Below are 121,896 nucleotides of genomic sequence, written 5' to 3'. Positions count from 1 at the left end.
ACTTTGATTAGGGATTCTTCTGATTTTTTTATTTTCTTGCCAAATCAAAAATGAATTTTTATGAGGCAATTTTATATTTTATCTAGATTTTTAATGTTTCAGTTAGATAGCAAACATATGCCTCCTATACTTTTAAATTTATGTGAATAAATCCTTATTTGAAATCTGAGCTCTGCTTTAGTTTTCTCATATAATAAAATAACTTAGAAATATTTCTCTCCCAATTTACACAAGTATGCTTAGGTCAATTTCTGAGCTGTATTATATCTCTCCGCGAAACTGTTTACAACATGTGAACTTTGTCATAGTGATTAGATAAATTTATCAGTCTTTTTTTCCAAATCACTTCTAGGTTATTTACCATATATAGAAAGACTTATAGAAAGACTTTCCTCTTTTAAGATTATATTGTTATCTCAATTTTCTTTTAGTGGATTTATGATTCCGTCCCATCTTCTTGTTTTGTGATCATTTTCTTTTTTTTTCTGGATTCTGATTTTTACCGATTAATACAGAACTTATGTAAACCCTAATTATGCAACAGGACACAACTCTTAATCCTTGGTCAAAGTTTTGTCTTGGTATCTTCTAAACAAACCTACCCTGTGTTTTCATTTTAGCAAACAAAATAGGAAAAAAAAAATTCTCAAGGGATTTGAAATTTCTGTATGTCTCTTCCAAATTATTAAAATGAATATAATTTTGTAACTGAATATAACCCTTCATATAATTGTGCCACATTTCTTAGAACACAGATACACTGATATTTCCTTTTACTTCTAAGTGGTGCTTTTCCACCTACTAAATAGACTCTTAAAGACAGCTACCTCCATCATTCCCTTCCTCTACCAAAGAATCCCCTTCATATGCTTTGCAATTCCTCAGTTTATCTCTACCTTCTCTGATCCTTCTCCCTTAAGCTTGAAGAATAAGTATTGGTTAACTGGCTAACTTATTTTGTCCAATAGTCTGTGAGATCATTTTGAATTAGAACTGTTTTTTACTTGTTTCTTTATGCCCTGTGCATAATACAGAATCTAGTATACAGTAGGTACTAAAAATTGCTTGTGAAAGGTATGAAATATAAAGAATTTAGAGAGGAAGTGGAATTAAATTGAAATTCATGTGAATGACTGAATATAAAATGAGTACTTCTAAATTCATCTTTACTTTGAGATTCACAGACATGTCCTGTCTTTAACTTACACACTGCAGGTCAAAAACTCTTCCTGTAGCTACTCCTTTAGTGTTTCATGAATTTGCTAGAGTCATTATCACACTCTGGTTGCTTAAAGTAAAAACCAAACTCTTCCTGGTTAACTCTTGGTCACCTCTCACTTCCCATCAGTCGTAAGACTCATTGTCTGCTCTCCATTCACAAATCAATATTTCAATACTATATTCTTACTTAGTTAAGACTAAGCCACTAAGCAGAGCACATTCTTACTGATAATATCATCAAATCTTGCTTTCCTAATATATATGTTTTAAAAAGGAAAGAAAAGTGTGCTAGTTGAACAGTCATGTCTGATGCTTTGCAACCACATAGGCTATAGCCCACTAGGTTCCTCCATCCATGGAATTCTCTAGGCCGGAATATTGGAGTGGGTAGCCATTCCTTTCTCCAGGGGACCCTCTTGACCCAGGGATAGAAACCAAGTCTCTTGCATTGCAAGCAGATTCTTTGCTGTCTGAGCCACCTAATTTTAATCAATTACATATTCATTTTTCTCTATGACTCAAATCCTTTTTGTTGCCAGAATAGTTTTATTAAAGGATATATATGATCATTTTCTGTACTTCATTTGAAAATTTGAGTGGGCATCTTTTTATGGTAATTAAACATGACCCAGAACATAGCATCCAAGGCTCTCCAAACTGTCCTATTTTAACTAATATTTCCCTTTTCTGCACAGCTCTGTGTTAGCCTATGACTATATACTTGGAACTGATATCTGTATATTTAAATGACCATGACTTACATATCATTCATCTTTTTCTCCTTTTCTTCTATTCACTTTCAGAACCCTTTTTCTGTAATCTTTGCTCCTGGACTCAGCCGAAATGTCCCCTACATTTTGAAGTTTTGACTGATTTTCTTCATATTGCAGTGATAGCATATTCTGAGGCTCTGAAACGCTGTACCTTTGTACAGTATTTAGTATATATCTCATATCATGTGATATATGTGCTTTATTCTCATGTTAGCATATGACCAATCTTATGAGAAACATATATTTTTATGTTTTCCCATTCATCCATAAGATAAAACATATTATTTAGTAGACTTACTAAAATGAATTTTTATACTTTAAAATTGTCAATTAAAAATATCATTTTTCTATTTTAACCTATTTAAAGCAAGCTCCTAGAATGTCAAAATTATTTCCTTCAAAATGTATACATATTACATATCTATTCCTGAATAAATACTATACAATACTGTGCCAATTAACAACTGGCAAAGTTCTCTGCATGTAAGTGCCATTTCTGAACTCCAGAAATTAATTTTTAACGTGGTCTATGTCTAAATTGCCACTTCATTTCTGGGCCCAGCAAACATTCATCCTTTGCAGAGCAGTGTGTGAGGGAGCTGCTGTTATGGCATCTGAGAAGTGGGTTTCAGCAATTCCATTGCTGCAGCTCTGCTATACTGGCTGTGGATTCTGTGAGGAAGTTTTGGTGTGGCCCCATGATATGAGCCACTGGCTCAATCTAAAGGTCTTTCTGGAGAAACTCATGGAAAGAGGACACGAAGTGACTGTGTTGGTGTCTCCACAAAATTTTATCATTGACTACAGCAAGCCTTCCACCATGAACTTCAAGATTCTCCCCACACCACAGGACAGAGAAGCTAATGAAAATAGACTAAATGACTTTTTAGACCTGTCAGTTAACGTCATGCCTTCATTGTCACCTTGGCAATCAGCAAAATCTGCAAGATTTTTTTTTTTTTTTCAAATGAGTGGATATTTAAAACTTGTCTGTGAGAGTGTTGTCTACAACTGGACAATCTTGAAGAAATTCCAGGACACCAACTATAATGTTATGATTATAGACCCTATGATGCCCTATGGAGAGCTGATTGTTGAGATTCTAGGAAACCCTTCTATATACACACTGAGGCATTCCATGTGTGGCATGATGGAGAAATACTGTGGGCAAATTCCATCCTCACCTTCCTACGTGCCTGTTGACATGGCAGGACTAACATACAAAATGACCTTTCTGCAAAGGGTAAAAAATTTAATGCTTTCTGTTTTCTTTGACTTCTGGCTCCAACAACATGACACTCAGCTTTGGGACTAGTTTTAAAGTGAAGTGTTAGGTAAGAGACTCTGCTTTTCATTCTAAAGTAGTTATCAGAAAAAGCTAAGGAGGTTTAAGAAAAGTCTAGGAAGATGAAAGGAATATACTTTTAAAACTGTCACTTCCCCCAAAACGCCACAATTAATATCAGTGAACTGAGGTTCAACAACTAATTGGGAAAGGGAGGCAAGAAATATCTTGCTGTGGTTCCTCTTTCTTTACACTCATCTATCTTGTAGAATACTTCAATATCTAAACAATTGCTACCAAAACAAAATGAAATATAAAACTTGCTAATAAGTGTCAATCCAATGAAAGATGTATTTTTTGTCACATGCAGAATATCACAGGTAAGTCTAATACACTGAGCTTTCCAGAGGTAAAGAATCTCCCTGCAATGTAGAAGATGAAGGAGTTGCAAGTTCACTCCCTGGATCAGGAAAATACCCTGGAGGAAGAAATGGCAACCCACACAAGTATTCTTATTAGGAAAATTCCATGCACAGAGAAGCCTGTTGGGCTATAGTCCATAGGGTTGCAAAGATTCAGACACAATCAAGCAATTGGGCACAAACACACAGTGAGTTTTCATAGGGGAGGACATTGGACTTCTGCTCAGTTCAGTTTAGTTGCTCAGTTGTGTCCAATTCTGTGACCCCATGGACTGCAGCACGCCAGGCCTTCCTGTCCATCACCAACTCCCAGAGTTTACTCAAACTCATGTCCATTGAGTCGATGAAACCATCCAACCGTCTCCTCCTCTGTTGTCCCCTTCTCTTCCTGCCCTCAATCTTTCCCAGCATCAGGGTCTTTTCCAGTGAGTCAGTTCTTTTCATCAGGTGGCCAAAGAGTTGGAGTTTCAGCTTCAACATCAGTCTTTTCAATGAACATTCAGGACTGATTTCCTTTAGGATGGACTAGTAGTCCAAGTAACTAGTAGTTCCTTGCAGTCCAACGGACTGCTCAGTAAAGGGAGTGTAATGTTTGTTAAATGAGGAAGATAATCTCCTTACCTGATTCCAGTAATAGACTGAAACCTGAGCTATGCTAACAACAGGATTAAATTTGTTATTTGAATTTTTCTCTACAATTTTTGAAAATCACACATTATTAGAATTAAAATTTATACCATCATTCTGTTTGCCCAGAGTACCCACTATTCCTAGGTCTCTCTTAAATTTGGGATGAAAATTTATTAAGTCCTATGTGAACTGCTTCATCATAGCTGGTCATATTGAAAAGTTTTCTAGTATGTTATACTTCTTGTGTGCATGCTCAGTCACTTTAGTCATGTCTGACTCTTTGTAACCCTATGGACTGTAGCCCACAGGCTTCTCTGTCCATGGGATTCTCCTGGCAAGAATACTGGAGTAGGTTTTCATGCCCTCCTCCAGGGGATATTCCCAACCCAGGAATAAAACCCATGTCTCTTGCATCTCATGTATTGTAGGTGAATTCTTTATTTACCCACTGAGCCACCTGGGAAGGCTGGTATACTTCTTAGGGGAGTATGATACAGAAACCTAAAAAATTAAGTATAAACTTAAAAGAGTTTATGGCTCTAAGTGTTAAAAAGAGCATATTTTTCACTACACTAGTTACATATATTCTATTTGTAATTGTTTGCTTTTCCTAATAAAGAATCATTTTCTTTTGCAATTTTCACACATCTAGCTTATATTTGATTCCATCAAGTGAAGCCGGCTTTCATTCCAATTTTTTTTTTAACTAAAGTACAGTTGATTTACAAGGTTGTCTTAATTTCTGCTGTATAGCCAAATGATTCAGTTTTACATAATATATATTATTTGTCTTCTTTTTCATTATAATTTATCTCACAATATTGAATATATTTCTTTGTGCTTTACAGGGCTTCCCTTGTAACTCAGTCGGTAAAGAATCTGCCTGCAGTACAGGAGACATGGTTTCGATCCCTGGGTTGGGAAGATCTCCTGCAGAAGGAAATGGCAACCCACTCTAGTATCCTTGCCTGGAAAATCTCATGGACAGAGGAGCCTGGTCGGCTGCAGTCCATGGGGTCGCAAAGAGATGGGTGCAACTGAGCTAACTAATACTTACTTACTTACTTTGCTGTTTATCCATTCTATATAAAATAGTGTACCTCTGCTAACCTGGAACTCCCAGTCTATCCCTCCCACACCTATCCTCCCCCATGGCAACCACAAATCTGTTCTCTCTGTAAATGTTTCTGTTTCATAGGTAGGTTCATTTGCATCATACTTCAGATTCTACATATAAGTAGTATCATATGGTATTCGTGTTTCTCTTTCTGACTCACTTCACTTAGGATGATAATATGTAGTCATATTCATATTGCTGTAAATGGCATTATTTCATTCTTTTTTATTATGGCTGAGTAGTATTCCATTGTATATATGTACTGCATCTTCTTCATCCATTCATCTGTTGATGGACATTTAGGTTTTTTTCATGAACTGGCTATTGTGAATAATGCTACTATGAATATAGGGGTGCATGTATGTTTTTGAATTATAATTTTTTTCCATTTATTCCCAGGAATAGGATTGATGAATCATATAGTAATTCTATTTTTAGGTTTTTGAGGAACTTCCATACTGTTTTCCACAGCTGCACCAACTTACATTCCTACCAACAGTGTAGGAAGTTTTCTTTTTCCCCACAACATCTCCAGCATTTTTTATCACTCCAAATATTTTTGAGAGTCACGAAGAAACATGAACTAACAAACAAAAGATCATATTGGGTATTAGAAGTAATAACTAATTTAACTTCCTTAATGTAGTAGTTTTTTAGGACTGTGATAACTAAATCTAAAAAACTGGGTGGTATAAAAAGAAATTTATTGTCTCACAGATCCAGAAGCTAGAAGTTAAAGAACAAAGTATTGTCAGAGCTGCTTTCCCTTGAGGCCAGTCTTTCTGCCTTGTAGATGTCCACCTTCTTACTATGTTTTCTCATAGTCTTTCCTTTGTGTATGCACATCCTTTGAGTCTCTTTGTCTTATAAGGAAACCTGTCATATTGGATCAGGAGTCACTCTATGGACTCATTGAACTTTAATTACCTCTTTAAAAATAAGTGCTGGTCTTCCCTTGTGGCTCAAATGGTGAAGAGTTGGCCTGCAATCCAGGAGACCTGGGTTCAATCCTTGGGTAGGGAAGATCCCCTGGAGAAGGGAATGGTCAACTCACTCCAGTATTCTTGCCTGGAGAATTAGATGGACAGAGGAGCCTAGTGGGCTACAGTTGATGGGGTCACACAGCGTCAGAAACGACTGAGTGACTAACACACACACCTCTTTAAAGGACCTACCTTCAAATACTCTCAGACTTCAATATATGAATATTAAAGGAACATAATTCAGTCTATAATTTTTATTTTTAATAGATACATTGTTTAATAGAGCTAAGATTAAAAAAAAAAACGCTTAAAAATCCTTAGCTTTACACATGATTTTGAATTTACACTGCATTTATTTCTCAATAAATAACAACCAATAAGCACAGTGGAAACAGTGTCAGATTTTATTTTTTTGGGCTCCAAAATCACTACAGATGGTGACTGCAGCCATGAAATTAAAAGACACTTACTCCTTGGAAGAAAAGTTATGACCAACCTAGATAGCATATTGAAAAGCAGAGACATTACTTTGCCAACAAAGGTTCGTCTAGTCAAGGCTATGGTTTTTCCAGTGGTCATGTATGGTGTGAGAGTTGGACTGTGAAGAAGGCTGAACGCGGAAGAATTGATGCCTTTGAACTGTGGTGTTGGAGAAGACTCTTGAGAATCCCTTGGACTGCAAGGAGATCCAACCAGTCCATTCTGAAGGAGATAACCCTGGGATTTCTTTGGAAGGAATGATGCTAAAGCTGAAACTCCAGTACTTTGGCCACCTCATGCGAAGAGTTGACTCATTGGAAAAGACTCTGATGCTGGCAGGGATTGGGGGCAGGAGGAGAAGGGTATGGCAGAGGATAAGATGGCTGGATGGCATCACTGACTCGATGGACGTGAGTCTGAATGAACTCTGGGAGTTGGTGATGGACAGGGAGGCCTGGCGTGCTGCGATTCATGGGGTCGCAAAGAGTCGGACATGACTAAGCGACTGAACTGAACTGAAATGACTGAAGCACTTCCTGGTGTAGACCTTATTTACCTTATTTAAGGTAAGTAAGACCAGGGCCTTGATCTCAATTCTTCTTTCAGAAATACATGTAAAACATAGAGTTAGGAATATATTCTGATAATTAGAGATGCTGTCCTAGTTCCAACCAATAATTTTCTGGGATATTTGTTGTATTACTCATTAATATAGGGAAGGTATATGATTCTGTATGGATACATATTATGAAACAAATATAGTTCGTAGTAACAATTGGAAAATTTTAACTCTATTATCTTTAACAGATCTTTCTTTTATTGTAAGCACTGTGCTTCCCTGATAGCACAGGCAGTAAAGAATCCACCTACAATGCTGGAAACCAAGGCTCGATTCCTAAGTTCGGAAGATCCCCTGGAGAAGGGAATGGCAATCCCCTCCAGTATTCTTTCTTGGAGAATTCCATGGACAGAGGAGTCTGGTGGGTCACAGTCCATGGGGTCACAAAGAGTCAGACATGACTGAGCAACTTTCACACCGTCATTGATTTTCATTGCTGTACTCTATCATGTTCTTTATTAAGTAATTCTGAATGCACGATGGGTATCATTTCATTCTTGATGTAATGATAAACACAGCTAATATAAATTGCTAAAAAAAAATTGAATAGAACAAAAGCATATATAATGAATGATAATTGGCTTCATGTTTTTCCTTTTTTTTTTTTCTAATTTTATTTTATTTTTAAACTTTACATAATTGTATTAGTTTTGCCAAATATCAAAATGAATCCGCCACAGGTATACATGTGTTCCCCATCCCGAACCCTCCTCCCTCCTGCCTCCCCATACCCTCCCTCTGGGCCGTCCCAGTGCACCAGCCCCAAGCATCCAGCATCGTGCATCGAACCTGGACTGGCAACTCGTTTCCTACATGATATTTTACATGTTTCATTCCCATTCTCCCAAATCTTCCCACCCTGTCCCTCTCCCACAGAGTCCATAAGACTGTTCTATACATCAGTGTCTCCTTTGCTGTCTCGTACACCGGGTTATTGTTACCATCTTTCTAAATACCATATATATGCGTTAGTATACTGTATTTATGTTTTTCCTTCTGGCTTACTTCACTCTGTATAATAGGCTCCAGTTTCATCCACCTCATTAGAACTGATTCAAATGTATTCTTTTATATAAGAAGTTTTAACTTTTCTTGTCTTTTCATCAAGATATTGTCTCTGTATTATTAAAAAATATATATATATTCTTTTTTTTTTTTTACCAATTAGGACAATGACTAATCATCTTTATTTTTTCACTTAATATGGATTTGACATATATACTCACAACATATTAAAATGTACATTATTCTTTAAATTGATGCAGCAACATTCATATGAGTGGATATAACACATCATTGAACTGGTCTAGTGTGAAAGCCATAGTTAAATTTTCCAGCTCTGGTGTTACCAAAAAGAATTGTTGCCCTAAACTCATTGTACTTATATCTCAGCCACAATGCCCTCTAACATTTTTGAACCATTTAGCTCTTATCCTCAGACCTTTACATATGTGTGTTAGTCACTTAGTCGTGTTCAACTCTATGAGACCCCATGCACTGTGGGATCTTTGTTGGCAAAGTAATGTCTCTGCCTTTGAATATGCTATCTAGATTGGTCATAACTTTCCTTCCAAAGAGTAAGCGTCTTTTAATTTCATGGCTGCAATCACCATCTGCTGTGATTTTGGAGCCCAGAAAAATAAAGTCTGACACTGTTTCCACTGTTTTCACTGTTTCCCCATCTATTTGCCATGAAGTGATGGGACCGGATGCCATGATCTTCCTCTTCTGAATGTTGAGCTTTAAGCCAACTTTTTACTCTCCTCTTTCACTTTCATCAAGAGGTTTCTTAGTTCCTCTTCACTTTCTGCCATAAGGGTGGTGTCATCTGCATATCTGAGGTTATTGATATTTCTCCCAGCAATCTTGATTCCAGCTTGTGCTTCCTTCAGCTCAGCGTTTCTTATGATGTACTCTGCATAGAAGTTAAATAAGCAGGGTGACAATATACAGCCTTGATGTACTCCTTTTCCTATTTGGAACCAGTCTGTTCTTCCATGTCCAGTTCTCACTGTTGCTTCCTGACCTGCATACAGGTTTCTCAGGAGGCAGGTCAGGTGTTCTGGTATTCCCAACTCTTTCAGACTTTTCCACAGTTTATTGTGATCCACATAGCCAAAGGCTTTGGCATAGTCATCAAAGCAGAAATAGATGTTTTTCTGGAACTCTCATGCTTTTTCAATGCTCCATCGGATGTTGGCAATTTGATCTCTGGTGCCTCTGCCTTTTCTAAAACCAGCTTGAACATCTGGAAGTTCACAGTTCACGTATTGCTGAAGCCTGGCTTGGAGAATTTTGAGCATTACTTTACTAGCATGTGAGATGAGTGCAATTGTGCGGTAGTTTGAGCAATCTTTTGCATTGCCTTTCTTGGGATTGGAATGAAATCTGACCTTTTCCAGTCCTATGTCCATTGCTGAGTTTTCCAAATTTGCTTGCCTATTGAGTGCATTATTGTCACAGCATCATCTTTCAGGATTTGAAATAGCTCAACTGGGATTCCATCACCTCCACTAGTTTTGTTTGTAGTGATGTTTTATAAGGCCCACTTAACTTCGCATTCCAGGATCTGGCTCTAGGTGAGTGATCACACAGTAGTAATTATCTGGGTCATGAAGATCTTTTTTGTACAGTTCTGTGTATTCTTGCCACCTCTTCTTAATATCTTCTGCTTCTGTTAGGTCCCTACCATTTCTGTCCTTTATTGAGCCCATCTTTGCATGAAATGTTCCCTTGGTAGCTCTAATTTTCTTGAAGAGATCTCTAGTCTTTCCCATTCTGTTGTTTTCTTCTATTTCTTTGCATTGATTGCTGAGGAAGGTGTTCTTATCTCTCCTTGCTATTATTTGGAACTCTGCATTCAGATGCTTATATCTTTCCTTTTCTTCTTTGCTTTTTGCTTCTCTGCTATTTATAGCTATTTGTAAGGCCTCCTCAGACAACCATTTTGCTTTTTTGAATTTCTTTTCCATGGAGATGGTCTTAATCTCTGTCTCCTGTACAATGTCACGCACGTACCTCTGTCCACAGTTCATCAGGCACTCTGTCTATCAGATCTAGTCCCTTAAATCTATTTGTCACTGCTACTGCTAAGTCGCTTCAGTCATGTCCGACTCTGTGCAACACCATAGAAGGCAGCCCACCAGGCTCCCATGTCCCTGGGATTCTCCAGGCAAGAACACTGGAGTGGGTTGCCATTTCCTTCTCCAATGCATGAAAGTGAAAAGTGAAAGTGAAGTCGGTCAGTCATGTCTGACCCTCAGTGACCCCATGGGCTGCAGCGTTCCAGGCTCCTCCATCCATGGGATTTTCCAGGCAAGAGTACTGGAGTGGGGTGCCATTACTTCCACTGTATAATCATACGGGATTTGATTTAGGTCATATCTGAATGGTCTAGTGGTTTTCCCTACTTTCTTCAATTTGAGTTTGAATTTGGTAATAAGGAGTTCATGATCTGTGCCACAGTCAGCTCCCAGTCTTGTTTTTGCTGACCATATAGAGCTTCTCCATCTTTGGCTGAAAAGAATATAATCAGTCTGATTTTGGTGTTGACCATCTGGTGATGTCCATGTGTAGAGTTTTCTCTTGTGTTGTTTGAAGAGGGTGTTTGCTATGACCAGTGCATTCTCTTTGCAAAACTCTATTAGCCTTTGCCCTGCTTCATTCTGAACTCCAAGGTCAAATTTGCCTGTTACTCCAGGTTTTTCTTGACTTCCTACTTTTGCATTCCAGTACCCTATAATGAAAAGGACATTTTTTTTTTGGTGTTAATTCTAAAAGGTATTGTAAGTCTTCATAGAACTGTTCAACTTCAGCTTCTTCAGCATTACTGGTTGGGGCATAGGCTTGGATTACCGTGATGTTGAATGGTTTGCCTTGGAAAGGAACAGAGATCATTCCAGCGGCTGCAATGGACCTCACAGGAAGAACAATGGCTGTGACGGACCATGCAGGAAGCATGGCTGATGGGAGCTACCCCACACCAAAGGTTGGGGTGGCAACTGAGAGTGCCAGGCTGTGATGGCACAGGAGTGGCCGAGAGTGGAGCTACCCAACGGCCGAGGTTAGGGGCAGAGGCCAAGAGGAGCAACCCCACTTCGAAGGAGCAGCTGCAAGGGTGCAGGAGGGCTGAGAGGAGCCTCTCCACGTTCAAGGTCAGGAGGGGCGACTCATCCAAGGTAAGGAGCAGCGGTTGCGCTTTGCTGGGGCAGCTGTGAAGAGATACCCCACATCTGAGGTAAGAGAAACCCAAGTAAAATGGTAGGTGTTGTGAGAGCGCATCAGAGGGCAGACACACTGAAACCATAATCACAGAAAACTAGCCAATCTGATCACACCTACCACAGCCTTATCTAACTCAGTGAAACTAAGGCATGCTGTGTGGGGCCACCCAAAATAGACGGGTCATGGTGGAGAGGCCTGACAGAATATGGTCCACTGGAGAAGGGAATGGCAAACCACTTCAGTATTCTTGCCTTGAGAACCCTATGAACAGTGTGAAAAGACAAAATGATAGGTTACTGAAAGAGAAACTCCCCAGGTCAGTAGGTGCCCAATATGCTACTGGAGATCAGTGGAGAAATAACTCCAGAATGAATGAAGGGATGGAACCAAAGCAAAAACAATACCCAGCTGTGGATGTGACTGGTGATAGAAGCAAGGTCCGATGCTGTAAAGAGCAATATTGCATAGGAACCTGGAATGTTAGGTCCATGAATCAAGGCAAATTCAGTTCAGTTCAGTTCAGTCGCTCAGTCGTGTCTGACTCTTTGCGACCCCATGAATCGCAGCACGCCAGGCCTCCCTGTCCATCACCATCTCCCGGAGTTCACTCAAACTCATGTCCATCGAGTCGGTGAGGCCATCCTGCCATCTCATCCTCTGTCGTCCCCTCTTCTTCCTGCCCCAATCCCTCCCAGCATCAGAGTCTTTTCCAATGAATCAACTCTTCGCATGAGGTGGCCAAAGTACTGGAGTTTCAGCTTTGGCATCATTCCTTCCAAAGAAATCCCAGGGCTGATCTCCTTCAGAATGGACTGGCTGGATCTCCTTGCAGTCCAAGGGACTCTCAAGAGTCTTCTCCAACACCACAGTTCAAAAGCATCAATTCTTCAGCACTCAGCTTTCTTCAAGGCAAATTGCAATTGGTTAAATAGGAGATGGCAAGACTGAACGCCGACATTCTAGGAATCAGCAAACTAAAATTAACTGAAATGTGTGAATTTAACTCAGATGACCATTATATCTATTACTATGGGCAGGAATCCCTTAGAACAAATAGAGTAGCCATCATGCTCAACAAAGAGTCCAAAATGCCACATCATTACTTTTAGCATATTATTGAATGAGTTTTAGTAACAGTTATCTTGAGGAATAATTGACATACCCTAAAATTTCCCCACGAACCATGATATTTACTATGTTTACAAAGTTCAACCATTGTCTCCATGTTCTAATTCTGTAATCCCCCCAAGAAATGATTTTTTTTTTAAAGTTTTGTTAGTAAGATGAGTCTGAAATTGTATCTTAGGTTTTATTTAGATTCCCTTGGTTATTCCTGAGATTGAGTAAATTTTTATACAGGAGCTTTAGCCAGTTCATGAGCCACTTCAAGGTCCACAGCTGGTACTGAGGTCTGGATGTTTGTTACTCAACATGGAGTTGGGAATGACTCTTCTTGTGTGCCGTGACATATGGTGTTGGTGATACAATCAAAAAGAAACAGCCTGTAGCTGAGTTCTCAGAGATACAGAACTTTTCGCCATGTCTGCAGCCAGGAACACACTCTTTGGGTCTGTAACCTTGTTGCAAACTTCCCTTCTCAAATGTCATTTTCTGTTTTGGAGTGCACCCAAATTTCACAATCTCCTATCTGGCTCCCAGAGCTCCCACAAAGACACGTAGGTCTGTGGATAAACGCCAGATCATTGCTGGGGAGAGTACATGAGACACATCTTATTTGATCATCCTGCTCAAAATATTTGGAAGGGTAATACTCCCTTCCCTTGTATTTCTTCTGGAGTACCTTGATTATTCTTAGCTTTCTGTTCTTTTATTATGGATTTTAAAAATTAAAAGCAAAATTCTACAAAAATCATCAAATTTCATGAGGCTTGGGGTTTTGAAATTTTAGTAAGAATTACAAGGAGTCTGTATACTGATTTGAAGAGAATGGTCATCTTTATGATTTTTGATTTCCTATCAATGAATGTGATAGCTCTTTATTTTACTATAATGGATTTCAGTAAGACATTATAATTCTAATTATAAGGCAATGGCACCCCACTCCAATCCTCTTGCCTGGAAAATCCCCTGGGCGGAGGAGCCTGGTAGGCTGCAGTCCATGGGGTCGCTGAGAGTTGGAGACAACTGAGCAACTTCACTTTCACTTTTCACTTTCACGCATTGGAGAAGGAAAAGGCAACCCACCCCAGTGTTCTTGCCTGGAGAATCCCAGGGACGGGGGAGCCTGGTGGGCTGCTGTCTATGGGTCGAACAGAGTCGGACACGACTGAAGCGACTTAGCAGCAGCAGCAAAGTTTGCATATCTTTTAAAAAATTATTCATGAATCATAAGTCAAAGTATACATTTTAGTTATATTTTCTTTTATTCACACACGAAAATTGCAGTTGTCATTTTATCTTTTTTGTATTCATTGAAATGACAGACTTTCACATTTATTCTAATAACAAATCTGTATATTCTTTTGGAATAAACAGAGAATTTCAGATGATCTAAACAGACACTCAAGAGCAAAAACTCAGGATGGGAAATCACCACAGGAACCAGTGCCTGGGTAGGAACATCTGAAATGTAATTGATGAATTGCTAGAGATTCACTGTGGATAATTCTGAGAGAAAAAACCCAATGGGATCCAGTCATATGTGGGTCCCCCAAATATAGTAAGTTTTACTTTCAGGAACTCAAGCAATTTTCCATATTAAATATCAGAAAAAAAATCTCTTGCTTTCAGTGAGAGGAGGCAGAAAGGAAGCATTCTGAAAGAAGCCAGAACACTGTTCTTACCAACAAGGTCTGTCCTCAAGGTAAATTAATTGGGTGCACAATGTGCTGGGAATATTATCAGAGCCTAACTGACCTGGGGCAAGAAAAACACCTTACTCCAGGCCCTTCTTGACTATTTCATGGAAAAAGGATATTTTAACTCCCGACCATCCTGCTCCATATAAAATGGAAAAAAAGAGAGAGAGAGAGAGAGAGAGAGAGAGAAATAGTTGTGAAGAGTCCAGAGACTTAGACTAATACTAAGGCTAATCCTGGAGAAGGCAATGGCACCCCACTCCAGTACTCTTGCCTGGAAAATCCCATGGATGAGGGAGCCTGGTAGGCTGCAGTCCATGGGGTCGCTGGGAGTCCAACCTGACTGAGCGACTTCACTTTCACTTTTCACTTTCATGCATTGGAGAAGGAAATGGTAACCTACTCCAGTGTTCTTGCCTGGAGAATCCCAGGGTTGGGGTAGCCTGGTGGGCTGCCGTCTATGGGGTTGCACAGAGTCAGACAGGACTGAAGTGACTTAGCAGCAGCAGCAAGGCTAATCCTAGGACTTTAGAATGCTTCTCTGCCCAATTTACCACCACATTAAAAAAAATCCATTTACAATTCTACCCAATACAACATGTCTGGGTATCAAGAAAAAAATTACAAGGCACATCAAAAGGCAAAAACACATTTTGAGTAGACAGAGCAATCATCAGAACCAGAAATGCCAAGAATGTTGTAATTATCAAAGCAAGGATTTAAAACAACTCTGAGTAATATGCTAAGGGCTCTAATGGATAAAGTAGACAGTATGTAAGAATAGATCACCTGTATAAGCAGAGACATGCAAAACCAAAAAACAGATAAATACATTGTAACAAAAATGAATTCAAGAATGAAATTATACTAATTCTATACAGTCATTTTTAAAGGATTGAAGTTGAGGGAATAATTTCTAACACATTCTATGAGAATTGTTTTTGTTTCGTTACTAAATGCTGTCTGATTCTTTTGTAACTCCATAGACTGTAGCCTCCCAGTCTCCTCTGTCCATGGGATTTTTCCAGGCAAGAATACTGGAGTGGGTAGCCATGTCCTCCTCCAGGAGAATCTTCCCAACCTAGGGGGTGAACCCATGTCTCTTACATCTCTTGCATTGGTAGGTGGGTTCTTTACCACTAGCACCACCTGGGAAGGCCTTAGTGCCCATCAATCAGTTATTTATATAATTCTCCACTGTATTCATAACTCATTTTGTGTAATATAATTATAGGAAAAAGATTGGCAGTAAATTTTAATTCCATATTTTTGTTTTACCAGTCCTCAGTATGACATTTAGAATGTCTTAGGAAATCATATAACAAATTTTGCACACTTTTGCACAATTTTGTTCTTTTCACATTTGATTGACTTTGCATTTCACACTGTGCATAACTACTTCAAATAGAGAATTCTAGTGAACACTTTAAAGTTGGTCTTTCTTAAAATGTGGCCTGCAGTTTTCATCAGTAACTTTACTTAAGGACTTAGTAATCAAGGCAGGATGTCACACACATGGAACAAGACATGACAAGAACATAAACATATTGGTAAAAAACTGAGGCAGTGATCTCATTTAATCTCCAACATTTTCAAGTCAATATCCTTGGAAATTGCCTCTTTACTATCAATTGACTCATTGCCTATGTTACTTCAGACATATATCCAAACACTACAGATCAGATCCAATCAGTCGCTCAGTCATGTCCGACTCTTTGCGACCCCATGACTCGCAGCATGCCAGGCCTCCCTGTCCATCACCAACTCCCGGAGTTCACTCAGACTCACGTCCATTGAGTCAGTGATGCCATTCAGCCATCTCATCCTCTGTTGTCCCCTTCTCCTCTTGGCCCCAGTCCCTCCCAGTATCAGAGTCTTTTCCAATGAGTCAACTCTTCGCATGAGGTGGCCAAAGTATTGGAGTTTCAGCTTTAGTATCATTCCTTCCAAAGAAGTCCCAGGGCTGATCTCCTTCAGAATGGACTGGTTGGATCTCCTTGCAGTCCAAGGGACTCTCAAGAGTCTTCTCCAACACCACAGTTCAAAAGCATCAATTCTTCAGCACTCAGCCTTCTACACAGTCCAACTCTCACATCCATACATGACCACAGGAAAAACCATAGACTTGACTAGATGAACCTTTGTCGTCAAAGTAATGTCTCTGCTTTTCAATATGCTATCTATGTTGGTCATAACTTTCCTTCCAAGGAGTAAGTGTCTTTTAATTTCATGGCTGCAGTCACCATCTGCAGTGATTTTGGAGCCCAGAAAAATAAAGTCTGACACTGTTTTCACTGTTTCCCCATCTATTTCCCATGAAGTGATGGGACCGGATGCCATGATCTTCCTCTTCTGAATGTTGAGTTTTAAGCCAACTTTTTCACTCTCCACTTTCACTTTCATCAAGAGGCTTTTGAGTTCCTCTTTACTTTCTGTCATAAGGGTGATGTCATCTGCATATCTGAGGTTATTGATATTTTTCCTGGCAATCTTGATTCCAGCTTGTGCTTCTTCCAGTCCAGCGTTTCTCATGATGTACACTGCATATAAGTTAAATAAACAGGGTGACAATATACAGCCTTGACGAACTCCTTTTCCTATTTGGAACCAGTCAGTTGTTCCATGCCCAGGTCTAACTGTTGCTTCCTGACCTGCATACAAATTTCTCAAGAGGCAGATCAGGTGGTCTGGTATTCCCATCTCTTTCAGAATTTTCCACAGTTTATTGTGATCTACACAGTCAAAGGCTTTGGCATAGTCAATAAAGTAGAAATAGATGTTTTTCTGGAACTCTCTTGCTTTTTCCATGATCCAGCAGATGGTGGCAATTTGATCTCTGGTTCCTCTGCCTTTTCTAAAACCAGCTTGAACATCAGGAAGTTCATGGTTCACATATTGCTGAAGCCTGGCTTGGAGAATTTTGAGCATTACTTTACTAGCGTGTGAGATGAGTACAATTGTGCGGTAGTTTGAGCATTCTTTGGCATTGCCTTTCTTTGGGATTGGAATGAAAACTGACCTTTTCCAGTCCTGTGGCCACTGCTGAGTTTTCCAAATTTGCTGGCATATTGAGTGCAGCACTTTCACAGCATCATCTTTCAGGATTTGAAAGAGCTCAACTGGAATTCCATCACTCCACTAGCTTTGTTCGTAGTGATGCTTTCTAAGGTCCACCTGACTTCATATTCCAGGATGTCTGGCTCTAGGTCAGTGATCACACCATCATGATTATCTGGGTCATGAAGATCTTTTTTGTACAGTTCTTCTGTGTATTCTTGCCATCTCTTCTTAATATCTTCTGCTTCTGTTAGGTCCATACCATTTCTGTCCTTTATCAAGCCCATCTTTGCATGAAATGTTCCTTTGGTATCTCTGATTTTCTTGAAGAGATCCTTAGTCTTTCCCATTCTGTTATTTTCCTCTATTTCTTTGCATTGATCGCTGAAGAAGGCTTTCTTATCTTTTCTTGCTATTCTTTGGAACTCTGCATTCAGATGTTTGTATCTTTCCTTTTCTCCTTTGCTTTTCGCTTCTCTTCTTTTCACAGCTATTTGTAAGGCCTCCCCAGACAGCCATTTTGCTTTTCTGCATTTCTTTTCCATGGGGATAGTCTTGATGCCTGTCTCCTGTACAATGTCACGAACCTCATTCCATAGTTCATCGGGCACTCTATCTATCAGATCTAGGCCCTTAAATCTATTTCTCACTTCCACTGTATAATCATAAGGGATTTGATTTCGGTCATACCTGAATGGTCTCGTGGTTTCCCTACTTTCTTCAGTTTAAGTCTGAATTTGGCAATAAGGAGTTCATGGTCTGAGCCACAGTCAGCTCCTGGTCTTGTTTTTGCTGACTGAATAGAGCTTCCCCATCTTTGGCTGCAAAGAATATAATCAATCTGATTTCGGTGTTGACCATCTGGTGATGTCCATGTGTAGAGTCTTCTCTTGTGTTGTTGGAAGAGGGTGTTTGTTATGACCAGTGCATTTTCTTGGCAAACCTCTATTAGTCTTTGCCCTGCTTCATTCCGTATTCCAAGGCCAAATTTGCCTGTTATTCCAGGTGTTTCTTGACTTCCTACTTTTGCATTCCAGTCCCCTGTAATGAAAAGGACATCTTTTTGGGGTGTTAGTTCTAAAGGTCTTGTAGGTCTTCATAGAACCGTTCAACTTCAGCTTCTTCAGTGTTACTGGTTGGGGCATAGACTTGGATTACTGTGATATTGAATGGTTTGCCTTGGAAATGAACAGAGATCATTCTGTCATTTTTGAGATTACATCCAAGTACTGCATTTTGGACTCTTTTGTTGACCATGATGGCCACTCCATTTCTTCTGAGGGATTCCTGCCCGCAGTGGTAGGTATAATGGTCATCTGAGTTAAATTCACCGATTCCAGTCCATTTCAGTTCGCTGATTACTAGAATGTCAACATTCACTCTTGCCATCTCCTGTTTGACCACTTCCAATTTGCCTTGATTCATGTACCTGACATTCCAGGTTCCTATGCAATATTGCTCTTTAGAGCATTGGACCTTGCTTCTATTACCAGTCACATCCACAGCTGGGTATTGTTTTTGCTTTGGCTCCATCCCTTCATTCTTTCTGGAGTTATTTCTCCATTGATCTCCAGTAGCATATTAGGCACCTACTGACCTGTGGAGTTTTTCTTTCAGTATCCTATCATTTTGCCTTTTCATACTATCCATGGGGTTCTCAAGGCAAGAATACTGAAGTGGTTTGCCATTCCCTTCTCCAGTGGACCATATTCTGTCAGACCTCTCCACCATGACCCACCCATCTTGGGTTGCCCCACAGGCATGCCTTAGTTTCATTGAGTTAGACAAGGCTGTGGTCCTAGTGTAATTAGACTGACTAGTTTGAGTATGGTTTCAGTGTGTCTGCCCTCTGATGCCCTCTTGCAACACCTACCGTCTTACTCGGGTTTCTCTTACCTTGGGCGTGGAGTATCTCTTCATGGCTGCTTCAGCAAAGCGCAGCCAATGCTCCTTATCTTGAATGAGGGGTATCTTGTCACTGCCTCCCTTCCTGACCTTCAACGTGGGATAGCTCCTGTAGGCCCTCCTGCGCCCCCACAGCCATGGCTCCTTGGACGTGGGGTTGCTCCTCCCGCCTGCCGCCCTTGGCCTTGGGCGTAGGGGCGTGGGGTAGTTCCTCCCACCCACCGCCCCTGGCCTCGGGCTTAGGGGTGTGGGGTAGCTCCTAAACATTACAAAGTAGTAATAATTCTAAAAACAGGTTATCCATCCTAGGGAATATTTGATCACCAACTTTGAATAGAACCCTCAAGAAAGGAGCATTCAATTTTCTTTACTTAGATGTAAAACAGGTTTTCTGTGTATATAAGTGATTGACTGGATACTTGCAAATACATGTTTTTTTCTCCGTAATTTTCTAAAATTAATACTTGGAATTTTTCTCTTTCAAAAAACATCACTGAGAGATAACACTCAAATAAGTGTGTGATATTAGTAATGCATGCATGTGTACTCTACGTTCCAGAGATGATTGCATTAGGTATAAGTTACTCAGTGATTTCCTACTGAGAAAACAATGGAAAATTAGTGAAGTCATGATATTTGACTCAGCAAGATAAGGTAAACTGATATTTGTGAGATTCTTCAACAGTGAAAGTGAACAAGCAGCAGTGAAAGCTGAAACAAGCTGAAAAGTAGAAATAGAGGCCGAATGGAAATTAGAAAACCACTGAGAGTTGACTTGGTGTTAATAAGCTAGAACTACTCTGTCATCTGCATTTAACTGGGGAGAAACAATGAGTATTAAATCCATCAGTAATTGGAGTAGTGATTAAAATTTTTGATTGAATTTATTTCCTGAAAGAACTTATTTTTGTCAAAGAATTGCATTTTTATTTGATTTTGCTGAATTTATTTTTATTTTACACATTACTGTTCTTTCACTACCCAAACATTCTTTCTGCCTCCTTCCCACCTCCTATCCTTGTCTTCTATCCTTTTTCCTTTGTTCCTTCCCTCCCTGAATTCTTTCTTTCTTATTCCTTTGCATTTCCTTTCCTTTTAACATCTAGATGTGATAAGAAATCTAGAGAAACCACATTTATTGGTTTCCCCTGTAACACATCAGAAAATCAATGCTGCAATTTTCCCCCAGCAAGTATGTATGCCAATACCTTGGAGCAAACTTTATTTTCTCCAAGAAGACCCTCTATGCTATGTGAGACCATGGGAAAAGCAGAAATTTGGCTCATCAGGACCTATTGGGATTTTGAATTTCCTTGCCCATACTTACCGAATTTTGAGTTTGTAGGAGGTTTGTATTGTAAATCTGCCAAACCATTACCTCAGTGAACTCGGTGAAGATCGCTCAGTCACGTCTGACTCTTTGCGACCCCATGGACTGTAGCCTACCAGGCTCCTCTGTCCATGGTATTTTCCAGGCAATAGTACTGGAGTGGATTGCCATTTCCTTCTCCAGGGAACTTCCCGGCCCAGGGATCGAAGCCGGGTCTCCCACATTGTAGACAGACGCTTAACCGTCTGAGCCAGCAGGGAAGTCATTTCCTAAGGTAAGTCTATTACAGTAAAGGGATTTTTTTGTGTGTCTTTTATGATAAAATCTTTATTGTCCTTTAAAGTTTATGTTTCAATAACAGAGATATGCTGCTGAATGTCTTCAGTTTACTACTCCTAATATATTTTCAAAACCGTTGGGGTCTCATATGAATGTTGTTACCTTTTTTTTTTTTTTTCCCCTTTACATTGATATTTACGCAGAAGAATGAAGTCTTCCAAGTGACATGTTAAAAAATATAAGTGTCTTCATGTATTTACAGATATTGGATTGAAAGAACTTTGGAAATCACTAAAGAGCCTGCTGTAGTCTTCCTAACAAGCATGATGGACTTATGAATAGGGGTATTTATTATGATCAGCTGAGTGATAAGTTGCTTTAGTGAGTCTTGAGCAGACTCTTACTACAGACTTTGGTCAGTAAGAAGGTTATGTGTGGCTGGAAGATGTGAAATCAGACAGGGCTTCTTGGAGAGCAATGGACTTTACTCAGCCAGGAAAGAGTTGAAAAAAGTTTTCTGATGTGACAACGAATTCAATTTCAAATTCACTTTAAGAAGTGAAAATAATTTTCTGGTGAAGATTTCTAGAAACTGTCAGTCTCATCAGAGAGCATAAGAAATAAATCGGGAGTCCTCAACATAAATTAGAAACCATAAAACTGAGAAACCTAAATGTTGAATTGGTTCTTTATGACCATAATATTGGGTATTTTAGGGTGAAAAAGAAAATCATATATCCATATTTCAATATTATTAAAGAATAAATATGAGCTGCCAGAAATATTGGAAGGAAACATTTAGAAGTAAAAGGAAATAAGAGGTAAACATAGAAAGAATATTGTACTATATTAATAGGCAGTGAGGAGACAGATATTCATTAACCTGGGTGTAAGTGATCTGGTAAAGGATCTGCCCATGATATGGGAAACTTCAGTTCGATTCCTGGGTCTGGAATATCCCCTGGAGCAGAGATAGGCTCCAGTATTGAGCTTCCCTGGTGGTGCAGATGCTAAAGAATCTGCCTGCAATGTGGGAGACCTGGGTTCAATCCCTGAGTTGGGAAAATCGCCTGGAGGATGACATGGTAACCCACTCCAGGATTATTGCATGGAGAATCCTCATGGACAGAGGAGACTGGTGGGCTGCAGTCCATGGGGTCACAAAGTTGCTCACATGAGGGAGCAACTAAGCACAGCACAGCACAGGTAAATGAGCATAATCTCTGTAGGAGATAGCAGGGTAAGAGGTATTCCCCAGAGAGTTCCTGATTTTTCTTAAGGGTAACATTGATACTGAAGTTTAAATTTTCACTTCATTTGGAGGAGAACAGATGCATATATGTGTGTGGCTGAGTCCCTTTTTGCCCACCTGAAAATATAACAATATTGTTGGTCTGCTATACTGCAATATAAAATAAGACATTAAAAATTGTTTTAAATGAAATTTGTTAACTACAAATTGGCACTTACCAAGAGCATTGCCAATGACTGAACAACAAGGCATTTGCCATCTGCCTCTACTGAGATTGAATCCCATGCTGCTACAGCTGTTGATCTTCAACAATCCCTGAAGGAGTTCAGGATGGACTGAGGCACCCTGTGCTCCAGGGAATCTGGTGGGACAAGTCTTTAGATAGTTGGATGTTTTAGGAACAGATTTTATGATCTCAATCCTTACATCTCCTCATAGCTAGAGAAGCACTAAATCCCTCCATGGTGACATCAGACCCTCATGACTAACAAAAAACCTTTTGTAAATTGGGTACTTCGTGATATTGAAGTCCCCCTTCACCAAAACCTTATATATTGACTTTCCCCCACTGCCGCTTTGGAGCAGTCTCTCAGGGCTATCTGAGATGCTGCCTCCTGGGCTGCAGTCCTCATTTTGCCCAAAATAAAACTTAACTCACAACTCTCAAGTTGTACATCTTTTTTAGTCGACAAATTTCACTTCACGATTCTGAATATGTTTTCATACCAATCAAGTTATAGCTGAAGACAACAAGCTCTATTGACTTATTACTGGAGGTAGTAATACATTATCTTAAATAGTTAAAGGAACAGAAAGAGACATGACGTATTCCATGGCTCACCAGATAATACCATGCCACACTATTACATTTATCCTTCCACCCCCAACTTTTCACATGCAATTTCAGAAAAATAACAGACATGCTTCATAAGAGTGGGAAATTATTCTATTCTAAACCCAATTATTAATATAGATACTGGAGTAATATGAATACCAATCACGGCTTATGTCTCTGATGAAAAAATTATACCAGTCACAGAATAGAAAAGAACTGGGAGTTAAATCAAGACTCCTAATGAAACATGGTATAAGTGTGTAACTTTTAATATATCTGTGTGTGTGTAATTTTTTTTTTTCAGTCACTGTTTAGGGAAATGAGTCAAAATGGTAAAACACCAATTCCTAGGATATCAGATATTCTCTTAACATTAGCTAAGCTAAAAATAGCAGTCTACATTTGTTTATGGCACTGTCCTTCCCCTGGTAATTTTACTAGCTTTAAATTGAGAAACATCATTAATTGTAGGGTGACTATAAATATTTACAAAGAAATAACACATCTCAAGAGGGTGACATTCACATATACTCCATTTCTTAAAAGATCTTTTTTAGCCCTATTAATAAGTGAAACAATAAAGGTGAGTAAAGTATCCTGAACTAATAACAGGAAGTTAGATCAAGTTATTTAAAATATATTGCCTATAAACTGGTATGCTACAAATTTTAAAAGTCTAGTTTGAAACCCTTCTTGGGCTTCCTTACAAAAAATGTCTTTATAAATTTGCGAACAGGTCTGTTGGTTCATAAAATTAATTTTGAGAGGTGGGTGGCTCCAAGAGTAAAGAATCTGCCTGCAATGCAGAAGACCTGGGTTTGATCCCTGGATCAGGAAGATCCCCTGGAGAAGGGAGTGGCAACCCAGTCCAATATTCTTGCCTGGAGAATTCCATGGACAGAGGAGTTTGACAGGCTACAGTCCATGAGCTTGTAAGAATTAGACACAATTGAGTGACTAACACACACACCATGAGAACATCTGGCTCTTATCACTTATTCATTTTGGGTAATGATTTGGTTCCATGTCTTTAGGTGTAATCACTCATTATATACTTAAGCCATCATTTTCAGAAACACATTTCCTCTTAAGCAGACTAGATGGCTCTAGGTGGCAGGAGACAGACTCAGTCTAACAGTGTCTCTCACAAATCTCTCAAATCTGCCTATCTGGAGATGTAGAAGAGCCTCTTCCCACTAGGATCCTGCACTTGTGTAACAGAGAGAAATTTATCCCTGCAGGAAATGGAAGAATTTGTTCAAAGTTCAGGCGAATATAGTATTGTGATGTTTCCTCTGGGGTCAGTGGTCACATACTTCACAGAAGAAAAGGCCAATCGCATTGCCTCAGGCCTCGCCCAGATTCTAGAGAAGGTTAGTTCAAACTCCAATCCTTGTGAGTAGCCACTTTGCAAACTGGAGAAAATGTGTAGCTAATAGTACTCTTAAGATGAAAGTTGTAACTCATCCTTTACTGAGCAGAACTGGTACCACCTTTAAGTAAAAATGTCTCAAAACATTTAAATGTATGTGGGGCACATTTTACCATTTGCCTCCAGAGTCTTCACATTACTATGAAAATACATCTTTTTAGGAAATCACTTATTTTCAATGAAAAAGAGATGAAAATGTTAAGATTCTAGTAACTTTTTATTGTTTGAAATCTTATGACTTGTACTGATTCTTTCCAAAAGTTCTCAGAGGTGTCAGCTCCAAGGTCCAGGAAAAGAGAGGTAACACATAGAGAGGAATCACACTCAAGAATATTCTTTATATCTCTAGGCTTTATTAAGATTTAAAGTGTAGTTGGTTTAGAAATAGAAGCCTAATCTTTCTAAGTTGAATTTTCTATAATTAGAACAATTAAAAATCCTAATGCAATTGAAGAGGGAATTCATAGGGCCTGGACTTCACCTTAGGCCTGTTCATGCTGATCACGCTCAGCCACCCTTCCAATGGACTCTGAACTCTGTGTTTAGTGCCTATGAAAACAACAACAGAAGGATAAGACCCCCTCCAGACAGGGGAACCTTGAAGATCATATCTAGGTTACTCATCGCCTAAGAGAAAACACACTAATCACCCCTCCCTCCAGACAGGCCATAAATTTTTCTGTGTCTATTGGAGTGTAACCTTGGGCTTAGTGATTATTGGCTAATTGTTTGACTGTTTGAGCACAAGAGCACATAGCACGTGAATGATGGGGTTATTGGGATTGTATTTTCCTTGGTTTATGTAAGTCTCAAGGAATTTGGGGAGGTGGGTTCAGACATGTGCACATGGGGTATGAAAGATTTTCACAAATGCTGGTCAGGGCCCTTGGCTAAGAGGAGACTCTGCCTTGGGCCCGTGGGTGTAATAAACTGCACTGCACTATCTGCATTGTCCTTCTGAGTGAGTTTGTTTCCCGGAATGCGTGGCTACAACACTATTGTCAAACGGTGTATATTTTCTTCTTTATTGCATTCGATTAACTTTGTTTATTCTAGATTTCTACTCTTCATATATTCCCACTCACGAAATACCCTGTCTTTATATTTTTACTTCCCTGGTGGCTCAGACGGTAAAAGCACTTGTTTGCAATGCAGGAGACCCAGATTCGATCCCTTGGTTGGGAAGATCCCCTGGAGGAGGAAATGGCAACCCACTCCAGTACTCTTGCCTGGAAAATTCCATGGATGGAGGATACATGGATGGAGGATACAGACCATGGGGTCACAAAGAGTCGGACATGACTGAGTGACTTCACATAAAACTCTATAATTGTACTAATTAGGCCTGTTAAAACTCTGTATTTTTAATTTTAGCTGTTCTATTAAAAAGTTTGCTACCTATTAGTATTTAATCTGAAATTCTTCATGCAGAGTTTCAAAAAGAAAAAATTACGTAACAAAAAATTAGCATCCTAATGAAAAGTTGTTGCTGAACCACGAAAGACGCTGGGATTCTTGGCCTCCAGAGAAGAATTCAATCTGGAGTCAGGGACGAGGCTTAATCGCTCAGAGCTTTTGTGTAATAAAGTTTTATTAAAGTATAAAAGAGATAGAGAAAACTTCTGACATAGACATCAGAAGGGGGCAGAAATAGTGCCCCCCTGCTGGTGTTTAGCCAGATGTTATATAGCTACTAGCAGTCAGCTAATTAGAGAAAAGCAATGTCTCAAAACTCAGAGACTGGCACCAGTCCCCTCACCCACAACATGCATTTTGTGATAACATTGGCACCAGGTGAGTCATCTGGGGTCATAAAACGATTGGCATGAATCTTGAAGAAAGGCAGGTTTCCAAGTAAATACAGAGTTCCATTAACATAGATTAGGAGAACAATGTATGAGGAAAACATACTGGTTTGTCAAGTTTGTTCTGAGTCTTAGGGGAACCCACTTGAAGACAAGAGTCTAGGGTAAATGCGTAGGTTCGTTAACATAGCTTAAGACAAACATTTCCAAACAAGGATTAAGAATAACACATTGGTTAGCTCAAGGTTTGAGAAAAGTGAAGTTCAGCTGCAGCCAGGTGTCATCATGGCAACACAGATTTTCAAAAGAAACCTCTTTTTAAATTTGTATGGAGAAGCAGAAAAAATCTAACACTTGTATGTTTCCTCCTTCCACTTAAAGTGAAAGTGAAGTCACTCAGTCCTGTCTGACTCTTTGGGACCCCATGGACTGTAGCCCCAGGCTCCTCTGTCCATGGGAATTTCCAGGCAAGAATACGGGAGTGGGTTGCCATTTCCTCCTCCAGGGGATCTTCCTGACCCAGGGATTGAGCCTGGGTCTCCCGCTTTGTAGGCAGACACTTTTACTGTCTGGCCACCAGGGAAGTCAGTCCTGCCACTTAAGAGAGAGATAAAATATGTCTGACACTTGTAGACTATTTCCTCCATTTACAGACCTCTAGCCTTCCTGCCTGTTACCCTCTTACTAACAAGCTACTTCATTAAATAATAGAGTATAAGCAAATCCTCTATCTCATCCCCCCTTAAAAACCAAACTGACAGTATCTATACAATATTGAAATGGGCTAGAATAGTATGATTTAAGAAAACTAACAAGAGAATTGTTTTAACAGCTTTTCTTCAGTTCAGTTCAGCCTCTCAGTCGTGTCCGACTCTTTGCGACCCCATGAATCGCAGTATGCCAGGTCTCCCTGTCCATCACCAACTCCCGGAGTTCACTCAGACTCACGTCCATTGAGTCAGTGATGCCATCCAGCCATCTCATCCTCTGTCGTCCCCTTCTCCTCCTGCCCCCAATCCCTCCCAGCATCAGAGTCTTTTCCAATGAATCAACTCTTCCCATGAGGTGGCCAAAGTACTGGAGTTTCAGCTTTAGCATCAGTCCTTCCAAGGAAATCCCAGGGCTGATCTCCTTTAGAATGGACTGGTTGGATCTCCTTGCAGTCCAAAGGACTCTCAAGAGTCTTCTCCAACACCACAGTTCAAAAGCATCAATTCTTTGGCACTCAGCTTTCTTCACAGTCCAACTCTCACATCCATACATGACCACTGGAAAAACCATAGCTAGCCTTAACTAGACAGACCTTTGTTGGCAAAGTAACGTCTTTGCTTTTCAATATGCTATCTAGGTTGGTCACAACTTTTCTTCCAAGGAGTAAGCATGTTTTAATTTCACAGCTTAAGTCCCCATAAATAGACTTATTAAAATAAGCTTTACCTCTAGTGATTTAAGAAGCACAGATTCAATAAATGATTCAAACATCTTAAAAAAAAGAGAGAGAGAGACAGAAGAGAGAGAGAGAGACAGAGAAAGATAGAAAACAGGAGAGAAAAAGAAAGGAAGGAAGGAAGTGAGGGAAGGGAAAAACACAGCAAATCAGTCAAAAACCAGACAATAAAAATTTAAAGCTAATTATATTTTTGGAAAACATTACATTTGAAACTTAAGAGTTCAGATGCCCTCATGACAAGTAAATTTACATAGTCATATTTGTTTTAATGCCTTTTAACACTCATCTTCTGTCTAAACTCATCCTGTGTATTTTCTATTTTTCATTTACAATGCCACTTTCCAAAGACCTTCAAAAAAAAGAATAGACAAATAGCTTTACTTAATCTCAATGTTTGCAAACTACCTCTTTTGTATTGATATGCTCCTCTTCAACTTTTAGTTCTCTCAAACTAAATGGCTCAGACGGTAAAGTGTCTGTCTGCAATGCAGGAGACTCAGGTTCAATCCCTAGGTTGGGAAGATCCCCTGGAGAAGGAAATGGCAGCCCACTCCAGTACTCTTGCCTGGAAAATCCCATGGACAGAGAAGCCTGGTAGGCTACTCTGTCCATGGGGTCGCAAAGAGTCATACACGATTGAGCCACTTCACTGTCACTTTCACTTTCACTTTCTCAACTCTTACAGAAAGGAAAACCAGCTACAAGTATATGTGAGTGGGGTTACCCACACAGAAAAAATGCGGGTTTGTGCGCCACCTGCCGGTCATTCAGGGCAGAGCAGGGTGAATTTAGAGGATATGCGTGCCTCTCACCCTACTGGCTGAGATGTTAAGTCCCTCTGTCTGTCAACGCCCCCAGATACTTTGCTGATGGCACTAGTGATGCTCTGCTCCAGCCATGCCTGCTTTCCTGTCTGGGACATGCCTCACTTCTTGGAGCCAATACGTGTGGAATAAATGAGTCAGCATTTTAGGCTACTATAGTGAAAAAAAAAAAAAAATCACCTTTATCCTGTCTCATCAGATTTTCCTCCACTGGATATTCATCCTGTTAGGCACAGAGAACTGCAACTCTGCTTAGAATAAAATCCTACTTGATAAAGTACTGTGCTATCTTGATCATAATCACAAATTAAACTAAAGAATAGATGGGGAAACAGTGGAAACAGTATCAGATTTTATTTTGGGGGGCTCCAAAATCACAGCAGATGGTGATTGCAGCCATGAAATTAAAAGATACTTACTCCTTGGAAGGAAAGTTATGACTGACCTAGATAGCATGTTCAAAAGCAGAGACATTACTTTGCCAACAAAGGTCCATCTAGTCAAAGCTATAGTTTTTCCAGTGGTCATGTATGGATGTGAGAGTTGGATTGTGAAGAAAGCTGAGCACAGAAGAATTGATGCTTTTGAACTGTGGTGTTGGAGAAGACTCTTGAGAGTCCTTTGGACTGCAAGGAGATCCAACCAGTCCATTCTAAAGGAGATCAGCCCTGGGATTTCTTTGGAAGGAATGATGCTAAAGCTGAAACTCCAGTACTTTGGCCATGTCATGCAAAGAATTGACTCATTGGAAAAGACTCTGATGCTGGGAGGGATTGGAGGCAGGAGGAGAAGGGGACGACAGAGGATGAGATGGCTGGATGGCATCACTGACTCGATGGACGTGAGTTTGAGTGAACTCCGGGAGTTGGTGATGGACAGGGAGGCCTTGCGTGCTGCAATTCATGGGGTCGCAAAGAGTCAGACATGACTGAGCTACTGAACTGAACTGAAAATGAAAGTGAAAAATATTTCGTATTGTCCCATTTGGGAATTGAAGTACAGAGTCGACTCCAAGAAAGCAGGGGCTATCTGAAGCTGTGGAATACAACCATCACTTTTTGTTGCTTATCAGGGAAGGAATAAAACCGTGCTTTTCTTTCATTTAGCAATTCCTCTCAAAATATAAAGGAATAAGGAAGAAATTTATGCTCATGACCCTCTCTATTCAATTGTATTTTATGCACAAGAGAGTAATTGGCATTCATACCAGTTATAAAATAGCTGAAAATATATTTTATTACCTCCTATTGTTTCATAATCTGATCTTTGAGGTGTTATTCAACTCTCAAGTTCTCACTTTACTTAAACTCTCTACTTCTTTTGAATTATGTGTAATGCCTAATTACATTGTAAGTCCATCATTTTTGTGTATTTTTCCCTAATGTTGTTCAAGTTGTTAAGTCACATTTTTGATCTTGGTTTCAGTGTTTGCTCCAAATGTGAATACATACATTTTAAAATGTATTTCCAGGTTATCTCAGACTCAGTTGTTTTTATTCAGACACAAAACTCGGAGCATAGTTATAACATTCAGTGCACATTACTGAAACATGAACGTCAGGAGGTAGGAGAGAAGGTACACTCAGATGAAATATTGTGCAGCTTTTCTAGAGGAGCTAGTCTGTGAAAACCATCTGTTAAAAGCCCTGCTACTGCTGCTAAGTCACTTCAGTTGTGTCCAACTCTGTGCGACCCCAGAGACGGCAGCCCACCAGGCTCCCCCATCCCTGGGATTCTCCAGGGAAGAACAGTGGAGTGGGTTGCCATTTCCTTCTCCAATGCATGAAAGTGAAAAGTGAAAGGGAAGTCGGTCTGTCGTGTCCGACTCTTTGCGACCCCATGGACTGCAGCCTACCAGGCTCCCTCGTTCATGGGATTTTCCAGGCAAGAGTACTGGAGTGGGGTACCATTGCCTTCTCCAGTTAAAAGCCCTAGAGACAAGCTTTTCTAGACAAAGAAGTCAATGTATTCATTTCCAAAGGAAAGACACTCAATATTTGCCATGTATGCATTCTGAAAAGTCACCCTTGTGGTCCATTTTCCACTCCCACCCATATTCCAGTCCAGAGATTTTTGTTTAGATACATATTCAAGTCATAATTTTCATGACATTGTAAATTTCATCAGGAGCAAGGGAGAGGAAAGGGAGTTAAGAAGCTTCAGCAGGCCTTGCCATGATATTTTGTTTCTCAAAAATGATGATCTTGATGTCTAATTGTTTTGCTATTACCAAGTTGTTAATTGTTGATAATTTAGTTTATTTTACTAAATATCAAATTGGTAAATTCTATAATTTTAAAAAATTCTACTTCTCTTTATTAAAGGCTTATAATTTTATTGTTGATTTGGGAGCATTGCTGTAAAAATTATAAATACACTTAGAATATTCCAAGAAAACACTTGAAATTGTTTATTTTACAATGCCTTAACATGAATCCTAAACTTAATTCTAAGTCTGAAATTATCTGAGTATAAAAGTGTTTAGTGTACAGTGTGTATATATAATATATTTATATTCCATTTTTTTATTTAAAAGAATTAAGGAATACAAGGATTATACTTAAATACATACATATAGCAACTTTGGTTACTCATAATATTCTAACATAACAATCATAAAGCAGTAGGGTTCTGCTGTATTGTTCGGTCGCTAAGTCATGTCCCACTCTTGACCCCATGGACTACAGCATGGGGCTCCTCTGTCCTTCACCATCTCCTGGAGTTTGCTCAGATTCATGTCCATTGAGTAGGTGATGCTATCTAATCATTTCATCTTCTGTAGCCCCCTTCTCCTCCTGCCCTCAATCTTTCCCAGCATCAGGGTCTTTTCCATTGAGTCAGCTCTTTGCATCAGGTGGCCAAAGTATTGGAGCTTCAGCTTCAGTATCAATTCTTCCAATGACTATTCAGAATTGATTTCCTTTAGGATTGACTGGTTTGATCTCCTTGCTGTGTAAGGGACTCTCAAGAGTCTTTTCCACCACCACAGTTCAAAAGCATCAATTTTTTGGTGCTCAGCTTTATTTATGGTCCAACTCTCACATCCGTACATGACTACTGGAAAAATCATAGTTTGAGTAAATGGACCTTTGTCGGGAAAAGTAATGTCTCTGCTTTTTAATATGTCTAGGTTTGTCATAGCTTTTCTTCCAAGGAGCAATTGTCTTTTACTTTCATGTCTGTACTCACCAACTGCAGTGATTTTGAAACCCAAGAAAATAAAGTTTCTCACTGTTTCCATTGTTTCGCCACCTATTTGCCATGAATTGATGGGACCAGATCTTCCCTTGGGCTTCCCTTGTAGCTCAGCTGGTAAAGAATCTGCCCGCAATGCAGGAGACCTGGGTTTAATCCCTGGGTTGGGAAGATCCCCTAGAGAAGGGAAAGCCTACCGACTCCAGTGTTCTGGCCTGGAGAATCCCGTGTGTCGCAAAGAGTTGAACACAACTGAGCAACTTTCACTTTGATATGTCTTCTTGATGGGACCTGATGACATGATCTTAGTTTTCTGAATGTTGAGTTTTAAGCCAACTCTTTCACTCTCTTCTTTCACTTTCATCAAGAGGTTCTTTAGTTCCTCTTCATTTTCTACCATAAAGGTGGTGTCATTTGCATGTCTGAGGTTATTGATATTTCTCCTGGCAATCTTGATTCCAGCTTGTGCTTCATCCAGCCTAGCATTTTGCATGATGTACTCTGCATAGAAGTTGAATAAGCATGGTGACAATATACATCCTTGACCTATTCCATTCCCAATTTGGAACGTGTCCATTTTTCCATGTCTGGTTCTAACTGCTACTTCTTGACTTGCATACAGATTTCTCAGGAGGCAGGTAAGATGGTCTGGTATTCCCATTTCTTTAAGAGTTTTGCACAGTTTGTTGTGATCCACACAATTCATTACTTTAACACAGTTAATGAAGCAGAAGTTTTTCTGGAATTCTCTTTCTTATCCTATGATCCAATGGATGTTGGCAATTTGAATTCTGATTCCTCTGCCTTTTCCAGATCCAGCTTGTACATTTGGAAATTCTCGGTTCACATACTGCTAAAGCCTAGCCTGAAGGATTTTGAGCATAAACTTGCTGGCATGTGAAATGAGCAGATTTGCTTGGTAGTTTGAACATCCTTTGGCATTGCTCTTCTTTGGGATTAAAATGAAAACTGACCATTTCCAATCCTATGGCCACTGCCCAGTTTTCCAAATTTCCTGACATATTGAGTGCAGCATTTAATATTATCATTTCTTAGAATTTTAATTATCTCAGCTGGAATTCCATAACCTCCGGTAGTTTTGTTCATAGTAATGCTTCTTAAGGCCCACTTGATGGACTACATCACATTCCAGTATGTCCAGCTCAAGTTAGTGACCACACCATCATGATTATCCAGGTCATTAAGACCTTTTTTAATAGCTCTGTTTATTCTTGGCACCTCTTCTTAATCTCTTCTGCTTCTTTCAGGCCCCTATAATCTCTCTCCCTTATCATACCCATCCTTGAATGAAATGTTCCCTCAATATCTCCAATGTTTTTGAAGAAATCTCTAGTCTTTCCCATTGTATTGTTTTCTTTGCATTGTTCATTTAAGGAGGCCTTCTTATCTCTCCTTGCTATTCTCTGGAACTCTGTATTCAGTTGTATATACCTTTTCCCTTCTCCCTTACCTTTGCTTCTCTTCTTTCCTTAGCTATTTTGAAGCCTCCTCAAACAATCAATTTTCCTTCATGCATTTCTTTTTCTTGGTCACTATCTCCTGTACAATGTTATGTATTCTCATCCATGGTTCTTCAAGCACTCTGTCACCTGATCTAATCCCTTGAATCTATTCATCATCTCCACTGACTAATCATAAGGGATTTGACTTAAGTCATAGCTGAATGGCTAGGTGGTTCCCCTACTGTCTTCAGTTTAAGTCTGAATTTTGCAATAAGGAGTTCATGATCTGAGACACAGTCAACTACATGTTTGTTTGTTTTTCTGCTGCTGACTGTATAGAGTTTTCCATGTTTGGCATTAAAGAACATAATCAATCTGATTTTGATATTGACCACCTGGTAATGTCCATGTGTAGAGTCATCTCTTGGGTTATTGATAATGGGGCTTTGCTATGACCAGTGTCTTCTCTTGACAAAATTCTGTTAGCCTTTGCCCTGCTTCACATTGTAATCCAAGCCCAGATTGCCTGTTATTTCAGGCAGCATGGTAGAATTAACAGTATGGTCTAGGCTGTTGCAATGTATTCTCTTTCAGTCTACTTTCTTCATCTTATATATGTACTTGAGTTTTAAAATAGTATTTGAGTTTAAAATAGTTTGTATAAATTTAAATGAATATTTTTTTATAATCTTCATTACACATTTATATTAGTATTGTGAAATGAAAATATCTAACTTCCATATTAATAAATAAGAATGTCACAGCCATCAGCAATTTCTGGCCTCCACATGAGAATGAGGACTCCCAAAACTGTGATCACATGGATGCTGCCACCCCCCACAGTGATTGCTGAGGAACCAGGAGAGTGCAAGAAGCAAGGTGAACTAGGAAACAATTGGCCCAGAGAGCTGAGGTGCATACGAAAAGAATGAATTCAGGGAGCCCAGAGGCTCGCACCTTCCCCTACATAGAATGCTAAATTCCTTAGCTTGATACCTGATCTTTGGTGTTCAGACTGCCTGCTCCCTTTATTGCACATTTGTACACAGCCTGACTTCCCCTCCTGCCTCCTTGGAACAGTTTTCTCGGAGCTCCTTAGATACTGTCTCCTGGGCTTGGAGTCCTAAACATGCCCACCAATTAAAATAGCTCTCTACTTTAAGGTTGTGACTCTATATTTCAGTTGACAGTATTTAGTGGGAAATGTTTTGAGCTTTTTAGGGTTAATTTTCTCCTTCACTGTTTCTTTACAGGATAGTTCTTAATAACAGAGAAGTTCCTAAATTCAAATAAACCAGTATAAATGTTGCAAATATTAAAAATATTAATATATTAACTAACTTCATTCTAAGATACTGCCTTTTTAATTTTTAGAATTAAGTAGAACAGTTTTGGAATTAATTAGAAATCAGTTTAGAATGTGTTTTTAATTTTTAGAATTTACTGCATAAATTATAAGTGACAATTGGTTTCAAAAAATTAAGAAAATTTCATTATCTTAGCATGATACTCAATGTGCCTGTCCTAAGTAAAATATGCATATTTGAAACACAGCTACAGAGATAGGTTCCTTGCAGTTATTTGTAGGCCATACCATACACTGTGGTCGGAGAAGGCAATGGCACCCCACTCCAGTACTCTTGCTTGGAAAATCCCATGGATGGAGGAGCCTGGTGGGCTGCAATCCATGGGATCACTAGGAGTCAGACACGACTGAGCGACTTCACTTTCACTTTTCACTTTCCTGCATTGGAGAAGGAAATGGCAACCCACTCCAGTGTTCTTGCCTGGAGAATCCCAGGGACGGGGGAGCCTGGTGGGCTGCCATCTGTGGGGTCGCACAGAGTTGGACACGACTGAAGTGACTTAGCAGCAGCAGCACATACTGTGGTGTGCAAGTAGCTTCTTCCCCAGCAGTGGAGAAAACTTAGATCAGGAATCCAGTAAGTCATGCAGATTTTCTTAATCTTAAAGCCTGTGGAAGAATGGTGTTAGACAAGAAATACCTGGGCCACTTTGCAAGGCAAGTTTAAAGAGCACAGGAGATAAAGTTACAAAAGGGCTATGCTATGCTATGCTAAGTGACTTTAGTCGTGTCCGACTCTGTGTGACCCCATAGACAGCAGCCACCAGGCTCTCCCGTCCCTGGGATTCTCCAGGCAAGAACACTGGATTGGGTTGCCATTTCCCTCTCCAATGCATGAAAGTGAAAGCGAAGTTGCTCAGTCGTGTCCGACTCTTAGCAACCCCATGGATTGCAGCCTACCAGGCTCCTCCATCGATGGGATTTTCCAGGCAAAAGTACTGGAGTGGAGTGCCATTGCCTTCTCCGTACAAAAGGGCTGGACTACTGTAAAAGTTGCAAATATGTAGTTAAATCAATAAAGTTATAAAGGCGAGTTTTGTCATGTAACTTATTCAATATTAGAGAGACAATAAGCAGTATCAAATATTTCTCTTGACCTTTGACAATAAAAATATCACAACTGACTTAATCCTTTCCTGTTGGAAGAGCTTGCTTTTCCTGTTCTGGATTCTACTGGCAAATATCCTGGTACTTTGAGTTGGTTTGTATGTCTTTAGACTTTAACCACTTCCTTAACAATGCAGCAGTCTGAGTATTGTAATTGATTCATTAAGTGCTGATATTAAAAACACAGCAAAATTTTTAAAAAATAGCAAAGTTTTTAAGAATTAGAGAGTTTGGATTTTTACAACTATGAAATTTTTAATAAACATCACATTTATTCCTATATATTTTAAATAAAAAATGGTTATCCTAAAAAGTCCCCAATTCAATGAAATAGATTTGTACCAGAGAAAAGTAGTGCCATTTTCCTATATTATCTTAGAGGTAAAGTACCAAGACAGATGTGTTAATGAAAGTCTGATATAAAACAGTATGGGGTAAAGAAGACTAATCAAAAAATAAAATTTCTGGATGAGGCATAGTTAGTGAATTCAGTTTAGTTCAGTCATTCAGTCGTGTCCAACTCTGCGACCCCATGGACTGCAGCACACCAGGCTTCCCTGTCCATCACCAACTCCCAGAGCTTACCCAAACTCATGTCCATGGAGTCGGTGACGCCATTCAATTAGCACATAGTGTGATTTATTTATCAATTCTCAACAATAGATGGCAGTAAAGAGAAAAGTTTTGTGAAGAACCTGCCACATTGTAGCAAAGCAGGTTTTTTTAAAATGAGTAATAAAAACATCTATATTTTATTAGACATGTCAAAAAATATCAGAACCATTTTTTCCCCCAAGTCCTCTGTTAGATAATAATGAGAACCAGAAAAAAATATCTTATTAATTTATTGCAGGGTGATAAGATGTGACCAACTAAAGTAGTATACTTATTAAAGCACTTAGCTTGCTCAGTAAGACAAGACTCAAGACCTCACTTCACTGTGTGCAGCAATCTAAAGTTATGCCATAAAAAAGAAAATAATAAATTTATGTCATAAACCTTGTTCAGTCCCGACCTCTTCCTTACATTACAAAGTTCCCCTTGATATCACTTTCCAGGCCTCAACACCTTAAATATCTGCTCCTGATTTCCCTGCTCTGAGGCAGTAGTAAAGCCCTGTCAAAATACTTCACACCCTTCCTGTTATGAATCAAATTAACTTTGCTTTGTTGATTTTTCTAGTTCATGAGCTTCTGACCATAGTACATGATAAATGGCTATGTTTGCTTTGTATCTCCTCCCATCGAGAGGCGGAGGCTGCTTCTCCACCTTTTGAATTTGGAATTGACTAATGACTCGTTCCAAAACTCAATAGCAGAAGCAGAAGTGACATTGCATGACTTCCAAACCCAGGAACTTCCAAACCCAAGTTCCAAACCCAAACTTCCAAACCCAAGTTCCAGGCCTAGAACTTTCATGCAAGTTGGTCTAAGATTCTGTTATCATAGGAAAAGTCCAAGGCTGTCCTCTTAGAGGCCATAGGAAGGTGAGAATCAAGGATTATTGCTAACCTGCCAAACCACAGCCAAGAGGAGGATGTCTTCTTGGATCACTCTCCCCCAGCTAAGCTGATGGCTAACTGTATAGTAAAGAATAAGTTCAGGAAATTAGTAAAGATGGCATTTCCCTGAGCCCAGCCCTAATTGCTGATACAGAGGGTCATGAACAAATATTAGGGTGATTGATTAATTATACAGCAATATATAACAGAGATATTATGATTTAAGGAAACCGATGCATATATAACACTTTAAATAAACAAGCCTAAGAAATATTAACATAGTTGATCAATGTCAAATTAGAGCAAGGTCCAAAATCTCAAAGACTTCTAGGTTGCTTGTAGAAATTCTCAATAATGGTTGAAAAACATCCATTAAGAAACTCATATTTCTATTTCCTCACCACTCTTAACAGAATATAAAATGTGTTTAATTTATAATTCATATATTATGCATATACTACTGGAAGAGTTCAAGGATAAATATCAGAATGATAAGGACAATTGCTACCCTAAAATCATAATCATTTGACACATTTTTAAGCCTGAAAATTTTCAGATCTGATCCATTGACTAATGAAGAGACTGGGTCCTTCAGAAGAAGAATGGTGTAACATCCTGTGAAAGTGAAGTGAAAGTGTTAGTTGCTCAGTCATGTCCAACTCTTTGTGACCCCATGGACTGTAGCACACCAGGCTCCACTGTCCATGGGATTCTCCAGGCAAAAATACTGGAGTGGGTAACCATTCTCTTCTCCAGAGGATCTTCCCAACCCAGAGATCAAACCTGAGTCTCCTGCATTGCTGACAGATTCTTTGCCCTCTGAACCACCAGGGAATTCACAATAATATACTGTAGTCAACTGTCAGGCACTACTGGGATTCAAACCCTGGATCTCCTATTTACTAGACAGGTTCTTTAGCTTGTACACTATGATGTTACCATCTGAGTCACCACGGGCTTCCCTGGTGGCTCAGATGGCAACATCTTAGTAGGTGTACATGCTAATGATCCCTAATGATCCCCTCAATTATTTCTCAAGAGGACAGTAGTATCACAGTCACAACCAAGGATTTTATCAATTACCAAATGGGTAATTGAATAGATACACTTTGTTGTTGGCACAAACCCAAATTATATTCCTGGCCTGTGGAAAAAGAGTAGAAAAAGTCAAGTAGAATACTCTGTATTGGGTTTCTAGGGCTGCTATAACAAATTGCCACAAACTTGGTAGCTTACTCTAGTGTTTGTTGTTCAGTCATGTCTGACTCTTTGTGACCTCATGGACTGTAGCCCACCAGGCTCCTCTGCCCATGGACTTCTCCTGCAAAAATACTGGAGTGGGTTGCCATTCCCTTCTCCAGGGAATCTTTCAGACCCGGGGACAGAACCTGCATCTCCTGCCTCGCAGGCAGATACTTTACCATCTGAGACACCAGGGAAGCCATGGCTCAGATGGTAAAGTATACTTTAATAGAAATTTCTTCTTTCACAGTTTTGGAAGCCAGAAATCTCAAATCAAGGTGTTGCCATGGTTCATTATGTTTTGAGTTTTTGAAAGAATCCATTCATTCTTGTCTGTTGACTACTGATAGTGCATCCTGTTCCTTGGCTCTGAGACACTGTTATTTCCCCCCATAAACCATCCATCATAGAATAGGCATTAAGCGATAACACAGGCCAAATTACCCAGCCAGGTCACATCAGACAGCCTCTATCATGATCTACCCCAGTGACAGTCCCTAGAACAAATTAACAAAATGGCTGTGGTGATGGCAAGTGAAGCTTTACATGGGCCCCAGTGTTTGGACTCCTATTTACCAAACTCATGTAACTATGCCCTAACTGAGTGTCAGGAGGATCACATCTGCTAAAGATCTAATTAAACACTGAATTCCTAATATGGCACCATAGTTTGAGTAGACCAACTGGATACTTGGCACCTACTTTCTAACTTGGATCTCTTTCACAGTGGCTATTTACCCTGATAGGAATAGTCACCTATACTGGGAATGATTTTATTTTATTATCTGCATGAACTCAGCAAAATGGTTACATACCATTAACCTGACATTTTAGCAACTTCAGCAATTCATAATACTGGGATATATAAAAGTGATATGAGCCACTGGTTTTCTAATCCCATTAATTGAGTATATTATCCATTTCCCTTTTAGTGTTATTAGATCCCATATCAAATGTTAGCTGATGTTATATTTGATACTTTTTTAAACTCTCAATTCTGTTCCATTGGTGTATGTGCATATTTTATGCCAGTGTCATACTGTTCTGATTATTATTGCATTGTGACATAATTTGAACAAGAAGTATAATGCCTCCAGCTTTGTTCTTCTTTCTCAGGATTGCTTCAACAATTCAGGGTGTTCTGTGGCCTAATCAAATATTCAGATTTTTTTCTATTTGTTTAAACATGCTTTGTAATTAGTATATTAATTGCATTGAAAAAAGTCACCTTTGATTAGCATGGACATTTTGACAATATTAATTCTACCCATCCATGAGTATATATATATATATATATATATATATATATATATATATATAACTGTAACTTTTTATGTTTCTTCTATTTATTTCAAAAAAAAGTCTACAGTGTTCAGAACTTTCACTACCTTGGTAAATTTATTTTCAAATACTTTACTGCTTTTGTTTTTATTTTGAATAGGGTTGTTTCCTTTCATCATTTTTAAGATGTTTTGCTGTTGGTGTATAGAAATGCAACTTATTTTTGTATGGTGATTTTTATCCTAAAAATACTCTGAATCCATTAGTTGCTTCTAACAGTTTTTTGGTGGAGTCTTTGAATTTCTTATATATAAGATCATATCATCTGAAAAGGAAGAAAATTTTACTTCTTCCTTTCCAATTTGGATATCTTTTATTTCTTTCTCTTGCATGATTGTTCTGGCTAGGACATTTATTATTCTATTGAGTAGCACACATGCATTATTTCTGATGGAATTTCAGAGGAAAAACTTCCAGCCTTTCATCATTTTGTATGATGCTAGCTGTAGGCCTGTCATGCTCAGTCACTTCAGTTGTGTACTATTCTTTGCAACCCCATGGACTATAGCTCCCCAGGTACCTCTCTCCATGGGGTTTCTTCAAGCAAGGATACTAGAGTGGATTGCTATGCCTCCTCCAGGGGATCTTCCCAAAAACCCAGGGATCAAAACTGCATCTCTGTGTTTCCTGCATTGGAGATGGAGTCTTTACCACCGAGCTGTAAGGGAAGCCCAGGTTGGTCATAGATGGACTTTATTATGTTGATCATGTTGTTTTTATATCCAGTTCATTAAGCATTTTTATCATGAAGAGTTGTGATATTTTCCAAATTTGTTCACATATATTAAGATGAGCTTTTAATTTTGTTTTTCATTCTCTTAATGACGAGTACCGCATTATTGATTTATGTATGTTGACCCATCCTTGAAACCCATAGATAAATTCTATTTGATCATGGAGTATGATCCAATTTTTGTGCTGTTGAATTTTATTTGCTAATTTTACATCTACATTCACCAAAGATGAATTTTGTACTCAGATTTTATTTGTCTGACAAAATGTTGATTTCTCTTTTATTTCTGAAGGACATCATTTTCATGTAAAATTATTGGGGTTATAGCGCTTCTTCTTTCAGAACTTTGAATGTATGAACCAACTCTGTCTTGGCCTGGACTTTTTTCTAAAAAAGTCAGTAATATCCCTGTGTATGCATGCTATAAAACTTCAGTCATGTCCGAATCTGTATGACGCTATGGACCATAGCCCTCAAGACTCCTCTGTCCATGTGATTCTCCAGGAAAGTATCCTGGAATGGGTTGTCATGCCCTCCCTCAGGGGATTGTTCTGACCTAGGGATCAAACCCATGTCTCTTATGTCTTCTACACTGACAGGAGGCTTCTTTACCACTAGTGCCACCTGGGAAGCCTGAATATTCCTATAGGGTTTCCTTTGTATGAAATGAGGTGTTTTATTTCTTCACAGTTCTTTCATAATTTTATCTCGGGATAATTACTGAATTATATTTTCATTATTAGCCAATTATTCTTAAGATGATACTATTATCATCACATACTCTTATTGATTATCCACTTGAAGAAAGTTAACTTTTTAAGCAAAAAAGTTATAGATGAAGTTATTGCCCTAAATATCACTGAATCCATTTTTACACCAGATCATGGCTTCCACGTGTAAAATCCAAGCCAAAAAAAAAAAAAAGGAATTCTACATTATAAGAAATATATTCAAACAGAAAGTAAAGGAAATAGAAGCAGATACCCTGGAATGAAGGATAAAATTACAAAGATATCTTTATGACATACCTTTTCCACTGTGAGATATCTCTTCACAACATAATGTGAATCAGACCTAGAATCTGAACTTTATATCTACAGCTATAGTAAAAAGATATATTTATCTCTTTTTCATAAAGATATATGTGATTTAGTGAAAATAGCACTTTATTTAACATCAAAATATTTATTTGAAAGTGTCTTTGCCTTAACACCTCTTAAAGTGAGCATATTCTTTCCTTATGGCAGTAAGTGATATTCTCTTTTCTATGTAGAATATCTAGCATAATTATCATTAAGAGAAATGCCAAAGAGATTTTTATAATTCTGATCAAATGAACATTTAAATAAAGCCAGAGAAAAAGATCCCAGACATCCAGTCTTAATTAAATATGCATACCTGATGATGAATTTTCTTAACATTATTTAAAAGTTATTATGGGTTTATGTTTAACTTTAAGCCCTTTCTTTTGATATTCTCTGAAACTTATAAACTCTTCTTCTGAGTTTTTTTTTTCTCTTATTTATTTTTTATTGACTTTAATCAACATTTTTCCAATCAGTAACAGCTGCATTTCATTTTAGTCTTTATTGCAAAGTACACAATTCAAAGTTCAGCCCAACCTACTATAAACATTGGGAGGGTTAAGAAACTTTGAACTGTGAGTTTCACACACTTGGCTTAAGCCCAAATTTAGTTTGAGCAAGAATTAGTCATGAAGACTGTGAAAGACTTCTGTGTCCTTTTAATGCTGATTCTATGTCTCTTTGACCCTGGAAGGCTTCCCTCCTAACTCAGTTGGTAAAGAATCCACCTGCAATGCAGGAGACTCTGGTTCAATTCCTGGGTTAGGAAGATCTGCTGGATCAGGGAAAGGCTATGCACTCCAGTATTCTTGGGCTTCCTTTGTGGCTCAGCTCATAAAGAATCTGCCCGCAATGCGGGAGACTTGGGTTTGATCCCTGAGTTGGGAAGATCCCCTGGAGAAGGGAAAGGCTACCCACTCTAGTATTCTGGCTTGGAGAATTCCATGGACTGTATATTCCATGGGATTGCAAAGAATCAGATATGATTGAGCAACTTTCACTTTTCACTTTGACTCTGGAAGGATGGGGAAAGTACTGGAAGGCCTGAGAATTTTAGTTGATTGGATTAAAAGTTATTCTGGTAGAACTCCACCTTCCTGGACAGGAGATACCCTTTCTTGTACCTTCACCAAGCCTTCTGATGGATCATACCAAGATTCCTTTTAATGTAGAGACTATCCAACGGCCAGTAACTAAACAAACTCTCATGGAAGAGCTCATTACTGATCTCTATGCAGTTTCTTTTGAACTGCCCAAACTCTCACTGTGGGACTTGAAAAAAATGCAAGTAAACCTGAAAAAACTGATGAATACTTTATTAGCAAAAGCCAACAGATTATGTGATAGTGCTATCACAAATAGGAGTTACCTAACAGGCTACAGGCAGCTAAATTTGATATCTGTATTGCTGATCCTTTAAATTTTTGTGGGGAGTTGGTGGCTGAGCTCCTCAACATTCCCTATATATAAATCTTTCCGGGTTTCCTTTGGGAATGTCACTGAGCAATTGTGTTCTGGACTTCTATGCCATTTTCATATGTTCCTGTAAATGCATCAAGACTGACAGACAACATAACTTTCATACAGAGACTGGTGAATTGGTTATTGTATACAATGAGTGATATGACTTATTCATATTACGTATTTCCACAATGGGATGAGTATTACAGCAAGGTTTTAGGCAAAAGAAATTTGCATGTAAGAATGATTCTTATTTCATATGTATAGTGTAAATATTTATCTGATTGTATGAAAATTTAGAAAAGATTTTTAAGTGAAATCTCACATGGTCATTGCTAAATTGTTTTGACTGAAGAAAATACAATGTTTATCTTTTTGTGTTTGTTTTATATGATTGAGTACTGAACACATATCAGAGAAGGAATATTCTCTCTATTTATGAGTAAAACCTGCTTGATGCTTTTAAATTAAAAAAAAAAAATCTGGAAAAACCCAAACCTTACAGTGTGCTTACTTTCTATAACCTAGGTTTACTTCTTTCTTGTTTACATCTCTTTTTTTACAGCCTGCTTTCTTTCTGATTAATCTTTTTCTCAGGCTTTTTTTTTTTTGCATCCTATCTAGACTTGGTTGGCTGGTTGTAGGGATTGACGTGTGGTGAGCATGAAACTAAAAAATAAATATATCTTGTTTTCATCTGTTCTTGTCTTAGAAAAGGGAAAAGAAAATTACGATTTTTCTGTAAAGGACTATGTTTATAAACTTTTAATCTAATTGCATTTTTTCTTATTCCTCCTGCTCCTGTTTGGTTGCTCAGTCGTGTCTGACTCTTTGCAAACCCATGGACTGTAGCTTACCAGGCTCCTCTGCCCATGGGATTCTCCAGGCAAGAATACTGGAGTGGGTTGCCATGCCCTCCTCCAGGGGATCTTCCCAAACCAGGGATTGAACCCAGGCCTCCCGCATTGTAGGCAGATTCTTCACTGTCTGAGCCACCAGGGAAGCCCCTTTTTCTTGTTGGCAGTGTTCTATTCATAATTGCATTAGATGTCCACTAGTGAGATGTAACCCTGAGCACATTTTTTTTTCTCTATTTTAGCACATCTGTTTACCCTTTTGTTTTTCCTTTTGCATAATTGATCTTTTATATATAATTGTGTTAAGGATGATTTTGCCTAAAATATCTTTGAGGAAGCAGTTCCCTGCTTATATTCAGTTTGATGTTTTAAAGATATATTTAACATGAAACACTGCATTAATTTCAGGTGTCAGTGAAAAATTAATCAATAGCCAGTGTACAAAATAGATTGAAAATCTTAAGTCAAATTTAGGATTATAACCCAGAAGATGTCTTTCAGAAAGCACTGAGGAAATTTCTGCCCGTTAGAAGTAAAAAACATATTTGTATAGGTTTTTGATATAAAGGGTTATACATCATAGGGTTATACATCAGAGTAATATTGACAGTTCACATAGGCCAACAAGGCAAGTGGTGTGTCACTGCGGCCCTGACTCTGTGCCACCCTATAGACAGCAGCCCACCAGGCTCCTCTGTCCCTGGGATTCTCCAGGCAAGAACACTGGAGTGGGTTTCCATTTCCTTCTCCAATGCATGAAAGTGAAAAGTGAAAGTGAAGTCGCTCAGTTGTGTTCGACTCCTAGCGACCCCATGGACTGCAGCCCACCAGGCTCCTCGGTCCACGGGATTTTCCAGGCAAGAGTACTGGAGTGGGGTGCCATTGCCTTCTCCAAAAGGATTAAGGAAGGAGTATTATCTCCTGAGGCATTAACTTTCTGGCAGCAGGAGGAAGTTTTTTGTTTCATTTTTTTTTGTGAGTAGGCATTTCTGTATCTTCTAAGGGGGATCTAGTTAATGTATAATGCAGATAAACTGAAGGAGGGGATGGAGTATTATCACAAATGACAGAGTAAATTTTGTATTAAATTTTTCTTGTCCTGCCTTAAAATCATTTTCCTTTATCACAAATATATGATATAATGATTTTATATGTGTGCTATTGTGAAATGAAGGCTTCCCAGCTGGCTCAGTGATAAAGAATTAGCCTGCAATGGAAAAGACATGGGTTCAGTCCCTGGGTTGGGAAAGTCCCCTGGAGAAGGAAATGACAACCCACTCCAGTATTCTTGCCTGGGAAATCCCATGAACAGAGGAGACTGACAGGCTACAGTCCAAGGGGTCACAAAAGAGTTGGACACAACCTAGCAGCTAAACTACAACACTCACTTCAATATTCTTGCCTGGAGAATCACAAGGACAGAGGAGCCTGGCAGGCTATCGTCCATGGGTCGTACAGAGTTGGACGTGACTGAAGTGGCTTAGGATGCAAACAACAACATTGTGAAATGAACACCACAAGAACTCTAGTTAACACTCATCATTGCACAAAGTTACAATCAACACATTTTTTGCCAATGAAAAGTAAGTTTATTCCTGTGGCATAAAAATCTTGGAAAACATTTTCTGCATCCTGCTGGTTGTGGAAGCATTTTTCCTGCAAAAAGTCATGGAGATGCTTGAAGAAATGGTAGTCAGTTGGCAAGAGGTCAGATGAATATGCCAAATGAAGCAAAACCTTGTAGCCCAATTGGTTCAACTTTTAAAGCATTGGTTGTGCAACATGTGGTTAGGCATTGTTGTGAAGAAAAATTGGGCCCTTTCTGTTGACCAATGCTGGCTGCAAGTGTTGCAGTTTTCAGTGCTTCTCATTGATTTTCTGAGCATACTTCTCAGATATAATGGTTTCACCAGGATTCAGAAAGCTGTAGTGGATCAGATGGGCAGCAGACCACTAAACAGTGACCAGGACTCATTTTTGGTGCAAGTTTGGCTTTGGAAACTGCCTTGGAGCTTCTTCTCAGTCCAGCCACTGAGCTGGTCATTGCTGGTTATTGTATAAAATTCACTTTTTGTTGCGTGTCACAATTTAATACAGAAATGGTTCTTTTTTGCTGCATAGAATAAAAGAAGATGACATTTTAAAATGATTTTTTTGACTTGCAGTCAGCTCACAATAAGGCACCCACTTATTGAGCTTTTCAACCTTTACAATTTGCTTCAAATGCAGAACAACTGTAGAATGGTCGATGTAGAATTCTTAGGCAACTTCTTGTGTAGTGGTAAGACGATCAGCTTCATGGTCCTCTCTGTTGGTCATTATCAACTTCTGAAGGTCAGTTACTGTGCTGCTCATCTTCAAGGCTCTAGCCTCCTTTGCAAAACTTCTTGAACCTCCTCTACACTGTACGTTCATTAGTAGTTCCTGGGCCAAATGCATTGTTGATGTTGTGAGTTGTCTCCATTACTTTATGAGCTATTTTGAACTCAAATAAGAAAATCACTAGAATTTGCTTTTTGTCTAACATTATTTCCATTGTCTAAAATATACATAAAATAAATAGCAGTAATAATTCATTAGCACAAAACAAAGCAAGAAATACATATTAAAATGATGTATATCATAACCACATTTATTTAAGAATGTATTCCAATATCAAATGGCAAAGGTCAACAATGCAAGACTGAAGTTATTTTTCCACCAACCTAATATCTCACTGTGGTTTTAATTTGCATTTCCCTGATTAGCAATGGTGAACATCTTTTTATGTACTTGTTAGCCACTTGAATATCTTCTTTGGAAAAAAATTCTATATTCAGATCCTTTGCTAATTTTATAAAATTGATTTTTTGTACTGAATTGTATTTGAGTTCCTTAGACATTTTGGATCATAACCCTGAATCAGATATAGGGTTTACAAGTATTATCTCTCATCTATGAGTCGCCTTCTCATTTTGTGGATCATTTCTTTTTCTATGCATGGTCTTTTTTGTTTGAATTAGTCCCCCTTGTTTATTTTTTAATTTTGTTGCTTATGCTTATGGTGTTAATTTAAAAAAAATCATTGTCAGGATCCGTATTAAGAAAATTTCTACCATGTTTTCTTCTAGGAAATTCATGGTTTCAGGTCATACATCAAAGTCTTTAACCCATTCCCAGTTAATTTTTGTAGTGAAATAAGATTGGGGTCTATTTTTATTCTTTTGCATGAGAATATTCATTTCTTCAGGAAGAATTATTTAAAAGACTATCTTTTTCCATTGAGTGTTTTTGGCTCCATTGTGAAATATTAGTTGACCATATATACATGAGTTTATTTCTGGGATTCTGATTGTGTTCTGTTGGTTCATGTGTCTGTTTTTATACCTGTACCATATGACCTTGATTGCTATAGTTTTATACTATTACTTGAAATCAGAAAGTGTGATGCCTGTGGGTTACTCTTTTTTCTCAGGATTGCTTTGTCTATTGGGGTCTTTTTCAATTTCATATGAATTTCAACATTGTTTTATTTATTGATTTTTTGACAAAAGTATCTCTAATAATATATCATTACAAAAAAAAAACACCTCATTTCTCAAAAATTAAAATTTTCCTTGATAGTTGCAATGTCTTGTTTTATAGCCATTTCCCTTTTCCATTTTTTGAGTATCTGTTCTAAATTTCCTGTAAGGAATTATTTCTTCAACAACTCACAAACCACATGAAAGCTTTTAATGAAGTATGCTGCCAAGGAATATGAAATAAGTTCAAAAGGCATATGACCTAATCAAGGTTGACTTGTTGCACTGAGACATTTTCCTGAAATTTTGTGACAGAAATAGGTGCTGTTTCTCTAGTCTTTACCCTAAAAAATGTGGAGGAAAACTGCTGCATACATTGCTCACTCATGTTTAGAGTCCAAGATACAAGAGGCAAAACTGAAAACAGATAACTTAAAATCTCATCCTAGTGACATTTTCTGAGCCATGGACCAACCAGTGACTGATCTATACCTGGATCTAAATTCTTTATTTCTGGTTCCAGCAGTTTGGTACTCAGTTTTGGAACCTCTTTTATAGTGAAGCATTAATAATGAGATAAGATTCTAATTCTCTCCTAGCTCTTTCTCTCTATTCTCCCCTAAAATATTCTTTGAGAAATATATTATTAATGTGAGAAAGAAGAATAAAGTCTTGTAAAATAGAAGGAAAACATTTATTTTACTCTCATAAATTTAAAAATGCTATTAGATATAGATTGGCATTTAGGATCAGTTTAGAATCTTCATTATATAATGTATTCTAAGTATATCTTTCAAATTTAAAGATATAAATTATAATTTATATAATATTAAAATATGTGCCAATATGTTCTAATAATTGAGGAAGAAACAAGTAAGATGACATCTGGTTCAAAAAATATTTTGAGGAACTATAAACATCTTGGAGAAAAAAGAGTGAAAAGATAATATTATTAGGGTATATACAAAAATAGTCAATGTCTAATAGGGCAATAAATCATAATTTAAGGGATGATTTTTTTTCTACCAGACAGAAATATGCAAGTTAACATTTTAACTTCACAGTGTCTAAACACAAAAATCTGCATGAAATCAATAATAAATACAAAATAAAACATAGGTGCACTTTTCTATAGATGTAAAATATCTTTCAATCATTCATTCTTCAACAAATGCCCCAGCATAGTATCAAAAGTGGCATGTGCTTTTGGAAATGGGGGAAATGTATTTCCAAATTTGAAATATTTTCTCACAATTTGTTTATCCAGATCAATTATATCCATAATTGACATAGTTTTTAGTTTTCCTACTATATTGTCTTCATTTCAATAAGATGCTTGAAGCACAGTGGATTACTAAGGAGTAGAGATTTAACAACAACAAAAAAAGGATCTTGATATGAAATAAAGCAAATCAATGACATGATCCCACCATTCTACTCCTAGGTCTATAACCAAGAAAAATGAACCCATTTTCCCACACGAAACACACACATGAATGCTTATAGCTGCCTTATTCTTAGTAGCCAAATTAGAAAACAACCCAAGTCTTTATCAACTGATGAGTGGATGAAAAAAAATGCACAATATCCTTGCAAAAATAGTATTCAGGAACAAAAAGTAATGAAATATTGATATATCTGGCCGCACTATGGACCTTGAAAATGTTATGCTAAGTGAAAGCGGCACAAAAGATCACATAGTGTATGCTTTCATTTATATTAAGTGAAACAAGGTTTTTCTGAAATAGGAAAAGAGAGAGAGAAAGTAGAATAGTGGTTATCAGGGGCTGGGAAGAGGAAGAAATGGGGAATGGCCATCAGTGGATACAGGATTTCTTTGGGGAGTAATGAAATTTTCTAAAATGTAATGCTGGTGATGATTTCATGGTGTTATAAATACACAAAAAGCTATATAGCTGTTTAGATAAAAGGAATAATTGCATGATATTTAAATTATATCCTAATAAAACCCTCATAGGCTTAAGGGCATGGAAGTAAAACATTTCACAAAGAGAATAAATTATACCCTTGGCTGACACCAGTAAGGCTCCAAAATGCAATATATACTGAGTCTGAAATTGGATTTTGAATTTTGACATTACCAGAATCAGATCACTAAACTACAGAGTTTTGCTTATGATCTCTTATGTATATAGATTTTCTTGACAGATCAAAATCCTCACATTTTCTAATTAAAACTTTAGCACACTTGGAACACCAAGGAAAATATTCAAAAAGCCTTATGGTGAGAAATCAGAGAGCTACAGTTTCCTCCTCTCAGTGACACAGAATGCATATATCAAAAAGACACCAACTCTGAGTAAGGTTCCTTACACCACAGTAGTTACGCAGAATTCAGAAATGAAGCTCAGGCTCCAAACTAAGGAAAGTGATTTAATTCAGTCACTTACTTGCATTCTTATTCTGTGAATATTCACTTGCTTTCCACTTTGTTTGGAAGGGAACTCTTCTGTACTGCTTGTCGGCAAATATGTCAAAAGAACAAATATTTAGCCACCAGATTATGATGCAATGCTCTATTTTCACAAAAGGGGACAAAGCCTTAGGAAACAGAAACTTTCATTGTGTATAAAATGAACAAATCATTTTAAAATTTTTATTGTAAGATTTCCTTTCTGGATAGGATGTAATTAGTTGTGGCAGCACACTCCCAAACACCAGGAAAGAAAAAAAAAAAAAAAGAGTCAATTACAAAAGTCATTATTAAAGCTTTCAGAGGCTTTTGGGGTGATGAGGATGAGATAAATTGGAATTCCAGAAGAGAAGGAGACTCTAGCATAGTGGGCTGAGGATCACTGGCTGAGTTTCTTGTTCATTGCTAGAAGCACGTGCTGATTCTGAGCATGGAGTGGGGCTTGGGTTTAGCTCAAATAGAAAGCAGCGGCTTTTGGTTTGTTCCATGCTTAAATCAGTGTTTGTTTCTTCATAATCTCAGTGTTGTGCACTCTTGGTGGGGGAAGAACTATTGATTTTTCATGAGTTGCCTGAAACTAATATTGGTTCTTTAACGACTTTACTCAGAAAATTTGATGGCAATACATGTATCACTTATCATATCAGATTCTTTTCCCTCTATCATCTTACATTTTTGTTCAGGAAAACCTACCACATTATGTGAGATTATGGGAAAAAGCTGAAATGTGGTTGATTTGAACAGAATTTTGAATTTCCATACCCTTACTTAACCTAACATTGAATTTGTTGGAGGACTGCAATACAAGTCTGCAAAGCCCCTGCCTAAGGTAATTAACCATGCTTCTTTTTATTTCTCTGAGTATTTACCTCCTGGAATGATTTCCAGCTTATTATTTTAGTATTTGACACTCAAACTGAAAACCTGGGCACAGGAATTAATGGGAATTATCCCCCTTAGATTGCTATGCTATCAGAAGTATTTAATACATTATTGTGGTAATCATTCGTGATGCTCAACAAATATGCCAGATATTTGACAACAATAATGCCCTTAGTCCTTGAGTTTAGCACAATTGTGCAAAACTCTCTGACCAATAAAAATGAGCTGAAGTGGCATGTATCACTTCCAGGTCCAACACATAATTGTTAGGTCCAGATACTCCAGGGGCTTCCCCAGTGGCTCAGTGGTAAAGAATCTGCCAACAATGCAGGGGCTACAGGAGACTTGGGTTCGATTCCTGGGTTGGGAAGATCTCCTGGAGGAGGGTATGGCAACCCACTCCAGTGTTCTTGCCTGGAGAATCCAATGGCAGGCTACAGTCCATAGGGTCGCAAAGAATCAGACACGACTGAAGCGACTTAGCTCACCACATACTCCAGACTTCTCTTTTCCTTTGTGATGTCAACAGGATGTGTCCCAACATGGCTACTCTGTCGACCTGTTGTTGTTCAGTTGCTAAGTCCTGTCAATCTCTTTGCAACCCTGTGGAATGCACCATGCCAAGCTCCTCAAACTATTTCCCAGGGTTTGCTCGAATTGCTGTCCATTGAGTTGATGATGCTATTTACCAACTCATCGTCTTCCAGCCCCTGCTCCTCCAACCTTTCCAAGCATCAGGCTCTTTTCCAATGAATCAGCTCTTTCCATCAAGTGGCCAATGTATTGGAGCTTTAGCTTCACCATCACTCCTTCCAATGAACTTTCAGGATTGATTTCCTTTAGGATTGACTGGTTTAATCTCCTTGCAGTCCAAGAGGCTCCCAAATCTTCTGCAACATGACAGTCCAAAAGCATCTGTGCTTCAGTGCTCATTCTTATTTGAAGTTCCCTCAAGAATCTGCCTGCAATGCAGGAGACCCAGGTTTGATTCCTGGGTCAGGAAGTCCCATGGAGAAGGAAATGGCAACCCACTTCAGTATTCTTGCCTAGAGAATTCCATGGACAGAGGAGCCTGGCAGGCTACAGTCCATGGGGTCACAAAAATTGGACACACCTTAGCGACTAAACTATCCTTCTTTATGGTCCAACTCTTATATTCATGTATATCTAGTGGAAAAACCATAGCTTTATGTATAAGGACCTTTGTCAGCAAAGTGATGTCTTTGGTTTTTAATACGCTGTCTAGGTTTATCATAGTTTTCCTTCCAGTGAGCACACATCTTTTAATTTCTTGGCTGCAGTCACCATCCTCAGTGATTTTTGGAGCCCAGGAAAATAAAGTCTGTCACAGCTTCTATTTTCTATTTGCCATAAAGTGTTGGGACTGGATGCCATGATCTTAATTGTTTGAATGTTGAGTTTCAAACTTCCTTTTCTACTCTACTTGGTCACCCTCATCAAGAGGCTCTTTAGTTCATTTTCACTTTCTTCAATTAGAGTGGCTGCTATTGTTGTTCAGTCACTAAGTCATGTCTGATTCTTTGCAACCCCATAGACTGCAGCATGCCAGGCTCCTCTGTCCTCCACTATCTCCCAGAGTTTCCTCAGATTCATGTCCATTGAGTCAGTGATGCTATCTAAGCAACTCATTCTTTGCTTCCCTTTCTCCTTTAGCTTTCAATCTTTCCCAGCATCAGAGTCTTTTCCAGTGAGTTGGCTCTTCCCATCAGGTGCTAAAGTATTGGGGCTTCAGTGACAATAAGCAGCCTTGTCATGCTCCTTTACCAATTTGGAACCAGTCAGTTGTTCCATAACTGTTTCTAACTGTTGCTTCTTGACCCTCATACAGGTTTCTCAGGAGATGGATAAGGTGGTCTGTTATTCCCATTTCTTTAAGAATGTTCCACATTTTGTTGTCATCCACACAGTTAAAGGTTTTAACATAGTAGATGAAGCAGGAGTAGTTTTTCTGGAACTCCCTGGCTATCTCTAGAATCCAAGGAACGTTGGCAATTTGATCTCTGGTTCCTCTGCCTCTTCAAAAGCCAACTGGTACAACTGGAGGTTCTCAGTTCACTTATTGCTGAAGCCTAGCTTGAAGGACTTTGAGCATAATGAATGAATACAGTTGTAAGCTCTATAGTAATTATATTGCTACTTTGTTTCTAACTGTGTTTGTGGTAGCTCACACAAAGAGAAAAGCATAAACAATGTAGACTCAATTGAAACTTAGACAACAGAAAAAATGTGAATACCTCAAATGTATGCCTTTATACTGACTGTGACTAGACTGAAAAATAATCTTATTAGCATCCAAAGGCTAATACAAAGTGCAGCACCAGAACTATTTAACTTAAAGTAGAAATCAAAAGTTCTTCATTTGGAGCATTGTGGAGAGAGTGTCAGAATGGAATAATGTGTACTGAATATACTCATTGGCTCTACAAAAAACAAGCTTATCTTAGAAATTTGCCTCTGCCAATTACTGCTCTGTAGTGTTAGACAAATTACTCAACTTTTCTGAGATAGCTTTCTCTTCTGCAAATATATACATGTCTCTGAAGATTATAATATATCTAACTTAAATGATAGCATATTAAAAAGCAGAGACATTACTTTGTCAACAAAGGTCCATCTAGTCAAGGCTATGGTTTTTCCAGTGGTCATGTATGGATGTGAGAGTTGGACTGTTAAGAAAGCTGAGCGCCAAAGAATTGATGCTTTTGAACTGTGGTGTTGGAGAAGACTCTTGAGAGTCCCTTGGACTGCAAGGAGATCCAACCAGTCCATTCTGAAGGAGATCAGCCCTGGGATTTCTTTGGAAGGAATGATGCTAAAGCTGAAACTCCAGTACTTTGGCCACTTCATGCGAAAAGTTGACTCATTGGCAAAGACTCTGATGCTGGGAGGGATTGAGGGCAGGAGGAGAAGGGGACGACAGAGGATGAGATGGCTGGATGGCATCACTGACTCGATGGATGTGAGTTTGAGTGAACTCTGGGAGATGGTAATGGACAGGGAGGCCTGGCGCGCTGCAATTCATGGGGTCACAAAAAGTCGGACACGACTGAGCGGCTGAACTGAACTGAACCCAAGAATCCTCAAATTGATTAACTTTTGAAAAATTTGTCCAAATTTAAAGGTTTCTTTCAATTTACAGTTATTACAAAATATTGACTATATTCCCTGTGTTGAACAACAGATCTTTGAGTCTGTCTTTTACACAACAGTTTGTGCCTCCCACTTCCCCTTACTCATATATCACTCCTACCCCCTATCTTGCTGACAATCACTAGTTCTCTGTATCTGTGAGTCTGAGTGAAAAATCAATTATTTCAACAGATTTATGCCAAACTAAGGGATTGAATAAATAAGCAAAAGTCTCCCAAAAAGGAAAAATCCTAGAGAGATAATATAACTGGTAAATTCTATTAAACTATTAAAAAATTAAATAATTAAACTAATCCTTTTCAAATCTTTAAAAAAAAATTAAGAGAAACATTTACTAAATAATTTCACGAGATCAGATTCACCCTGATACAAAGGCCAGATAAAGGTACAGATCTCACTCTGGTACAGATTGCCTTTTTATTCTTTATCTCCTAAATGAGAATTAATCTGATGATGACAGCATAATGATTAATATTTTTGCAAGCACTTGAAAATATGTCTATAAGGTAAATATTTAAAAACATTCATTGCTTGCATAGGGCCTCAGTTTGCTTGTGTATTACTTGGAGTTATTGAATCAAATTAATTCTAGGTTAGCTGGCTTCCTCTGAGAGGATGTGAAAAACCTAAAAATCTTCTAATAGTATAAAGACATTTGTCTTAACAGGTTCTGTGAAGATACACAGGAAAGAAACCAGAAATATTAGGAGCCAATACCTAGCTATATGAATGGATTCTACAGAATGATCTTCTTGGTAAGACCAAAGAAAAGAATACTAAATAGAACTGAATGAGGGATAATGTGAACAATTGCTTAATAACAAATAAGTTCAACAAATTTGCATTCAAAATAAGCAAAAAAAAATTTTTTTTGTCTTCTTCACATTTCTTCTAGAGAAAAAAATATTCATGACACTTGCTAAGACTGTAAGGCACACTTTATTCAAGATCATGATAAATATTGAAGGTCAGGAAGGGCGGTAGTGAGGAGATACCCCTCGTCCAAGGTAAGGAGCAATGGCTGCGCTTTGCTGGAGCAGCCGTGAAGAGATACCCCATGCCCAAGGTAAGAGAAACCCAAGTAAGACGGTAGGTGTTGCAAGAGGGCATCAGAGGGCAAACACATTGAAACCATACTCATAGAAAACTAGTCAATCTAATCATACTAGGACCACAGCATTGTCTAACTCAGTGAAACTAAGCCATGCCCGTGGGGCAACCCAAGACGGGTGGGTCATGGTGGAGAGATTTGACAGAATGTGGTCCACTGGAGAAGGGAATGGCAAACCCCTTCACTATTCTTGCCTTGAGAACCCCATGAACAGTATGAAAAGGCAAAATGATAGGTTACTGAAACAGAAACTCCCCAGGTCAGTAGGTGCCCAATATGCTACGGGAGATCAGTGGAGAAATAACTCCAGAAAGAATGAAGGGATGGAGCCAAAGCAAAAACAATACCCAGATGTGGATGTGACTGGTGATAGAAGCAAGGTCCGATGTTGTAAGGAGCAATATTGCATAGGAACCTGGAATGTCAGGTCCATGAATCAAGGCAAATTGGAAGTGGTCAAACAAGAGATGGCAAGACTGAATGTCGACATTCTAGGAATCAGCAAACTGAAATGGACTGGAATGGGTGAATTTAACTCAGATGACCATTATATCTACTACTGTGGGCAGGAATTCCTCAGAAGAAATGGAGTGGCCATCATGGTCAACAAAAGAGTCCGAAATGCAGTACTTGGATGCAATCTCAAAAACAACAGAATGATCTCTGTTCATTTCCAAGGCAAACCATTCAATATCACAGTAATCCAAGTCTATGCCCCAACCAGTAATGCTGAAGAAGCTGAAGTTGAATGGTTCTATGAAGACCTGCAAGACCTTTTAGAACTAACACCCAAAAAAGATGACCTTTTCATTATAGGGGACTGGAATGCAAAAGTAGGAAGTCAAGAAACACCTGGAGTAACAGGCAAATTTGGCCTTGGAATACGGAATGAAGCAGGGCAAAGACTAATAGAGTTTTGCCAAGAAAATGCACTGGTCATAACAAACACCCTCTTCCAACAACACAAGAGAAGACTCTATACATGAACATCACCAGATGGTCAACACCGAAATCAGATTGATTATATTCTTTGCAGCCAAAGATGGAGAAGCTCTATTCAGTCAGCAAAAACAAGACCAGGAGCTGGCTGTGGCTCAGGTCATGAACTCCTTATTGCCAAATTCAGACTTAAATTGAAGAAAGTAGGGAAAACCACGAGACCATTCAGGTATGACCTAAATCAAATCCTTTATGATTATACAGTGGAAGTGAGAAATAGATTTAAGGGCCTAGATCTGATAGATAGAGTGCCTGATGAACTATGGAATGAGGTTCATGACATTGTACAGGAGACAGGGATCAAGACCATTCCCATAGAAAAGAAATGCAAAAAAGCAAAATGGCTGTCTGGGGAGGCCTTACACATAGCTGTGAAAAGAAGAGAAGCGAAAAGCAAAGGAGAAAAGGAAAGATATAAACATCTGAATGCAGAGTTTCAAAGAATAGCAAGAAGAGATAAGAAAGCCTTCTTCGGTGATCAATGCAAAGAAATAGAGGAAAACAACAGAATGGGAAAGACTAAGGATCTCTTCAAGAAAATCAGAGATACCAAAGGAACATTTCATGCAAAGATGGGCTTGATAAAGGACAGAAATGGTATGGACCTAACAGAAGCAGAAGATATTAAGAAGAGATGGCAAGAATACAGAGAAGAACTGTACAAAAAAGATCTTCACGACCCAGATAATCACGATGGTGTGATCACTGACCTAGAGCCAGACATCCTGGAATGTGAAGTCAAGTGGACCTTAGAAAGCATCACTACGAATAAAGCTAGTGGAGGTGATGGAATTCCAGATGAGCTATTGCAAATCCTGAAAGATGATGCTGTGAAAGTGCTGCACTCAATATGCCAGCAAATTTGGAAAACTCAGCAGTGGCCACAGGACTGGAAAAGGTCAGTTTTCATTCCAATTCCAAAGAAAGGCAAGGCCAAAGAATGCTCAAACTACCTCACAATTGCACTCATCTCACACACCAGTAAAATAATGCTCAAAATTCTCCAAGCCAGGCTTCAGCAATATGTGAACCATGAACTTACAGATGTTCAAGCTGGTATTAGAAAAGGCAGAGGAACCAGAGATCAAATTGCCAACATCCCCTGGATCATAGAAAAAGCAAGAGAGTTCCAGAAAAACATGTATTTCTGCTTTATTGACTATGCCAAAGCCTTTGACTGTGTGGATCACAATAAACTGTGGAAAATTCTGAAAGAGATGGGAATACCAGACAACCTGATCTGCCTCTTCAGAAATTTGTATGCAGGTCAGGAAGCAACAGTTAGAACTGGACATGGAACAACAGACTGGTTGCAAATAGGAAAAGGAGTACGTCAAGGCTGTATATTGTCATCCTGTTTATTTAATTTACATGCAGAGTACATCATGAGGAACCCTGGACTGGAAGAAACACAAGCTGGAATCAAGATTGCTGGGAGAAATATCAATAACCTCAGATATGCAGATGACATCACCCTTATGGCAGAAAGTGAAGAGGAACTCAAAAGCCTCCTGATGAAAGTGAAAGTGGAGAGTGAAAAAGTTGGCTTCAAGCTCAACATTCAGAAAACGAAGATCATGGCATCCGTCCCCACCACTTCATGGGAAATAGATGGGGAAACAGTGGAAACAGTGTCAGACTTTATTTTTCTGGGCTCCAAAATCACTGCAGATGGTGACTGCAGCCATGAAATTAAAAGACGCTTACTCCTTGGAAGGAACGTTATGACCAACCTAGATAGCATATTCAAAAGCAGAGACATTACTTTGTCAACAAAGGTTCGTCTAGTCAAGGCTATGGTTTTTCCTGTGGTCATGTATGGATGTGAGAGTTGGACTGTGAAGAAGGCTGAGTGCTGAAGAACTGATGATTTTGAACTGTGGTGTTGGAGAAGACTCTTGAGAGTCCCTTGGACTGCAAGGAGATCCAACCAGTCCATTCTGAAGATCAGCCCTGGGCTTTCTTTGGAAGGAATGATGCTGAAGCTGAAACTCCAGTACTTTGGCCACCTCATGTGAAGAGTTGACTCACTGGAAAAGATTCTGATGCTGCGAGGGATTGGGGTCAGGAGGAGAAGGGGACGACAGAGGATGAGATGGCTGGATGGCATCACTGACTCAATGGACGTGAGTCTCAGTGAACTCCGGGTGTTGGTGATGGACAGGGAGGCCTGGCGTCCTGGGATTCATGGGGTCACAAAGAGTCGGACACCACTGAGTGACTGATCTGGCCTGATCATGATAAATGTAGTTACTACTACAGTAAGTTGGAGAGATTGGATTCAACTGAGTAAAAAAGGAAAAGTGGTCAAAGTGTAGAGTAGGGAGTCACTGGGTAGAAAATTACTAAGAGGAAACATCAGAGATTTGGGTTATTCAGCTGCTCTGTCGTGTCTGACTCTTTGTGACCACATGGACTGCAGCATGCCAGGTTTCCTTGACCATGATGTCTTTCATCATATCTTGGAGTTGCTCAAAGTTTACTCCCTTCTCTGGTGGCTTATATGGTAAAGAATCTGCCTGTAATGTAGGAGACCTGGGTTCAATCCTTGGTTTGGGAAGATCCCCTGGAGAAGGGAATGGCAACACACTGCAGTTCTTGCCTGGAGAATTTTATGGATACAGGAGCTTGATAGGGCTACAGTCCAAGGGGTTGCAAAGAGTTGTACTGATTGACTGAATGACTGACACCGAGAAGGGGACTCTGGCAAAAAGCAACCTAATTAGATGCATGCTTAATGCAGGCCAGGGTGGAGGATGGTGAAGGATGAATCAACAGCGGAAAAGGTGATCAAATATCAAGGTTGGAGGAGTCTAGCTAAACTGACTCAGTAGGATGCTTGCTAAAATTGAGTAATGCAGGGATTAACAATCAACCTTCCAAATCAGGACCTGCTTGAGAAGAGAGTTCAGAAGAGCCTGACTAGACTTTGGGCAAGGACAGAATCTTTATCAAGCTTTAACATAAATATGAAATTTATAATTATCCCATTTATGATGCAAACTCTCCCACTTCAGCATCAGGGTAAAGGAAAATACATTTAAATCAGGTTCTCATTAACTTTTGTACAGAATACTGCAGGATTCTTCTGACTGACTGTATCCATTCTCTCCCACCTCTCTGCACTCTCCCCACAGTACGTATCTGGGGAAAAAAATCTGAAACACCATTTTATCATCTATCATATTATAAATGCTTCCATATTCCTATGGGCTTCCCTGGTGGCTCAGTTGGTAAAGGATCCACTTACAATGTGGGAGACTGGGTTCAGTCCCTGGGTGGGGAAGATTGCCTGAAGGAGGGCATGGCTACCCACTCCAGTATTCTGCCCTGGAGAATTCCATGGATTGTATAGTCCATGGGGTCACAGAGTCGGACATGACCGAGTGACCAGATTGCTATAAATTCAAATACAAAATCCTGTTTCCTTAAACATATATTTCATGAACTTGCACTAGTTGATCTTTCTAGCCTGTGATGCCAACATTCTCTCATTGAAACCCTGCATATCTCACCTTCAATTTCCCATTCACACAAGCATTTGTTTACTTAAATTCCTCCATTCTTGTTTATTAAAGTATCCTCACCCCAACAACCTGTCCAGTGGCAAGTACTCTCCACACTTAACTCTACACAAAACTTTCAGAGGTTGTGGAATTACTTAACTGCTGGAATTACTAATTGATGCTTAGCCAATCGATTATTGCCTTCTTTGGAGCTTATAGGAATTTATATATGGCCTCATGGCACAGAGTTATATAGAAGATGTTACCTAATTGAATTAATGATTTATACAGGTGCCATGATTTTCTGTTTGTGGAACTATTACCATTTAAACACTTGTGTGTGTGTGTGTATATATATATATATATATATATTTTTTTTTTTTCCTTTTTAGGCCATCCCAAAACCAGAGCTTTTATCACTTACTATGGAACCAATGGGATATATGAAGCTGTTTACCATGGGTCTCTATGGTGGGAATTCTCTTGTTGGGTGATCAGCTTGATAATGTTGCTTGAGTAAAAGCCAAAGGGACAGCTGTTGAATTAGTCTTGCATAGAATGATGAGTTCTGATCTGATTAATGCTTTGAATGAAGTTATTAACAACCTTATGTAGTATAGGATGTATATTTTTCTGAGAAGCATCAGTATTTTAAAAGGAGTAATTCATTTCATTCAGTTAAATTTAGTACTTTTACATAATCTCCAGGACATAGTTAAAATCAAATGGAATTGTTTGGTATGTCTCAACTTCTGTGAAAGCATTTAGATTCACTACTGTTACTGGATATTAGATTCCAACCTCAAAGAAATTTATTTAAAGAAACTAAGCTATTTTTAAAGGAACATATTTTTTCATTGTTAATATTTATTTTTTAAAAGATATTACCATTGTAAAGAATGTAGGTAATATGACAAAAATATAGAAAAATAAAAATGAAAAAAAGTCACTTAACTCACCTCATGTAGTTATAACCAATTACCAGTATAGAAATATTAGTTTAGATATTTTTGTGCTAGTTTATAAATAGAAAAGAAAAAAGAAATAATTATAAAAATGGAATAATGCTACTTAATAATTATTTAAAATATTCTATATTGACATATTTAAATTAAAGGAAGAGAAAGTTCATGAAGTAAAATGGAGAGATACAAATGGAAACATAGACTAACCCAGCCTCACTATTCCCTAAGGTCAATAATTAGTTGCTATCCATGAACAAAAACATCTTTGAGAGATCTAAAGTCCACTTATGATATTTCAGCAACACTGTGGAACAAAGAAAAAAAAAAACACAAACAAACCTGAGAATAGTCACACAGTTCAGAATGAAGAAGACAGCTTGCTCATGGCTGCATCATCATATTCTCAAGCCAGCATTGCTTAGCTCCAAGAGAGAACTTCACAGCTAGGAAGAATTCCTCTAGGAACCTAGCAAGGAAGAGTGAGTTGAATGACCAGCTTTTAAAGCCTTTTGGGGCACATAAATGGAAAAAAAAAAAACAAACCCTAAATATTTATGAAGTCACAAAGAACTGAAATAGCCACAGGAGTCCTGAGAAATAAGAATGAAGCTGGAAGCATGCCACCTCTTATTTTAAACTCTATTACAAAACTATAGAAAATTTTAAAATATGGTATTATCATAAAAAACATATAGATGAATGAATAGGATTACAAACTTTACCTCTAAAATTGAATAATATTTGACAAAAAACCCAAAAACACTTAATAGGAAAATGGTCATCTCTTCTATGAATAGTACTGAGGAAACTCGATAATAATATGGAGGAAAATGAAACTTGGACCTTTATATTACATCAGCAAGGGAACATTTCATGCAAAGATGGGCACAATAAAGGATAGAAATGGTATGGACCTAACAGAAGCAGAAGATATTAAGAAGAGGTGTCAAGAATACACAAAAACAATACAAAAAAGATCTTCATGACCCAGATAACACAGTGGTGTGATCACTCACCTAGAGATAGATATTCTGGAATGAGAGGTCAAATGGGCCTCAGGAAACATTACTATGAACAAAATTAGTGGAGATGAAGGAATTCTGGTTGAGCTATTTCAAATTCTAAAAGATGATGCTGTGAAAGTGCTGCACTCGATATGCCAGCACATTTGAAAAACTCAGCAGTGGCCACAGGACTGGAAAAGGTCAATTTTCATTCCAATTCCAAAGAAAAGCAATGCCAAAGAATATTCAAACTACTGCACAATTGCACTCATCTTACACACTAGCAAACTAATGCTCAAAATTCTCCAAGCCAGGCTCAACACTATGTGAACTATGAAACTACAGGTGTTCAAGCTGGATTTAGAAAAGGCAGAGGAACCAGAGATCAAATTGCCAACATCCGCTGGATCATGAAAAAAGCAAGAGAGTTCTAGAAAAACATCTATTTCTGCCTTAATGACTATGCCAAAGCTTTTGACTGTGTGGATCAAAACAGACTGTGGAAAACTCTTCAAGAGATGGGAATATGAGACCACCTGACCTGCCTCTTGAGAAACCTATATGCAGGTCAGGAACTGGACATAGAACAGACTGGTTCCAAATAGGAAAAGGAGAACATTAAGGCTGTATATTGTCATCCTGCTTATTTAACTTATATGCAGAGTATATCATGAGAAACACTGGGCTGGAGGAAGCACAAGCTGGAATCAAGATTGCTGGGAGAAATATCAATAACTTCAGATATGCAGATGACACCACCCTTATGGCAGAAAGTGAAGAAGAACTAAAGAGCCTCTTGACGAAAGTGAAAGAGAAGAGTGAAAATGTTGGCTTAAAGCTCCACATTCAGAAAACTAAGATCATGGCATCTGGTCCCATCACTTCATGGCAAATAGATGGGGAAACAGTGGCTGACTTTATTTTTCTGGGCTCCAAAATCACTGCAGATGGTGATTGCAGCCATGAAATTAAAAGATGCTTACTCCTTGGAAGGAAAGTTATGACCAACCTAGACAGCATATTAAAAAGCAGAGACATTACTTTGCCAACAAAGGTCTGTCTAGTCAAGGTTATGGTTTTTCCAGTAGTCATGCATGTATGGATGTGAGAGTTGGACTATAAAGAATGCTGAGCACTGAAGAATTGATGCTTTTGAACTGTGGTGCTGGAGAAGACTCTTGAGAGTCCCTTGGACTGCAAGGAGATCCAACCAGTCCATTCTGAAGGAGATCAGTCCTGGGTGTTCATTGAAAGAACTGATGTTGAAGCTGAAATTCCAATACTTTGGCCATCTGATATGAAGAGCTGACTCATTGGAAAAGACCCTGATGCTGGAAAAGATTGAGGGCAGGAGGAGAAGGGGACAACAGAGGATGAAACGGCTGGATGGCATCACCGACTCGATGCACATGAATTTGGGTAAACTCTGGTAGTTGCTGATGGACAGGGAGGTCTGGCGTGCTGCAATTCATGGGGTCACAAAGAGTCGGACACGACTGAGTGACTGAACTGAACTGAACTGAAGCACGAATGCTTCTTAAGATCTAATTCATGTAATCAAAGCAATAACTTACCCTAGTGCCGGGGTCCTGCCCCGGCTGATCCAGGGTATTCGAAGTGGGGACGGCGTCAGTGACCTATTTATTTAAATATTTTATCAAAGATATAAAGAGTAATAGGATGAGGATAGCTCAGTAGGAAAATTCAGTGGAGAAAAGAGGCTGAGTAGCTTGGTTTACGCGGGAGACCAATAAAACTTCAAGACAAGAGGTTTGCACCACTTACGTAGGCCGCAGGCGTCCTTCCGTTCTCCCGAAGGAGAGGAGACACTGAGGCCTCCCCGGTCAGATCTTAGAAGCCCAGGCATAATTAATAAGCATGGCGGGTTCTGCACTCCAGATGGAGACTCAACCAGAGTGAGAGAGAGAGCGACATGGGGAGACCAGTATTTCGAGAAACTGATCCCAATTCTTTATTTTCCATGGTCTACTTTTATACACTGAGATGTTATGCAAAAGTCACGTGGGGACAGCAGTCCTGACTTTTATTAAAGTCAGGTGCTTCACACAAATGTATACAGAGGTCTTAGGGGTGTTACATCATCTTCTGGCCAGGGGGGGCCTGCTGACAATTTACGACCCTCTCCTTGTGACAACGGTTAGTCAACCAGGACACTTATTTCTCCAGGGGTGATTATGCTCAACATCACTCATTATCAGAGAAATGCAAATCAAAACCACTATGAGGTACCATTTCACACCAGTCAGAATGGCTGCGATCCAAAAGTCTACAAGCAATAAATGCTGGACAGGGTGTGGAGAAAAGGGAACCCTCTTACACTGTTGGTGGGAATGCAAACTAGTACAGCCACTATGGAGAACAGTGTGGAGATTCCTTAAAAAACTGGAAATAGAACTGCCTTATGATCCAGCAATCCCACTGCTGGGCATACACACTGAGGAAACCAGAAGGGAAAGAGACACGTGTACCCCAATGTTCATCGCAGCACTGTTTATAATAGCCAGGACATGGAAGCAACCTAGATGTCCATCAGCAGATGAATGGCTAAGAAAGCTGTGGTACATATACACAATGGAGTATTACTCAGCCATTAAAAAGAATACATTTGAATCAGTTCTAATGAGGTGGATGAAACTGGAGCCTATTATACAGAGTGAAGTAAGCCAGAAGGAAAAACACCAATACAGTATACTAACACATATATATGGAATTTAGAAAGATGGTAACGATAACCCTGTATACGAGACAGCAAAAGAGACACTGATGTATAGAACAGTCTTATGGACTCTGTGGGAGAGGGAGAGGGTGGGAAGATTTGGGAGAATGGCATTGAAACATGTGAAACGTCATGTATGAAACGAGATGCCAGTCCAGGTTCAATGCACGATGCTGGATGCTTGGGGCTGGTGCACTGGGACGACCCAAAGGGATGGTGTGGGGAGGGAGGAGGGAGGAGAGTTCAGGATGGGGAACACATGTATACTAATTAAATAATTTTCTATTAAAGAAAAAATAAAAAAATTAAAAATTAAAAAAAAAAAAAAATCAGACGCCACCCAAATAAAGTTACATTCCTATAGGGTGAGGGTGTAGTGGGTTTTAGTTAAGGAAAGAATTTACTTAGCCTAAGGTCTAATGTGATTAATATCAAAGGTTAATACTTATTTCTTCTATATATTCATTAATGGGTATAAGGGCAGGGGATGTGGAGACTTAGCAACAAACATTGGCTCAACAAATGAAAAACCCTTCACCAATACAATTTCTAATCAGCCCATTATACTTATACTAATAGTTTTCTAACTTTTCTAAGGAACCTGTTTTTAGAAGGTTTAAAGCATCTCGTGCCTCTCACGGTTGGGAGGCTGTGAGCAATCACATGTGGCCGGACAAGCCTGTCAGGCAGGCTAGAGAACCTTCAGAGGAGTTTGTAGGTTAAAACACTCTTATCACGTCCAGGAATTATTATTAACTGGAGCTCTAAGTTAACTCCTTCTCCGAAAGAGGTGGTGGGGGACAGGCCCTCGTAAAGTCAGAGGTGTAGGTGAGAGCACAAAGTAGTAAAGTAGGCAGGCTCTGGTTATGGGGGTAGATGCTGGAGGATTTCCAGGGGGACTCCTGAGGCTCGATCCCGCCTTTGCGTATGTCGAGCCTCCTTCCTCATGACCTTTGCCACGGGCGGAGTACCTCACTCTGGCCCCCAACATCCTAGTGTTTAATCAGTTATTCTCATGATAAAATAATCATTCCTATAATAGTCTTTTAAAATCATAATTTAATCTTTGGCCATTTTATGCCAAATTAAAGCTATCCCTTCACTTTTTCATAATGTAAAATGATGTTAACATAAAGGAGTTCAATTAAACTCAAGGTTTAGATACCTTGTTCCTGAATTTTCTGAGTTTATTCATAAAAGGGGACATGTGTCAGCATAAAGCTAAAAATTATCCCTTTGATGTATTATAATTCAGCTGAGAGAACTCCTTTATAAATTTCTGTTCTTAACAAGTCAAGAAATAAGTGATGGGTGCCTGCCTGTTCAAGGAATAACATGAAACAGCTGGAAGTAAGGCTAGAAAATGGTCTTGTTTGCAAAAGCCTCTTTGCAATAATTGTAGACTCAGAAAACAGAAAATTGATAATAATAATTATAATGTTAATCCACAAAGTTTTAGTTTTCTTTAGCCAATAAAATTTAGTCCATTGAGAAGGAGGAGGTCATATCAGACAATTCCCAGAGACTGCTCATCCACAACTAAGGGTTTTTTTTTTTTTTTTTGATGGAGGTATTAGATGGTTATATCAAAGAAATACAACAGTTACAATAATACAAAAATTTGAATTTAGTAAAGAGATATAAAGACTTTGAATCTGAAAGGATCCTTGGGTGTGAATACATAGAAATGTTTAGTTTTTAAGGCAAGCAAAAATAAACCTTACAAAAATTAGTCATACTTTTCTTATACATAAAGTAGATTTTTTTATTAGTACCTTGTTTGAAAGATGTACTACTTCATTGTGCCCTTCATTTGATTTTATATTTAATGAAGTTTCCTACTGTAGTAAATTAAAAATGGTTATATTTATTTTGTAATTCCTCTCACCAAATGGTGAAAGCTAATTTTCCACCCCTGAGTTTGGACTTCCTTCATGACTTGCCTTTAAACACAGTAGAAGCTGGCAGAAGTTAACACTGCATGACTTCCAAACCTAGTCCTAGAACTTCCAAACAAGCTGGTCTGGGATTCTGCGATCATTTGAAAAACCCAAGTTTGTTGGTTGGAAGACAGGAATAAAAGCTTCCTACTAATTTGCCAAACTGCAGCCATGTGACTGATGCTGTCTTGGATCATTCTGCCCCAGCCAAGCTGATAACTAACTGGAGCTTCAAGAGTAAGCCCAGGAAATCTGCAGAGAGGATATATTTCCCTGAAACCAGCCCAAATTGCTGGTCCAGAGTATCATGAGCAAATGATATGGTGCTGTTTTAACCGCAAGTTTAATAATGGTTGATTATATAGCAATAAATAACAGAGCCATTATGATTTATGAAAAATGCAGGGCATATACAGCTCATTAAACAAAAAAGCCCAAAGGATATTAATATAGTGGATTAATGTCACTCCACTATAGAGCAAGGTCCAAAGCGTCAAAGACCTCTATGTTACTTGTACAAACTCTCTGTAATGGTTGATAGATGTTCACTGAGAGCCTATTACATTTCTATTGCTCTCTATTCTTAACAAAATCTTTTAAAATTCATATATTATGCATATATTGATCAGTTTAGTTCAGTTCAGTCGCTCAGTTGTGTCCGACTCTTTGTGACCCCATGAATTGCAGCATGCCAGGCTTCCCTGGCCATCACCAACTCCCGGAGTTCACCCAAATCCATGTCCATCGAGTTGGTGATGCCATCCAGCCATCTCATCCTCTGTTGTCCCCTTCTCCTCCTGCCCCAAATCCCTCCCACCATCAGAGTCTTTGCCAATGAGTCAACTCTTGCATGAGGCGGCCAAAGTATTGGAATTTCAACTTTAGCATCATTCCTTCCGAAGACACCCTGGGCTGATCTCCTTTAGAATGGACTGGTTGGATCTCCTTGCAGTCCAAGGGACTCTCAAGAGTCTTCTCCAACACCACAGTTCAAAAGCATCAATTCTTTGGCGCTCAGCTTTCTTCACAGTCCAACTCTCACATCCATATATGACCACTGTAAAAACCATCACCTTGACTAGACAGACCTTTGTTGGCAAAGTAATGTCTCTGCTTTTGAATATGCTATCTAGGTTGTTCATAACTTTCTTTCCAAGAAGTAAGCATCTTTAAATTTCATGTCTGCAGTCACCATCTGCAGTGATTTTGGAGCCCAGAAAAATAAAGTCTGACACTGTTTCTACTGTTTCCTCATCTATTTCCCATGAAGTGATGGGACCAGATGCCATGATCTTCGTTTTCTGAATGTTGAGCTTGAAGCCAACTTTTTCACTCTCCTCTTTCACTTTCATCAAGAGGCTTTTTAGTTCCTCTTCAGTTTCTGCCAAAGGGTGGTGTCATCTGCATATCTGAGGTTACTGATACTTCTCCTGGCAATCTTGATTCCAGCTTGTGCTTCTTCCAGCCCAGCATTTCTCATAATGTACTCTGCATATAAATTAAATAAGCAGGTTGACAATATGCAGCCTTGACATACTCCTTTTCCTATTTGGAACCAGTCTGTTGTTCCATGTCCAGTTCTAACTGACACTTTCTAACCTGCATATAGGTTTCTCAAGAGGCAGGTCAGGTGGTCTCATATTCCCATCTCTTTCAGAATTTTCCAGTTTATTGTGATCCAGACAGTCAAAGGCTCTGGCATAGTCAATAAAGCAGAAATACATGTTTCTCTGGAACTCTCTTTCTTTTTCGATGATCCAGAAGATGTTGGCAATTTGATCTCTGGTTCCTCTGTCTTTTCTAAAACCAGCTTGAATATCTGGAAGTTCACAGTTCATGTAATGCTGAAGCCTGGCTTGGAGAATTTTGAGCATTACTTTACTGGTGTGTGAGATGAGTGCAATTGTGTGGTAGTTTGAGCATTCGTTGGCATTGCCTTTCTTAGGGATTGGAATGAAAACTGACCTTTTCCAGTCCTGTGGCCACTGCTGAGTTTTCCAAATGAGCTGGCATATTGAGTGCAGCACTTTCACAGCATCATCTTCCAGGATTTGAAATAGGTCAACTGGAATTCCATCACCTCCACTAGCTTTGTTTATAGTGATGCTTTCTAAGGCTCACTTGACTTCACATTCCAGGATGTCTGGCTCTAGGTCAGTGATCATACCATCGTAATTATCTTGGACATGAAGATCTTTTTTGTACAGTTCTTCTGTGTATTCTTGCCACCTGTTCTTAATATCTTCTGCTTCTGTTAGGTCCATACCATTTCTGTCCTTTATCGAGCCCATCTTTGCATGAAATATTCCCTTGGTATCTCTAATTTTTTTGAAGAGATCTCTAGTCTTTCCCATTCTGTTGTTTTCCTCTGTTTCTTTGCATTGATTGCTGAGGAAGGCTTTCTTATCTCTCTTTGCTATTCTTTGGAACTCTGCATTCAGATGTTTATATCTTTCCTTTTCTCCTTTACTTTTCACTTCTCTTCTTTTCACAGCTATTTGTAAGGCCTCCCCAGACAGCCATTTTGCTTTTTTTCATTTCTTTTCCATGGGGTTGGTCTTGATCCCTGTCTTTTGTATAATGTCACAAACCTCATTCCATAGTTCATCAGGCACTCCCTCTATCAGATCGAGTGATACCTAGATCTAAATGTATTTTAACAAACTCAAAGAAAGTAATATTGCTTTTCAAATTCTACAGGAAAATACATTAAATAAAAAATTGACCTACCTAGTGTTCCACTGGATTAAGATGACACACAGATACCCCAGGACTGTGATAACTGTGAAATTTTTACTATTTTCAGTCAAGGTGAGTTGGGACCATATGATGTTGGAAGAAAAGTTACTAGTGTTTGTGATATATATCAAGCAGTTGATAACCGTGGAAAAGTAGATATTATTAAGAAAATGAAGGTTCATGCTGGTTTCTATAGCATTAGTTCTTTAGAAAATATCATGACAGAATGAGAACTTCAAACCATTTATTAAGGCTAAATGAGAAAGCTAGAAGAGCCCCCTTGGCATCATATAAAAAAATTCTCATCTCTTCCAGAAGGGAAAAAAAAAAAGTATAATTTTAAAATAAGACATTTCCAGTTCTACTTAAATTCCCAAACTGGTTTGAATTTTTTCCAAGATCAGGACAGTAGTTGAAAAAGAGCATAATCTCAAGACATCAGAGAAATAATGTTTGTGAAAATCTTTAATTCCTAGATTCCCTAAACCCTGTGAGTCCCAAGTATTGGCCCACTCTTCTCTGTTAAGGGGTAGCACTTCTCCATTGTTTGAGGAGGATATAGTGTCCTCTACCCCACAGGATACTATGTATCCCTCTCAGGTTTGATCATATCTTCCCTCCTGGCCACAGGCCAATAACCAGGGTTAAGCCCCATTGTATGTAGTCAGGCATATGCTGGACCTACTAGGGAATGAATGATAGTATAACTCAGAAAATTGAAGAATATATCCAATATTTACCAACAGGAACTGAGAAATTTTACATAGAATTATACACTGGGGAATAGAATTAAGGAAAGTAGAACATAATGTTGTACAAAGAAGCATGTTTTTTGGAGCACTGTCTTGGGACATAGGATTTAATAACCGGATTCAGACTCCAGGAGATATTGATAACAGACTACTAGGATGTCTGTAGAAACTTGAAAAAAGTGATGGCCCTTAGGAAATCAAATTGACTGGAAGTCAGTGCCACGGGAAACAATTAAAGAAATCCAAAGGCTTAGAATAATGGATATATTAAGATAGAAATGCTATTTACATTTGAAAAATCTACCACATGATTGCTTATTGAAGTTATATGATGTCTAGTGTGGCTGTCCTTTGAGCGGGTGTTTTGCTGGGAGTTACAAAACTGAGCTCCATGATGCTGCTGCTGCTGCTAGGTCACATCAGTTGTGTCCGACTCTGTGCGACCCCAGAGACGGCAGCCCACCAGCTCCCCCGTCCCTAGGATTCTCCAGGCAAGAACACTGGAGTGGGCTGCCATTTCCTTCTCCAGTTCATGAGAGTGAAAAGTGAAAGTGAAGTCGCTTAGTCATGTCCGACTCTTAGCGACCCCATGGACTGCAGCCTACCAGTCTCCTCTGTCCATGGGATTTCCCAGGCAAGAGTACTGGAGTGGGGTGCCATTGCCTTCTCTGTCCATGATGCTAGTTATAATCAAATCAAAAAATAATAGAGAGTAGGTGATGGCACTCAGTCATCAATAGTCAGGCAGTCACAATGATGACAGTGAACAATAAGGTTAGAGTGGCATCCAGGGAGGCTTACCCTATTAAAAGATATCAATATGGTGATACAGGGTTTCCCAGGTGGCTCTAGTAGTAAAGAACCTGCTTGCCAATGCAGGAGACATAAAAGATAAGTACTGGATCCCTAGGTTGGGAAGATTCCCTGGAAAACGAAATGGCAACCCACTTCAATACTCTTGCCTGGAAAATCCCATTGACAAAGGAGCCTGACAGGCAATAGTCCATAACATCACAAAAAGCTGGACATGACTGAAGCAACTTAGCGTATTAGCATAGTGATAGGTAAAACAAAAAGGCATTTTCCTGTCTATACTTCCAGTACAGTCAATGCATAGGTGCGGGGAGCTGCCCGTGAGAACGGGGTCCTTTGTCCGAAAGACACAGCTCTGGGAGCTGCCTCAGTCCTTGAGGGTTTGCTTGCAAACATAGCTCTCTGTCCCGCCACCCCAGAGATTAGGCGCTTATTTACTGCAGACACCTGGAGTTCTGTGCAAACTTCTCACGCACAGAGAAATGTTATCTGGTGTAAGAAACAATAACAGGGAGCCATTCCCATGCTCTCAGGATTTCTTGTGACTGTTTGTAAGATGTATAGGCCAACCAAGAAAAAAAGTCAACTGTCTTGTCTTTATCACGCTCTTCTGTATAAATATGAGATGCTGAATAAAGTTGGTGTCAGACTGCGTCCCTTCGTCATAGGTATCAGAAAGATGAGGACCATTGCTCCCCTCAAATCATACGCACTTGCCACATATTTAGACCTGAGATTTTTCAAACCTGATTAATTGATAATGAAGAGATTGGGTCCTTTAGAAGAAGAATGCTGTAACATCACAGTAAATGTAAATGTTAATAATAACCTCAGTTCTTTCCCCAGAGGAGGACCACATCCTGAGACAACTGATGTTTTCCTCAATCCCTCACATATATTATTGAATAGATCCCTCACATATATTATTGAATAGATATAGGTTGCCAGTGGCACAAATCCGAATTGCACCCTTGACCTGTGGGATAAGAGTTGTAATACTGGAAAAAGTTGATTAGAAATAATCTGTATTAGGTTCCTAGGACTGTTATAACAAATAACTGCAAACTTTGTAGTTTATAGCAGAAATACATTCTTTCACAGTCCTGGAAGCCAGAAGTTTGAAATCAAAGTGTTGTCAAATCCATTACTTTTTGAGAGTTTTTCCATTCTGTGGCTCTCTACTAGATTCTGTTATTTACTGACAATGCTCCTTGACTGTGGTTTCTTTCAACTCTTGTCTCTGTTTATGTATCCCCTTTCCCTTTGTGTGTCTCTAAAATCCTTCCATTTTTCTTCTCATAGGAATGAAAGTGAATTGTTAGTCTCTCAGTTGTGTCCAACTCTTTGCGACCCCATGGACCGCATCCCGCCAGACTCCTCTGTCCATGGGATTCTCCAGGCAAGATTCTCCAGGCAAGAGTGGGTTGCCATTTCCTTCTCCAGAGGATCTTCCTAACCCAGGGATCAAACCCAGATCTCCTGCATTGCAGGCAGATTCTTTACTGCCTGAGTCAATACTTGTTACTGAATTTAGAGCCTATCCTAATTCCAGAAATAACTTACCTTGATTTCCTTAACTTAATCACAGGCATTATTTTCATTTCAATTCATTTCATTTCAATGCAGTTTTCACAGCATCTGCACCAAAATTACTTTCTATATTAAGAAATCACTTTCTTTGTTCATCCATAAGAAGCAACTCCTTACCTGCTAGTTCTATCAGGAAATTGCTACAATGAATTCAAACGTTCAGGTCCACATCTAATTCAAGTTCTCTAGCTATTTCCATGGCATCTGCAGTTTCTTCCTCTACTGAAATCTTGAACCCCTCAAAATCATCCCTGAGAACTGGAATCAACTTAATTGATTAATCAAGTTAATGTTATATTTTGAACGTTTCTCATGAATCACAAATGTTCTCAATGGCACCTGTAAAGATCAATCCTTTCCCATAACTTTTCAGTAGACTTTACCCAACTCCATCAGAGGGATCACTATCTGAAGCAGTGATAGCCTTACAAAATGTATTCCTTAAATAATAAGACTTGAATGTTGTTATTCTTTGATCCATGTGATGCAGAATGATTGTAATATTAGCAGGCATAAAACGACATTAATCTCATTATAAGATCTCCATTAGAGATCTTGGAAGACCAGCTGTATTGTCAATGAACAGTATATTTTTAAGAAATCTTTGTTTTTCTGAACAGAAGTTCTCAGCACTGGGCTGAAAATATTTAGTAAACCACCTTGTAAAGAGATGCACTGTCATCTTGGTTTTGTTGTTATAAAACACAGGAAAAGTAGATTTTGTGTAATTCTTAAGGAACCTAGGGCTTTTGTAATGATGAATTTTAAGAACATTGGCTTCAGCGTTTAAGTAATCAGCTACTTTGGTCTCTAACCAGAGAGTTGGCATGTCCTCTGAAACTTTAAAAGTCAGTCAGTAACTTCTCCTCTCTAGAGATGAAAGTCCTAAATGACTCCATCTTCCAACATAAGGATCATTTGTCTACATTGCAAATCTGTTGTTTAGTGTAGCCAGTTTCATAAATTATATTAGCTAGATCTTCTGGATAACTTGCTGCAGTTTCTACATCAGCAATTGCTGCTTCACCTTGCACTTTTATGTTATAAATGTTGCTTCTTTCCTTCATCCAAATGAACCAAATTCTGCTAGTTCCAACTTTTATTCTGCAGGATCCTCATGGCTCTTATTCTTATTAGAATTGAAGACAGGGCCTTGCTTTGGATTACGCCTTTGTTTAAGAGAATGTTGTTGCTGATTTGCTATCCTATCCATACCACAGAAACTTTCTTCATATCAACAATGAAGTTATTTCACTTTCTTACCATTTGTGTGCTTACTGGAGTAGCACTTTTTGCTTCCTCCTGGAACTTTTTCTTTGTGAAAATATTCATTCGTTTTGTGCAAGAAACCTAGTTTTGGCCTACCTGTTTTCAATATGCCTTCATCATTAAGTTTTATTATTTCTATCTTTGGATTTAAAATGAGAGACATTTAACTCTTCCTTTCACTTGACACTTAGAGACCATTGTAGGGTTATTAATAGCTTAATTTAAATATTTTTGTATCTATGTGTTCATTGCAGCATTATTTACAATAGCCAGGATAAGAATGCAGGTTCGATGCACGATACTGGATGCTTGGGGCTGGTGCACTGGGATGACCCAGAGGGATGGTATGGGGAGGGAGGAGGGAGGAGGGTTCAGGATGGGGAACATGTGTATACCTGTGGCAGATTCATGTTGATATATGGCAAAACCAATACAATATTGAAAAGTTAAAAAAAAAAAAACTATTAAAAAAAAAAAAGAAGATGTAGTATATAAAAACAATGAAATATTACTCAGCCATAAAGAGGAACAAAAGTGGGTCATTTGTAGAGATGTGGTTGACCTAGAGACTGTAAAATAGAGTGAAGTAAGATAGAAGTAGAAACATAATTTTGTATGTTAATGCATGCATGTGGAATCTAGAAAAATGGTATAGATGAATTTATTGGCAAAACAGAAATAGAAACACAGATGTAGAGAACAAATGTATAGATACCAATGGGGAAGGGGAGGTGGAAGATTGGCATTGACATATATACATTGTTGATACTATGTATAAAATAGATAATTAATGAGAACCTATTATATAGTATAAGGCTTCCCTTGTGGCTCAGACGGTGAAGCATCTGCCTACAATGCAGGAGACCCGGGTTTGATCACTGGGTCGGAAAGTTCCCCTGGAGAAGGAAATGGCAACCCACTCCAGTATTCTTGCCTGGACAATCCCATGGACGGAGGAGCCCGGTAGGCTACAGTCCATGGGGTCGCAAAGAGTCAGACACGACTGAGTGACTTCACTTCACTTCATTATATACTGTAGGAAATTCTACTCATTGCATAGTGGTAACCTAAATGGGAAGGAAATCCAAAATAGAGGGGATATATATATATATATATATATATAGCTGATTTACTTTGCTGTACAGTAGAAACCAATGCATGACTGTAAAGTGACTCTGCTCCAATAAAATTAACTAACAGAAAAGAAGCAGCTATTCAAGAAATTTTAAAATAAAATAAAATAGATATTGTTGTATCTTAGGGAAGAGGGAAATCTGATGAGAAAGATATAGAGAAACAGCCAGTTGATGAACCAATTAGAACACATATATTTATTGATTAATTTCATTATCTGATATGGGTAAGGTTTTCTAGTGCACCTTCCCAAAAAGTAAAACAGTAACATCAAAGATCACTGATCATAGGTCACAATATCAAATATAATAATAATGAAACAGTTTCAAATACTGCAGGAATTACTCAAATGTAACACAAGCATATAAGCAAAGGCTATTGGTAAATGGCATGGATTGACTTAATTCACTCAGGGTTGTCACAAATATTCACTTTGTAAGAAGCCAATATCTGTGATGTACAATAAAGCAAAACACAACAAAACCAGGTAAGCCTTTGCATTTCAAGGATCCTTTCTCCATAGAAAATCAATTTCATAGTTTCTGGGAGTTACACCATGGGCATACTTTGGGATGCCCACTATTCAACCTACTATATCTTTGAAAGAGGCCTCCTCATCACCATCCTTATTCAAACCAAACACAAAAAGAAAATAAGATCACATTTTGTGGATGGTGCAAATTAAAATCTTAAAGTTAAAAAATGCAGGATGATTAGCTCCATCATATCTAAGGCCCTCATATCTGATAGTGGACTCCTGCAAACTCATCCAAGAATTCACTCTACTCTTAGTCTCTGTTTCAGATGTGATATTTCTGCTAGAGCATATGAACACATCTTCAGGTACATGGCAGGAGGTTATTGCTTTGGTGATTGTGTTCTCTGCCATCGCTATCTGAAAAGACCAGGTAGAGTTCTTATTCACTTGAAACAGAAACAGCAGACATTGACAATTTTTACTGAGAATTTTATAAAATTAACTTTATTCTCTTCCCTCATAATATAGACCAATGAGATATGAATTATCTGCATATACTTCAAAAAAGTGTTAACTGACTGTGTTGATAACATCATGCTAGTCAGACAGGGTGAGCGAGAAATGGCTAGTACATTGGACACTTTTGTAAGATACAACAGTGTAGGAGAGTAGAAGATAACCCTATAAATATGTGATCTGCCACATCAATGAAATTAATTGAAATCCCATGATCAGGGGTATTTGAGGTCATCATTTCAAAAGGAAAACAGATTTTTGCATTTTACCTTTCTACAGAGAGAAAAAAAAACACAGTTATTTGAAGGCATTTTTAGGAATTAGAGGAAGTATATGCATTCCATCCAGTGACTCATTTGCCAAGTAACAAAAAAATACCCGTTGTGAGTGGGCCCAGAACAGAATGGAATTCTTCAGTAGGTCTAACTTGTGACGGACTGTAGTATTAGGCAGACCTTGCCTGGAGAATCCCATGGACAGAGAAGCCTGGCGGGCTACAGTCCACAAGGTTGCCAAGAGTCAGATACTATTGAAGTGACTAAGCATGCACACATGCATAGTATTAAATACATCTTCAATGAGAGAAAACACTATGTGGGATCTCTGCCAACCTTAAAGACAGAATCACAACACAGTAATATGTAGTTCCAAAGAATAGCAAGGAGAGATAAGAAAGACTTCCTCAGCGATCAATGCAAAGAAATAGAGGAAAACAACAGAATGGGAAAGACTAGAGATCTCTTCAAGAAAATTAGAGATACCAAGGAAACATTTCATGCAAAGATGGGCTCAATGAAGGACAGAAATTGTATGGACCTAACAGAAGCAGAAGATATTAAGAAAAGGTGGCAAGAATACACAGAAGAACTGTACAAAAAAGTTCTTCATGATCCAGATAATCATGATGGTGTGATCACTGACCTAGAGCCAGACATCCTGGAATGTGAAGTCAAGTGGGCCTTAGGAAGCATCACTATGAACAAAGCTAGTGGAGGTGATAGAATTCCAGTTGAGCTATTTCAAATCCTAAAAGAGGATGCTGTGAAAGTGTTGCACTCAATATGTCAGCAAATTTGGAAAACTTAGCAGTGGCCACAGGACTGGAAAAGGTCAGTTATCATTCCAATTCCAAAGAAAGGCAATGCCAAAGAATGCTCAAACTACCACACAATTGCACTCATCTCACACACTAGTAAAGTAATGCTCAAAATATTCAAATCCAGGCTTCAGCAATACATGAACTGTGAACTTCCAGATGTTCAAGCTGGTCTTAGAAAAGGCAGAGGAACCAGAGACCAAATTGTCAACATCTGCTGGATCATCAGAAAAGCAAGAAAGTTCCAGAAAAACATGTATTTCTGCTTTATTGACTATGCCAAAGCCTTTGACTATGTGGATCACAATAAACTGTGGAAAATTCTGAAAGATGGGGGAATACCAGACCACCTGACCTGCCTCTTGAGAAACCTATATGCAGGTCAGGAAGCAACAGTTAGAACTGGACATGGAACAACAGACTGGTTCCAAATAGAAAAGGAGTACATCAAGGCTGTATATTGTCACCCTGCTTATTTAATTTATATGCAGAATACATCATGAGAAACGCTGGGTTTTAAGAAACCCAAGCTGGAATCAAGATTGCTAGAAGAAATATCAGTAACCTCAGATATGCAGCGGAGAAGGCAATGGCAACCCACTCCAGTACTCTTGACTGGAAGATCCCATGGACAGAGGAGCCTGGTGGGCTGCAGTCCATGGGGTCGCAAAGAGTCGGACATGACTGAGAGACTTCATGTTCACTTTTCACTTTCATTCATTGGAGAAGGAAATGGCAACCCACTCCAGTGTTCTTGCCTGGAGAATCCCAGGGACGTGGATCTTGGTGGGCTGCCATTTATGGGGTCTCACAGAGTCGGACATGACTGAAGTGACTTAGCAGCAGCAGCAGCAGCAGATATGCAGATGATACCACCCTTATTCCAGAAGGTGAAGAAGAGCTAAAGAGCCTCTTGATGAAAGTGATAGAGGAGAGTGAAAAAGTTGGCTTAAAGCTTGGCATTCAAAAACTAAGATCAAGGCATCCAGTCCTATCACTTCATGGGAAATAGATGGGGAAACACTGGAAACAGTAGCAGACTTTACTTTGGGGGGTCCCAAATCACTGCAGATGGTGAATGCAGCCATGAAATTAAAAGACATTTGCTCCCTGGAAGGAAAGTTATGACCAACCTAGACAGCATATTAAAAAGCAGAGATATTACCTTGCTAACAAGTGTCCACATAGTCAAGGCTATAGTTTTTCCAGTAGTCATGTGTGGATGTTAGAGTTGGACTATAAAGAAAGCTGAGCCGTGGAATTGATGCTTTTGAACTGTGGTGTCGTAGAAGACTCCTGAGAGTCCCTTGGACTGCAAGGAGATCCAACCAGTTCATCCTAAAGGAAATCAATTCTATATGTTCATTGGATGGACTTATGTTGAAGCTGAAACTCCAGTACTTTGGCCACCTGATGCAAAGAGCTGACTCATTTGAAAAGACCCTGATGCTGGGAAAGATTGAGCGCAGCAGGAGAAGGGGATGACAGAGGATGAGATGGTTGGATGGGATCACTGACTCTATGGACATGGGTTTGAGCAAGCTCTGGGAGATGGTGAAGGATGGTGAAGCTTGGCATGCTGTAGTCCATGGGGTTGCAAAGAGCTGGACACAACTGAGTGTCCAACAGTGGAGACTTGGTAGGCCAGGAAAGAGTTGTTTGATTTGTTCAAAGTTCTGAAAGACAAAATATGTGACCTAAAATATTTCACTTGAAAATAAATTCCTTCTTAAATAATAAGAGATAGTTTCCAGACAATCAAAATATGAGTGTGTATAAAATTATAGACAAATATTGGTGGTTCAGTGGATAAAGAATCTGCCATCAGTAAAAGAAATATTAGAGAGACCATTCTGTTCAATGAACATTCAAATCAAATCAGAGGAAAAGATCCAAAAAATCTAGTCTTAATTGAATATTCATCAAATGATGATGAACTTTCTTAATATTATTTAGAAATTACTATGAATTGATGTCTAACTTCATGTCCTCTGTTTTTGATATCCATGAAAAGAAGTTTTGAAAATCTCATTCTGAAGTTTTTTGTTTGTTTTGTTTTTTCTGTAGCTATTTCTTCCTGACCCTGGGATTGAATCCAGGTCTCCTGCATTGAGTGCAGATTCTCTACCATATGAACCACCAAGGAAGCTCATAAAAGAAGTTTGGAAACTCACTCTGAGGTGTTTCTCTTTTTCCCTTAATTGTTTTATTGACATTATCGACTGTTTCTTTTTTTTTTTCCATCAAGGCAGTTTCATTTTGTTTTAATCTTTAATACAAAGTACATAAATCAAAGTTCAATCCTACCTAGTATAAATTGATTGGGAGAGTCAAGGAGAGATGTTTGGATTTTGAGTTTCATGCACTTCGTCCAAGCCCAGATTTAGTTTCAGTGAGTTGATTATGAAGACTGTGAAAGGCTTCTATGTCCTTTTCATGCTGCATCTATGGTTCTTTGACTCTGGAAGGACCGGAAAGATACTTGTATGGCCCATGGATTTCAGTCACTGGATTAATTTAAAGATTATTCTGGATGAACTCCACCTTCGTGGGCATGAGATAACTGTCCTCGTACCTTCAACAAGTTCTCTGCTTGATCATACCCAGATTCCCTTTAACGTGGAGATCCTTGAAACTCCAATAAGTAAAGAAAGTTTCATGGAAGAATTCACTGCTAATCTCTACACACTTTGTTTTGAACTGCCGAAAGTTTCATGGTGGGAGAGGCAAGTACGACTGACAAAAATGTTGAAAGAGTTTTTAGCAACAACCAGAAGCATTTGTGACAGTGTTGTCACAAACAAGGAGTTGCTCACCAGGCTTCAGGAAGCTAAGTTTGATATCTGTATTGCTGACCCTTTAAGCTTCTGTGGGGAGTTAGTGGCTGAGCTTCTCAACATTCCATTTATATACTCCTTTCGGTTTTCCTATGGGAATGTCATTGAGAGATTGTGTGCTGGGCTTCCTATGCCTTCTTCATATGTTCCTGGCGCCATATCAGGACTGACAGACAGCATGACTTTTATGCAGAGGCTGGAGAACTGGTTATCGTATACAATAAATGACCTGATGTATTCATATTTTGTATTTCCAGAATGGGATGAATATTACAGCAAGGTTTTAGGTAAGAGATATTTGCATGTAATAATGATTCTTATTTCATATGGAAAATGTAAATGTTTATCTGACTGTATGAAAACTTAAAAAAGCTTTTCCAAGCTCATGTTTCTTAACTGTTTTGAGTAACAACATAATAACAATTCTTTATCTTTCTTTATTCTTTTCTTAAACTTTTCCTTTTTTGTTTTGTTTTAGATTATTGAGTACTAAAAATTTATCAGAGAACAAATATTCTCTATATTTATCCATAAATCCTATTCAATGCTGCTAATTTTTTTTTTTTTTTCAGGATATCTACAAAACCCAAATCTGACAGTGTTTAAGTTCCATAACCTTGGGCTACTTCTCTCTTGTTTACTTCTCCTTTCATATGCAGGTTTCCCAGGTGATGCTAGCTGTAAAGAACCTGTCTGCCAATGCAGGAAACATAAGAGACAGGGGTTTGATGATTCCTGGGTCAGGAAGACCCTAGAATAGGGCACTATACCTTCCATTTTCTTTTTGATTAATCTGCTGTTTCTCAGGCCTTCTGTTTGCATCCTCTGAAGGCTTGGTTTGCTGATTCCCAGGCTCGTAAAGTGATGAGTAAAAAACTGGAAAATAAACAAACATACATGGGTTTCATCTGCTCTTTGCCTTCCAAAAGAGAAAGAAACAAGAAATGTTTTTCTCTAACTAGACTTTTAAATGTATTTTATTGTTGCTGTTACATTCACAATTGGATTAGAAGTGAACTATTGAGCTTTGATCCTGAGCTCAAAGATTTTATCAGTTTCAGCAAGTCTTTTTATGCTTTCATTTTGCATAACTGATATGCTTATTTTTTAAATAAAGTTTATATAATTGTGTTAAGGAGGATTTTGCAGAAGATACTTTGAGAAAGCCATTGATAGGGCCCACATGGGGTCTCATTGATAAGATGGATCCTTATGTCGACCTCACAAACAAAGAATACAGCACAGTGATCTGTGAGACTGACCAAATTGCCCAAATGACATCCGGTTATCTCACTGGCACCTATCTTCTAAAGCTGTGAGACCACCAGATTCCAGACCGCCAGCTATGTGACCATCCCTTTAGAGAATTTTTCTTTGGTTAGGTATAAGAAGGATTCCATCAAAAGGGAGAACGCTGGTTCTCCTTAAGAGCCAGTCACCCTCTTTTTTCCCTCTAATAAATTTCCCTTTTTTTGTCTGACTGCCCGGCTCACTCTCTTTTTCTCTGCACTTGCCTTACATTTTGGTGCCGAAACCCTGGAGGGAAGATCCACCGCAACTGGGTGGGCTCCTCTCACAAGCCCACCTCCGGTGGTCCCCTCCCTTGGACCTTGCCGAGAAACTGAGATGAGCTCTGGGACGGGACTCTCCACTCGCCTTGCTGGACTAACATCCACACACCAGCCCACATTTCATCCATCGGTCACCATCCAAGGGTGAATGAAATCCCATTCCCTTGGATCCTCTCTTTCTCGCCTCGTTTCTAAGTCCTAGCGATAGGCGGGAGGGGAGGATCCCCACGGCCCTCAGCCCCTCGGCCTTGTGCCCCGTCTACTTTGAAATGGGGGAAGCCCATTTCAAAGCAGACTATTATTATTCTCCAAGAAAGTCCTGAGAACGAGGAAGCTCTCAGGTCCGAGGTCTCCTCGCTTTCTCTCGCCCTTGTTTAACTTCCCTATTCGGCCGCAATGGGAAATTCTCAATCCCAGCCTTCAAAGTCTACTCCTCTGGGATGATTTCTTCGAAACCTAAAAGCTTTGGGCTTCCAAGGGGAGATAAGACCAAACAGACTTACTTCCTATTCTAACAGTGTCTGGCTGCAAAACCAACTTGATAACAGGTCCCAGTGGCCAGAAAATGGAATTCTCGATTATATAACTTATGCTGCCGCAATGGCAAGTAGTTAGAAATCCCTTATGTTCAGGCTTTCTTTGCTCTTCGCTCTCGACCCCCTCTCTGTGAATCCCCTTCTATTTCTCAAATACTCTTAGCCCACTCTGAACCACATCCTCCTAAACAATGTCTCCCAATCCTTGTTCAGACTTTCCTTCTTCTTCCTTCCACCTTTCCGACCACAGCCTACCCCCGATAGCTCCCAATCCCCTCGTAGCCGCTCCAGATCCAGTTCCACAACCTCCACCTTACGCCCCCTCCTCACTCCCTCCCTCTCAAGGGTAGGTCGCGGCCACCGCGGCGCCCAACAACCCTCTCCTGCTTGTGCCTGAGATAAACCCTGAGACCTAAGCCCCACCCTCTGCCCTGAGGGTTCCAAGGCTTTACCCCAGTCTCCCTAGATCCCCTCTCCGAACAACTTTAAAACAGGAAACTTCACCAGAGGACCCCGCTCCACTCCTCCCTTACCTGAAGTAGCTGGAGCAGAAGACATTGTTCAGGTTCGTGTCCCATTCTCCCTCACCTATCTGTCTCAGATTGAAAAGCGTCTTGGCTCCTTCTCCTCAGACCTGGATAATTACTAAAAGAATTCAAGGATTTTACCCAGTCTTACGACTTAACCTAGCATGATACTTACATCATACTTTCCTCCACTCTTCTTCCAGAAGAGAAGGAAGGAGTATGGAGTATGGCAAGCCTCTCAGGTGCATACTGATGAGATAAACAGGGTACTAAGCCCATAGGGGCAATGGCTGTCCCCCCGAGATGATCCCAACTGGGATTATCAGGTAGGGAGACCTGCCTTACTGTGGGCCTTCAAAAGGCAGGGCATAAAGTCATCAGCTTTGATAAGCTGCAGGAAATAACTCAAAGACTAGATGAAGACCTGGCACAGTTTCCATCCAGGTTAATGGAAGCACTACAAAAATATGCAAAATTAGAACCCACTTCAGCAGAGGGCACCGTTGTCCTTAACACCCATTTTATCTCCCAGTCATTCCCAGATATCCGAAGGAAACTAAAAAAGACAGAAGAAAGCCTTCAAACCCCTCAACGAGACCTTTTAAATTTAGCCTTTAAGATTTTTCAAAAATTGGGAAGAACAGGCAAAGCTAGAGAAGGCCCAACCAGATCAGGCCAAATACCACCTTTTTAGCCACTGCCCTACATGGCTCCAAGCCTCCATCAACCAACAAAGAAAGGAAGCCAACTGGTCCCTGCTTCAAATGTGGCAAAGAAGGCCACTGAGCCCGCTCATGCCTAAAGCCAAGGCCTCTCCAGGTCCATGTCCCAGCTGTGGCATAAAGGGACATTGGAAGGTCGACTGCCCAAATACCCCTCCAGGGATCCAGACATCCCCTCTTGGTCCAGAGCAGGAGTCCTCTGACCCAGCTCTGCCCAGGCTCCTCAGACTTGCCACTGAAGTCTGAAAGTGCCCAGGGCCCCAGGCCCCAACTCTCATCACCTCTACGGAGTCCAGGGTAACTCTTACAGTGGCAGGTAAGCTGATCTCCTTTTTCATTGACATGGGCCACTTACTCTGCTATGCCTGCCTACTCTGGAAAAACCAAGGTCTCTCAGGTCTCTGTTATGGGGGTTGATGGTTTAACAGCTACACCACAAATAACGAGCCATCTTATCAATGAGACCCCATGTGGGCCCTATCAGCCATGTTCTGCTTGCATTATTAAGTTAGATTTTTTAAGATATAATTGACATGTTACTTTGTATTAATTTTAGGTGTCAACAAAATATTGTGAATCTGTAGAAAAAATTGAAAATTGTAATTGAGCCAACCTTAAGATTATAACCTGGGAGGCAGTTTTTTAGAAAGTTCTGAAAAAAGTCCTCCCATTAGAAATCAAAACACAGTTATATGAGTTTTTGAGATAGAGGGTTATACATCAAAAGTTTATATATCAGAGTAATGCTGGCAACTTACATAGGCCAAAGCGAGTGGTGGGTCACTGTGACACCTTATAGGATTAAGGAAGAAATGTTTTCTCCTAAAGAGTTACCTTGCTAGCAAAAGGAAATTGTTTTGTTCGTTTGTTTGTTTGATGAGTTGGTATTCCTGTGTCTTCTAAGGAAACCTAATTAATGTGGAATATAGATATGCTGCTGCTGCTGCTGCCAAGTCGCTTCAGTCATGTCCGACTCTGTGCGACCCCATAGATGGCAGCCCACCAGGCTCCCATGTCCCTGGGATTTTCCAGGCAAGAACACTGGAGTGGGTTGCCATTTCCTTCTCCAATGCACGAAAGTGAAAAGTGAAAGTGAAGTCTCTCAGTCGTGTCCGACCCTCAGCGACCCCATGGACTGCAGCCTACCAGGCTCCTCTGTCCATGGGATTTTCCAGGCAAGAGTACTGGAGTGGGGTGTCGTTGCCTTCTCCGTATATGGAGATGAGATGGAGGCAAAGCACAAGTACAGTTTTAACAGTTGATGTATGGGGGTGAAGGCTAGTGCTCCCTCTAATATTCTTTCAATTCTTCTGTAGTTTGAAAGTTTCCAGATTTAAAAAGTTGGGGGAAAAGAATGTGTAGGATCAGAATAAAAACAGGAATCGTGGTTGCTGTCCTTTGGGCAGTTTGTAAGTCTAACTTGTCTAATCTCAATAGGTGAGGTAGATCTGAGAGCTCGATGACTGATAATAATAAGCCTAAGCGTACCATCAACATGCAAGTCCTGACTGACGGCCTGCCAAGGAGCAGCAGGGTGCTCAGCACTGTGTGTACTGGGTCCACAAAGCACTCGCCCTGGGAGTGGGAGCCAGTCTCCCAGCCTCCCCCGCCTGTGCTCAACGCACCACCGTCTTCCCCGGATCCCTGAGCCCTCTCAAGCAGCCCACACCTCAATCAGTGGGCAAGGTCTCTGCTTCCAGTACTCTCCACCGCTCTCCCCTCTCCACTCTGAGGCCACCAACTGCCCCCATCCTAGGCCCACCTGCCCTCCCACCTGGACTCTGCGGCTGGAGTTCCACACAGCCCTTGCATATAGATATGCAATATACGCTAAAGAGGAGGGTGGTGAGTGGCTCAAATGGCAGAGAAAAATTTATGTTGCTTTTTTTTTGCCCTGCTTTAAGTTCACTTTTTTTTAATCACAGGCATATAATGTAATTATTTTGTATTTATACATATTGTGAAGTGATCACCACAAGATCTCTAGTTAATGGTCATCACCTCACATAGTTACAACTTTTTAATTTTGAGATGAGAACTTTTAAGATCTACTCCCTTAACTCATTTCATATATACAGTACAGTACTGCTAAATATAGTCAACATGTTGTACATCATATCCCCAGGACTTACTTATTTTACAAGTGAAAGCTTGTATGCTTTCACCACCTTCACCTACCTATTGTACCCACTTTCCAATCCTGGCATTTGGCAACCAACAATCTGTTCTCAGCTTCTATAAGTTCATTTTCTTTTTTGTTTTGTGTGTGCATGTGTGTGTGTATGTGTTTTAATATTCCACATTTAAGTGATTTCACATGGTTTTTGTCTTTACCTCTCTGACTTCTCTTACCATGATTTCCTCAAGTTCCATCCATATTGAGGCAAATGACAGGTTGTCTTTTTTCTTTTCTTATAACTTAATACTATTTCACGGAGAAGGCAATGGCACCCCACTCCAGTACTTTTGCTTAGAAAATCCCATGGACAGAGGAGCCTGGTAGGCTGCAGTCCATGGGGTCGCTGAGGGTCGGACACGACTGAGCGACTTCACTTTCACTTTTCACTTTCATGCATTGGAGAAGGAAATGGCAACCCACTCCAGTGTTCTTGCCTGGAGAATCCCAGGGACGGGAAGCCTGGTGGGCTGCCGTCTATGGGGTCGCACAGAGTCACACACGACTGAAGCGACTTAGCAGTAGCAATACTATTTCATGGTATATATAATTATATTTTCTTTATCCATTCACTCATAGAAAAACATTTAGAGTTTTTCCATATTTTGGCTACCTTAAACAATGCTACAGCACTGCAGTGAACATGGGAGGTGGTAGTAGTTTTACAATGTTATTTTTTGATGGACCTACATACTGTTTTCCAGAGTATTGCACCAGTTTACATTCCTATCAACAGTGCACCAGGGCTCCCTTCTCTCCATATCCTCACCAGCATTAGTTATCTCCTGTCTTTTCATGATAGCCATATAAACAGGCATGAGGTGATATCTCATTGTGACTTTAATTTACATTTCCCTGATTAGCAGTGGGGAGCACCCATTTATGTACTTGTTAGCTATTTGATATCTTCTTTGGAAAAATGTCTATTCAGGTCCTTTGCTCATTTTCACTAGAGAAGGGCATGGCAACCCACTCCAGTATTCTTGCCTGGAGAATCCCATGGACAGAGGAACCTGGTGGGCTGCACAGTCCATGGGATCACAAAGAGTTGGACACGATTGAAGTGACTTAGCATGCATGCACACATGCTCATTTTTACGTTAAATTATTTGTTTTTTTATTTTTGTACTGAGTTTTATAAGTTCTTTAGACACTTTGAATGCCAATCCTGTATCAGATACATGGTTTGAAAATATTGTCCCTAATTTTATAGGTTGCCTTTCCATTTTGTTGATCATTTATTTTGCTGTTCATAGTCTTCTAGTTTGAAGCAGTCCCATTTGCTTATTTTTAATTTTGTTGCTTATGCTTTTGGTATCATGTTTAAAAAATCACTGCCAAGACTCATATCAAGAAAAGTTTCTGCCATGTTTTCTTCTAGGAACTCTATGGTTTCAGATCTTACATTGAAATCTTTAATCCATTTCCAGTTAATTTTGTAGTGGAGTAAGATTGCAGTCTAGTTTCATTCTTTTCATTTGAATACCCTTTTTCTTTTTTTCTAGGATTATTTATTATTTATTAAATAGGATTATTTAAAAGATGATCTTTTTTATTTGAATATTTTTGGCTCTCTTGTGAAATATTAGTTGATCATATATGTATGGGCTTATTTTGTGGCTTGTGATTCTGTTCCACTGGTTCATGTGCCTGTTTTTATGCCTATACCATATGGCTGTGATCACTATAGCTTACAATATTGCCTGAAATCAGAAATGTTATGTCTTCAGGTTGCTTTGGCTTTTAGGAGTCAGTTTTAGTTTTATATACATTTTAAAGTTGCTTTTTTTTTTTTCTAATTTTATTTTATTTTTAAACTTTACATATTTGTATTAGTTTTGCCAAATATCAAAATGAATCCGCCACAGGTATACATGTGTTCCCCATCCCGAACCCTCCTCCCTCCTCCCTCCCCATACCATCCCTCTGGGCCGTCCCAGTGCACCAGCCCCAAGCATCCAGCATCGTGCATCGAACCTGGACTGGCAACTCGTTTCCTACATGATATTTTACATGTTTCATTCCCATTCTCCCAAATCTTCCCACCCTCTCCCTCTCCCACAGAGTCCATAAGACTGTTCTATACATCAGTGTCTCTTTTGCTGTCTCGTACACCGGGTTATTGTTACCATCTTTCTAAATTCCATATATATGCGTTAGTATACTGTATTTATGTTTTTCCTTCTGGCTTACTTCACTCTGTATAGTAGGCTCCAGTTTCATCCACCTCATTAGAACTGATTCAAATGTATTCTTTTTAATGGCTGAGTAATACTCCATTGTGTATATGTACCACAGCTTTCTTAGCCATTCATCTGCTGATGGACATCTAGGTTGCTTCCATGTCTTGGCTATTATAAACAGTGCTGCGATGAACATTGGGGTACACGTGTCTCTTTCCCTTCTGGTTTCCTCAGTGTGTATGCCCAGCAGTGGGGTTGCTGGATCATAAGGCAGTTCTATTTCCAGTTTTTTAAGGAATCTCCACACTGTTCTCCATAGTGGCTGTACTAGTTTGCATTCCCACCAACAGTGTAAGAGGGTTCCCTTTTCTCCACACCCTGTCCAGCATTTATTGCTTGTAGACTTTTGGATCGCAGCCATTCTGACTGGTGTGAAATGGTACCTCATAGTGGTTTTGATTTGCATTTCTCTGATAATGAGTGATGTTGAGCATCTTTTCATGTGTTTGTTAGCCATCTGTATGTCTTATTTTGGACAGAAATATCTCTAATAATGTGTCATTACTAAAAGATTAGTTTATTACTAAATTTAAAAATTTTCCTTTATAGTTGTAATCTTTTGTTTTATATAGATCTTTTCATTTTCCTTATTTTTAGCACATTTAAATTTCTATGAGAAATCATTTCTTCAACAATTCAGAAACAATGTGAGTGTTTCTAATGAAGTATTCTGCCCAGGAATATACTGTGTGTTCAACAAGGCATAAGACTTAATCCAGGTGGACATGTAACATTGAGACAGTTTCTAGGCATTTTGTGACAGAAACAGGTGTTTATTTCTCTAGACTTGACCCTAAACATCGGCAGAAACTGTTGCACCCAACACTCACCTATGTCCAAAGTACAAGGTACAAAAGGCAAAACTGAGAAAAGGTCATTGACATCTCATCCTGGTAACATTTTCTGAACCGTGGATCAAGAAGTGACTGACCTACAGCTGGATCTAAGATTTTTGTTTACTCCTAGTTCCAGCAGTTTGATACTCAGCTTAGGAACATATTTTAGTGTGAAGTTAGTGACAGGACATAACTCTTGTCTCTGATTCTTTCCTAGCTCTTGGCACCTGAAATATTCTTTGGGGAATATATCAATAATCTGAAAAAAAATAATAAAGTCATAAAATAAAAGGAAAACATTTCTTTTACTTATAAGTTTAAAAATACTATTAGATATAGCCTGCCATTCAGGATAAATTTATAATCTCCATTGTATAATGAATTCCAAGCATATTTTTTCAAATTTAAAATATAACATAATTTATGTAATTATTAACTTTATTATGTATGAATTTGTTCTAATAATTGATGAGGAAACAGGTAAGATGGCATCTGCTTCAAAATATTTTGAGAAACTATAAACAGTTCTGGAGGAAAAAGAATGTTAGGAAAATACTATTAGGTTAGATACAAAAATAGTCAATGTTTAATAAGGCAATAAGATCATAATTTAGGAGATGATTTTTTCTACTAAATAGAAATATGCAAGTTAACATTTAACTTCACTTCAATCTAAAAACAAAAATCTGCAGTAAATCACTAACAAATAGCAATATAGAATGTAGATACATTTTTCTAAAGATATAAATAATCTTTGAATTGTCCAGTATCCAACAAATGCCTCATCATAATACAAAAAGTAGTATTGCTTTGGAACTTTGGGAAATGGTTTTCCAAATTTGAGATATTGGCTCACAGTCTTTATTCAGATCAATTATAGTTTTTGTACAATATTGTCTTCCTTTCAATAAGATGCTTGAAACACATTGGATTAATAACAAAAGAGTGCAGATTTTAACTAAAGAAGGTATTATTTGGATAACAAAAGAAGGCAAATCAATGATATGACCCCATAATTCTACTCATAGGCTTATAACAAAGAAAAATGAATGCATTTATCCACACAAACTACATACTTTAATGCTCATAACCACATTATTCATAGAGCCAAATATGAAAACAACACAAATATTCGACAATTACTGAATGGATTAAAAAAATGAAGTATATCTGTACAAAAGTATTATTCAGAAATAAAATATCTTGAAGTACTGATACATATGACCTTAGGAATCAATCCTGAAAACTTGCTAAATAAAAGAAGGTAGCATAAAAGACCACACAGTGTATTTAAAAGGAAGAATTGTATGGTGTAAATTGTATGTCAATAAAATTGTCATTAAAAGAGTAGAGGAGCAAAACATTTCAGAAAGAAAATAAAAGTATACCCATAGCTGACACCTAAGGCTCAAATATGAGGTCTATACTAGATCTGAAACTGGAATTTGAATACCTTGGACCTTACCAGAATCAGACTCCTAAATTACTGAGATTTGCTTGTGATCTTTTAAGCAGATAGGTTTCCCTGACAATTCAAAAATCCCTCATATTTTTTAATCAAAACTTCAGCACTCTTAGAATATCAAGGAAAATATTTTTTAAAAAAATCATGTGGTGAGAATCCAGATAGCTATAGTTTCTTTTTATTGGTTATGTGGAGTACATATTTCAAAAGAACACTTACACTCTGAATAAGGTTCCTTATACCACAGTAATTATATAAATTCAGAAATGAAACTTTTGCTCCAAACTAAGGAATGTGATTTAATTCAGAGTCACTAATTTGAGCTGCTATTATGTTAATATTTACATGCTTTCCACTTCTTTTGAAAGGGGACACTTTTGTAAGGAAGTAGGTCAAAATAGCAAATATTTTGCCACCAGATTATGATGCAGTGCTCTATCTTCACCAAAGAGGACAAAGTTTTGTGAAACTAATTTTGTAAAGGAGATAATTACTTTAAGATTTTTATTATAAGATTTCCATTCTGGATAGGATGTACTTAGTAGTAACAGGACATTTCCAATACCAGAAAAGAAAACAATGGTTCAATTTAAAAAGCTGCTTATTTTTAAAGCTATCAGAAGCTTTTGGAGCAATGAGAATGAGATAAATTGGAATTCCAGAAGAGGAGGAGACTGTACCACAGTAGGCTGAGGATCACTGGCTGAGTTTCTTGTTCATTGCTAAGAGCACCTGCTGATTCTGAGCATGGAGTAGGGCTCAGGTGTAGCTCAAGCTGAAAGATTTTGTTGGTAGAGATAAAGCAGAAGATCTTTGGTTATTCCATCCTTATTTCTGTGTTTGGTTCTTCCTAGTCTCAGTATTTTGTACTCGTGGAGGAGGAAAAGCCTATTGATTTATCTTGGGTTGCATAGAACTAATATTGGTTCTTTAAAGATTCTTCACAGGAAATTTGATGGTAAAACATGTCCCACCTAGCATATCAAATGTTTTTCCCTTTATCATCTTTCATTTTTGTTCAGGAAAATCTACCAAATTATGTGAGATTATGGGAAAAGCTGAAATGTGGTTGATTCGAACTAACTGGGATTTTGAATTTCCTCACCCTTTCTTACCTAACTTTGAATTTGTTGGAGGACTGCACTGCAAGCCTGCAAAACCCTTGCCTAAGGTAATTAAATGTGTTTCTTTTTGCCTCTCTCAGTATTTACCTCCTGAAATGATTTGTAGTTTATTATTTCTAGTACTTGATATTCAAACTAAAAACCTAGACACAAGAATTAAAGGGACTTATCCACATTAGACTTTTATGCTACCATATTTTCTACATTATCATAGTAATCATTACTGATGCTAATCAAATATGCCAGATGTTTAGCTAAAATAAAATTCCCAGCCCCTAAGTTTAGTGAAATTGTCCAATATTCTCTGGGCAATGAGTATGAGCTGAAGAGTCATGTATAACTTCCATGTCCAACTCTTAATTGTCAGATGCACTTACTCCAGAGTTCTCTTTCCCTTTGTGATGTGAATGGCATGTGTCAATCTGAATCCTGATTAAAAATACATGTAATAATAGATGGATATATGGTAAAAGAAAGAAGCCATTGCTTTAGGATACTAAGATACTTGAGCCTCTTATTTACGTATTTACTTTTGGCCATGCTACTGCAGCATGTGGGATCTTAGTTCCCTGACCTAGATTGCACAGGTACCCCCTGCCTTGGAAAGCAGAGTCTTCATCGCTGGGACAGCAGGGAAACCCCAAGACACTGAGATTTTTGAGTTGCAAGTTATTCAGCATAACCTAGTCTAAGAAATGGACATAGTAGAGAAATTACGATACTTTGAGAAAAGATCAAATAGAGGTGTGATGGCTCACCCAAAATCCTGGCAGAACATACAGTAATCATTTGTTTGGTTTAAATAGAGGAAAGAAATTAGCATGGAAAGATGACCATAGGGTAAGTTATGAAAAAAGCAAATGAGCAATACTAAGTAGTCTTTGGGCTTCCCTGATGGCTCAGAAGGTAAAGAATCCGCCTGGAGTGGAGGAGACCTGGGTTTGATCCCTGGGTAGGGAAGATCCCCTGGAGGAGGGCATGGCAACCCATCTCAATTCTTGTCTGGAAAATCCCCATGGATTAGAGGAGCCTGGTGGGCTACAGTTCATGGGATCACAAAGAATCAGACATGACTGAGCAGCTAAGCACAGCAGAGTACAAGTATTCTTTACCTCAAATTTAATATCAATGACAAATCAATGTACAAGTTTTAAGCAATAAGGTGATACAGCTTACCACTTCATATAGTTTGGTTATTGAATTATTTGGAATGGAGTACAATTTAAATGGGCTGAGAAATAGGTGCAGTAGTTTCAGAAGACTTTATAGAAATCTAAATGCGATATGATAATAATTTTGAGCATAAGTGGAAAGATTCGGAGAATATTTACAAAGAAAGTCGGTAAGATTTTCAGATCGGCTGGAGGTGGCAGTTAAGAGTGACAGTTTCAGAATTAATTCTTAGCTTTTTATTTCTTGTATATGTCATCCTTTATATTTACTATTTTGTGTGGGAATTTAGTAGATAATATTGTCATTTACTAAGTGAAGAAGGAGAAAGGAGCAATTTTGAGGGAAAGTGGTCAATTCATGTTTGTATATGCTGAATGAGGTACAATGCAGTATCTAGCAAGCAGCTATTAAACACACTGTTTTAATCACTGGAGACAGGTCAATTAAGTATTTATGAAGTTTTTTAAATTAATAAACTATTTTTAGAGACATTTACATTCACAGCAAAATCTTAAAGCACAATGTTCAATATTTTGAAAAGATAGATGATGTTGGATATCCATTCTACATTGTCGTAAGCCATTTTTTCAGCTTAGAAAGTAATCCTTTAAGTATTCTGAGTTTGTTTTTTTTTTCTCCATAATTTTTAATAAAAGATTTATGCCTTGTAAACATTCAGTTCTAAAATCCTAGAAATCAAATGTTGGAATAGTGTGAGGCTTGCTTATAAACATATTAGATATATTTAATAGCTCAAAAATATGAAGAATTCTTCTATTGTCTTAGTATTGACCAATAACACATATGTATGTGTAATATTTAATGTGTATGTGTATGTATGTGTAATGTGTGTATTTAAGTATTTATTTATCAATAATGTGGCATCAAGGATCAATCTGTTATTTTTTGCAGGGTGTCCAGGAAGTGTAAGGGCTTTGTAGATTTTCCAGTGAATCTATCTCCCTGTCTCCACCCACCAGAGAACACTAGGGCCCTGGGGACACTACAAAAGCACAATCACATCTCTGCAGTCATGTAATGACATGCTCTCACACATATGAAAAACAAAAAGATTCTTAAATCTATGATGTCAGTAGGATTCTTCATTGTAGCAAGCATTTTCATAACATTGAATTATTTGAACAATTTGTATTGCTAATGTTGGTTCAGTAATATCCCTAATTTAAAAAATTAGACAACAAAGGACACTAAATCAACATATTATATGCTAAATCAACATATTATATACCGCTACAAGAGTCAATGCAAATGTGCAAAGTGAGGCATAAAGAGGGTGAAGAGTAAAGTAATCATGAGGATTGAGGCTCTAATAGAAAGGAATATGATGGAGAACCTGGTGAAACTTCAACCTTTTCATGCACAATAATAACTTTTGTGGGCTGTTTCAGAGTTAGTGCATGTACAAAGGTAAATGATGAGTAAGCCAATGACTATATTCAGTTCTCTTTAATACCTTTTAGCACCCTCTCCACAATGCTCCAAATGAATAACATTTGATTCTTAAGTAGTTCTGGTGCTTCACCTCATATTTAGCCATGGATGCTAATAAGATTTATCTTTCATTTTCTACTGAAGCACAGTCAACATAATGACATACTTTGGTACAGTTACTTTGTTCTGTTTTCTAAATTTCAGTTTTGTTTTATATTGCCTATTTTTTCTCTTGGTAGAAGGTTCCACAGCACATTTAGAAATGAGGTAGCTATATAACTTCCTGACTGGACAAGTAATGCAGAAGTTCTTATAATGCATACTGAATGACAGTAATAGACACATACAGCATCACATTCAAAGTAAAATGGCATATTTGATCATGCTGAAGTAACTTAGAAATTTGGCTGTAACACCTACAGCTGTGTGAAAGTGAAAGTCGCTCAGTTGTGTCTAACTCTTTGGGACCCCATGGACTGTAGCCTGCCAGGCTCCTCTGTCCATGGAATTCTCCAGGCCAGAATACTGGAGTGAGTAACTGTTACCTTCTCCAGAGGATCTTACCAACTCAGGGACCAAACCCAGCCCTCCCACATTGCAGGCAGATTCTTTACAGTCTGAGCCACCAGAGAAGCTCAAGAATACAGGAGTGGGTAGCCTATCCCTTCTCCAGCATATCTTCCCACCCAAGAGTGGAACTGGGGTCTCCTGCAATGGAGGTGGATTCTTTACCAGCTGAGCTACCAGGGAAGCTCTACAGCCTTGGACAAATTGCTTAACCTTTCTGAAATAGCTTTCTCATCTGCAAATGTACACATATTACTTTAGTTACCATGTATCAGAGTCAAATGATACAAGTAAAGAGCTCAGCAATGGCAAAAGATACATATAGTCAATAATTTGTAAAGACATACACACATACATCTCTAATGTGCTAAAAGGGAACCTCCAATTTAAATCATTTTTAATTTGCCTATTAACCAATGATTTCAGGTCATATTCTGTACTCTGAAATGGTTAACATGAAAAAATAGAATCATTCTTAGTTCAGGCACACTGAGAAAAGTGTGTGACTCATAACTCTAAACTCTCACATAACAAAGACTGTTTTCTTCACAGGAGTTTGAAGAGTTTGTTCAAAGTTCTGGAAAAAATGGAGTCGTGGTGTTTACTCTGGGATCAATGGTCAAAAACCTCACAGAAGAAAACTCTAAAATGATTGCATCAGCCCTTGCCCAAATTCCACAAAAGGTCAGATATTTATATTTTTTGAGGGAGGGGCAGCTATTTTAGAATCTAGGAAAAACTCTTTAATTAAAAACTGTGCTTTAAAATGTATAAGTTATTGGTACTGTTATTGTCAATTTAACTGAGATATTAAAAAAGTATTAACTGTGAAAGCAACATATGTAATTGCTATCCTGGCATTGCTAACAGGAAAACATATTGCAGAATTTTCTTTAAACAATGAGCTAATACTGAATCATTCACTACTGTTAACCAGTAAACTTTGTGCCTAGATTTTAAACTTTCCATGTAATCTAACATTATTTTGTTGTTTGTATTGTTTTATCTTAATATGAGGCATATACACAAGTTACAACTGCCATGATTGAGAATAAAATAATATTTATTTTAGATATTTATTTTGAATATTTTAAAATATTTATTTAAACATTTTAAAGACTATAATATTTTAAATTATAGTCTTGATTCACAGGATGCCTTGGGACTATATTTCCTTATAATTAATGGATTTGGGTCAATCAGGACCTGGTTGACCCTTGAAGTAACAGCATAGATTCTTGGAATACTCCTAAGCAATGATTCTTCTATTTACATAATTGAAGACTTTAATAATATCAAAACAATAAAGATTTATGTAGTTCACTCTATTATGTTACCCTAAATTATACTTTTTATTGATACTATTCTAGGTTATAACTGAATAATGTTCTTCTTAAACTCCCAAAGACATTTTCCCCCCTAGCTTTAGTGAAAACAGAGAATTACCTGTAATGTTAAGTTACAAATGCTCACAATAATTATTGTATTCATAGCCAAATTACTTTCAAAAACTGTTTTGTGGAAGCAGTACCTTCTAAATATTTAATGTAAAAAAGGATCTTCACAAGAATATTGAATTGTATTAAAATATACAATGCTTAGGGGTTAAACCAGGGCAGAATCTGAAGCACCGAGACCTCTCTCTCTGCATAAACAAAATTGTTCCAGCAAAAGCTATCTGAAGTAATCATATTTGAACTCTGGACTCTAAGTACTTGCAACTCACAGTGGAAAGGCTGGGTGGAAATCACCCAGCCTTACATTAGCCAACATGCCTGTATTCCTGGTGTAATTTGTGGCACCATGAGAGGCAGTAGACTTTAACCTCCACATACTGTGTGTCTGCAATTTAATCGCTGACTCCTGCCTGTGATAATTGAGGTGAGGCACAAAAGTTGGCCACAGTCATTTCAACCTTCATTAGAAGATGCAATTTCCAGGAACTTTAAAGGATAAGCTTATTTTTTTCAATTTCTCATTTTTGTCTGCTTGGGAGCAAGTCACTGAATTAGGCCATCGAAAAACAACCTCACACAGTGGAATTTAGAAAGCTATGTGCAGGTCCATGAAAAGATAATGGTTCATAAAATATCTAGAAGGCCTAAAGCTTTAACCTTAGGCTGTTTCCTGGCAAAGAAAAATGCTTCAACAGTCAAACAAACAAATATACAAAGCAAACCCTATCAAAGGGGCGAATCAGATTTCCAGAGTTAGAATCGTGTTTAAAAATCCAGTGTACACATCTCAACCAATATCACAATACATAGAAAGTTAGAAGAAAGTATAGCCCAATCAAAAGAATGAAGGGGAAAAAAGGAATAAAATAAATTGAGAAAAACAATTTCTGAGGGATGCTAGATTTTGGAATTACTAGAAACAAATACTTTAAAAACGTCCTAAAGATGGACAAAGAAACAAAGAAAGACAATGATAAAGAGAAGAAAATGATACAGAGACAAAAGGAAATACTGGCAATGAGAAAGAAATTATTTTTTAAAAGAATCAAAAAGAAATTATAGAGCTAACAGTTACAATAACTAAAGTGAAAAATCCACGGAAGGGGGTCTAAATCAGACAGCTCAGTTCAGTTCAGTTGCTCAGTTGTGTCCGACTCTTTGCGACCCCATGGACTTCAGCACGCCAGGCCTCCTTGTCCATCACCAACTCCTGGAGTTTACTCAAACTCATGTCCATTGAGTTGGTGATGCCATCCAACCATCGCATCCTCTGTTATCCCCTTCTCTTCCTGCCTTCATCTTTCCCAGCATCACGGTCTTTTCAAATGAGTTTGCTCCTCGCATCAGGTAGCCAAAGTACTGGAGTTTCAGCTTCAACATCAGTCCTTCCAATGAACACTCAGGACTGATTTCCTTTAGGATGGACTGGTTGGATCTCCTTGCAGTCCAAGGGACTCTCAAGAGTCTTCTCCAACACCACAGTTCAAAAGCATCAATTCTTCAGTGCTCAGCTTTCTTTATAGTCCAATTCTTACATCCATACATGACCACTGGAAACACTATAGCTTTGACTAGATGGACCTTTGTTGGCAACATAATGTCTCTGCTTTTTAATCTGCTGTCTAGGTCGGTCATAACTTTCCTTCCAGGGAGCAAGTGTCTTTTAATTTCATGGCTGCAGTCACCATCTGCAGTGATTTTGGAGCCCCCCAAAATAAAGTCTGCCACTGTTTCCACTGTTTCTCCATCTATTTACCATGAAGTGCTGGGACCAGATGCCATGATCTTAGTTTTCTGAATGTTGAGCTTTAAGCCAACTTTTTTATCTCCTCTTTTACTTTCATCAAGAGGCTTTTTAGTTCTTCACTTTCTGCCATAAGGGTGGTGTCATCTACATATCTGAGATTATTGATATTTCTCCCAGGAATCTTGACTCCAGCTTGGGCTTCATACAGCTGAGCATTTCTCATGATGTACTCTGCGTATAAGTTAAATAAGCAGGGTGACAATATACAGCCTTGACATACTCCTTTTCCTATTTGGAACCAGTCTGTTGTTCCGTATCCAGGTTTAAATGTTCCTTCCTGACCTGGATACAGGTGTCTCAAGAGACAGGTCAGGTGGTCTGATATTCCCATCTCTTGAAGAATTTTCCACAGTTTATTGTGATCCACACAGTCAGAGGCTTTGGCATAGTCAACAAAGCAGAAATAGATATTTTTCTGGAACTCTCTTCCTTTTTCCATGATCCAGCAGATGTTGGCAATTTGATATCTGGTTCCTCTGTCTTTTCTAAAACCAACTTGAACATCTGGAAGTTCATGGTCCACGTATTGTTGAAGCCTGACTTGGAGAATTTTGAGCATTACTTTACTAGCGTGTGAGATGAGTGCAATTGTGTGGTAGTTTGAGCATTCGTTGGCATTGCCTTTCTTAGGGATTGGAGTGAAACTGACCTTTTCCAGTCCTGTGGCCACTGCTGAGTTTTCCAAATTTGCTGGCATACTGAGTGCAGCACTTTCACAGCATCATCTTTCAGGATTTGAAATAGCTCCACTGGAATTCCATCACCTCCACTAGCTTTGTTAGTAGTGATGCTTCCTAAGGCCCACTTGACTTCACATTCCAGGATGTCTGGAATGCAAATGTTAACTGGGGACTGGAATGCAAAAGTAGGAAGTCAAGAAGCACCTGGACTAACAGGCAAATTTGGCCTTGGAGTACAGAATGAAGCAGGGCAAAAGCTAATAGAGTTCTGCCAAGATAACACACTGGTCATAGCAAACACCTTCTTCCAACAACACAAGAGAAGTCTCTGCACATGGACATCACCAGATGGTCAACACTGAAATCAGATTGCTTATATTCTTTGCAGCCAAATATGGAGAAGCTCTATGCTGTTGCTGCAAAGTCGCTTCAGTTGTGTCCAACTCTGTGCAACCCCATAGACAGCAGCCCACCAGGCTCCCCCTTCCCTGGGATTCTCCAGGCAAGAATACTGGGGTGGGTTGGCATTTCCTTCACCAATGAGAAGCTCTATACAGTCAGCAAAAATAAGACTGAGAGCTGACTGTGGCTCAGATCATGAACTCCTTATTGCCAAATTCAGACTTAATTTGAAGAAAGTAGGGGAGGGGAGAAAAAAGAAAAAAAGAAAGTATGGGAAACCACTAGACCATTCAGGTATGACCTAAATCAAATTCCTAATGATTATACATTTGATGGCATCACTGACTCGATGGACGTGAGTCTGAATGAACTCCGGGAGTTGGTGATGGACAGGGAGGCCTGGCGTGCTGCAATTCATGGATTCGCAAGGAGTCAGACACGAGTGAGCGACTGAACCGAATTGAACTGATACAATTGAAGTGTGAAATAGATTTAAGGGACTAGATCTGATAGACAGACTGCCTGATGAAAAATAGATGGAGGTTCGTGACATTGTATAGGAGACTGGGAGCAAGGCCATCCCCAAGAAAAATAAATGCAAAAAAGCAAAATGGCTGTCTGAGGAGGCCTTAGAAATAGCTGTGAAAAGAAAAGAAGCCAAAAGTAAAGGAGAAAAGGAGAGATACACCCATTTGAATTCAGAGTTCCAAAGAATAGCAAGAAGAGATAAGAAAGCCTTCCTCAGTGATCAATGCAAAGAAATAGAGGAAAACAATAGAATGGGAAAGACTAGAGATCTCTTCAAGAAAATTAGAGATACCAAGGGAACATTTCATGCAAAGATGGGCTCAATAAAGGCCAGAAATTGTATGGACCTAACAGAAGTAAAGGATATTAAGAAGAGGTGGCAAATGTTAATAAAGAATAATTGAAATTATCAAGTTTGAGGAACAGAAAAAGAAAAAAAAAGAAGAAAAATGAACAAAGTCTATAAGTTGTGAGTATCCATCCTGTGAATTAGCATATATACTGTGGGAGTTCCAGAAAGAGAGAAATCAGCAGATAGCATACTAAAATAAATAATGGCTTAAAATAGCCCCAATTTAATAAAGGTATGAATCTATACGGAGCTTCCCAGATGGTGCTAGTGGTAAAGAACCTGCCTGCCAATGCAGGAGACTTAAGAGCTGTGAGCTCGATCCCTGGATCAGGAAGATCCCCTGGAGGAGGGCACTAAACCTGCTCCAGTAGTCTTGCCTGGAGAATCCCATGGACAGAAGAGCTTGGCAGGCTATAGTCTATTGGGTCACAAAGATTCATACATTACTGAAGCAGGTTAGCATGAATGAATCCATACCTCCAAGACGCTTAATGAATTTCCAGTAGGATAAACTCAAAGCAACCTACATTAAGACATATTATAATCAACTTCTTGAAAGCCAAAGATAATGAGTAAATATTGAAAGTAGCTAGGAAGAAAGAATACATTACATATATGGTATCTTTAATACAGTGATCAGCCAATTTCTCATCAGAAACCTTGGAAAGACAGTAAGTTGTTAAATTCAAAGTATTGAAAGACAAAATTGTTAACAGAATTTTATATGATGAAAATGTCCTCAAAATTGAAGTACAAATTAGAACATTCCCAGAAAAGCAAAAGTTGAGGAACATCATTAACACTAGATTTTCCCTGTAAAAAATGCAAAAGGAAAACTTTCTGGTAGTAATAAAAGTCTGCTAAACAGTAACACAAAACTATATGAAGAAATAAAGATCTGCAGTGATGTGAAATAAATTGTGCAGTAAATTCAATTATAAAAGTTAGTATTTTTGTAGTTCTGGCTGTATATCTAACTTTTAAAAATCTCAAAAATTTATTATATAAATGTTTAAAAACAATTATGTAATTAGGAACATAAATATATAAATTATGACAACAGTAAAAGAAAGAGGATTGATCTATAAAGAAGCGGAGCTATTTTCTGCTATTGGATCAATAGGTCAAGGAATAAGGCAAGAGAGTAATTAGAAAATATCTTTTTAAATGAATGAAAACACAAGAGACAAAAAATATATGGTGAGAAAGCAAGGCCATAGAAAAAATTTTAATTATTGAATTTGAATTTTAGTAATTAAGTAGTGTTTGACTCTTTTGGAACCCCATGGACTATAGCCCACTAAGTCCCTCTGTTTGTGGGATTTTTCAGGCAAGAATACTGGAGTGGGTTGCTGTTTCCTACTCCAGGGTATCTTCCCAATTCAAGGATTGAACCCATATCTACTGCATTGACAGGCAGATTCTTTACTATTGAGCCATCAGGGAAGTCCTTATAGCTTTATGTGACTACATTGAAACAGAGGAAAGATCTAAAACAAGCAACCTAAGATTATACTTTAAAGAACTATAAAAAGAAGGCTAGCTGGACCAACATGTAGCCAAAGCAAAGAATTAATGATTATTAAATCAGAGATAAACAAAAAAATAGGTTAAAAATAAAACAAGGAAAATCAAAAAAATAAAAAGCCAGTACTTTAAAAAAGTCAGCAAAATTATCAAACATTTAGCTAAACTGGAAAAGAGAAAAAAGAGAGTTGATGCAAAAAATTAAAATTAAAATGATCCTAGGGAGATTACTAATGGATTTATAGAGATAAAAAGATTATAAGAGAATACAATGGCAGTGTGGCTCAGACAGAAGAGTAGAAAGACCCCAGCTCACCTTTTTCCTTAGGCACACTAAAATAGACCCTATTTACAGAGTAATTATTGATGAGAACAAGCAGAGACAGGCTGTAAAGATCTACACCTAAAGATATAAAGAAGGAACTACAATTAGATAGATAGGAAGGATGGAAAAGGAATACAGTCAAGACTCATATCCCCAAGTAGGCCAATTAGCAGAGGTGGTTCCCAAAGACTGAAAGGTTTGAGCCCAATCATGGACTCCTTGGCCTAGGTATTCTGTGCTCAGAAGAGAATCCCTCAGAGCACTGACTTCAAAGGCAAGTAGGCATTACTTTCAGAGGAGCCAATGGCTTATAGTAGTCAATCAGATCTCAGGGAAATTTAGCAGGCAGTGGCTTGAAGCAGGATGTCAATTCCCTAGATCAGATCAGATCAGTTGCTTAGTCCTGTCTGACTCTTTGCGATGCCATGAATCGCAGCACGCCAGGACTCCCTGTCCATCACCAGCTCCCGGAGTTCACTGAGACTCACATATATTGAGTCAGTGATGCCATCCAGCCATCTCATCCTCTGTCGTCCCCTTCTCCTCTTGCCCCCAATCTCTCTCAGCACCAGAGGCTTTTCCAATGAGTCAACTCTTCGCATGAGGTGGCCAAAGTACTGGAGTTTCAGCTTCAGCATCATTTCTTCCAAAGAAATCCCAGGGCTGATCTCCTTCAGAATGGACTGGTTGGATCTCCTTGCAATCCAAGGGACTCTCAAGAGTCTTCTCCAACACCACACTTCAAAGGCATCAATTCTTTGGCACTCAGCCTTCTTCACAGTCCAACTCTCATATTCATACATGACCACAGGAAAAACCATAGCCTTGACTAGACGAACCTTTGTTGGCAAAGTAATGTCTCTGCTTTTGAATATGCTATCTAGGTTGGTCATAACTTTCCTCCCAAGGAGTAAGCATCTTTCAATTTCATGGCTGCAGTCACCATCTGTAGTGATTTTGGAGCCCCCCAAAATAAAGTCTGACACTATTTCCACTGTTTCCCCATCTATTTCCCATGAAGTGATGGGACCAGATACCATGATCTTTGTTTTCTGAATGTTGAGTTTTAAGCCAACTTTTTCACTCTCCACTTTCACTTTCATCAAGAGGCTTTTGAGTTCCTCTTCACTTTCTGCCATAAGGGTGGTGTCATCTGCATATCTGAGGTTATTGATATTTCTCCCAGCAATCTTGATTCCAGCTTGTGTTTCTTCCAGCCCAGCGTTTCTCAAGATGTACTCTGCATATAAGTTAAATAAACAGGGTGACAATATACAGCCTTGACGAACTCCTTTTTCTATTTGCAACCAGTCTGTTGTTCCATGTCCAGTTCTAATTGTTGCTTCCTGACCTGCATACAAATTTCTCAAGAGGCATATCAGGTGGTCTGGTATTCCCATCTCTTTCAGAATTTTCCACAGTTTGTTGTGATCCACACAGTGAAAGGCTTTGGCATAGTCAATAAAGCAGAAATAGATGCTTTTCTGGAACTCTCTTGCTTTTTCCATGATCCAGCGGATGTTGGCAATTTGATCTCTGGTTCCTCTGCCTTTTCTAAAACCAGCTTGAACATCTGGAAGTTCACGGTTCACATATTGCTGAAGGCTGGCTTGTAGAACTTTGAGCATTACTTTACTAGCATGTGAGATGAGTTCAATTGTGCGGTAGTTTGAGCATTCTTTGGCATTGCCTTTCTTTGGAATTGGAATGAAAACTGACCTTTTCCAGTCCTGTGGCCACTGCTGAGTTTTCCAAATTTGCTGGCATATTGAGTGCAGCAGTTTCACAGTATCATCTTTCAGGATTTGAAATAGCTCCACTGGAATTCCATCACTCCACTAGCTTTGTTTGTAGTGATGCTTTCTAAGCCCCACTTGACTTCACATTCCAGGATGTCTGGCTCTAGGTCAGTGATCACACCATTGTGATTATCTGGGTCATGAAGATCTTTTTTGTACAGTTCTTCTGTGTATTCTTGCCATTTCTTCTTAATATCTTCTGCTTCTGTTAGGTCCATACCATTTCTGTCCTTTATCGAGCCCATCTTTGCATGAAATGTTCCTTTGGTATCTCTGATTTTCTTGAAGAGATCCTTAGTCTTTCCCATTCTGTTGTTTTCCTCTATTTCTTTGCATTGATCACCGAAGAAGGCTTTCTTATCTCTCCTTGCTATTCTTTGGAACTCTGCATTCAGATGTTTATATCTTTCCTTTTCTCCTTTGCTTTTCGCTTCTCTTCTTTTCACAGCTATTTGTAAGGCCTCCCCAGACAGCCATTTTGCTTTTTTGCATTTCTTTTCATGGGAATGGTCTGAATCCCTGTCTCCTGTACAATGTCACGAACCTCATTCCATGGTTCATCAGGCACTCTATCTATCAGATCTAGTCCCTTAAATCTATTTCTCACTTCCACTGTATAATCATAAGGGATTTGATTTAGGTCATACCTGAATGGTCTAGTGGTTTTCCCAACTTTCTTCAATTTCAGTCTGAATTTGGCAATAAGGAGTTCATGATCTGAGCCACAGTCAGTTCCTGGTCTTCTTTTTGCTGACTGAATAGAGCTTCTCCATCTTTGGCTGCAAAGAATATAATCAGATTTCGGTGTTGACCATCTGGTGATGTCCATGTATAGAGTCTTCTCTTGTGTTGTTGGAAGAGGGTGTTTGTTATGACCAGTGCATTTTCTTGGCAAAACTCTATTAGTCTTTGCCCTGTTTCATTCCGTATTCCAAGGCCAAATTTGCCTGTTACTCCAGGTGTTTCTTGACTTCCTACTTTTGCATTCCAGTCCCCTATAATGAAAACGACATCTTTTTGGAGTGTTAGTTCTAAAAGGTCTTGTAGGTCTTCGTAGAACCGTTCAACTTCAGCTTCTTCTGCGTTACTGGTTGGGGCATAGACTTGGATTACTGTGATACTGAATGGTTTGCCTTGGAAACGAACAGAGATCATTCTGTCGTTTTTGAGATTGCATCCAAGTACTGCATTTTGGACTCTTTTATTGACCTTGATGGCCACTCCATTTCTTCTGAGGGATTCCTGCCTCAGTAGTAGATATAATGGTCATCTGAGTTAAATTCACCCATTCCAGTCCATATCAGTTTGCTGATTCCTAGAATGTCGACATTCAGTCTTGCCATCTCTTGTTTGACCACTTCCAATTTGCCTTGATTCATGGACCTGACATTCCAGGTTCCTATGCAATATTGCTTTTTGCAGCATTGGACCTTGCTTCTATCACCAGTCACATCACACAGCTGGGTATTCTTTTTGCTTTGGCTCTATCCCTTCATTCTTTCTGGAGTTATTTCTCCACTGATCTCCAGTAGCATATTGGGCACCCACTGACCTGGGGAGTTTCTCTTTCAGTATCCTATCATTTTGCCTTTTCATACTGTTCATGGGGTCAATTCCCTAACCAGATATTAAACCAGGTCTAGGCAGTGAGAGTACTGAGTCCAGGCTATTAGACTGCAAGGGCCAGTAGCAAGTGAAAAGGCCCTGGCTTGTTAGCTTTGTAAAAATGAATTTCAACAAAGAGACAGAAATTAGTGAAACAATTGAAGTGTTTATTGGGAGAAAAAAGAAGAGTACGTGTGAACAGACACACATGGGCAGGTTCAGAGAGAGAGTTGTGATTCGTGGTAGCCTAAATCACTCCGTGGATCATTTCTTTCCAAATTTCATCTGGCTGATATTCCTCTGCCTGGCTCTGAGTCTTTTCTGGTATAACTCACAATCTTCCCCTCTGTATGCATGCATCACTTAGCTAGGATGGATTCCATCTCAGAGGCCTGTAGGAAGGTTTATACTACCTATTATGGGGGGGCATTCCCTCTCTTTTTGACCCCTAAGAAGACTTTCTGCACATGTGTAATTGAAAAGGTCTCCTTGACCTCAAGAATGAAAAATATGTGGTCTCTTTATCTGAGCAGAACTCAGCTCCTCTCTGCCCCTGTATCATCTTTATCTTGGATTATTGGTCCACAGGGGACAGACTTCAACTGCTCAGCCCGGGGCCCATCTCTCTGCTGCCTCAAACCCATAACAGAAGGATGCATGCAGCCCAAATAGGGACACCCCAGTAGCTAATGACAAGACCCTGGCTTGTCTGCTTTGTAAAAATGAAGTAACCAGAGGAGTTTACACTGCTTGGATGCACAGGATGTCTCCTACAAAAGGTCTCTTCTCCAAGATCAAGCAATGTAACCAAACTATAAAATACATAAAATACAACAGAAAGTAAGGTGTCGTAAGGTGATAGAAGAATATGGTCAAGTGGAACAACAATATAAAACTCCAGAAAAAAGAACCAAGTGAAATGGAAGCAGGCAATCTACCTGATGGAGAGTTCAATTATTATGGTTGTAAAGATTTTCAAAGAACTTGGAGGAAGAATGGATGAACAGAGTGAGAAGTTAAAAATTTTTAACAAAGAGAAAATATGAAGCACCACCACATAGAGATGAAGAATATAAAAATTGACATGAAAAATACACTAGAAGGAAAAAACAGTATATTAGATAATGTAGAGAAACAGGTCAGTGAGTAAAAAGATAAAGTACTAGAAAACACTGAAGCTGAAAAGAAATAAAAAAGAATAAAAAGAAATGAGGGCAGCTTAAGAGACCTGCATGACAGCATCAAGCACACTACATTAGTATTATAGGGGACCTGAAGAAGAGGGAGAAAGGGGCAAAGAACATATTTGAAGATATAATAACTAACCTGCAAAGGGAAACAAGCATCCAGTTGTAGGAAGCAGAGACAATCTCAAACAGGACCAATTCAAAAAGGACCACATCAAGACACATTGCAATTAAATGGAAAAAAATGAAGATAAAGAAAAAAATTTTTAAAGCAGCAAGGGAAAAGAAACAAGTTATGTACAAGGAAACTCCCTTAAGACAACAGCTGGTTTTTCAGAAGAAACTGTAAAGGCCAGAATGGAGTAACTTGACATATTTAAAATGATGAAAGGAAAAACCTACCTCCAAGAATACTCTATACAGAAAGGTTCACATTCAGATTTGATGGTGAGATAAAAAATTTTGCAAGCAAGCAGAAGCTAAAGGAGATTGGAGCCACCAAACCATGTATACAGAAATGTTAAGGGAACTTCTTTAAGTGAGAAAGAAAAGGTCAAAACTGGAAATGTGAAAATTACAAAAGGAAAAATCTCATTGGTGAAGAGAAATATACCACAGTGCTAGTAAATCAGCAAGGTATAAGGCTAGAAGAAAGGTTAAAAGACAAAAGCAGTACAATCAAGTATACTCATAATAAGTAGTTAAGGGATACACAAAACAAGAAGACTTAAAATATGATATCAAAAACACTAAGTGTGGTGGGAGGAGTAAAAACACAAGGTTCTTAAAATGCATTTGCACTTAAGAGATCCGCAACTTAAGATAATCGTGTATTTTACATATATTTGTATGCATTTTGCCAAGTACAGTGTGGGGAATGACTATGTAATATCTTTATATGTTGTAACTACATCTATCATGATGATCACTTTGAAATGTATAGAAATATCAAATCACTATGTGGTCTAACAGAAACTAACATAGTGTTGTAGGTCAATTATACTTCAAAACAAAAAAAAATTATAGAAATTCATAGAAAAACAGATCAGATTTTTGGTTACCAGAAGCATGGGATTGGGGAAGGGGCAATAGAAGGAAGGTAGTTAGTAGGTTCAAACTTCCAGTTATAAGATAAATACCAGGATGCAATATACATCATAAATTTAATTAATGCTGCTGTATGTTATACACAGAAATTGTCAGGAGAATAACTTCCTGATTTCTCATCTCAGGATTTTTTTTCTAATTAATTTTATACATATATAAGCTGATAGATGTTCACTAAGCTTATTGTGACAGTCATTTCCTAATATATGTAAGTTGAATCGTTATTCTGTACAACTTAAGCTTACACAGTGCTGTTATGTCAATTATATCACAACAAAACTGGAGGAAAAAAGTGATATAAAAATTGCACAACAAAATTAGACAAACTAGAGGTGATGAATAAATATCTTGAAAAACTCAATTTACTTAAGGTGATTTTTTCTCTTATTTATAATAATTTATTTTTACAGCAAATATTGAATTACTTTGATTATTCATTTACATAATAGTACTAACTCTCAGAGAAGGCAATGGCACCCCACTCCAGTACTCTTGCCTGGAAAATCCCATGGACAGAGGAGCCTGGTAGCCTGCAGTCCATGAAGTCACTAAGAGTCGGACATGACTGAGTGACTTCACTTTCACTTTTCAGTTTCATGCATTGGAGAAGGAAATGGCAACCCACTCCAGTGTTCTTGCCTGGAGAATCCCAAGGACTGGGGAGCCTGGTGGGCTGCCGTCTATGAGGTCGCAGAGTCGGACACGACCGAAGCGACTTAGCAGCAACTAACTCTCAATATTATGTTTTTATTACCACATCTGCTTTTACTGTCTTAGTAGAAATCTGACAAAATGGTTGAATCAGAATGTGACAGTTGAACATGTCCTATTCAATTACACCTGAAATACACCTGAAATATTCCCAGTGAAATGTGTTATGCAAATTTGTACCATAAAAATCCATAAATGTCAAATTATACACTTCTTTTTTAAAAGACTTTAGCAATATTTTTATACGAATTTAAAAATTTCTCTTCCATTTTTATTGAATGTTATTTAACTCTTTAACTGTCTTTTGCACCTTCTGAAAAATGTGTTGTATAAAAATCACACATTTCCAGTCATCTATAATTGCATGTCTATGACCCAAGAATCATTAAATTAATTAATTTTTAAAAAATTATACAAATTTTAAGGGTTACTTTCTATTTATAGTTACCACAAACTATTGTCTGTGTTCCTCATGTTGTACAATACATCCCTGAGCTTATCTTATACCCAATGTTTTGTGCTTCCTACTCCCCTAGGCTTATATTACCCTTCTTCCCTTCCCCACTGGTAACCACTAGTTTCTTCAATATATCTGTGAGTCTGATAAAAAAAAAAAAAAAGAAATAGATTATTTCAACAGACATATCAAATTAAGAGATTGAATTATCATTATAATAAAAAATCTCTCCTAGAGGAAAAATCCAGGATAGATCATATCACTAGTAAAGTCTATCAGACTTTTAAACAATAAAATAAACTAATCATTTCCAAATTTTCAAAAAATTTTAAGGGAACACTAAATAATTCTATGAGACCAGATTCACCCTGATACAAAAGCCACATAGACACATCACAAAACATAAAATTATAGACCATGATCAGTTTAAAATGTAAATATTAAAATATTCAAGAAAATATTTTCAGATCAAATCCAGTAGAATATTGAAAAAGAGTATTCACCATAATGAAGTGTTTAATTTCCTCATATGAGGATGGTTAAGCAAAAGTAAATCAATCAGTATAATAACTTGATATGAGTGTAATGATCAGACTCACAGTTACAGAGAAGAAAATCATGGCTACCAGTGGCGAAGGGCAGAAGGGTAATATATGCGTAGGGGAGTAGGAAGCACAAAATATTGGGTATAAGATAAGCTCAGGGATGTATTGTACAACATGAGGAACATAGCCAATACTTTTGACAACTATAAATGGAAAGTAACCCTTAAAATTTATACAGTTTTTTAAAAGTTAATTAATTTAATGTTATTTGGTTTGTAGACATGTTATGCATGACTGGAACTGTGTAATTCTGTAAAATTTACTGTAAAAATTTAATTTAATGTTATTTGGTTTGTAGACATGTTATGCATGACTGGAACTGTGTAATTCTGTAAAATTTACTGTAAAAATTACAGTAACCCATTTTTCAGAAGATGCAAGAGACAGTTAAAGAGTTAGGTGACATTCAATAACAAGGGAAAACAAAACAAAACAATCATTACAAGCTACACATTAAAGAAAGCTGACAAAATCCAATTTCCCTCATGGTAAAAATTCTTAAGAAACTAAGAAGAGTGAAAAAAGCCCTCAACATGATACAGAGTATTAAAAAAAAAAAAAAAATCTAGTATCAAGCTCAATGATGGAACCTGAAAGCTTTCCTCCTAAGATCAGGAAAAATACAAGAATGGCTACTTGCACTGCTGCTATTTAACTTTTACTAGAAGTTCAGCATGGAAATGATACAAGAAAAATAAATGAAAGCCATTCATGCACATTAGAGTGACAGGTAAAACAATGTGTATTTGCAGATGACATGATCCTATACATAGAAAATATCCAAGAATTCACAAAAAGCTGCTACTGCTGCTAAGTCACTTCAGTCGTGTCCGACTCTGTGTGACCCCATAGACGGCAGCCCACCAGGCTCCCCTGTCCCTGGGATTCTCCAGGCAAGAGTACCTACTAGGGCTAAAAACCAAATTTAACAAAAGTGTAGAATACAAGATTCACACACAAAAATCGGTTTTGCTTATTATGCACACAGTATCAATGAACACACTGACTGTGAAATTTTAAAACTTCCTTTACAAGAACAATGAAACAATTTAAATACTTAAGAATGAATCTGACCGAGGAAGTTACATATTTACATGTGGAAAACTACAAAACATTATCATTGTAAGGAATTAAAGAATGCCTAAATACATGGAAAGTCATCCTATGTCCATGGATAGGAACATTTAGCATGTTAAAATGTCAACACTATCCAAAGTAATCTATAGATTTATTAAATGCCTATCAAAACTCTTTAACAGCCTTTTTTGTAGAAATGAAATATCCAATTAACAACCTCATATGGAATTTCAAGAACCACAAGTAGACAAACAATATTGAAAAACAAAAAAGTGAAAGGACTCACATTTTCAAACATTGAAATTAGAAACATTATAAACCAACAGTAAATTAACAGTGTGGTACTAGAAGGGTAGACATATAAACCAATGGAATAGAAGACAAATTGGAATTAACCTTCATATATATGGCTAACTGATTTTCAACAAGTGTGAAAGACCATTCAATTGGAAAAGGACAGTCACTTCTTGACACATTGTACTAATAAAACTCTGATATCCACATGTAAAAGAATGAAGACATATCATATATACATAAATTACCTCAAAATGGATCAAAGTATGAAAATTTAGAAGTAAAATTACAGCAATTTATAAGAAAATCCTAAGGGAAAACTTCATTACATAAATTATGTTATGATTTCCTAGGTATGAGGCAAAAAGACTAGGTAATAAAAGAAAAGAAAATCAGATTTCATCAAAGAATTCTCCAGGACACAACACTGGAGTGGGTAGCCTTTCCCTCCTCCAGGGGATCTTCCCAACCAGGTATCAAACCCAGGTCTCCTGCATTGCAGGTGGATTCTTTACCAGATGAGCTCTCAGGGAAGCGCACTGATATTGGAAGAATACTGGAGTGGGTTCCTATTTCCTCCTCCAGGGAATCTTCCTGACCCAGGGATTGAATCTGCATCTCTGCCACTGCAGGTGGATTCTTTAACAGTTGAGCCACTGGAGAAGCCCAAAATGATGCATGTGAAAGGGAAAGTGTCTTTTTGACTCTTTGTGGCCTCATGGACTGTAACCCACCAGGCTCCTCTTTCCATAGAATTCTCCAGGCAAGAATCCTGGAGTGAGTTGTCATTCCCTTCTCCAGGGGATCTTCCCAATCCAGGAATCTATCCTGGGTTTCCCACATTGCAGGCAGATTCTTTACCATCTGAGCTACCAGGGAAGCCCATGGGCTGTGGAAAACTTTTTGTGTTTTCTCAGAAAGTTAAACATGGATATATCATACAAACCAGTCATTCTAATTCTGGCTATATATCCAAAAGAATTGAAATCATGGGCTCAAACAGCTACTTGCACACCAGTGGTCACAGCATCATTATTCACAATCATGAAATGACTGGATAAAATGTGACATATACACACAAAGAAATATTATTCACCTTTTAAAAGAAGGAAATCCTGATATGTTACAATATGTATGAACTTTGAGACATAACATTAAGTGAAATAATGTTAAGTCGGAAAGTACTGCATGATTCCACTGAGATTACCAGAGTAGTTAAATCTGCAGAGACAGAAAATAGAATAGAAGTCACTGGGGGTTATGAAGTGAAGGGAATAGGGAGTTACTGCTGAATGATACAGAGTTATGCAGGGATGATGAAGACATTTGGGATGCTGATAGTGCTGATGGTTTCATAACATTGTGGATTGTAATGCCTAATGTAAGTTCTAGTCACACAATACCTTAAAATTATAAATATCATTATGTATATTTTATTATAATAAAGACAATACTCGATTCTATATCACTACCAAGTATATAACAAAGGTCAGAGTGCTAACAAGCTCTTAGGTAAATAACATCCATCCCCTTTACCTCTGAAAATTTTGTTGCGAAATCTCCTTTACCAGAATAACCTAGTAATGCCAATACATAATTGTTTCAGGTAAAGATTTTCCTTGTTTCCTTCATCTTTTAAGTGAGAACTTGTTAGTATATAGATTAGGATTATTGTAAGCATTTGAAAATATGATTGTAATGTCAATGGTTTAAAAACATTCGTTACTTAATCACTAAGGCATCATTGCTTGTGTAATACCTGGAGGCATTAAACCTGATTAATTCTAAGTTAACTGCCTCCTTCTGACAGGATATGGTTCTAAAAATCTTCAAATGAAGTAAGGACACTTGCCTTAACAGGTTCTGTGGAAATATGGAGGAAAGAAACCAGAAAATTTAGGAGCCAATACCCGGATATATGAATGGATTCCACAGAATGATCTTCTGGGTAAGACCAAAGAGAAGAAAATCAAACAGAAATAAATAAGGGATAATCTGAATAATTACTCAATAACAAATAAATCCAAAACATTTGTTTTCAAAATAAGAAATAAAAACCTTGATGGCTTCTTCACATTTCTTCTGGAGTTTGTTAAAGAAAAATTATCCATGACACTTGTTAAAGACTAAACTGAAGTGAAGTGCAGTGAAAGTTTCTCAGTCATGTCCGACTCTTTACTACCCCATGGACTATACAGTCCACGAAATTCTCCCAGCCAGAATACTGGAGTGGGTAGCCTTTCCCTTCTCCAGGGGATCTTCCCAACCCAGGGATTGAACTAGGGTCTCCTGCATTGCAAGTAGATTCTTTACCAAGAATCCTGAGCTATCAAAAAAAGCCCCAAAAGACTGTAAAGAACACTTTATCCAAGGCCATCAGGATGAATACTACTGCAATAGACTTTCACAGCAAATCAGAGATTGGACTCCATCTGAGTCAAAAAGGAAAAGTGGAAAATTTATAGACAAAGTACAGAGTGGATGGTCATTAGATAAAAAATTAATAAGAGTAAGCATCACAGACAAGGGGTGGGGATTCTGGAAAAAACAACTGAATCAGATTCTTGCTGAAGGCAGGCCAGAGTGATCAGGTATCAGATAGGGGGACGGTGAAGGATGAATCAATAATCAGAGAGGTGATCAAATATCAAGGTTTCAAGAGTCTAGGGAAACTGACTTCATAGGATACTTGCTAAAATTAGGTAACGCAGAGATAAAAAAGAAACCCCCAAACCAGGACCTAGCTTAGAAGAGAGTTCAGAGGAGCCTGACTAGACTTTGGTCAAGGATAGAATCTTTTTCAAGCTCTAACATAAATATGGGTTTTATAATTCTTCCACTTATGATATAATCTCTGCCTCTTCAGAATCAGGGTAAAGGAAAGTACCTTTAGATAAGGCTCTCATTACTTTTTGTATAGAATATGGCAACACCTTTCTGACTCTGTGTATCCATTTTCTCCTCTGTGTCCATCCGCCTCTCTGGACTTTCCCTGCAGTAACTATTTAGGGGGAAAAAATCTGGCAAACCATTTCGTCATCTAGCATATTACGAATGGCTCCAGATTACTATAAAATTACATGCACAATTCTGTTTTCTTTAACAGGTACTTAATGAACTTGCCTTGGTCTATCTTTCTATCCTGTGCTGCCAACATTCTCATGGTGAAACCCTGCATATCTCTCCTCCCATGTCTCATTCACAGAAGCATTTTTTCTTAAATCCCTCGATCCTGTTTATTAAAGCATCATCATCCCAATTACTTGTCCAATGGCAGGTACTCTCCATCATTTAACTCTGCACAAATTTTTCAGAGGTTTATGGAATGACTCACTTGCTGGAATCACTAATTGCTGCTTAGCCTGGAATAATCAATTGCTACTTTCTTTAGCACCTATAGGAATCTATATATGGCTTCATTGTACACAATCATATAGAAGATGCTACCTAACTGAATTAACTATTTATAAAGATATTATGGCTTTCTGTTTCTAAAACTCTTTCAATTTAGAATACTGATTTTTTTTTTCTTTTTAGGTCATCCCCAAACCAGAGCTTTTATCACTCACTGTGGAACCAATGGGGTCTATGAAGCTATCTACCATGGGGTCCCTATGGTGGGAATCCCCCTGTTTGGTGATCAGTATGGTAATGTTGCTCGTGTTAAAGCCAAAGGAGCAGCTGTCGAATTAGACTTGCAAAGAATGACGAGTTCCGATCTGCTTAACGCTTTGAAGGCAGTTATTAACAACCCTATGTGAGTATAAAGTATACAGTTTTCTGAGAAACATTGGTATTTTAAAAGGAGTAATTGTTTCATTCAGTTTAATTCAATACTTTTATATAATCACTAGGACATATCTAACATCAAATAAATTATTGTCATATATTTCTCAAATTCTATGAAAATATTTACCTATTGTTACTGGAGAATAGATTTCATCCTCAAAGAAATGCTAAATTTATTTAAATAAGCTAAACTATTTTTAAAGAGTCACACATACTTTTGCTAATATTATTTTTTGTTCATGTGCATGCTCAGTACTAAGTCATGTGGGCTCTTTTGCAACCTTATTGACTTTAGTTCACCAGTCTCCTCTGTCTGTGGGATTCTACAGGCAAGAATACAGGAGTGAGTTGCCATTTCCTTCTCCAGGGGAAATGGAGGTTTTTATATATAAAAACCTATATAATCCAGGGGCTCTTCCTGACCCAGGGATCCAACCCACATCTCCTGCATTGGCAGGCATATTCTTTACCACTGAGCCACCTGGGAAGCCATTTATTATGTCTTTAAAATTACAAATATTACTACTATAAAGAATTTAGGCAATGTGACAGAAATATAGAGAAATAAAGTTGAAAAAAATCACGTAGCTCTCTTCAGGTATCTATAACCTATTACCAGTATAGAAATATTACTTCAGATATTTCTTTGTGCTAATTTACAAATAGAAAAGAAAAAAATGTATTAAAATGGGACCAGGCTACATTTTGGGACTTCTCTGGTGGCTCAGATGGTAAAGAATCTGCCTGCAATGCAGGAGAGGTTTGATCCCTAGGTCAGGAATATCTCCTGGAGAAGAAAATGGCCACCTACTTCAGTATTCTTAGCTAGAGAATTCCATGGACAGAGGAGCCTGGAGACCTACAGTCCATGGGGTTGCAAGAGTTAGACACAACTGAAGCAACTTTGCACAGCATGCTTGGTATATCTATTCCTGAATGATTTGTTTTTATTAATTTTTTATCTGACAAATTTTTTTTTCTGTGTCTTAGAGCTATTGTTTTTTCCTTGTTTTCCTGAAATGTATCTAGAGGTACTTATTCATTAAATTCTTGTATATTAAGAAAGACCTGTCTTTTTTTTTTTTTTAACCAAATGGTGACAGGGTTTTGCATACTTTTTTATTTTGGCTCACAATTCTGTTTCTCAGAACTTTCTACATATATTTCATTATTTTTCTCCAATTTAATGTTCTGTACTCTCTATCAATGATAAGTGCACTTCAGTGTGGGAGAATAACCTTCCTCCTCCATCTCCTTCACAAACCCAAAGGAATACTTCCTCTAAGTGAGCCATTAAGAACCCTAAATCTAGAGCCTATTTTACAGAGAGAAATAACTCGGAAAGAGAAAAACAAAATCTAGCTTTTCAGAATCTAGAAAAATGGTACTGATGAACCTGTTTACAGGTGAGGAACAGAGACACAGATGTAGAGAGGATGGTATTGTGGACTCAGCAGGGGAAGAAGAGGGTGGGACAAATTGAGAAGAGTAGCACTGACATACCATCGACTTACTCTCAGCCCTTACTTCTTGCCCAGAGGATCACATCAAGCTTCTTGTTTTCATCTGAAATGTCAGGGCCATGAAAATCTCAGACTGAAATCTTTCCTGCTGTTGTTGAAAACTAGCTCCTTTTAGCACTAATACTGAACCAGGGAGAGGGAAGAGAAGTACAGGAAGAGTTATTTTCTCATAGCTCTGCCCCTTAAATGCTGTTTCTGTCACTATTATGTTCCCAGCACCACATTCAGCAAAAGAGATAAAAATTCTGTATTCTCAAATGACATATTCTACATTCCTCTTTCTGAATCTTTAAAATGCTACTTTTAGTTAGAAATTCTCCCCTACCTCCAATTATTATAGAGACTATCCAACAAATATAGGAATATCCAACAAATTTCAGTTAATAAATTACCATATCTAGAAATATCTCAAGAGGAAAAAAAAAAACGTTCATGTATATTCTGTGCTCTTGGTGATATCATTTATGACATAATATATTCATAATTATGTAATATACTTTTAATAGTATATAACAATTTTAGGTATATCATGTCCTTAACAAAATTTTCAAGTGGCTATCTATATATTCAATCCTTAGCTATAAAGAGAATGCTATGAAGTTATCAAGAATTCACCATGATACACCAGTGAAGCCCCTCAAACGAGCAGTCTTCTGGATTGAGTTTATCATGCGTCACAAAGGAGCCAAACACCTTCGACCAGCCTTCCACGACCTCACCTGGTACCAGCACCACTCTTTGGATGTGATTGGCTTCCTGCTAGCTTGTGTGGCAACTATTATATTCCTGGTCACTAAATGTTGCCTGTTTTGTTGTGGGAAGTTTGGCAAAATTTCAAAGAAGAAAAAGAGAGAGTAGTTTTTGTTTTTTTGTTTTTTTCAACAGTTGGACTAGAAACCTTGATGAAATCCACCTGAATTATCCCAGGCACTGATTTGAACAGATTTCTACTCACTTGGGTTCTTGTCCATTCCTCAGCTTATTGAGTCAAAGGTCAAACTCTCACTCCAAAAATATGCCACATGATTTATAATTATGATTTAAAAGAATCTTTTATTTAAAAACAGAGGATAAACAAATAAACACATAAAAGTTGCTACCATTAATGATGTAGTGGTTTACTTCATTCATTGCTTTCAGTTCAATCAGTTGAGATGCTGTTTGAGGCCTTACGAACATAACAAGGAATTCTATTTTCAGTACTAACCATATTGAATATTTCCTTAATATCTGACATGATTTTGGGTTCCACATTCTAAAGGAACTAGACAAGGAGTAATGTAGAGCACACTCTAGTCAGAGCTTTCCTTCCAGTCAGGATGATCAGGAACTCATAGGGTTTCTACTCCTCTGTAAAGCACATTTTACACCATCAATTTTCTTTCATATCATACATTAGATGTTGTCCCTCTTGAAATACAAAGCTTTGCTTTGTATTTGATTGAAGATTGTCCTTCATTTGGATATTAGTAATGATAACACTCATTTGATGATAATAATAGTACTTAATTTGTATTGTAACACTTCATAGCTTCAGAGAACTAGTGATTACCATATATTAGCATGGTTGTTGGTATGATGGAGCAAAAGTAAATGGCTGGAATTTAATACCCATCCTTTCAAAGTAACAATTTTTTAAACATTTATTTTAATTAATTAATTTATTTATCTTTCACTGTGTTATGTCTTCATTGCTGCACATGGGCCTTCTCTAGGTGTGGTGAGGAGGAGCTACTCTAGTTGCAGTCTGCGGGCTTTTCATTGAGGTGGTTTCTTTTACTGCAGAGCACAGGCTCTAGGATACGTGAGTGTCAGTAGTTGTAGCCTGTGGGCTCTAGAGAGGGAGTTCAGTAGTTTTACTGAACAGGCTTAGTTGCCTCATGGCAGGTGAGATCTTCCTGGACCAGGGAATGAACTCGTGTCTCCTTCAGTGGCAGGTGGATTCTTAACTACTGGACCAACAGGCAAACCCTAAACTAACTTAAACATTTTTTCCCCTATTAATTTTACTTAGAACATATACATTTGGAGAGAAGGAGCAAACTTCTTAGAGCTATACTGCATATTTACTGGGGAAAATGCATTTCTCAGAAATGCTATTTGCTGTGGGAATGATTTCTCCATTTAAAGAGAAATTCAGTGGATTTTCTCATTTCTTCCTTCACTTCCACCACTTCCCCTGGTCTTATAAATGGTCCTTTGATCACTATTACAAGCACAAGTACTTAGGCTTCTTACTAACTAGCATCTGCTGGAAATCTGCAGTAAGCTTGAAAACACAGCTTGAATTTTAATAAAAAGAGTTATCTCTTAAAAAAAAAAGGGAACATTCCCTTTCTTTCTTCTCTAATCATATAGGATCAGTTTTGGGGGGTCTGGACAATGATTTTGAATTACCCAATTCTCCCTTTTAAAAAAGATGTCTCTAATATTCTTTTCTAAAAGTCTATCTCCAAAAAGTTATTTAACATAATACACAGTTGTATGGGATCACTGATTCAATGGGCATGAGTTTGAGTAAACTCCGGGAGTTGGTGATGGACAGGGAGGCCTGGCATGCTGCAGTCCATGGGGTCACGAAGAGTCGGATGCGACTGAACTCAACTGAACTGATATCAACCAGATTTAATAATAATTTATCATCAGTTCAGTTCAGTTCAGTTGCTCAGTCATGTCCGACTCTTTCCCACCCCATGAATCACAGCATGCCAGGCCTCCCTGTCCATCACCAACTCCCAGAGTTCACTCAAACTCACGTCCATCGAGTGGGTGATGCCATCCAGCCATCTCATCCTCTGTCATCCCCTTCTCCTCCTGCCCCCAATCCCTCTCAACATCAGAGTCTTTTCCAATGAGTCAACTCTTCGCATGAGGTGGCCAAAGTACTGGAGTTTCAGCTTTAGCATCATTCTTTCGAAAGAACACCCAGGGCTGATCTCCTTTAGAATGGATTGGTTGGATCTCCTTGCAGTCCAAGGGACTCTCAAGAGTCTTCTCCAACACCACAGTTCAAAAGCATCAATTCTTCAGCGCTCAGCTTTCTTCACAGTCCAACTCTCACATCCATACATGACTACTGGAAAAATCATAGCTTTGACTAGATGGACCTTTGTTGGCAAAGTAATGTCTCTGCTTTTAAAAATGGGGCCACCCAAAATGGACGGGTCATGCTGGAGAGGTCTGACAGAATGTGGTCCACTGGAGAAGGGAATGGCAAACCCCTTCAGTATTCTTGCCTTGAGAACCCCATGAACAGTATGAAAAGGCAAAAAGATAGGACACTGAAAGATGAACTACCCAGGTCCGTAGGTGCCCAATATGCTACTGGAGGTCAGTGGAGAAATAACTCCAAAAGAAGAAAGGGATGGAACCAGAGCAAAAACATTACCCAGTTGTGGATGGGGCTGGTGATAGAAGCAAGGTCTGATGCTGTATGTTAGGTCCATCAATCAAGGCAAATTGGAAGTGGCAAAAGAAGAGATGGCAAGAGTGAACGTCGACATTCTAGGAATTACCGAACTAAGATGGACTGGAATGGGTGAATTTAACTCAGATGACCATTATATCTACTACTATAGGCAGGAATCCCTTAGAAGAAATGGAGTAACCATCATGGTCAACAAAAGAGTCTGAAATGCAGTACTTGGATGCAATCTCAAAAACAACAGAATGATCTCTGTTCATTTCCAAGGCAAACCATTCAATATCACGGTAATCCAAGACTATGCCCCAACCAGTAACGCTGAAGAAGCTCTAGTTGAATGGTTCTATAAAGACCTACAAGACCTTTTAAAACTAACACCCAAAAAGATGTCCTTTTCATTATAGGGGACTGGAATCCCAAAGTAGTAAGTCAGGAAACAGCTGGAATAACAGGCAGTTTTGGTCTTGGAGTTCAGAATGAAGCAGGGGAAAGGCTAATAGAGTTTTGCCAAGAGAACGCACTGGGCATAGCAAACACCCTCTTCCAACAACACAAGAGAAGACTCTATACATGGACATCACCAGATGGTCAACACCAAAATCAGACTGATTATATTATTTGCAGCCAAAGATGGAGAAGCTCTATACAGTCAGCAAAAACAAGACCAGGAGCTGAATGTGGCTCAGATCATGAACTCCTTATTGCCAAATTCAGACTTAAATGAAAGAAAGTGGGGAAAACCACTAGACAATTCAGGTATGACCTAAATCAAATCCCTTATGATTATGCAGTGGAAGTGAGAAATAGATTTAAATGACTAGATCTGAAAGACAGAGTGCCTGATGAACTATGGACAGAGGTTCATGACATTGTACAGGAGACAGGAATTAAGACCATCCCCATGGAAAAGAAATGCACAAAAACAAAATGGCTGTCCGAGGAGGGCTTACAAATAGCTATGAAAAGAAGAGAAGTGAAAAGCAAAGGAGAAAAGGAAAGATATAAGCATCTGAATGCAGAGTTCCAAAGAATAGCAAGGAGAGACAAGAAAGCCTTCCTCAGCGATCAATGCAAAGAAATAGGGGAAAACAACAGAATGGGAAAGACTAGAGATCTCTTCAAGAAAATTAGAGATACAAAGGTTACATTTCATGCAAAGATCAGCTCAATAAATGACAGAAATGGTATGGATCTAACAGGAGCAGAAGATGTTAAGAAGAGATGGCAAGAATACACAGAAGAACTGTACAAAAAAGATCTTCACGACCCAGATAATCACGATGGTGTGATCATTGACCTAGAGCCAGACATCCTGGAATGTGAAGTCAAGTGGGCCTTAGAAAGCATCACTATGAACACAGCTAGTGGAGGTGATGGAATTCCAGTGGAGCTATTTCAAATCCTGAAAGATGATGCTGTGAAAGTACTGCACTCAATATGGCAGCAAATTTGGAAAACTCAGCAGTGGCCACAGGACTGGAAAAGCTCAGTTTCCATTCCAATACCAAAGAAAGGTAATCCAAAGAATGCTTGAACTACTGCACAATTGCACTCATCTCACATGCTAGTAAAGTAATGCTCAAAATTCTCCAAACCAGGCTTCAACAATACGTGAACCATGAACCTCCAGATATTCAAGCTGGTTTTAAAAAAAGGCAGAGGAACCAGAGATCAAATTGTCAACATCTGCTGGATCATGGAAAAAGCAAGAGAGTTCCAGAAAAACATCTATTTCTGCTTTATTGACTATGCCAAAGCCTTTGACTGTGTGGATCACAATAAACTGTGGAAAATTCTGAAAGAGGTGGGAATACCAGACCATCTGACCTATTTTTTGAGAAACCTGTATGCAGGTCAGGAAGCAACAGTTAGAACTGGACATGGAACAACAGACTGGTTCCAAATAAGAAAAGGAGTGCGTCAAGGGTGTATATTGTCACTCTGCTTATTTAACTTATATGCAGAGTACATCATGAGAATCGCTGGGCTGGAAGAAGCACAAGCTGGAATCAAGTGCGTCAAGGGTGTATATTGTCACTCTGCTTATTTAACTTATATGCAGAGTACATCATGAGAAATGCTGGGCTGGAAGAAGCACAAGCTGGAATCAAGATTGCCTGGAGAAATATCAATAGTCTCAGATGTGCAGATTACACCACCCTTATGTCAGAAAGTGAAGAGGAACTAAAAAGCCTCTTGAGGAAAGTGAAAGAGGAGAGTGAAAAAGTTGGCTTAAAGCTCAACATTCAGAAAACGAAGATCATGGCATCTGGTCCCATCACTTTATGGGAAATAGATGGGGAAACAGTAGAAACAGTGTCAGACTTTATTTTTCTGGGCTCCCAAATCACTGCAGATGGTGATTGCAGCCATGAAATTAAAAGACGTTTGTTCCTTGGAAGGAAAGTTATGACCAATAATACTCTTTAAAAACCATAATTGTTAATTAGGTCCCATTTGTTTATTTTTGCTTTTATTTCCAATATTCTGGGAGGTGGGTCATAGAGGATCCTGCTGTGATGTATGTCAGAGAGTGTTTTGCCTATATTCTCCTTTAGGAGTTTTAGAGTTTCTGGTCTTACGTTTAGATCTTTAATCCATTTTGAGTTTATTTTTGTGTATGGTGTTAGAAAGTGTTCTAGTTTCATTCTTTTACAAGTGGTTGACCAGATTTCCCAGCACCAGTTGTTAAAGAGATTGTCTTTAATCCATTGTATATTCTTGCCTCCTTTGTCAAAGATAAGGTGTCCATATGTGCGTGGATTTATCTCTGGGCTTTCTATTTTGTTCCATTGATCTATATTTCTGTCTTTGTGCCAGTACCATACTGTCTTGATAACTTAGCTTTGTAGTAGAGCCTGAAGTCAGGTAGGTTGATTCCTCCAGTTCCATTCTTCTTTCTCAGGATCGCTTTGGCTATTAGAGGTTTTTTGTATTTCCATACAAATTGTGAAATTATTTGTTCTAGCTCTGTGAAGAATACCGTTGGTAGCTTGATAGGGATTGCATTGAATCTATAAATTGCTTTGGGTAGTATACTCATTTTCACTATATTGATTCTTCCAATCCATGAACATGGTGTATTTCTCCATCTATTAGTGTCCTCTTTGATTTCTTTCACCAGTGTTTTATAGTTTTCTATATATAGGTCTTTAGTTTCTTTAGGTAGATATATTCCTAAGTATTTTATTCTTTCTGTTGCAATGGTGAATGGAATTGTTTCCTTAATTTCTCTTTCTGTTTTCTTGTTATTAGTATACAGGAATGCAAGGGATTTCT

General features: G+C 38.5%; 2 protein-coding genes across 2 annotated transcripts; both read left to right on the top strand.

Moving 5' to 3' along the window:
• Positions 1 to 2,592: 2,592 nt before the first annotated feature.
• Positions 2,593 to 60,505, top strand: LOC782370 (UDP-glucuronosyltransferase 2A3). The gene is given in 7 exon segments (XM_015471669.3): positions 2,593 to 3,323; positions 11,519 to 11,524; positions 20,771 to 20,917; positions 24,457 to 24,604; positions 54,751 to 54,838; positions 60,092 to 60,160; positions 60,163 to 60,505. Coding segments are annotated over 7 exon segments (1,332 nt in total). The 5' UTR covers positions 2,593 to 2,601; the 3' UTR covers positions 60,315 to 60,505.
• Positions 60,506 to 79,074: 18,569 nt separating this feature from the next.
• On the top strand, positions 79,075 to 116,294 carry LOC781988 (uncharacterized). Its single transcript, NM_001101281.2, has 6 exons — positions 79,075 to 79,856; positions 90,668 to 90,816; positions 94,514 to 94,645; positions 111,742 to 111,829; positions 113,419 to 113,638; positions 115,772 to 116,294. Exons 1-6 carry the CDS (start codon positions 79,136 to 79,138, stop codon positions 116,049 to 116,051), a joined length of 1,590 nt encoding a protein of 529 aa, NP_001094751.1. The 5' UTR covers positions 79,075 to 79,135; the 3' UTR covers positions 116,052 to 116,294.
• Positions 116,295 to 121,896: the final 5,602 nt, after the last annotated feature.

This window comes from Bos taurus, chromosome 6, assembly GCF_002263795.3.
Source record: "Bos taurus isolate L1 Dominette 01449 registration number 42190680 breed Hereford chromosome 6, ARS-UCD2.0, whole genome shotgun sequence".
Taxonomy (NCBI): domain Eukaryota; kingdom Metazoa; phylum Chordata; class Mammalia; order Artiodactyla; family Bovidae; genus Bos; species Bos taurus.
Note: the sequence above shows the minus strand (reverse complement) of the source record. Positions and strands in the feature narration are given on the sequence as shown.

What these genes read in the sequence shown, in the direction of transcription:
- LOC781988 (NM_001101281.2), top strand. Translation starts at nt 79,136, where the DNA reads ATGAAGACTGTGAAAGGCTTCTATGTCCTTTTCATGCTGCATCTATGG. An exon ending in CTGCAAAACCCTTGCCTAAG is followed by an intron (nt 90,817 to 94,513) that starts GTAATTAAATGT and finishes TTTTCTTCACAG; the next exon opens with GAGTTTGAAGAGTTTGTTCA. An exon ending in TTGCCCAAATTCCACAAAAG is followed by an intron (nt 94,646 to 111,741) that starts GTCAGATATTTA and finishes TTGCCTTAACAG; the next exon opens with GTTCTGTGGAAATATGGAGG.